The sequence below is a fragment of the Haliotis cracherodii genome, unplaced genomic scaffold (genome assembly GCF_022045235.1).
Source record: "Haliotis cracherodii isolate W230 unplaced genomic scaffold, xgHalCrac1.p SCAF_4, whole genome shotgun sequence".
Lineage (NCBI taxonomy): Eukaryota > Metazoa > Mollusca > Gastropoda > Lepetellida > Haliotidae > Haliotis > Haliotis cracherodii.
The window spans coordinates 56,021,604-56,146,952 of NW_027266297.1; the positions used below are offsets into that span (position 1 = coordinate 56,021,604).

At 40.0% G+C, this 125,349-nt stretch overlaps 6 protein-coding genes and 2 pseudogenes across 6 annotated transcripts; 4 read left to right on the top strand and 4 right to left on the bottom strand.

The window, feature by feature from the left end:
• Nucleotides 1-14,890: 14,890 nt before the first annotated feature.
• On the bottom strand, nucleotides 14,891-19,341 carry LOC139479501 (fucolectin-like). The gene is made up of 4 exons (XM_071262348.1): nucleotides 19,030-19,341; nucleotides 17,713-17,794; nucleotides 15,654-15,875; nucleotides 14,891-15,141 (listed from the first exon to the last, which is right to left on the bottom strand). Exons 1-4 carry the CDS (start codon nucleotides 19,339-19,341, stop codon nucleotides 14,891-14,893), a joined length of 867 nt encoding a protein of 288 aa, XP_071118449.1.
• A 10,260-nt stretch (nucleotides 19,342-29,601) lies between these two features.
• Nucleotides 29,602-35,396, top strand: LOC139479503 (fucolectin-5-like; annotated as a pseudogene).
• Nucleotides 35,397-38,191: 2,795 nt separating this feature from the next.
• Nucleotides 38,192-55,587, top strand: LOC139479504 (pentraxin fusion protein-like). Its single transcript, XM_071262349.1, has 4 exons — nucleotides 38,192-38,485; nucleotides 38,993-39,074; nucleotides 54,920-55,150; nucleotides 55,337-55,587. Exons 1-4 carry the CDS (start codon nucleotides 38,192-38,194, stop codon nucleotides 55,585-55,587), a joined length of 858 nt encoding a protein of 285 aa, XP_071118450.1.
• LOC139480099 (myb/SANT-like DNA-binding domain-containing protein 4) lies at nucleotides 43,562-48,807 on the top strand (annotated as a pseudogene).
• LOC139478314 (putative nuclease HARBI1) lies at nucleotides 51,884-53,732 on the bottom strand. The gene is made up of 5 exons (XM_071260738.1): nucleotides 53,663-53,732; nucleotides 53,233-53,350; nucleotides 52,702-52,824; nucleotides 52,351-52,434; nucleotides 51,884-52,118 (listed from the first exon to the last, which is right to left on the bottom strand). The coding sequence occupies exons 1-5, from the start codon at nucleotides 53,730-53,732 to the stop codon at nucleotides 51,884-51,886; spliced, it is 630 nt and encodes a 209-aa protein (XP_071116839.1).
• A 4,699-nt stretch (nucleotides 55,588-60,286) lies between the features above and the next one.
• LOC139478423 (tripartite motif-containing protein 2-like) lies at nucleotides 60,287-60,946 on the top strand. The gene has a single exon (XM_071260878.1). The coding sequence runs from the start codon at nucleotides 60,287-60,289 to the stop codon at nucleotides 60,944-60,946; it is 660 nt and encodes a 219-aa protein (XP_071116979.1).
• Nucleotides 60,947-67,816: 6,870 nt separating this feature from the next.
• On the bottom strand, nucleotides 67,817-71,330 carry LOC139480378 (RING finger protein nhl-1-like). Its single transcript, XM_071263442.1, has 2 exons — nucleotides 71,165-71,330; nucleotides 67,817-69,343 (listed from the first exon to the last, which is right to left on the bottom strand). Exons 1-2 carry the CDS (start codon nucleotides 71,328-71,330, stop codon nucleotides 67,983-67,985), a joined length of 1,527 nt encoding a protein of 508 aa, XP_071119543.1. The 3' UTR covers nucleotides 67,817-67,982.
• An 8,787-nt stretch (nucleotides 71,331-80,117) lies between these two features.
• Nucleotides 80,118-82,427, bottom strand: LOC139478476 (uncharacterized). The gene has a single exon (XM_071260961.1). It carries the CDS (start codon nucleotides 82,425-82,427, stop codon nucleotides 80,118-80,120), a length of 2,310 nt encoding a protein of 769 aa, XP_071117062.1.
• Between the last annotated feature and the right edge of the window lie 42,922 nt (nucleotides 82,428-125,349).

Sequence of the window (125,349 nt, forward strand, 5' to 3'; positions counted from 1 at the left end):
CTGGATTATCTGGTTCAGATTCGATTATTTACAGACCGCCGTCATATGGCTGGAATACTGCTGAGTGCGGCGTTAAACAAGAATCCATTTTTGAATAGACCTACCCTATGCAAATGTATCAACTATATTGCCCAATACTCAAAATAAATAATTTTTTATTTCCACACCAGCGTTGTGTTAATTGTGGTTAATATAATTATGCTCCTTCAAGCCTTTCAATAACATCATAATAATGCGTTTGTGAGGCATCACAGATGGCGGGGAACTTTGAAGCTCTGCATCAATGTTTTCTTGTCCATCTTGTGGCACATTACTAGAGTAATGGAGTATTCTATAATTTCCTACAAATTCAATGAATACTACAGCATTTCTACACAGAATAGGTCATCCATCTAACGTATCTATAAAAAGTATTTCAAACAAAGTGGATATGAAGAAAACCTGAGATATCCACCAATGTGTAAAGTGGGACACGAGGGATGACTTCAACTTTCCAGTGGGCCAACTTCTTTTCCAGCAATAGTTCACAAGTTTTAAGGTACACTCGCGCATGTTCTTTTTTCCAATATTTCAAAGAGATTCATATGACTCTTGCTCAAAAGTTGCTTGAACATCTAAATAAAGCTTTGAAAACTTGTTACTGTATACGCGTGGAAGACATTCTCTAGAAGAGAAACACGTCCCGACACCTACTGGTCAAATAATCGTCATGTTCATATCACGTATCCATGCAGACTTATCAGTGTATGGCATCGTAACCAAAGGCCTGGACTTCCCGATTGTGAGTAAATTTTGTTTCAGCCCAAAAGAAGAATGATAACATATCTGTTTCGTCTTGCATTTCAAAATCAACATATTTTTGAAGGTCAAGTAGTGTCAATGAGAGAAGAAAAGAACGCATTTATTTCTGATAAAAGCGCTTCACAATGTAAATTAATGTGTCTGTCATAATTGAAAGCATGCCTATTACAGAGCATGTACTCTTTCAAAGTTTACTACGTGATGAGACTTTCACACAAAGTTGTAAAGCAGGTCGATATTCCGGGTACACAAAAGCTAATTGTCAAAGTACATGGTATGTTAATTTCGTATGAATTCTCTTATTAAGGGACATGCATGCGTTATTTGATACATTTGTGAGCCGTAATTGTTCTTCGTATTTGCATATACTTTCATCAACAAGATTTTCCATTGCAATTTTGGAGGGAAAGCACCGTACTGAGTATATGTACGAAGATAGGTACCCAGATTGTATTTATCAGGTGTTGATTTAAGTTCTCCACAGATTGTCTTTGAATTGACAGGGCTCGCAATGGACGCACAAAAAATGTTTTGTGCAAAGTTATTACAGTTCAGATTGCATAAGCGACAAGAAATAAAAGTTTGCATTCATCAATATATGCAATAATTGTCCAAAGTCCAAGATTCGCAAAAGCGGATTCTAAAGGAGATCGTTTATCAAGACCCTGTACAATGCGTGCAAAATATCATTGCGTGCCTTCCAACAGAACGGCATGTTGACCCTTGATGTCATGGAGTAATTCACATCCTTAAAGGCTGGGTTTGAGTATCATTCTCGCTTGAAATTTGGATGAAGATCATAACTAGATAATGCTCAAGACCATAGGGAGTTAATATTTTGTCTTGCTTTCTGACAGTACTTTTCAATTCTTGTTAACAAGACAGATTATACGTTAAAGGTATCCCACCATATTCCGTAGAATCAGTTGTAGTAATGTGTGTATTACCAGGTTTACAGTGACAGATATACCCCTTGCGGTTTACTTTGGTGAACACAATTATTGCACTTTTTGATACAATATATGTTCGAGGCATACGTATGTACAATATCAAGGGATGTTTGTAAGCCTCTCGGTGATGCGCTAACAAGTGTAGTATCGTCGGCAAGCAAGACGGTAGGAATATCCATAACATGTGCACGAAAGCCACATTGTGCTTTTCTAAGGGCTGTAATGAGATCATTTATGAAGACAAGTAAAAAAAGAGAGCAGAGATTACTCTGTTTTGGGAAACACCTTGTTAAACGATATAACTGTCTGACTGTTCACCCTGGTAGGAAATATAAGCATAACTATTTGTATAACAAAGATGTAGTAATTTCCATGTATTACCTCTAGTGCCCAGTTTATGTAGTTTGTGAAATAATCCATCGTGCCATATCCTATCGGATGCTTTTTCATAATCTAAGGACCCGTGAAGATTCCGGTCATGATCAGCAACCCATGCTTGTCGTAAAAGGTGACTATGCTTGTCGTGAAAGGCGACTAACGGGATCGGGTGGTCAGGCTCGCTGATTTGGTTAATGCATGTCATCGAACCCAATTGCGTGGATCGATGCTCATGATATTAATCACTGGATTGTCTGGTCCAGACTCGATTATTTACAGACTGCTGTCATATAGCTGGAATATTGCTGGGTGCGGCGTTAAACGAACAAACCAACCATCCAATCATAATCTAAGAAAGGTGCATAGGCTGCAGAGTCCCTTTGTATATAATACTGAATGCCTTCGATCAGCGAGTGTGTTTATGCTTTACGTCACATCGGCAATATTTCAGCCATATCGCGACGAGCCTCAGTAAATACCGACATAATAGCTCCGTGTTCTTTTCTAAAACCAAACTGTAACATATCAGGGAAGTCTGAGTTGAACCTATATAATGAGCTTTCAGAGAAAAGATGGCAGGGTATCACCTCTATAATTTCGAGGATCAGTTTTTTCAGTCTTCCCCTTATATATTGGTATGACCATGCCGAGCCTAAATCATAAGATACATATTGTAGTTTCATCATATGATTAAAAACTATATATAAGGAATAAATAAAATGTTCTCCTGCATACATAATATGTTCATTTGTAATCTTATCCGGACATGGAGATAGATCCTGCTGAGGGATTTGACGGCCTCTCTTATGTTCTGACATGTAAATTCTCAATCATCAAAATCATCTGAACAATAAACTTGAAATACTCTTGCGGGACGTCATTCAATAAAACAAGGGTAATATAACATTAAAAAGTATTTAAGTGGCATCAATAGTTACAGAATGTAACATTCTTATCAAGAGAAACTGAAGTGAAATAAAATTTAAAATGAGAAGGGAAAACGCTTGTCCTACGACAACAGTCGTCTCTGCTGGTTCCAAGAACGTACACGATGACATAATTGTCCAGCAGGTCCACCTGCCACCATTTAGAGAAATCATCGTAGTCAACATGAAAACAGGATCTCGAACACCATGTTGCTGTAACACCCCCGTCCAACACTAGGCTGGTACTCGAAAACAGAACTTGAAGTTGTTGACTTTACTCTCAGGAGAAGGCCTCGTAAGAGTGTCACTGGTGCCTTATCCATTTGATTTTCCGCAATAAAATATGTTTAAATCAGTGACTTACTCTTGGTAATATTAGGCAGAAACTCCTCTGTTGTAAGAAAACAAACTTCAGTTATAGACAATGTAATACTTAGGCACTAATATACACGGGCGAGCAAAAGAAAGTATCCACTTGATAATACCTCCTTCACTCTGCTCATTACTCTTGTGCTGTGAAGGTGCAACCCCCGTGTTCGCATAGGCATCATCTGGACGTCATCCGTTGTGACCTACTCATTGATATGATGCATATAATGTCGCCTTTGTTACACGTATCAACGACATCAGCATCGACAAAATATAACAATTTCTTGTTTGTTTCATTTTTAGCGACCATCAAACATAATAATATCAAACGTAATATATATATATATATATATATATATATATATATATATATATATATATATATATATATATATATATATGCAGTTTACAAACTCACTGTATTGTCGTTGTATTTGTCGTTTTCAAAAACTGTAAGATTCTAATCTGAGATAGCACCTTTCTTAGACGGTTGTCACTAATCCTGGATGGGATTAATGCATTTCGGCCGTTAGGATAATATATTATCAGGTAGAGGTTGTAGATTATATCCTTTTGAAATATCTATATTGGCCTTGCCACTGATCAGTGCAGAAATTGTCTGATTACATACGTTTTACATTTATCAATATGACCCTTTCAACTTCCGCGTTCCTTTGACTTTACACGCTGTGACTAAATGTAGCTTTCAAAGTATGTCTGATCGCTCATCTCTTTACTCTATCTTTGTTTAGTTGTAACAGTGAGATGTCGGATGGCTGGGATGTGTCATGTATTTCGGCTTTTAGGATCACATCATAAGAGGTCTTTAAGATTATGTTCTCTTTCATGTAATGTCGCTATTTTCGCTCTTCCTTATGTCTGTCACTTCTAAATGCAATTCAAAGAGACTTACTATTGTGTACATCTGGAAACCCTTATTTTAAGAATTGTTTTTGCTACATTTCTGTATCGATTCGACATTTAATAACACGAAACGAAAACGAAACGAAACAAAAGGACTATCAATGCAAATCCTATTCCGTAGAACATCCCACAATTTGTAAAGACAAGATAAACACGCGACTGTCACATGAATGCTTTCATGCTCGTGTTCCCCCATTAACAAACCTTTCTTTGAAGTTAGTTGGCTGTAACCAAGTGCAACTAAGAAGACACAAGATGAAGTCATACTCTGAACTCAATGAGGTGCAGGTCTCCGGCTTGTTAAGCCTTGTGTTGAAACGTGATAACCGATTAGTCGAGGCGAGATCGACTTATCAGAGTAAATTTGTGGTGGAAGTACATGTTTAAGTTGAAAAAATTATTTCGAGACAACCGTGACTTTTACACATCCGATTCGACATAACAGAGGTTAAATAATAATGAATAAAGAAGGAACACGCAAGGGCCAAGTTGTTACTACGAGACAACTAAAGTTCGAAACAACAATGTTTGACTGTGTATATTTCTTGGTTTCAAGAAACGTAATGTGACACAATTTTATGTATGTTCCAGGAAGATACGTATGGTGCTGCACAACCTGACATGAACAAAGAAAGTGACATGATATGTATTATGGACTGGTGGGTCCATTTCCATCATTCATTTCGTCTAATGTTTCTAAATAAACGTATTGTTGTTTTAAATACATGTTTGTTGAAGTGGCCAATGCTCTGCTTCATAACTTGATTTGTATGATTCTTTACTGCTCTTACCCTGCTGAAAACTAGAAGAGAAGCGTTAAAGTATGAAATGGTTTGATTTTAACTTAAATATAATTTAAACAAACATAACCACAAATGTTTTAGATAAATCAATAAATCGTGGCATTATGGCTTCGCCAGCATGTTTTCAGTGTCTGCGGTTTTCACACCTCATTATTGATCCTTTTGTTATAGGTGTTATGATTCTGACGATCTGTTTCTGTATAATTACCCAAAGAAGTTAAACTGTATTCACATCAATAGGCAGGACTCGATTTTAAGATCCAGAACTATCATGGTTCTGAGTTTGTCAAGTAGCCCACGCATGTGCACTTCGTGTGTATGTCTGCATGTTGCTATGTCAATAGCTTTTCCTGCAATATCACTCCATGTAGATATTATGAAAAACGTTTTCAGATCAATTGTGTCCTAACCTGGGTACTAAATTCCTCAATACTGACCGAATTTCTTCCAATGAATTGGCCACTATTTATGCACATTATGTTAGTGACAATTCATAGAAATGTGTTTGACTTCACACCTAGAAAGCAAAATGAGATACGACGACGCCGACAAACTGCAAAGTCAGCATGGATTATATTGACCACTTGGCTAAGTGTCTCTGGGTGACACAGAAAGGAACACACAACACGATGCTTGTCAAATCTCTATCTCTATCGCCATTCACACTTGAGTGCCCAACATGGTGTCATTAATCTGAAGGTTTCTGATATAATCCTGATATCAATATTATCCGGTGGGTATGAGTGACCTAGTGTTGTAAGTTTAAGGATTTAGATTCTCTGTGACGTCCCTTATAAGTGGCACGATCCACCAGCCAGGTGAAAATCGGAGATTCGCCTCAATTATGATCCTTGTGCATATTAATGTATCATAACTGTATAACTTCTCGTCACGATATGGCTGAAATATTGCCCATGTGACGTTAAATAATAACTCTTTCACTCACTCACTCAGGGTAATTGATTTCATCAAAATGGAACAACCTGATTTTAATACGATTCTGCTCATTGTATATCGTGAAGATATTGTGACATAGATAGCCTTATAGTTTGATGTAACTATTGTTTGTAAATGTTGCCTTGAACACAGTTAATCTGGCATTCAAAACAAACAACTTTAAAAGCCGTAACGTCTTACCTATATATCACAGACAAGTATATATATTCAAACGATTTTATCTGGCTCGTATTATGTTCCATATATAGGTAGTTCACATATCAAATGGGAAATGTAATACCTGAAACTGAACTGTGGAAACGATATCCTTTAAGAGGTCAGGCAACTTTGCGAATGACAGTTGTTATCAATAATTCATAAATATAGACCAATATTCCACTACTCAGTCACACCAAACAATTTTCTGAAACGTGTTGGAACAATGTTACAATCAATATGAAGGAGTTGAACAGTCACGATCTCCTACACGATCCTTTAGACATTGATTGTCATTAAAATGTATGCATACACCCAAAGAGACAGTTCGTTCACAAAACTGCAGTGAATTGTATGAAGTTTCCAGCCGTTGATTAAAGATCAATTTGCTGTAATTAAAAGTATGAAGGTCTAGTTGCCGAATGAATTCATCGCAAACTTAAGGACTGACAGTCGATACAATGCGTGGTTTGTTTCACACCAGCAGTATCGTATATAAAGCTCCTTAGTAATATTAATTGCACTTAAACAACTCGCTACTGTTGGAGAGGATTTGGATGTTGTCCCTGTTGATATTGTGATGAGGACAGTTACTGATATGGTCTGTTGTCATAACTTACTAATGTTATCCCACTCAAGTAGGAAATTGTTGTTACTGTTATATATATATTCTGTACCTCATTCAGTCTTGCTTGACAACGGTATAAGGATCTATAATCCTTTACAGTATTAAAGAAGTTGTTATCCATAAATTCTGTCAACTTCTAAGTGATGCATATCAAACAATTCAACTTTCCCCTTGGAACAATATTCCAGCAGATCCAGCCTGTCCACTTTGAGGTACACTCGAGCCTGCTCTTTTTTTTCCAAGGTTTAAGATGAGTCATGCGAGTCGCCTTTCTCAAAGTTTCTTCTTCATTGTTAATCAAGAGTAACTTATATCTCACAGAACAAAGTTAAGAAGTCGTTTTGCTGAAACATCTATAATAATTTAAGAATATCCTGAACAATAAACAATTTGTACAGACTCCAGTTAATTTAGCAGGGAGGAAAGGATGTTTTCGGTCGTTGCAACCATATATTATCAGGTTGGATCATATTCCTTTTAACATGTCTATTCCTGCCTTGTTACTTGTCAGTATAGACATATTGTAGTTTTCCACTCATCAATACCTTTTGCCGTGTTTTATTTGGTCTTTTGATCGTGAGTAACATTCCAAGAATGCAAACAATAAGTGTAGATGCAAGATTTCCTAATGTTTCAAAGTATGAACTGTAAGAAATGAAATGACATGGAATTAAGTTAAAATTATTTCAAGTGATATTAATTTATTATCCATGGAGGTCCAATTATTATTAATTTAGAGGCTTAAATGTTAAAACGCTGCTTCAAGCCCTCTTCTTTTGGCACAATTGTTTCCAGACAATTGCATATCTTTTCTGACGCTGGTACTACTGGGTACGGATGTTCAGCTACCCTTAGACTTTGTGATGACAAAGGTAGCATACACACTGCTCTGTTACTATGCAAGGCCAGGCTAGCCCCTTTTAAAACTATGACCACCCCAAGACTTGAACTGACAGCAGATTCAGCTTCAGTTAAACTTAGTCAGTTTTTGTTGCATGAGTTGGACATCAGCACCGACTCCACAACCATTCTCCACTATATCAACAATCAGCGGAACCGAGTTCCAGTTTTTGTAACAAACCGCGTGAAGATGATCAGAGATTACAGTGAGCCTCAGCAATGGAAGTACATTGATTGAAAAAGTAACCCAGCAGATATTGCTTCTAGAGGCTTAAGTTTTAAGCAATTTCACAAGTCAACACTCGGAACTCCTGATGATGAATGGCCAGTCTCTGATTGTCGTGAATATGCTGGAATGGTAAAGTCAGAACAAGCTGTCCTCGCTGATATCGAGACTGTAGATACTTTGATCAGTCATTCTTCCTCATGGTATCGTCTAAAAAGAGCTGTTGCAATTTACTACAGATTCTGTGCTTATCTTCAGGTCAAGAAATCGCAGTCCTCCAGCTCTCTGAAGAAGCAATCCACTGCAATGAATGAACCCCTCACAGTCCAAGAGCTTCAATCAGCTGAATTTTTTTTTCTTAGATTTGTCCAATTGAACACTTTCAAGTCTGAAATAGTGTTTCTTGAGAGCACAGCAAAGGAAAGAGGCCGGTCACATGTCAAATTACCAAAGACTAGTTCCTTTCAAAAGCTAAGTCCTTTCGTCAACGATGGTTTACTGCAAGTTGGTGGCCGTTTAAGCAGAGCAAATGTGCCTGATCTTGTCAAACATTCAATTATCTTGCCCCATAAAAGTCATGCAGCTACCTTGATCATTCAACAGATCCACATGTTGTGAGAGAAGGGCGTAAGTATGTCAAACATTAGTGTGCACTTTTTAGATGCCTTGTCAGTAGAGCCGATCATATCGAAACCGCAAATTATTTGAACACAGATTCCTTCATTAATGCTCTTCGAAGCTTCGTCGCTCGTCGAGGTCCAGTTCAAGAAATCCACTGTGACAACGGAACAAGCTTCAAAAGCGGCGCCAGGGAACTTCGTCAAGCAATAGATGATTTGGATCAGTCAAAGCTACATTCTCATCTGCTTCAGCAAGACATCAGATGGAACTTCAATCCACCCTCGGCAAGTCATATGAGTGGAGTGTGGGAGAGGCTGATCAGATTCACTGTCCTGAATCCTCTTCTTCATGAGTTTAGTCAGCAACTGGATGATGAAATGTACAGAACTTTCCTATGCGAGGTAGAAACAGTTTTGATTTCAAGAACTCTTACTCAAGTTTCTAGTGATTCTGACGATCTTGATCTTCACTCACGTCAAATCACCTACTCACGATGAAATCAAAAGTTTGTATTTCCCTACCTGGCGAATTTCAGCTCAATGATGTTTATGAGCGTCAACGCTGGAGACGCATTCAACATATTCGAAATTTAGTCACGTTGGAAAAGAGAGTGTCGTGTAACGCTACGACAACGTCAATAATGGAACACTTCAAACCGCAATTTCCAATTGAACGATATCGAGCTCATAAAAGATGATACACTTCCCCGAAGCACTTGGGCTATGGGTCGTGTGACCGGAACGGAGACTGATGAAAGTTGATATGTCAGAAGTGTCATATTGAAAACAAAAGACTCTGAACTGCGAACACCAATTCACAAACTCTATTTACTCATTCCCTCAAACAATTGATTAAAATGAGTGTTTGATGTCTTGTTAATAACATTGTCATCTTGCATTTTGGAGGTCTTGTTTTTTTGTTGATAAACACACCGTGAATATGTTTAAGAGGCCGAGTGTGTTGATGCAAGATTTCCTAATGTTTCAAAGTATGAACAGTTAGAAATGAAATGACATGAAATCAAGTTAAAATTATTAGGTGGTTCATTGGTTAAGACACTCTGTTATTAATGTAATGTTCTAAAGTTAAATTTCCACGTAACATTTATCAGTTCTAAGATACGTGTATACAATGTTCACATGTTCTCAGTATCTCAGTAACTTTCCACTACCAATTGACCTCAACCTTCATGCCTAATATTAAAGGTCGTAGGTCACGTCACGACATCTTCAAAGCCCATGCATTTCGAAGCACATGCTCGTCAGTGTGTATTGGACCTACATGCTGCTAGATTCACAACTTACTGCCTGCTATATTTGAACTATGTAAAGACACATGTGACTACCTTTCCCTTTCATTGTTAGGATCTATGTTTATTTATTATTAAACCTTGAAATTGTATATATGCCAAGATATGACATTTGTGCAAAATTGTTCAGATATTTCACACAACTGTTATATTAAATTTGCAAAGGTGTGGCTGTTATTTTTGCATATTTTAATGTAGTCAATGTATTTATTGCTTCATTTGGATGTAATTTTGAATGTGCTAAATACATGGAAAATTGGTAAACATGTTTTTGGATTTTACAGGAAGCTGTTGTTTATTGTAGTTTTCTGAAACCTCATCAACTTGTCGACGTTTCAACTCGTTACCAACTCGTCACCAATTAGTCCTGAAGCGTCACGCAATAAACCCTTTTGATGGGGGTATTAGTTTTGTGTTCATGCATCCACAATAAGATACTAATCTGATGGTTTTGATGTGTGCCACCAGCACTGGATATGATGAATGTGTTTTGACCGTCAGGATAAAATTTCCGGAAGCCAGATATGTCATGTCTTCGTACATGTACATGAATGTTATATTCAGCAACTTATGTTTTATATTGATTTCGGAATTATAATTTGAATTGTGCCCACTCCGTTGAATATCGTTTTATAAAGAGAATAACCAGTCTCGAAAAGGTGCAATGTGGCCGTTAAGGCAAAATATAGGTGAAAATTATTTGGATGGATCACTGAAAATCAGTGAAGAGAACATGTGTTCGAGTAAAGGATACTAGGAAATATCACAAACATGTCTCAATGACTCATTATCAAAGCGTGATACCACCAGGTGTCCACGAAAAGGTGAGAGTATTTTTCCCCACATAGGAGACCCGTCGCACACACATGCAAAGGCACGGGAATATATTGTACGAGTCAAAATAGCAAAGCACCCATGGAATCCACTAAAAGACTTTTGTATTCTAACAGTTGCTGGTTGTCCACAACCCTATGATCGTACCTTCGCATCCCGAATTCACACGGATTATAATTTAGTTTGCCACCCGGAAGATTTCACCAAAGTGACACGTCAATGTAAACCTGAAATACTGTTCCAAATATAACAATAAATGGTCTTTAAACAACTCATTCACTCATAAAGATATGTGTGTAAGGGTTCTCTGTCAAACTTGTGATTACATCACTGGCTTATCATCCCGATAACCAAAATCTGAATCCCAATCGACTTCTGTTTTAAGGGGTAAATAAACACATATGCTCACTATTATTCATGTTTGACGTTTGGTCTGAATATAATTATTAATGTATTATGTCACTAGAATGTCGACAGTCTTTTCAGAAATATTCCCTTGGGAAATGTTTGTGTGCATAGTGTTTGGAAGGTGTTGCACTTGCATTCAATATACTGTTTCAGTAATTGTGAATATGTGTATTGCGAAAACCTGTTAATCTGGACGGAACCCTTCATTGTTATTCCATCGAGATAAACAACCTGCCGTATTACGTAGCTTTCTAGTGGCATAGAAAGAATGCCTAGTTGCGTAAGGCACCACCGTAATTGGCTGTACAGAATTGTGCCCGTTAAACGTTCCAGGAATCCATGTGGTGGGTTCGAATCCCGGTTCGCCCTGATTGTATTTCTTGGTATTTCAGCAACATGTCTGCGATCATGGTTATTCAAAACGTGGTAAACGCCCACGCCCTGCATCACCCGCTTCCTTCCCACATAATGCTGACACACTGTGAAAGAGCTGGAATATTTTCAAAGCGGCGTTAGACAGAAAACCATCGGTCACCAAATGGGGAATGTTTTAATCTGGCCAGGAAATAAAAAGCAATCGATTTTATCACTTTTTTAATTAAGCTATCTTTTTTGTAAATAGGGTTATGAAATACTTTCCCATTGTTAATAAACAAAAATGCTTGAAAGTGTCTTCAGCAATACATTGTAACTCCCATTATGGTATAGATTATACATGTATGATCGGTTTGAACATTACGTCTTGACATCATAAACTACAAACATAACTTAGTCCATGTTCAATTCAATTCGGTTTATTTCGTACGTGTTGGCCATTGGTCTGACAATACTGTACTACGAAGTGCCATCGCTTGATAGAAATAGATAGCTAGACCTTTAATTAATTAACAATCAGTTGTGGACATGATATTAAATTTTTGTTTGGTCGTTTATTCACAATATGTCTTTGGTTAGTGATCCACCTGTATCTCATTATAACCGGGGCAGACTAACAGAAACTGATTCTCGTTCTCCACATACCCAGCATTACAAACACAACATAATCTTCTGTTACGTGGGATATTAGGGTATCTTCAACATCCAGTTTCAACACATAGCTGCTGCGTAAAATACATCTAAACCGAGCAAGCGCCACTCTAAATCGTTGGGCGATCACACAGCTAAGATAAAACTTTGGACAAAACGATAGCTTGAATAGATAATAAGAGAAAGATTCACTACCCTTTTCCAGAAGGCTATGCCAATCCTGTTCATAAATAAATTTCAGACGCAACATAAATTCTGACAAAAGCGGTTGAGGATGACATAAACACTGGTATCTCCGCAAGATAACCTGTAAAGGTTTACATGTTGAGACCCATTTGGTTCATGTTGAAATTATCTATATATTACATATGCAAAAGTGGACATCAAACATATTCCTTTTTGTAATCTCCCTAACCCTCAATGAATTCTTACATACTAATGCTGTCAGTAACCGTTACCATCTTATGTTCAGTGTGACAATTTGTTGGAAACATTGATTGAGATAAGTATGGAATACACATGTAATGCCAAAGTAATGTCAGAGTTGCTTAAATAGGAAGGATACAAAATTAGCAAGATTGTGTATGCATGTTGATAATGGGGGAATTCCCACAATAAGTCAACACATAACGAACGTAGAGATACATAGCGTAAGGAAAGCACACATTCTTATAGTGCACTCAGTACCATTGACAAACTTGTCTGTAAAAATGAAACAGTTTTTTCTGTATTCAGCGAAATTAATTGCACCAACAATAATCACTAAAAGTTACACAGAATATTGATAATACAGAAGGCAATGATACAATATGCACTGGTTTAAAAGATAATCATGTTCAAATTTTCCCTTATATGTATTATGTCCTGTTATCTTATTTGCCGAAAGAAGACAAAAATTAACAATTCATACAGAACATACTTGTAGAATCTCATACCGAACGGTATGACTTTCATACGTATCCGACCGCACTTTGAGAATACATTAATGTTGACCCTTTGTTCTACTATGATAATAGGGAAACAAGGTGTATAAGACATATCAAAGTGTTAATGGTGCCACTAGTATACATTCTTAAGCGACTGATGAGATCTCGATGCACGTGCATGACTGTATGTTGTTGGAAAACAGGTAGCTACACTGAACGGATATAGAAGTTCATAAACAATGTCGATGAACCATGAAACCACTACATGCGTACACTCATGGAATAAACGCCCAAAATCACAGATACACAACAACATTACAATGTGTAAGACATTTGTAAAACCATGGTGATGATCTACTGAACTTTTACATAAATATCTACAATAAAAGCGACATGCTCTCATCTACATTAAGGAGAGTTGGGAGAGCCTATTGGTTAAAGCGTTTGCACGTCACGCCGAAGACCCGGGTTCGATTCCCCACATAGGTACAATGTGTGAAGCCCATTTCTTGTGTCCCCCGCCGTGATATTGCTGGAATAGAAGCCGCTGCGTAAAAGCATACACCACTTTCGAATTGTTTTATGCAGTAAAGACACTCAGAGTAAACAAAGTGGCTTCCCAAAATATCTTCATCCACTTCGTCATCATATTATTTACTGTACGACTTATTGAATGGTCCTCAACCGTCACACCACAATGGAGTATTCTGTAATTGAAAACAAATTCAATATGTCAACACTTTAGATAGGGCGTCACTCTAACATACGTTACAGTATGTTAAACACTGCGGATATGAAGAAAACATGAAACATCCACGCATGTGGTAAAGTATGACAAGAAGTATAACTTGAACTTTCCGGGGAACAACACTTTCTACCCAGATTTTAAAACAGTATCGACTCGGGTTCAAACATTGTTGGCTCAAGGTAACAACATTGATAGGCATAAAGATTGTCTGGTAAACATGTTGTGGACGTTTACAAATGAGACGCATCAGTGACCAAAACGATGTAATCACCTATTTTGATTGGAACCTCATGTGCCTGTGCTCTTTTCATTATATTGACATGCCTTTGCATGTGTTTGTGACTGATGCCACCGGTGGAGCCCGATACGCTCATTTTCTTTCGCAAACACCTGGTATCAATAGCCATGTATAAACACACGTTCATGATATAATCCCTCAATGGAGATTTGTTAAGATTATGGAAATGGTTTTGTCGCTTTTTAATTACGTTTTCTCGTGCACACATGGCCTACATCATTGATAATATCTGTTTATAAAATATATAGATACTAATACAGAACATGATCATCCGATCCAGTTAAGTCGCCTTGTATGGCAGAAATGGGATTTTACCTCTCCTGGGTTCAAACATGGGTAAGAGATCAATGATGTTCACCATTAATTTCAGTTTTTTCTCCTTCAATATCAGCAATCCTTTAATTGTCGTCAATTAACATCCAAAGGATGGGAGCTATCAAATCATCTATTACTGATACTTTCCACTGTTAAACAAAACTCGCTATTTTGCAATCTAAATATCGAATATCTGCTTTTGAAACTTTGAATCATTATATGGGCTCATAAGAGTACAGAATCGATGTCATGGTAAGAATATTTGGAAGTATAACAACAGGCAGAGAACATGTCCCTGCTACCTGCAGGTCAAATATCGTCGTGTTCATATCATGTGTCCATGCAGATTTACCAGGGTATCACCTTGTAGCCAAACACCTGGACCTCACAAAATTGCAAAACATCCTGTCTGTCTTTGGTTTTCTTTCCACTTAGTCTCAGGTAGCGTCCAGTCACGCGTGAAGTACACTGTATGACAACATTTTTGCCAGGCACTGTGACGGCTCCATTGTACATGTAACACAGTTGTGGAATGGCACTGAGATAGTGAAGTGGGTCGTCGTGGTACAAGTCCAGAGAAAAGTCATGAAGGCGTTCAGCTGAAGCCATAATGGTGTTAAATTGTCCTTTTTCAGTTTGACTGGACCAATTTTTTTCTGAATTTCTAGGATGGTGCTATTGAATTTTTTTATATAAAACACCAAAATGATGTCACATGTGTAATGGTAGCTCAACCAAATAGTTTTCTAAACATAAAGTTCCAAACATTTGTGTCAGAGGTGCTATCTGAAGACCTGTCAAAATATACAATGTGTCCTCATGTTCTGTTCGTTTATAGTTTATACTTCATTATCATTAATAGTAAATATAATTAATGGCAGTAAATAACAATAAATATTAAATCGTTATAGATATATTACGTAGAATGATCAGACAAACGTTTGGAACAAAGTCATGACGTCATTTTGGTGAAACACCTTGTTGAAGTTATTTAAATTTAAGTTGCATTCATAGTTACAGAATGTTACTTTCTTTAATTTTGTCCATCATATGAAACTTAAATGAAAATAGAAAATTTGTGTAAAATGAGAAGGCAAAACACTTGTCTTACGACAACAGTCTTGTCTACTAGTGACACGGACTTCCACAACGATGTAGGTGTCAAGCAGGTCCACCTGCCACCAAGGTGAAAAATCACCGTAGGCAACATGAAAACAGGACCCAGAAGACCATTTTGCTTGAACATCGCCGTCCACTGCAACACTAGGCTGGGGGGTATATCGAGAACTTGAACTTGCTGACTTACTCTTGGCAATATTAGGCAGAAATTGCTCTGCAGTAAGAAACAAACTTAAGTTATAGACAATGTAATGTTCAGGCACTAATAAAAACAGCCGGAAAAAAGAAAATATACGCTTGAAAATGCCTTCTTTACTCTGCTCATTACTACATTTTGGACGTCATGCGCACGTTACCTGTTGTGAGCTTCATTGACATGATACGATATGTACGACATACATATCAATTACATCACCATCTGATAACCATTTCTTGTTTCTCTCAATTTTAACCATCATAAACCATGGGGGTATTCTTTTTCCCGGCAGTTTATTTTGACGTAATGTATTAAATGTTTGGTAGTTTACAAGTTCCCTGTATTTGTATTTGTCGTTCTTTTCATTAACTGTTAGATTCGTATCTGAGATATCACCTGTTTTAGGTGTTTGGCACCAGCACTGGATAGGATTAATGCTTGTCGGTCGTCAGGATAATATATTATCGGGTAGAGGTTGTAAAGAATATTCCTTTTGACGTCCTATTTGGCCTTGACGCTTATCAGTGTAGAAACCGTCCGAGTATGTACATTTTCCATTTAGCCCTTTCGACTACTGCGTTCCCTTGACTTTCACACCCTACTACTAAATGTACCTTTCAAGGTATGCCTCATTACTCTATCTTAGTTGTGACAGTGAGATATCGGCTGGCATGGATGAGTCGTGTATTTCGGCTTTTAGGATTATATCAAATGGGGTAAGTCTTACAGTTATGTGAAACACATTCAACCTCATAATACTTAGTATGTGATCCTAAATGCAGAAAAAAACAATAATAGTCCTAATCAGACGCCGTCTTACTGTTTTCTTCAAAACAAGTTACTCTTATCTAAGGAACTGAACAAATGTTACTGGGGAACTTGGCGTCAATGGATCACTCGAATATATCGCCTTACAATACGTTTGACACAGCTTTTAACATGCTACAACCATGTTACAACTAAACAAGGATCGGTTACTTTTACTTATATATACAAACATATCTTGTTGCTCATTATTCATTTTTGTCTTAATTTTCCTTCCTGTAAAGGTTCAAGAGCGAATAAACTACCGATATGTTTGTGTAAACATCCTCACATTTAACACGTTACTACTGTTAAGTATATCTAGAAATCGTTATGTTGTGAATTGTTTTGCTTAATATATATTTCTTGCTTTCACGACACGTGGAATTAACATTTTAATATATGCTCCAGGATGATATGTGTGGTTCTCCACAACATAAAAAACACAAATAAAGCTTCTTGAAATGTATTATGGACTGGTGGGCATATTTTCATTCATTCCATATATCTAATTTTTGTAAAAAAACGTATTGTTGTTTTAAATGCATGGTTTTTTTTAATAGTGATCAATGCTCTGCGTCATCACTTTATTGTTATGATTCATTACTGCTTTTACACTGCTGAAAAGTAGTTAAGCGTTAAAAGTATCCAACATGTGACGTTAACCTAAACTTAAAAAACAACGAAGCACACCATTGTTTTGAGAAAAGATGTATCCTGGCTTTGCAAGCATGTCTTCGGTGTCAGCAACTTATGAGTAATCCTTTGTCGTTGGAGTTATAACGTTCTGACGACCTGTTTCTGCATAAATACCCAAAGAAGTTAAACTGTATTCATATCAAAGGGTAGGGCTCCGACATAGAAATAACCAAAACAAACTATAATTGTTTTCAAAAGAAGATAAGGTTGGTTTTAAGTTTACAAGTAAACCAAGTATGTGTACTTCTTGTCTGTGCCTGCATGTTGCCAATAACATAATATTTTGTATTGCAACTATATTTTTACTGTGGGTTCGTAGGCATGAAGCCCGTCGTTAATATATCGTACATACCACAGAGTACGATGCCATTTCTCTTGGTATTGCATCTTTGAGTGTATCCACATCTGGTGTCATGGCATGGACCAAGTACTGTCTGTAACATTAAACAAAATCTACAAGAGGAAAAGGTCACCGATATCACCGCAGTGACTAATACTTGTCATGGATAAACATATGGAATTTGTTTCCGTGTAAACTCGAAAAATATATTTGTTTTAAATGCCAAACTATCAAGGGGAACCAGTTCACTAGACGTACATATTAGACAAGTTTAGTGAAGAAATGTTATGTTTTTCAAGATCTGCTCCACCGGATACGAGTCCTGCCCCAATTTTCAACCCCAAGTAATTACCATGGAAACTAGAAAAAAAATTGATCAAAAGACACAATTTGTCCATTAGGCCTATGTATGTGTCACGTTTGGTGAAGAAATATAGAACGGTTTTTAAGATCGGCTCCGGAAACGAGCACTAACCCCATTTTCGGTCTCCATGTCAAAGTTATTGCCATGTAAACTCGGAAAATTAATTTTTGAAAGATCCCAAATTACCAAAATGCACCAGTTCACTACTAGACCTATCAATGTGACAATTCTTATTGTACAGTTTTCAGGATTTGCTCCAGAAACGAGCACCACCACCATTTCCAGACAAAGTTGTTGCCTGAAAAAACGGTACATACTTATTTCAAACGACCAAACGACACCAGTTCAACTCTAGACTCATCTCTATACCAAGTTTGGTGAAAACATGTTGTACGTTTTCTAAGATCTACTCCGGAAACGACATCGTGCACGGATTGACAAAAGCACGGACGGACGGACGGTGTCCATTTTAATACCCCCCAAAACGCGTGACGTGGGATAATAATGTATGAAGAATCACTTGTAAAATAAAGATATGCAACAACATACAAATCTAAGCCGTAATAACATAAATGTTTAAATTTCACACAAAATCAACATGTTCTGTTACAGGCTTTTCCAAGCATATTACTCGAACCAACGAAGCAATTATTTACGAAAAACGTTTTCAGAATAAACTTTTCCTAACCTGTGTTGTGAATTCCTTGGTACTGATCGAATTTACTGGCTTTTGAATTGGACCCGGTAGGCGTAAGCCACTATCTATGCACATTATTCAGTTACAATTCATGAATATCCGTTTGACTTATCATCCAGAGAACAACACGTGATAGCAGACAACACCGACAAACTGTCAACTCTATATTACTGCATAACATTTGCTGGATTACGGCCATTTGAGATGATGGGATATCATTATTAAAACATACTTTCATGAGGGAGAAGTATTTCCATCATAATCATACCTTATTCCAATTCAAAATTAAACTATAAATGAAATCCGGATCTCCAACTTCCAGAGAGTGGACGTTATCTAAACCATTCAGATGACACGCTCTCCGAACTACTTCAAAATTGAAGGATTTGCATATTCCATATGAAACACATTCAGCGGCACAGGAGAAAAGAGATGACTTCTCTATAATCTTAAATGTTGATCCCGCGAGGTGTTTTCCATAATGTAGATCCGGCATACATGTATGTGTTAACTGCACCATACGCGAGAGTATGTACATGATTTCCAAATGCACACCTCGCTGAAAGGATATGTACATCATGTTTCAATATCAATACGATGGCAGCAGCTGTCTAGAATAAGTCTTCATCCAACTTATTGGTCCCTCTGTCTGCCAGTCAGCATTGCAATGGAAACAAGCAAATGGATTATATTGACCAGTTTCTAAGTGTTTCTGAGTGATGCAGAAATGAATACGCAACTAGATGCTTGTCAAATATACATGTTTTTCCCATCAGTGTATTCAACACGAATTTGTTCATATTCACAGGGGGAATTCACGTCATATTCATGTCAACACCAGAGAATATCCTTCTGAATTATCCGACAAAACAAATAATAATATGTATAAAAGGCAACACAGCTGTGATTATGGGTGAGTGAGTATGGTTTTACGCCACTTTTAGCATTATTCCAGCCATATCACGGCGAGGGACACCAGAAATTGGTTTCACACATTGTACCTATGTGGGGAATGGAACCCAGGTCTTCGGCGTGACGAGCGAACGCTTTAACCACTGGGCTACCCGACCGCCCCAGTGATAAAAGTCAAAATATACATAGTTTTAAGAATCATGAAAGTCAAAATATACATAGTTTTAAGATCAAAGTGATCAATATTAATTCTAGACAGAACAGAAGAGATCTAGACTCTTGTCGAGTTGGATTTTGAGAAAGCTACACACAAAACCATCGGAACTGTGTTCCCAAACTCACATTTGAGAAGATGTTTCTTTCACTTTACCCAATATCCGTCTAACACCCACTATCAAAAGTACCTGGTGCAATGATCCTCAACCGACACTGAACTGTCGATAGTACCTGGTGCAAAGATCAACCGACACTGAACTGTCGATAGTACCTGGTGCAATGATCCTCAACCGACACTGTACTGTCGATAGTACCTGGTGCAATGATCCTCAACCGACACTGAACTGTCGATAGTACCTGGTGCAATGGTCCTCAACCGAAACTGAACTGTCGATAGTACCTGGTGCAATGATCCTCAACCGACACTGAACTGTCGATAGTACCTGGTGCAATGACCAGCATCGAGCTGTCGAATACCAAAACTCCCTCAAGTTTAGATTTTCGAAACTTCGGGCCGACATCATTTGCCCAGAATGGCAAAATGAAACGATGATAATATTTGTGTATATAGAGCCAGAGTGACACAACACTGTCTAAAAAGGGTATGGCAAGAGGGATTGCTTCAAATTTCCAGTAGTCAACTTTCCATTTATTTGGAACAATATTAATATTGCAGAAGATCCACTGTCTACATTTCACAACGTTTGCGGTAAACTCGTGCATGCTCCTTCTACCAAGATTCCAGATGTGTCATTCGAATCATTCTTGTATACGTGTTTTTTTCAGGTGAAGACTTAACTTGCCTTTGTATGTGAACTGTATGTTGATACATGGTTTCAGCACTAATTAATACTTAATCATATACACATGCTTATTTTACAGTCATTTTATTTGTCACTTTTATTTCATTGTTATCTTCTTCCTTGTTAATCAAGAGAAACTGATATGTCTTCCTCGAACAAAGCAGTGAAGTCATTTTATTGAAACACCTTTGAGAACTTATCCTTACAGAATATGCTATAAACAATTTGAACATATTCCTTTTTGACTTCATTTAATTTTACAGAGAGGAAGGGATTATTGATATTCGGCCATTAGAATCATATGTTATCAGGTAGGTGCTAAAGATTATATTCTTTTTGACTTTTTAGCATCATGTAGTTTTTCATCAATACAACCCTTTTGACTGCCTTTTTTCGTGTATATGATGTATGTGTTCAGATCGTAAGCATTAAGTTTCCTAAAGTCAGATATGTCATACCTTGTACGTGTGACTGTTTAAATTCAGTCACTTATGTTTGTATTTTGATGGTCGATATGCAATTTGAAATGCACTTACACCGCTTAAGGTAGTCTTCTAAAAATGACAATGACCCTTTTTTGTGAACACCTGGTGTCATTAATATAACTTTAACTGCTATCTCGCGTTTTTACGTTCAATGAAATTTGTTCTCTGGCGTAGACGTTATATATTTATATGGAAGATGATGTCCATAAATAGAACATTTGTAACAAAGAGACGTATTTCATATCTGGGCCACGTGTCGTATTTATATGATGTATATGTTATTTATATGATACATGTATTACTTAAATTGAAGATGTTATATTTGTACAAAACATACTTTAATCATATGAAAATGTCTTATTTAACACGTTACATGTACTATATATTTGTAATACGGAGGGTTACGCGTGTCCTGCCATACCAGTAGCCACTTGTTCACTCATGTCCATAACGTTCCAGGAAATAATAGATGACAGTCCATCCTAACTCGGTCACATGTATTTAAGTAAACCCAACAGTATTACGCATATTAAAAGGTACGGCTGATGCCGGTGTGATAAAGAATAATTATTGCACATAAATGATTAATATATCCATATTGTAGATCAGTTCCACCAGAAAAAGTTTCCACTACGGTTAAAGAATTCTACTTGATCATGAAGTGCTGGCAAGCGTAACAAAAGACAAGTAGTAGAATCCATTTATCGCCACATTAACCACCTCTGAACCTATTATTGCTATCACAATGGATCCTGTCCACAATGAACTGAAATGAACATTACTTGCAGCGGTTAATGACACTGGTGGTACGATTACATTTTCATTCTGTGCCAATTTTCACTTGTCAGAAGGATACACAAAGTACGTGATCTAGACTACCACTTGTCGGACTTTCATTATGTGGAAGCCTCGGTGGCTGAGCGGTTTAGATCGCTGACTTTGAGTGCTGGCGAATAGATGCCTCACTCTGGCAGTGTGGGTTCGAATCCCGGACGGGACTCCACCAAAACTGTACGAGAATCTGTACTTTACTAAGAAAGCGTTATCCCAAATATAACATTAGTTATTTTTTCATTTCTTGACACGAATTGCTAACACCATTCTGTGTTCATGACTTTTGATGCCCCATTCTTAAAGACACCATTTTTATTGCCTGGCCATTCAGAACTTATTCTGTTTTTTGTTTGTTTTTGTTGCTGTAATTTTACAACCCCACGTGATACTCCCACAGGAACTGCCTCACCCCCTGAAATCACTTATGCCATTAAGGGAGATAAGCCAGGCTAAAATTTTATTGAGGTCGGATTTTTCCACATAAATATTGCAAAACCATTTCGATAATCATGACATATATATGAAACGTCAACACCAGAGAAAAGCCGGTCTCGATTATACAAATGAATGAAACCAGGATCTGAATCCCAATCGACGATGTTCGTGTGTATAAAGTGGTAAATAAATACATATGCTTACTATTATTCATGTTTAGTTTCTGAACAGCATTGAAAACGCACCAGCAATAAATCTTGAAATATTACAAAAACAACTTTAGCAATGGACGATTTTAATTGGAACAGACATTGACGGATTATTAAGAAAGACGACAAAGGAAACAGGAATACCACACAGTAATTACATTTACGTCATCAGTGTAAGGAAGACACATAGGGTTAAAATGAAAAGTCAATATCTGGTATGTCCGCCATTGGCAGCAACACAGGCCATGCAACGTCTTCTCATTGATCGAATAAGTCTGCGAATAGTGTTCTGGGGCATTCCACTCTTGACGTAGTGTATCTGCAAGTTCTCTCAGGTTCTGATCTTGCGGACGACGTGAGAGGCGTTGGCCCAGGTAATCCCATAGATGTTAAGTTGGCGATAGATCGGGTGACAGGACTGGCCATGGAAGCAGAGGCACATTCTTGTTCGCTAGGTCCTGTGTTGAAACACGTGCTGTGTGTGCTCTTGCATAATCTTTCTGGAAGGTGTGCATATCCTGGTGCTGATGAAAGAATGGGATGACGTGATTTGCCAATATGTTATTCCTGTAGTAAAGGGCATTAACTCTTCCACGACAAACATGGAGCTCTGTTCGATGGTTATGACTGATGCCGCCCCACACCATTACACTCCCTCCCCCCAATTGATCTGTCTGTACAATGCAGTCATTGTGGTAACGTTCTCCACGTCGACGCCCCACTCGTAGTCGACCGTCAGCATTCCGTAAATGAAAACGGGACTCATCAGAGAACAGCACACCATGCCACTGCCGCAATCTCCAATGATGATGCCTTTTGGCCCAACGCAGACGTTCATTGCGATGTCGATCGTGTGAGTATGGGTCCAACATATGGACGTCGAGCACGTAGCCCTGCAGAGCGGAGACGTCGACGTACGGTGTCACCGCTGATCTAACCCCGTCGGCCGTGTACGGTTGCTGCAGCTCGGTAGCACGAAGTGAACGATCACGAAGATGCCGAAGAACAACATGGCGATCCTGACGTGGTGTAGTTACAAGACGTTGACCCGGACGTGGTCGATCTCTGGTGGTTCTTGTCTGCTGGTATCTGCAGAGTAGACTGATGACTGTTGAATGATAGCATTGAAACCGTTGTGCAACGACTCTACTTGACGTAGCAACTTGAAGCACGCCCAAGGCACGTTCACGTTCCTCTGCTGTTAATCTTGGCATTTCTTGTGTCAGTACCCTTTACGTCTGCAGCAACAAGTGATGTGGCTTATAAAAGTCTGTCTTTTACAGCCCTTTACTGCATGCTTCCCGTGAAACAAAACACGTTTTCCATGATGTGCACGTAATTTGTTGCATTTTGGCGATGTCGCTCACAAAAAAATTAGGAATTTGTTTTGACGAGATGTTCTTCTTCATTCTTCGTCCAGAACGTCGAATATTACTCATTCACTTATATATTTTCATATGACTTAAACCCAGATAATAATACATCCATTTTCATGGTGGTGCGTTTTCAATGCTGTTCAGTATAGTATGTCACAAAATGTCGACAATCTTTACAGAAATAAACCGTTGGTATATGTTTTACTACTATTGGTTGGAAGGTGCTTCACTTCCTTTTAATAGATTTGTGTAATTGTGAAGAAGTGTATTGTGAAACCTCGTAGAAAGAACTTTTCTTTGTGAGAAACAAATAGACAAGGAGATTGCAAAGTACTAGTAGCATATATTAAAGGCATCCAAGGGTGGGCCAGAATCTCTGTTTGTGCTGACAGTGTTCCTTGCTTTATCATGTTGGTGCTCGTGGTTATTCAGAACGTGGTAAACGCCCACGCCCTGCACCACCGCTTCCTTCCCACATAATGCTGACAAACTGTGGTAGAGCTGAAATATTTTCACAATGGCGTTAAAACGAAAACACTCGCTCGCCCACAAGCAAAGCAGCGATTTGATCACTTTTTTTTATTAATGTAGTAATGTTTGTAAGCAGGGTTGTGAATGCAAAAAATGATTCCCCTCTGTAGATAAACAAAACTGCAGGAAAGTGGCTTCAGCGATAAATTGTAAGTCCTAGACATTTTATTCCAGACTATATATTATATATGCCAGTATAATAGGCATTGAAGATATGTATTATGCTAAAGAAAGGCTTGAATAATACAATTTGTAATGTTGATATATGATATTTATGATATTATTATATGATATAAATACACCACTGGATTATTAATCTCTCCGTATCCAAGATAGTTGTAAGTATACATTTCGTAACGCTTGGAGTGGTATATTTGTAACTGGACTATAAAATCAAGATAATTACGTGCAATGTTTCTAAACGAGATTGCCATTACTTGAATGTTTAATCGCTTTTTGTGACTTAATGGATTCTGTGTTTAGGTATGTTTCAACAATTCATGAAGTGTATCATTTGTTACCGACAATGATATTCTCTGCTTATGTCGTGTATGTCGTTATGTTGTTTAAAATTGTTGTTGGGAGGCTGACAATTTTAGATATACTTTCTTTTCAACTATTCATACGATTGGAATAATTTTTTATTACGTTTGAATGGATAAATCGGAACATCGATGGCTTAAATATTAGTGATAATTCCATATATATACGGTAGCAGTGAACATGTTGACGTCAGTTTATCAATAATTTGTGATATATTTGGAAATAGCTTAAAGTGACGCAGATGTGATCATTTAGGCAAACCCTATCACACTCATTTACACCGGTAATTCGAAGCAACATATAGCTTTGCACATCTACATCTCTGTCCTTAAAACGATATCCTTCACAAGTTACAGGTCAATATATGAAACATCTCATCGTAAGTTACAGGTCAATATATGAAACATCTCATCGTAAAAACACATTTCCAGAACTATTGCTTTTTGAGTACAATTAAACTATAAGTACTTGAACTCATTTGCAGTCATTGTAGTTTGTAAAGAGTCAGCCAACAGAAAAATAACAACATACTTGGTCGTCTAACTCAGTAGCTAGAGTGTGATCGACACGATGGCGTGGATCGATGCTCGCAATGCATATACAGTCGAACCTCACTGTGTTGAACTCGTGGGGACCTCAAAACATCCGAGGAGTTTTATGCTTAATTTGGATACTTGGGACTCCCACATGAGCTCGACTAGAATATGATCTGCTGATCAATCCCAGATTCGTCCTATTGATTAATCTTTGTCAGCAAAATAATTGTGCTCATAGTTAATGTTTTCACTTTGGTACTTTCTCCTTCATGTAGCCGACACATCGTGACATTATATATTATCAATCATTGATGCAATGTCATTGTAAGGCGCTGTTGAACCAAAGACCACATCTCCATACTGAACATTCTATGAACACACTAAGAGCTGCAATAAGTAGCTTTGGACGGAAAAGCAACAGAGAAGATTCCATAGCTCATGGAATATAAATGCACAAAGGATGTTGTCAGCAACTGTCTGTCAAGAAAATAAAATCGATTCAAAATTAATGTCAAAATGACTTAACTAATTTTCGTTTTGTGTTATAAATTATAAATCTGCTGTTCATGCATGTATGCAGTAACTGTGACAGAAACGTATTTTCAGTAATGAACAATTAACTACAGTTTTATTAAAAATAATACCATAACATATGCAGTATACTCCCGGTGACTCGTAGTCAATTTAAAACCTTTATATTCCTTTAAAACTTACCTCTTGGCCGTGGAATTGGGGAAATGTTTACTTCCAACTGGGTTCCTATCGCATGGTCTGCACGTGTGTGCATTTTAGTTTCAAGTTCCGGTCAGAGCGTCTGATAGGAGCGTTCTGATTGGGTGAGGGGCGGATTGTTGACCAATCGCGTCTAGGATGGGTGCGGGAAGAGGTCAAGGTCGGTTGACGCGGTAAATAAAAGTGGGCTTGACACCTGGGGTAGACTGTCTTGCGTTATCGGTTGATCGATACAGGTGAGGTGACCGCACCACACTTAACTCCGTGACGGAGTTAGTTCCCAGTAGATCTGTGTGGGATCTATGTCCAAATCTTCTTTAATAAAATATGAGAGGAATTTGGTTGAGTTAAGACTCTTTGGGAAACCGGTAAGATAGTGGGCTGGGCGGGTGACATTTTACGGAAGTGCAATGCATAACAGGGATGCAGGATTATCTTAAGGGTGATTTAGGGCAAACTGGCTAGGTACAAAAGAATTCAAAACTGCATGTTGGGTAATGTTAGGATTTTGAGGTTAGGGGATAGGTTTATAATTTGAGTTTCCTTGATTTATTGAATAAACTATATATTTTGTTACTCTGACTTTGTTTATTTATTTTTCTAATCACTCCTCTACACCCCAAAAGAACTGGGAAATAGGTCGGCTGTAGGTTAACAATGACGAACATAACGCAAAGCATGAGACATTGTTTATGACAGCCGTTCCTGTTACAAGAAACAAGAAACATGGTATGATTTATGATGGTAACTTGCGTCTTCATTCATGCTACCCGTCAGGCATGACATGTTGGCCTTTTTTGCGAACACCTGGAGTCACGGCTGATTTTAAGTCATCCATTCATATAACTTTCTTCGCTATTTTGCCTCTTACACACCAAATGGAATCTATTTCGGTGGACACTAGTAATCGAGGTTATTTTCTGGCTCTGATGTTTTATATTAAGTATTGAGGATACAAACTGTTTATTTGGCAACCCATGGGAAACTCATCCAGGAAATAACTGGAACATATATGATTGACTGCAACATGTGCTACAACTTGTGTTGTGGTTGATCACACACGGATTTAACTATATTCACACTGCCCAGTTTGTCACAGGCAATGAGTAATCAAACCGGTCTTTCAAAGTGATTGGTAATAACGAAATGAAGTATTTCGATTGATATGAGTTTTAAGGCTGTGTCAATCTTTCCTGAAGAATTTCTCATAAAGCATAGGATTCGGTTGCACAAGTATTGATACATGTAATACGTCTAGGAGCAAACTATTTCTTTAAAATATTTCATCAATTAATCAACACATTACGGGTTTTCATTTTCTTTTACCACTCAGGACAAATTCCTCGCAGTCATCTTGCTTGTTATGCATGTAGCGTTAGATTTTCATTGATAGTGTTGTATTAATAATGTAAATATCTGATAAATGCAGACCACAGCAGTATACCACCCATTCTGTACTATAACACAAATCTGACATATATATAATGATGTTAGATACATTTGTTACTTGTAAGCCACTGCCGACACGTTGTACACGGGTTGATGTCAACAAAGAACTTGCGTGAACTGGGCAAATTGTTTCGCTGTGATAAGTCAGAAAAATAGACATAATTTGTGGTACGTGCAGTGACCAAGTACTAGCAGAAAAAGTGTTTCACAAGAACCACCCATAAGGATATTAGTACAACACTAGGGTTCGAATTGGCTTTCAACAACCCATGCTTGTCGTAATTTCCATGTATTACCTCTAGTGCCCAGTTTATGTAGTTTGTGAAATAATCCATCGTGCCATATCCTATCGGATGCTTTTTCATAATCTAAGGACCCGTGAAGATTCCGGTCATGATCAGCAACCCATGCTTGTCGTAAAAGGCGACTATGCTTGTCGTAAAAGGCGACTAACGGGATCGGGTGGTCAGGCTGGCTGATTTGGTTGATGCATATCATCGTATCCCAATTGCGTCGATCGATGTTCATTATGTCAATCACTGGATTGTCTAGCCCAGACTAACTTATTTACAGACCATCGTCATCTACCTGGAATATCGATGAGAGTGACGTTAAGCAACAAACAAACCAAACTAGACCTATATGCCACCGTAATTAGTTGGACAGCAGAGTCTACATGTGGCAGTGAGAGCATTGAAGACGATACCCGTACAAAAGGGTGACCGACTGGCTTGCCTTCGTCAGATACATTTTGACTCGTTTAGCAAAAATATATTTGACACGGACATATATAACAGTCTTGACACTTGCCTTACTGAGTTGAACTCTTTGGATATGCTTGATAGCCACGTGTGATGTCAGAATAAGTAAGTGTGCGTATTGATTCCTTCATGTCTGTGCACAATGAGTATGACAATCGATTTTTGTTCCTCGAAAAGACAAATGAATCACAAGTTTTGAACTATGCATTTTCCTTCTAAATGCTCAGTTTGTTTGCTTCTTCAAAGTCAAACATTGCAAAAGTTTGAATGCGACTGAATGTCTCACATGCACTGGGGGAACTGTGATGGTATGTGCAAGGATCAACCTTAATTTGGATATTCGAACAAGTGTTAGTTCTTTGGACAATGGCCTTTAACACTAAGCGCTAAACGAGTTTGTGAACAATTCAATCCTTCATTACCTGTGCTAGGTAAACCACTTTATAACTCAAGAGGTCACATGCGTGCATTTTCAGGCTTTTGTTTGGTTCGATTTTCTTCTCAATTAAAATTATCTACACGTAAACAGAGAAAATGTGTGCTTCTTTAAAATACTCTTTACAACAATAAATAAAAACGGGTAATAAAATACCCATAGCTTACGGTATAAAAGGAGACATTTATTAAAATACAATGTGGGGAGGAGGAGATGGGTAGTCTTGTAGCTAAAATTCCACTCGTCACGCTGAAGCAGTCGCTCACTTTATTGATGTCAAAGTCCAAAATACCTGTAAGCGTTTAAAGGATGGTATTTACGTCACGATGAGTGATGTTAAAACAAACATCCTGAATAATTCACTCACGTTAAATGTTCGCCGCTTGGAAGGTTTCATAAACGGGACGGTTCCATTGGTCGAATTAGTAATTGATGTGCCTGGTGAAAGTGACTAGACGTGAACAAGAAGAGATTCATCTTGTCCCTTTTATTTACATGGTTCTGTCCAACACGTACACTCCTGGACAATTCATGGTAACTGTTGATGTTGGAAACATGATGTCCACAACGTTTAGTTGCTCAATGCAACTTGAAGTGATTCGTATTTGTTGTCTGATACTTACAAACGTGATTCAGTTAACAAATGCATGTATGCCGTATGTACAAGCCGGAGAGCGCCTAATGGGATCAACCTTTAAGATTTCAGAGACGTCATCTTTGTTCAACTGTGCTGCTGAATGCGTTTCATACAGGTGCTGCAAATCCTTCAATTTCGATTTAGGACGAAGAACATGTCACCTAAATGGTTTTGATGACCTCCAGTATCCGTAAGGGTTAAAAAAACCCCAGAATTCATTTATAGTTCGATCGTCAATTGGAACCAGGTAATGACATTTGGCTCGTTATTTGAGTGAAAGCAAAAATTACCAGACACTGTGACTTACACATGCATGTTTTAATGTAATAATTTTACAGTTTGACTTGATATTCCTGAGTATCATTATTCAATGTTACAGACGAAACTTGGTCCATGTCAAGGTGAGGTGAGGTGGAATTGGGTTTAACGTCGCGTCCAAGATTATTGCACTTATATAGCAACGTGCATGCACGTGTATGTGTGTGTGTGGCTGCTTGTACTAGTCCGGACTGATGCCGATTTATAGTGCTAGCTCACTGAGATACCATGCCGCAGTTTAACACGAATACCCCACTCAGACACAGTATACTGACTCCGAGCCGACCAGTCCTTGTTTTAGCCCCTTAATGCCGAGCGCCAGACAGGGTAACAACAAGTACAATCTTTTAACGTCTTTTTGTATGACGCGGCCTGGGATCGAACCCTGGACCTTCCGCTCTCCGGGCGGACGCTCTACCACAAGACCACGGAGGCGGTCTCCATGTCAAGACAACCCATGTGGATACATACAGAGATGCAACGCAAAGAGCAATGGTGATATAAGTTGTGGTATGTCTGCATTTCCATTTCAATGTGTGTTTCAGATTTCACACTAATCTAACTTAAGGCTTTTAGTTGCAATGTTAAATAATGGGTAACACACTAACGTGCACGAACAATGATGTAATCACTAAAGTTGTCTTCAATTTTACAGAAAATACTTTACAGGAAATACTTGTACACTGAGAAATAGACAATCGACATGGCCAATTTCTAGTTTACTGAGGGGCAAATAAAATGAAAATAATGATTGCGTTTCTTTGCGAATATCAATTGTCCTAGATACGTTTAGTCACTTTTCGAGAGAGAAAAAATCACATTATTCGTAAAAAAGTATTTAAATGTCGAAGTGAAAGTGCTGAAATAACACGCTCTTTAATCGGCTTCCGAAACATATGGGGGCGTGGCCAAATTTGACTGTTACGTTTGCCGCGTTTATCTCGTGATTCTTAGCCGTTATGCATGTACTATTTCTGCTATTTCTGTCAATCCTACAAACATAACAACATTGTATACATTGTTGAATGTGTGAAACGACCTTTGATCTTGACATTGTGAATACGTAATAATAACGATTAAGTATAGGTAATTAACATGTTTAGGTAATAAACAACCAGCTGCCCTCATTCCTATTCCACACAGGGATTAATCCCCTGAGTAAACACTGAAGGCATTTTCAGTGTTATTAATAAGTAAAATGGTAATATAACTTGTGATCACGGTAATCAAATGGATGAGAAGGCAGAAAAATCGACGTAATGTATTTGAAGAAAATGCGAGTTGGGTCGTTGAAATTGCGCAACGCGTCAAATACCGGGCACCCGTTTTAACCCCAGTAAGGGGAATTCCCTCAGTGGCGGACTGTTTCGTATTCGGAATGATTTCGCCTGTAGCTTTTGATCCTGTGTTATTTCCGTTTTTTTCAAATTTAATTTTGGTCAATCATTTGTGATTAATGATGCCCTAAAATATTAAAACATGTTGACTTTACTTGCCCTATAAGCTTATGAAGATGAAAAACCAATTGTTAATACTTCTAATTATTTACTCTTGAGGACATTATGGTGAAAATTGTATAATGTCACACAACACAGCATGTGTACATACATAGTGTTTGTTTGTGAATGTAAGCACACAGTTACATACTATGTCCCCACAGGGATTCCAGCTCTGAACAGGTCGCAACTAACCTTGCTTATACAACGGGGAGACCACATTGATCGGCTGGCCAGACTTGGTCATATAGTACACCGACAACACAGCAAGTCGCGTTGCAAATAATATCAATCACTGGCACACGAACACATATTTTTTTCTACATTCCACGAAAAACCGACGATTTTTGGACGCATATTGACCATCGGATTTCCGTCCAAATAACGTCGTTATTTGACTTGGAATTTACTGTAATCAAGCTCCTCCCTTTTCAAGATTGACATTATCAATCGAGCAACAGCGTCTATCGGTATTTCTATTTCTCAGATTGCATTGGTCTTCTCTCGCATGTGAGGTTCGACCAGAGACCATAAACTAGATATATTTCATGGTCTCTTATTTGACGCGGTGCGCGTAGTGCTAACTTCAATCGTTCTACGTATGCGGAGTGTATAATGCCTGGTCCAAATTTTCGTTTCTGTGCATGCACGAATTCGCGGATTGTTTACTGGATTTAGTATCGTCACTATACACCAGCGGACAGGGTTAATGTAGGCTTGCTTGTTCTACTTGATCTGTCTGCAGCATTTGATATCATTGACCACATCAAACAGTTGGATTGTTTACACCATCAGATAAGACTTGAAGGAAATGCTCTCAAATGGTTTACACCATACTTAGATGGACGGTTTCAGTCACTGGTCAATGAGGCAGCATCAGATAGTTTTGTTCTCTCTTGTGGTGTTCCCCAAGGGTCAGTTCTGGGTCCTATTCTTTTCAAACTGCACACTAAAAGTTTGGGTCAGAAGATTGCACCAGAGCCATCAAGTCGTGGATGATTGAAAACAAACTAAAATGAAACGACAACAGGACATAGGCTTTATTGATTGGTAAAGCTCGAGAAAACTACATACTAGTTGGTGAATCCAACATCGCTCTCTCAATATCAGTGTAAAAATCTTGGCGTACATATGGACAGTGGACTAACTATGGAACAACATGTATGCCATATCTCAAAGTCCTGCCTCTTTCATCTCCGCAACATTGGAAGCGTTCGGCATCTACTCACAAAAGACGCCGCACTTTGGCTAGATCTTTAGTCATATCACGGCTTGACTATTGCATCAGTCTCACAAATGCATCACAAATTCAACAGCACGTATCGTCACGAAGACATCAAAATTGACTCTAGTAACACCTGCTCTGATGTCGCTGCATTGTTACCACTCAAAGCCAGAACTGAATTCAAAATTCCTACAAATGCCACTTGGGAACAGCCCCATTATATCCTGCCGAACTACTGCCGAAATACAGGCCTTAAAGATCTATCCGTTCTAAGAATAACCATCTGTTTCAAGTCCCGGAACCCGTCTCAAAACCTTTGGTCAGAGATCTTTCCAGTTTTGCGCTTCCTCGCTATGGAACAGACTACCATCTGATCTTAAGCTGTCGACATAAGACTCATCTGAAAACACACCTTTTCAGACAACACTATCAACTCTACTCCCCTTTCATTAGCATTAATTGCTAAAACTATGTCGCGCCATGATCATGAACATTAACTTGGTGAATGGAATCTGGCTCAGTATAAATTGACATTATTATTTACTCGTTTATTATTTAATAGTGATTCAAAAACACATGCTCATTATCTAGTTGAAATCGCACAATCGATTGAATGTGGAAAGAGTTTTCGCGCTTATATTTATAGCACTTATTTGATCTAAAACGTTACAACTGCAGTAAGCTGTAAAGCGCATTTCTCATTAACTAACACAATGATGACGGTGGGAATTTTAGTCAAAATAATTAGGAAAGTACAAGACTCAGAAACGGCCTTTGTATAGAGAATGAATTATAACTTTAGCAGCCATGCAATCAAAAAATACGCAATCAACTAACATCAAGCTGAAAACTGAATTATTTGCCTGCTTGCACAACTTATCTTTGAAGAAGGAAACATGTTTATAAATATATTTAGGTTCTTCCCTCCTTCAATTGTAATGTTACCTGAGCACATGGATTCAGGATTCGAGTATTATGGCAGTAAAAATCGACATCAACGAACAGAAGATAACAACTTGGTCAATGGAAATTTGAAATTTGGGAGAAAACATCACTAGACATGATGAGTTACCATTTAAATTGTATTTCCGGTTCTCCCAGGCATTGTTTTATATGCAGAGATTAAGATTAATGGGTGTATGGTCTCGTAAACTGAGCAGGAAATATCAGATGTGCACGCAAGTAAGGATCGTTTCATGGCGTCAATAGCGGAAATCTGATCGTGGTTGCTGTTTATATAATTAACGGTGAGTTGATGCGGTCTGCGATTTGAATAAATCAATCAAACATAAGTCCAGATATACAATGAATACTTGTTATAAGCAGACATATGATGTACCGTAATAACAGGATTAACTTGCGAGCGGATTTGTTGACCCGGTATTTCCGGTGTTACTGCTCACGGTAATGTCTTAGCGTTTGGGACAATACATCAAATAGATAAAAGCGATAAAACCCATTCAATATTCATAAAAAATATCTGCCAAAAGCAGAGACGATTGAACGATTTTCCGCATGTATTTATGAATCACTATAAAATAGTGATGATACCAGCCTGTCACCGCCCCCTACTACCAGACTCCATTCCTCCACCGACACAGAGGCGCAAACAAATTTCGTCGTTTTTCTATCCAGTACCCATATACGGAAAGAAACGACGTTTTCGTGTATACAGTGTGGATTGTCTGTTCCAAATTCGATGATTTACAGGACTACGTGATACAGCTGAAATAAGAAGAAAGAAATATCATACTGTATGTTCAAAACACTCATTAGCTAAGCAATGAAACATACTATCAGCATTTACAATATTCGAAATATCTGACTCCTGGATATTTTAAATGCCTACCATTAAAAACATAGCACATGCTGAGGGTATTCTCTCTTACAGATGAGGAATTCCTGCCTAATCGTGCCAAGAGTAAGCCAACAAGCTCAAGTACCTTGCATGGATTATCCCATTCGCCTAGTGTTGCAGTGGACGGTAATGTAACACCATTGTGGTCATCTGGATCCTGTTTTGCTGTTGATTATGGTGATTTCTCACCTTGGTAGAAGGTGGACCTGTCGGACACCTACATCGTTGTGGAAGTTCGTGTCACTAGCAGACAAGACTGCTGTCGTAAGAAAACCATTGACTCATTTACACAAACCGTTGCCAAATGCATTTTGCGCTCAAACGTCGGGTAATTTTGATGAAGATTACCTTTTTTCATTTTTCTGTTCTCAAATCATAATAAAAATAACGAGGGGAACAGCTACAATGTCGGGCTACATGTCGGGCTACAATGATTCTTCCTTACTGCATTATAACTGGTAAAATTAATTTTTAATTACCTGGCTCAGTCCTTAAGCCTTGAGTGTTTAGGGTAACTATCGTTAGATCCTGATGATATTTTGAGACCTTCTGATAACTCTGTTAACAAAATTTAACACCATTATGGCTTCAGCTGAACGACTTCACGACTTTGCTCTGGACTTGTACCACGACGACCCACTTCACTATCTCAGTGCCATTCCCCAACTGTGTTACATGTACAATGGAGCCGTCACAGAGCCTGGCAAAACTGTTGTCATACAGTGTACTTCACGCGTGACTGGACGCTACCTGAGACTAAGTGGAAAGAAAACCAAAAACATGCACGATGTTTTGCAATTTTGTGAGGTCCAGGTGTTTGGTTACAAGGTGATAGCCTGGTAAGTCTGCGTGGACACATGACATGAACACGACGATATTTGACCTGCAGGAAGCAGAGACATGTTCTCTTCCTGATGTGTTTGATATTTAATTTGTATTGATACTGTAAATATCAAAATTAACTACATACAAAATAAGCCTAGGCAAGCCATAGGATACTCATGGATGTACTTCCTCGTTACATTTACATGCGTGTGGATTATACGTTCACATCACATCCACCTTTGTTAGTATACCTCTACGAAAGTGAGTTTGGTGAACGCCTCTGTGAGCATGATTTGCTAGTACCATTTGCACGGACATTTGCGTTTAAAAGGTTTTACATACAGACACATTAGGCCAATGGAATAATCTACCACAGTGGATAGTTCTTCAATATCTACTTTCAAAGCGTCGCCCCAGAGCAGTTTGTATCACCACATGTATACTATAATTGCGGTAAGAGATACCAGTATACAAACATACGACACAGCAGACTGAGACATAATTGTAGCACACTGAATTTCGACCTGTTGAGTGTTAACGTAGCTGATACTATTTCCTGTAAAATGCGGCGCCGCATTTTATGAAAATTCCTTCCATTTCTTTTTCGAATCCACTTAATATGGTGAATTTTGGAGGTCCTATGAGGACACAAAACGCCACAGTATTCTATAGGCAGTTTTATTTTGACTAGTATGACCTGTATACTTATTAAACTTTACATGTTCTAACCGTTACGTGTCTACATGCTAATAAAAACTACAAAACCCTTTCCATAATCTGACAGAAGCAGAATCCATTGTCGGATTCCGACTATGTCATTCTCAAGGCTGAGTTTAATGTTCGAGAAATGATGAACTAATCCTGCCCCACCCAAGGCACCCGTCACAAACACATGCAAAGGCAATTCAGTCGTTCTCACGGGATCCACATGTCTATAATAAGACGTTTTGAAAGCTTTTTGAGGCCTTGAATGTTGTAAACCAGATCAAACAACTTCTGAGCAAGAATTCTAAGATGCTCTTTGAAATCATGGTAAAAAGAGCATGCGTAATGCACAATTGTAAAAAGTTGTGAAATGAAGAAACCAAGGCTGGAGCTGCTGGATTATTATTCGACATTGAGGGAATGCTGACCATTAGAAAGATGATCACGTTATCCCTGTTGCCATACAGTCTGGTGGTTAGTCTTCTGTTTGACATAGAGGGAATGTTGACCATTTGAAAGATGAAAGATGTGGTTAGTCTTTGGCTCTCTGAATCTTTCTGGATACATGTAAGTCTAAATATGATACAGGTAAGGCTGTTTCACTGTTTTCACCTCTAATATTTCTGTTTGACTATTATTGAACGACATGAAATCCCCTACATACCTAAAGCTTAAGTTAAACGTCGAAAAGTTTCCTTAAACTTTTCATTTCTTTCAAACAGAATTCTTTTGACAAGTACACAAAAAGGTTAGCATGAGAGGAGTACAATTGGTGCTGAAGACGATGGCTACTTCTTGCCTTAATGCCCTTGCCCAATATTTCACATAAATATTTTTTATGCTTAGGAGGTCCAGTATTTCGCATATTGTTTTTTCAGTAAAGTTCTAATTTGCTCTCGGGGCGGCAGGGTAGCCAAGTGGTTAAAGCGTTTGCTCGTCACGCCGAAGGCCCGGGTGCGATTCCCGACATGGCTACAATGTGTGAATCCCGTTTCTGGTGTTCACCGCCGTGATACTGCTGGAATATTGCTAAAAGCGGCGTAAAACCATATTCACCCACTCCAATTTACATTTATTTTTGCCCAAATTGTCTACATATCTAGCAACGGTTTCCTTTCTCAGAAATATACTATTCCTTCGTTTCACCGAACAAAAGTCACCCTCCCACTCAATATTAAGACAAACAGTTCTTGGCTCATGTCGGAGTAGTGTCAAATATCATTGGGAACATCAGTATAAACCTAAATGGAACACGTTTTGAAAGATGAATGGCAACTGACGAACTATTTCGTTGTTCGCCTGCCACACTCCTGAATGAATATCGCCAGCGATATTTGATGTTGTCTTATCTCAATATTGAACAGTGGGTGACTTTGGGTAAGTGATAAGTATAACTAATCGTAATATTACCTCCACCTATCGACATTGGCCCAGTCGTCTAGCGCGCCGCGACTCGCTGTGCAGAATTGCGTCCATTGGTAACGCCATAAACCTATGATTGTGCTATCAAATCTCGGTTCGCCCCCATTATGTTTCTAGGCTTGTCAGCACCATACACGTGTTCATGGGTTATATAACACTATTCGGGCTTTGAACCCAACGAGTCCAGATTTCAGTTTAGAAACGTGTTTGTCATGTTCATGTCAATAATGTTGTACAGCTTCCAAAATTTTAGCTATTGAAAAGACCATTACTCCAGCAGTTCTTTAAAACGAACAAAATACCTGAGCCCCTAAAATGTGCCGAGCTTAATACAGTTAAATGACACAAGACAACATGATTCTGTTATGTGCTGTAAATGCGAAAATAAGCGACCAAACCAATTTTCTCTGACAAAACAGCATGTCCTTGGCCTTCTGCGACACATTAGAGACTACAAAAATATCAACAGAAACGTTGATAAAGACGTATACTAATCTGAACAAATGACGGTGATGAATATTGTATTAAAGGATGAATATTGTATTACTGGAGGCAGTTGAACAAGTCGATAATCCGTTTGGGCGTTTGAATTTGTCGGCTCTCTTTGTCAGACGTCTCTACAACACTCGTGCAATCAACGTGTTGATATTGAAAACATATGTCTCACGTCGTTTGGTGGCTACGTGATGTTTGATACTATTTGTTGTTTGATACTTACATGCATGTTTCTTTTAGGAAATGCATGTATGCCTGAACTACAATACGGGCAGCGTCTTGTGGGATCAACATTTAAGGTAACTGATGAATCATCTCTGTTTACCTGTGCAGCAGAGTGTGGTTCATACGGGATATGCAAATCCTTCAATTTCGAATTGAGGAGAAGAGCATGTCACCTAAATAGCTTAGATGAGCTCAGTTGTCTGGAAGGTTCAAGGAAAGAGCCGGACTTCATCTACAGTTCTATCAGCAGTTGGAACCAGGTAGGATATTAAATAATTTAAGTACAACAATTAATAGATGAAAGATGGATATGTAAGAGACCGAATATTGTTTGCCATTGAGTCCAGGCATACAATTTCTTCAACCTATTTGTTTCCAGTGTGTCTATCACACACTTATGATTGTTTTGGTGAGATCTGAGGTAAAGCTATATTTCTAGAATAAATATTGTTGTCTAGAAGCCAACCCCATATACATCTAGCGACAGAAGCAACCACGTGTGATTCTATGAAGGAATATCCAAAACATACTGTGGAGACGAGGAATAGATTTGTTTTTAACAGTATTTTTTAACAGTATTATCTTACTGGCTATGTTAACAAGAAGCAGTAAGTAACTACATCTAATGCTCAATCGGTTTATCATGACAATTGCTAAATTCAAATGAAAATATTAAAAACCAACTAAATATTCTGGTGAAAATAGAAATAACTTGACAGTAATATGATGATATACTTCTGAAACATTGTCTGTATTCAATGTCACAGACTCCACTGGGTCCATGCCGTGCTATGCCGTGTAGATACACACACAGATGCAATGGGAGAAGGAATGGCAAAGTTAATTGTGGTATGTCTGGATTTTTTTTTTATTTAAACATATTTTATTCAGATTGAAATGGATTGGGAACAAGTTATCCAACTTAGGACTCCCTCTCCATGGTATTTACAAAGCTTGTACAGTAAATCATATACAAGAAAAACAGAAAAGAAGATGAGTGTAAAGATAACAAGAAATGTACAAAAGAGAGAGACTAGTATATGTACATTAAAGTGTTACCCAAATCTCTTTGTATGACTTATAAACATTTGCACTGCTTTAAAGATGTGTTGATTTTCGATAATGGACAAACATTCATTTCCGTTTAACATCAAATTTAAATCTAATTTAGCATTTTTGTTCACGGCGTTCTGTAAAATGTCCCGAATTATTATTAACATAGTTTTTCTTTGGTGGACGTACGATGGACACTTTGATAAATAATGATATGCGTTTTCACATGGATCACTACATTGACATGTTGGATCACATTTTACCTCTATTCTGTATAAATCATAATTTAACTGGCTTTTCATGTATCTTAATCGAGTATGATAAATATTCAACTTTCTAACACCATAGGAAAAATATGGAGGTGCAATGACTTGCTCTTTTTGTATGTATGTCTTGAATTGGGATCTAGATGTACAATTTCTACCTGCTGCAGGAATAGTGTTCCATAACCTTACAGTTGATGGAATAAAAGAAAACGTTGAGTGTTTTAATCTAGTATATGGAATCTCAATATTGTCTGAATTTCTTAAATTATATGATATATTTGAACCTACAGTGGTTGGTACAATGTCTTTAAGGTTAGTTGGGGCAATATTACTTTGTATTTTGTAGAACAAACATAGCTTGCGTTTCCTTCTTCGTTCTATTAACGTTTCCCATCCTGTTTCATAATACAGATGTGTGTGCGAAGTATACTTTGGGAGCCCAGTAACTACTCTGGCAGCTTCTAGTTGGAGATTTTCTAACTGAGTTGATAATTCTATATTACACCCATCCCACACTTCACACGCATATTCGAAATGGGGTCTTTGTATATACTTTATTTAATGTATTTCTGTTCAATATGAATTTTAATTTTCTCATTGAATTTATCATTTTTGATGTTGACTTAATTATGTTATCTACGTGGCAGGACCATTTTCCGTTTGATGCAAACGTTATACCCAAATGTTTATTATTTTGAACATTCTTAACTTTACATTCATCAAAGTACAAGGTAATGAGGTCTGATTCATCTTTTAAGGAAAATATAACCGCTTCTGTTTTTGTGGGTTGTATTTAATTAACCAGCGTTTTGCCCAGTTACACAGCTTGCTCAGATTTAAATTTAGAGTTGATTCAACAAGTTGATTGTCTGGTGAAGAAAAGCCGAGTGCTGTATCGTCAGCAAAGAGTTTTGTTATGCAATCTAATTCATCAGCAATGTCGTTAACAAACACAATGAATAAAAAGGGACCTAACACCGACCCCTGTGGAACGCCAGCCTTCAAAATCCTTGGCTTGGATAGAGCCCCGCTTACAAACGCTGATTGAGTACGATTGCTTATGTAACTGGACAGCCATTCAAGTAAATTCCCTTTTATACCATACATTTCTAATTTGTACATAAGCCCTCTATGCCAGACACGATCAAATGCTTTTGACACATCGCAAAAAACCATGCAATATTTTTCTCTATTATCTAAAGATATACAAATTTGATTATACAATTCAATTAATTGATGGACAGTGGAATGGCCTTTTTGAAAGCCCGACTGGTATTTAAATAACAATTTATTGTCATGAAAGTAGTTATAAAGATGCTTAAATACAACTCTTTCAAATACTTTGCCAATACAACTAATGAGCGGTATTGGTCTGTAATTTGTCACAACTGAATGATCTCCTTTCTTATACAATGGCATGACATGCGCTCTTTTCCATTCTGTTGGATATGCTTTTAAAGCCAATGAATGATTGAATAACATACATAAAACAATATTAATGCTGTTTACTGTTTTCTATAATAGGTTGTTACTTATTCTGTCTGGACCAGATGCCTTGTTAATTTGAAGACATTTTATAACGTCAGATATTTCATTTTCTGAGACAGTTAATTTGTCAAAAATACTCTTAGTGCGTTGATTGAAATATGGTAATTCTTCCCGTTCTTCTGTTAGGGTAGATATGGATTGGAAATATTCATTTAATCTCTCTGATTTTTCTAAATCGGAAAATATAGTGGGACAGTCATCGGTATCTTGTTTCCTTAACGGGGGGATGCTCGTAGATGTTCCAGAGTTTTTGACGACATATCTTAGTAATTTCCAATATGATTGTTTATTTACTATATATAGTTCCGAAAGAAATTCATCGACGTTAGAATAGAACTTTTCTTTCGCATAACTTTTCATGTTGTTGACTTTATTGCGTTGTTTTTTGTATGCTATAATATCTGTCTCCTTATTACTCCTTTTTGATTTCTTTCGTAACCTATTACGTATCCTACACTCCTTTCTTAAATGTGAATCAAACCATGGTTTGTCATTTGGTCGAATAGTGACAATTTTAGATGGAATACATTGTGTTACAAAATCATTCAATCTTTCATACAACACTTCACACATATCATCAACATTTGTACATTCATTAAATAATACAGACCAATTGGTAGTGTTTATGAGATCATTCAAGTTAACAAAGTCACCTTTGTTATAACATAAAACCTTGCGTTTATAAGCTATCTTGGTGCATATTTGTGTGTCCATTTCCATATAAGTACCTCTGTGATCAGATATTGTACTATCGAAGTCGATCACACCACTGACCTTTACATCAACATCTTCACTAACAATGATTGGATCTAAAAGTGTGCTAGATTTAGAAGTGACTCTGGTGGACTCATCAATTACATTCCTTAAATTTTTTCTGTGTAAAATTTCGTTTATGTAATTTTTCCTGTAAGATAATAAATTTTCATTTAAATCACCGACAATCACCATTTTACTAGATATATCCAATGCACCCTCGATAGAAGTATCTAACCGACTCCAAAACTGTATAGAATTGTGTTCTGGTCTGTAAACAGCACAGAGCAATAAAGGCCCTTGAGGAAGAAATATTTTTATCCATATACTTTCATCAGTAATATTTTCTAGTTCGTGCATTCTCTTGTATGTTAAACACTTAGTGATGTATATCATAACCCCTCCCCCAAAAGCATTTCTATCTTTCCGTAATGGATTATGAAATGATTGCCACTGTAAAGTTTCATTACCTACAGATTCATCCAGATGTGTTTCAGTGAAACAAACTACATCATATTCAGACAAATATTCTGCAAGATACCTTTGCTTATTACGGACACTCCTGGTGTTTAAATGGAAGATCGACAATGAGTGGTCAAGATTAGTTACATCACCGGTCAGTCTGGAGTTGTATATGTTTATATGTATATGTCTTGAATGACGATAGGAGTAAGATGGAAAATTGGTGGAATGGAAGCTGACGTGTAACACCTCCAAGATTTGTCAAACATTCAATTACACGACGAGCCATACTGCGCATGAATATCCCAAGGGCGATTTGAGGGAGTCTGTTCCACTCCACCGCCAGCGCCCGGCCAAGTTCATATATATACTCTTCAAAAAAAGAAACTTGGCATAGATGTAAAACCACTTTTTGCCAAATATCTAAAATAATTACATTAAATGAGAACCAAATAAGTCAAACAGAATGATGATGTGTCTATAATTCGCGAAAACACATGCAAAGCACATAGACGTAGCGTTTGGGGATCAATTTTACAGCTTCATCCAAACGCAACCGCCTGTAAAAAACGTGCAGCACAGGATCCTGCATTTAGGCATACAGATCCCCCTGCTGAATGGGTATAAAAATCCACATCAACAGCTGTTCATACAGTCCTTATAACGGCAGTAGAGGCGGTTACAGAATGCAAAGACTGAATGCAGCTCAACGGAACAACGCTATTGGGAGATTACAAGCTGGAGCAACTCAGCAAGAAGTGGCCAGGCACTTTGGCGTATGCAGACAGACAATCTCCGACTGTGGACCCGATACAACACCAACAGAGTTGACGACAGACCAAGGTCAGGAAGACCAAAGGTGACAACCCAAACACAAGATCGATACATCCGGCTGCGACACTTCCGAGACCGAACTACAACAGCCACGTCTACAATCACACAGATCCCTTGGGTACGCAGAATATCAGATCACACGGTACGCAACGGATTGAGGGAGGTTTGACTTTTTGCATGAAGACCTGGGCCCCGTTCCACAAAGCGATCGTTACTACAATCAATCTTAGAGACTTAGGTCGATTATAAAATCGTCTTAGCTAAAGTTTACGCTCGTTCCACAAAGCGATCTTAGGGCGATTGTAACTTTACAAGTAGCCGATCTTAACAAAGATCGGAATCTTCAGCCATGAAGATACGAAAGTTTCCCTAAGAGTGGCCTCCCTTGTTCATGTTTAGCAGACGACACATTGTCGAAATATGGCCGAATCGCAGACCTCTGTCGGCGTCAAACGCGTTCGTCGCAGCAATTTTACCGCAAGTCAGATCGCTGTCCTTGTTGATGAGGTGGCTGTTCACCACACGACACTGAATTCTTCATTCAGCTCTACCGTCACCAATAAGCTGAAAGGCAGCATATGGGAGGACATCGCTAACAAGTAAGTGAGCTGTTGACTGTCAGAATGTTATCTGATATAAAAATAAGTCAACATACGTACCCCTTAAGTATGCCTTAGTAAAACAAACTCTATAACTAATGTAACCGCCTTTTGTAAAGTCTGTAAAAGAAAACATAAAGACCCTGCGCTTCCATAATTCCAACATCGACTATCATTTACAGGATCAATGCAAATACAGCAAGTAGCCGATCAGGAACCGAATCGGATGTTCGGAAGAAGTGGGATGACATCAAACAAAAGTCCAACAAACGTACAGGTATAAAAACTTCGGCTATCTTCTCTAGATTCTTAGTATGTTTCCCTATATTATATGATATTCAATACACTACTGTAGTAGATTAATGGTACTTATGATGTATTATGTATATCCATATCATTTGACATTCTAAAAATATATGATACTTGAGAGACGCCAAGTATGTATGAGGATGATATTTGAAAAACACCTTAAAATATTGATTAAGCTCATATGCCTCAGAAAGCTGAAACAGTACTGGAGAGTATCAGGTTCGCCATCCATAAATTACAGTGAGTGCCCATTTAGATTTGCATAATTTTCTATTTCAACAAGTATGATGGGTTCACACATTTTTTTATTTAAACAAGTGTAATGGGTTCACACATTTATTATTTCATCAAAAGTATGACGGGTTCAAACTTTAATGTGCATAATAACAAAGTGTATATTTTTAATATTGAAATAAGATGTAATGAAGCTTTTGAATGGTAGTCTTTAGACATCGGTTCGATTCCGGTCAAAAGCAAATACATCCAGAATAATTATTAACTGCATGTATTGTTATTTTGTTATGCAATGTCATATTTATGATATCATTATTATTGTTATAATTGTTGCATGTTTTCTAACAACAAAGTACCTCTGTAGAAATATAAAGATTATTTTTAGTATTTTAATTGTGATGTTATTGGGACATGTTCACTGAAATAATAGTTGATATGTTGCACTTAAAATTATATATAGAAACTACATAAATATGTAATGTAATACATTCCAGATGTATGCCATGCAGGAAGATAGGTGCATGCATGCCTAATTCAACATACTATGTATATGGATACTGTACATGTACAAATAATTGCAGGTCATGTAACCTTGACACATTTGAAAATTTGTAATGTATGTATGTATGTATGTATGTATGTATGTATGTATGTATGTATGTATGTATGTATGTATGTATGTATGTATGTATGTATGTATGTATGTATGTATTAATTAAATAAGTGGAGTAAGATTGAACACAGTTTTAATAGGCTAGCGCTTTCAACTCGTACCACGTGCGAGTCTCATCTCATCAGGCCATAACTGATCAAACATGAAATACTCACATCCCCCGCCAATATGACATGTCGGGTGTGTGCAATGCATTAGCTCCCGTGAACTATGTTCACTTGGCCTTTTTGTAAAGAAATATAGTACGTTTTTCAAGATCTGCTCCGGAAGCAAAGGACTACCTCCATTTTCAGTCTAAATCAAAGTCGTTGCCATGGAAACTCGAAAAATATATTTTTTTAAAATCCCAAACTATCAAAAGGTACCAGTTCACCACTAGACCTATCTATGTGCCAAGTATGGGGAAGAAATATGGTACGGTTTTCAAGATCTGCTCCGGAAACGAGGACTACGGCCATTTTCAGTCTAAATCAAAGTTGTTGCCACGGAAACTCGAAAAATATTTTTTTTTAAAATCCCAAACTATCAAAAGGCACCAGTTCACCAATAGACCTATCTATGTGCCGAGTATGGTGAAGAAATATGGTACGGTTTTCAAGATCTGTTCCGGAAACGAGGACTACCGCCATTTTCAGTCTAAATCAAAGTCGTTGCCATGGGAACTCGAAAAATATTTTTTTTTAAAATCCCAAACTATCAAAAGGCACCAGTTTACCACTAGATCTATCTATGTGCCAAGTATGGTGAAGAAATATGGTACGGTTTTCAAGATCTGCTTCGAAAACGAGGACTATCTCCATTTTCAGTCTAAATCAAAGTTGTTGCCACGGAAACTCGAAAAATATATTTTTTTTAAATCCCAAACTATCATAAGGTACCAGTTCACCACTAGACCTATCTATGTGCCAAGTATGGTGAAGAAATATGGTACTGTTTTCAAGATCTGCTCCGGAAACGAGGACTACGGCCATTTTCAGTCTAAATCAAAGTCGTTGCCATGGAAACTCGAAAAATGTTTTTTTTAAAAATCCCAAACTGTCAAAAGGCACCAGTTCACCACTAGACCTATCTATGTGCCAAGTATGGTGAAGAAATATGGTACTGTTTTCAAGATCTGCTCCGGAAACGAGGACTACCGCCATTTTCAGTCTAAATCAAAGTTGTTGCCATGGAAACTCGAAAAATATTTTTTTTTAAAATCCCAAACTATCAAAAGGCACCAGTTTACCACTAGATCTATCTATGTGCCAAATTTGGTGAAGAAATATGGTACGGTTTTCAAGATCTGCTCCGGAAACGAGGACTACCGCCATTTTCAGTCTAAATCAAAGTCGTTGCCATGGAAACTCGAAAAATAATTTATTTTAAAATCCCAAACTATCAAAAGGCACCAGTTTACCACTAGATCTATCTATGTGCCACGTTTGGTGAAGAAATATGGTACGGTTTTCAAGATCTGCTCCGGAAACGAAATGTGACGGAGCCGGACGGACGGACGGCCCCCATTTCTATATCCCCCTTCCACTTCGTGGCGGGGGATAATAACGGACATGAAGTAGTAATATATAGTTACGTGACGTCATATATATATATATACACCTGGAACTTAATTAAGCGCCACCGAACTAAATATGACACAGAATTATGAATACCGAAAATATGCAAACAACGATTATTTATTAGACAATATGGCCCTTTCCCCACACCATCACACTGACAATGCCACGATCAACGCGATTGCTGTTGCATGCACTGCACGTGAAGCACAATACCCTTGAATTTTCTGAAATCAAGTATGGGTTTTTACCTTTGCACACCTTGAAAGGTACACATTTCTTGACAAAGACTGTCTGATCGTTGTAAAACACCACCATTCCACGTCGGAGACTGTCAGAAGCATTAAGATGGCAGGTTATTGGAATGAAAAATGCAGGATTGTCTTTAAGGGAAATTGGACGGCAACTTGGACGTCACCATTCCGTAATTGCAAGATTAGTGCAAAAATACCGTGCCAGAAATGAAGTTAAGGATAGACCACGGCTAGGTCAGCCGCGAAAGACATCCAGGCGGGAAGATGCAGCGTTATTACGGCTTGTTAGGCGACGTCCGTTTGACAACGCTACAGTTTTAAGATCACAGTGGCTAGGTGGCCGAGCAATTTCAACCAGAACCGTCCGAAATCGTTTGAAGGCAGCGGGGTATAGAGCTAGAAGACCAATCAAACGTCCACTGTTAACACAGGAACACAGACGAGCTCGTTTGGCGTGGTCAACTCAGCGTCATAACTGGAACATTCGATCATGGAGGAGTGTTCATTTTTCTGATGAAAGCCGGTTCCTTTTGCACATGGTGGACGGGCGTACACGTGTCTGGAGGCAGCCGAATACAGCCATGGCCGAACGCAACATCCTTGAAACCATTCCTTTTGATGGTGGGTCCGTAATAGTGTGGGGTTGTGTATCTTACTCATGTAAACTGGACTTGATCAGTGTACATGGCACTCTTAACGGACTTCGATATCAGCATGACATCTTGGAGACGGCAGTTATTCCCCATTTTGATAACCATCCATTGGACACAAGACCGATATTCATGGATGACAACGCCCGACCTCACAGATCACGTGCTGTCCGCGAATGTTTACGTCAGAATGCGATTGAGACATTTCCTTGGCCAGCACGAAGTCCTGATCTCAATCCCATAGAGCATCTTTGGGACATTTTAGGCCGTCAGGCTCGAGAAAGAGACCCACCTGTCCAAAATTTACGTGAACTCGATGCTGCTTTGCATGAGGAGTGGGCTAGAATACCTCAACGTCAAGTTCAACGTTTGATTCAGGGAATGAGGAAGCGTTTGGCTGACGTCACTCTTGCACAAGGAGGATACACCAAATATTGACATAAACTGTGTTTTTGGCTTCTTTAGACATTGTTCCAGGATTGCACTGAAAATCTGTTCTATATATATTAGTAATATACTAAATACTACTACTTATTCAACAGATGACAAACGAGAAAGAAGGCCCGAGAAAATAGAAAAGTGGCATGTAAGACTGGAGGAGGTCCATGTCCTGCTTCCCTGTCGGAGGTGGAAAAAAGGCACGTATTAAATACTTACAATGAAAAAAAACATTATAATGCTGAAAGCTACGAGTATGTTGTGCTTATATCCTCTTAAACATAAGAATTATATGTTCATGTACTTAATTTCTACAAGAGTATGCATTTTGCTTTTAATATTTCATTTAAATGTTTTATTTTTAACAACAAAGAACACAATCTTTTTATTTTAAATTGTCTAATGATACAAGGGCGGTCACCATGTCAGTCGAACCAATATTGGCAGATGAGCCTGTCCTTGTAAGCCTTCCAAGGGAGGAAGCAATCACTAAAAAACAGTGCATGCAGGTGAATATTGTGGTGAAAAATGAATATAAGAGTATTATCCTAAGATCATTAAGTACAGTCAGTAATACACATAAAAAAGTATATTATTCTGCATAAACAGACAAATAGTGCATGTACTTTAAGAGCATCTGAAGAAGTATTTCCAAATCATTCCTTTCAATGTCGTTATCAGCTTTCTCCTAATTCCAGGCAAGAAATGTGTGAAGCGACCCACACAAAATGCGGACCAAGTCCTTACAATTGTTGATCTGGAGACCAACAAGTTATCGGCAATAAGGGAGCTTGTTTCAATCCAGCGGCACAAGTGTGCGAGAGAGGCTACAGATTGAAAAACGTAGATTAGCTCTGGAGGAGAGAAGTTTTGGAAGTTTATCTTTTGATTTTTTTCCTGACACTACTCAATCCCCCTCTAATTGTGTTTCAGCAACTATCAAACTTAATTGAAAACTTTCTTTTTTCCACATCTTAAATGTGTGTCTAAAAATGTTCAGATGCTTTTTTGTTTCGATGAAACTAACAAAATATGGAATATTACTTAAACTATAAGTTTTGATATCATTCACATTATCCCAAGGGAGATAATCTGAAAAACAAAAGGTATGGCAGTGCAGCATGCAGTTTTGATATTTGGTCCATTTTAACTAGTATTTAGCAGATGTGTAAGTCTGATGTTGTTTAAATGAAAATAATCTATACCATTGTTTGTGGCAACAGTTCACGATGTTTAAATATAATTAGAAAGTAATATGCCACCAGACAATGATGTCATGAAACCAACAATTCGCCTAATAAAATGTTAGCTGAAATAGTGTGTGGCGGGAGAGGGGAGACGACATGATATGATAACAATGTAGTATTTGGAAGGTAGGTACTTACTTTTCTGATAACATACACTTGCATTTTACTTGTACTACTTTCGTTCAAACGAACAACAACTTGACCTGTCTCATGTCATGGAAACAAATTGAATATTGTCATGTTTGTTTTGATTTATTATGATGTCAATGGCTCACATACATAGATGTCATATCAGTTTTATAATAAGAGTGTTAGACATTACTTTTAGACAATAATGCATGGACAGTATCCAAATACTAAAATAAAACATCTGTTTAATTATGAAAGAAAATTATAATTGCACAAGTACACACAGTTTGAAATTCAAATATTTTTATCAGTTGTATTAAATCATTTACATCCAGAATATACACTTGTTCCTGTCATTATTGTTATGTTCTTAGAATTATGAATCAGAGACAGTTGATAAGTGTGAGAAATAATGAGCAATCAGCTGAGCCCTGGCCTGATTAGTCCAACAGGTTCAGAGGGTCACCGGTATCAAGTTAGGGGAATAATTGTCATAGCGATTTTTGGCAAGGCATGGGCCCCTAGAGTTGGAAAATGTGTGACAGCATTGCAGCGGTGGCAGCTTTGTGGGAGTTATCGCCTTTTTTCAAAATGGCCGCCAAAGTACGAGTTACCACATATAAGTGGCCATATCTAAGCTCATAGAGCAGGTAGGACGGTCATTCTGGTGTCTATGACAAGGTTTGAGGGGTCAAAGATTGCATTTCTGTATTTACCTAAAACATCGCAGCCTTGCTTTATATTGAAATCGAAGATTGCTGTCAAAATGTCTCCTGGCCAGCATATAAAACGCCTTATTAAAGCTCCTAGAGCAGTGAAACAAGTGTTTTTGGTGTTCATGATCAGGGTTGAGATGTCAAAGATAATTTTGCTTGTCTTAACCTAAAATGAGAAATCCTTCCTTTAAATGTGAATCCAAGATGGATATCCAAAACATTTAAACTCTTGTTATATGCACATAGTTCACGACGAATCTGAACTACCGGGCAAAAGAAAGTTTTTACTTTAGAAATTGTTGTATAAAAAACAAAAAAAGCTGGTACAGGTTTGAACCCCCGCAGAAAACATTCGCCCAAAGGCAACATGACCACAACCACAACGCAGATTTTTGAACACAGTTTTCCAAATCATGCATTGTTGAAAACGTGCAAAACGTGATTTTGAGACATTGGTCCACATGCATGTTCATGATTGTGGCATAAGAACCGACGTTGGACAGAGCAGGCATTCAGTAAGATAAAAAAAACAAAAAAAACCCAAAAAGAATATGCCCAGACTTACACAAGCACAACGAGACAGAGCGATTGGTATGGCCAATATGGGGGCTACTCAACGTCAGAGAGCCAGAACCTTCAACTGCTCCCAGACCACCATCAGCAAGTTGATAAACCGCTACCAACAGACAAGACGGACTCAAGACCGGCCAAGATCGGGAAGACCGAGAGTGACAACTCCGGCCGAAGACCGCTACATCCGACAGATTCACCTCCGAAACAGATGTGTGACGGCGATGTCAACGGCGGCAACAGCACAAGGGCATGCCATGAGCAGACGATCAGTCCTTCGACGACTTCGTACGGCTGGTATACGAGCCTACCGACCCTTATGTGGAATGGCCTTGACCCGTCTACACCGTCAACGCAGACTGCAATGGGCACGAACTGTACGTCGGTGGCAGCGACGTGACCGGGCGAGAGTGCTCTTTATAGATGAAAGTCGATTCTGTCTGTTCAGGAACGATGGCAGAGTTCAAGTTTTTCGACGAAGGGGAGAGCGACTGGCGCCAAACTGCATTAGAGAAGTTCACCCGTTTGGAGGTGGGTGCGTCACGGTATGGGGTGGCATTTGTGGCCAGATTACAACACGGCTGGTTATCATCCGAGGAAACCTGAATGCTCAGCGATACAGGGATGAAGTGTTGGGACCTGTTGTGGTGCCCTTTTTTTCAACATCAGCCAAGAAGATCAATTTTGCAACAAGACAACGCAAGGCCTCACACTGCACGAATTGTTCAAGACTACCTGAACAATGTCAACGTCAACATATTGCCCTGGCCACCTTGTTCTCCAGATATGAACCCCATTGAACATCTCTGGGATCATCTTGATCGTCACCTGAGATAACATGTACCGCCTCATGCGAACTGACAGGAACTTAAACAGACTCTATTCGAACTTATAGAACAGGATTCCTGTTGACATTATCCGCCGACTGACGACGTCAATGAGGAGGCGTGTGTTGGCGTGCATGGATGCCCAGGGTGGTCACACTCGCTATTGATGACGTGTTACCTGACTACCTGAGTCATTAATGGACTCTTCATGCACTTTTTCAATGAACTGATTTGTGTAATTTTAAATGTGGACCCCTTGACTTTTTCTTTGTGTATTGCGGATTTTCATATAAAAACATGCTCCGATGGTTTTGGTAAAGGCAGAAATGAAATCTTTGACCCCTCAAACCTAGCCATAGACACCAGAATGACCGTGCTACCTGCTCAATGAGCTTAGATATGGCCACTTATATGTAACTCGTATTTTGGAGGCCATTTTGAAAAAAAGGTGATAACACCCACAAAGCTGCCACCGCTACAATGCTATCACACATTTTCCAACTCTAGGGGTCCATACCTTGCTAAAAATCGGTATGAGCATTATTCCCCTAACTTGATACCGGTGGCCAAAGATTTGGACCGAGGCTGATGGCCTAGGTGTCCATCTTGAACATTACCCTGGTAGATGACATGGGCTTCCTGGTCTTCTTCCAGCATTTGTGGTAATGGCACTTTCTCATCCATACAGAAATTATGCAACTTAAATGCAGCCATGATCACTTGACAGTTCTTGCTGGTTGAAAATGGGAGGCACCTAGTAGATTTGTGAAGACACCTGTTATACATGAAAGAGACATTTTTAACAAAGTTGAAGAAAGGCATGTGGACATTTAGTTGTGTTTTGATGAACTGAGCAGAAATTTATACTGAAAACACTACATATGAATCTTCAACTTCATCATCAATAAATTTTAAAATATTGAAACATTTAAATAGCCCAAAGTATACATGAATTTATTCGAATTCACAACTGCTTATTAAATTCAATTTGTGAATATTTTTGCAACCTGAACCTAGACTTTAGAACTCCAAATGCTCTCTCAATGGTGTTTCTTGTTCGGCAGTGTGAAGACTTGTAACGTTCTTCGTGTCTTGTTTTTGGGTCAAGTACAGGTGTTGGAGCCATGGTCTGCATCCATAACTGTAACATTATCCAAACATATTACCCACATTGTGGATAAGGCGACCTAGGCCAAAACTACTTTTCACAATCACTGCTTCAATCATCTGAAGATATTGTGATGTATGTTAAAGATTTTTTTAAGTTCAGTCAAACTCATTTGAATAGCCCATTTATAAAAAAATTAATAAAAAATCCAATTGTAAAATATACCAAAAATATTATTGCAAATATTTACCCAGAGTCTCCAAGAAGAAATCCATCAGGGCAATTCCTATTAAACTGTTCTCCAATTGAGCTGTTGGTTAGAATTGATGCATCATGGGCTGAGCCTTGCCATTTTGTAACAACATTAGTAAATCTGAAAATAGTAAGAACAAAAAACCAAGATGACAAGTTTTCAACAAACAGACATTATGAAGGGTTTATACTATGGACAAGAAGTTACTTCCTTTATATATTAATGTGATGTGTAACATTGCCACACTGATTTGAATCATATGACTTGTGGTTATTATAAATAACTGTTTTACACAACAAAGTATGACTTTAACATGTGTGATATCCTTAAGTAACCCAAAACGTACCCCACTAAAAAACTGCTTATTGCCTATTGGCTTATAGATATCATGGGCGTTTCTACTGAGAGGTACAATGGTCGTATCTAATGTAAACAGGAAGACTTGGTCGCCACATTTTTCTTTATTTTGATACATTTGCGTGTTCTTTTTATTCACTGACATGGGGGAGGGGGCACTGTATAAATTACCTCAAGTTTGCATCGCAAATGGCTTGCACATTAATGGCATGGAAGCCCTTTCGGCACACGTATGCTGCTTCCTCATCGGCAGGGGGCCTCCCGATTGGCACAAGTGACCCGTCTATGGCTCCGATGACACGGGGGAACCCGGCAAGTCGTTAAAAATCGTGCTTCACATTATGTAAATTGTCAAGATCAAAACGGATATTATTGATAGAGTTGCAAATGGCGTCTACAGTCGGGTGAAACACCCGGGACACACTTGACTTCACAGTCCCGTGAAGGTCGCCCAACTCAACGAAAAAAACACCCTTGCTTAAATATCTCAAAGTCAGGAGTAACTTCGTTTCTGGGGAGAGGGAATGCGAACGCTGGATTGCTGGTGTAATGGACGGAGAGACTACTTCGAGCAGTATCAAGAGGGCGTGGCGTGGCATACGATATCGCGCATGGGTCGTCGGTGTGAAGCGGTGATTGATGCACGTGGTGGGCACAACCGATACTGACATTTTAACTGTATCGTGTACGAGTGTCTGTCTAGGTGACACGATTAATGTTTTGAACATTGTGTACATTGATCTTCAAACAGTGTTACAATTATGGTTTCTGTGTCCTATTTAGAAACAATCGCATTATATTACATTTTGGAAGTCAGTGTGAAGTTTCTTTTTTTGAAGAATATATATATATATATATATATATATATATATATATATATATATATATATATATATATATATGAAACAAAACAAATATAACATATTCAAATGAAGTTCATAAAAAAATGTTGTATTTTCAAATTTTACAAAAAATATTTACAAATACTGATCAGAAACGAGAAAATACTCGTGCCATGCTCGTTAACAGCTCTGATTCATCACATCAAAGTGCTAACCATCTGATAATCATCAAAGTGCATCACTTTTGGCTTCACACACACACACACACACACGCGCGCGCGCGCGCGCACGAAAATTAGACTGGCATGCCGTGATATAACTCAAATACTGTTCAAAGCGACGTAACATTGAACACATTTACTCTCATTCTTTATGTCTACGAGAAACTGCAAAAGGTTTTGAAAAATTTCACAGGGAAGTCAGTATTATGCAAATACAATATACATTAGAACATTTGTATTATTGCCAATTCAAAGCCGTAATTATAACAAGAAAGACTTAGGAATTGGGTGCAATACTGCTCTGAGCTTGGAACATCTGTTGTATCACGACATGATAGCTTAATGTGGGAAGTGTCAAAGTGAAGAATATCGAATTCATTGACCAACCAACTACCAATTGCCCCCAATGACTTATCCACACACGCACACGTGCTGACTTTATATGCTTGTTGTTTAATGTCACACACAGCAAGGTTCCAGTGATAAGTATATGACGGCGACCAGTAAATAATCCAGTCTGGCCAGACAATACGTGTTTGGGATACGATTCAACCACGTCAGCAAGCCCGACCACACTATCCCGTTAAACAACAAACAAGGGTGGCTGAAGACCTATTCACGGGACGACTTTGTATGCATTCGTATCAACCACACGCGTAGCGGAATGTACACATGTACGGCATATACGAACTATGGGACTCAAGACATCATAAATTCTCTCCAACTAAGTCATATAACCAGCACATCTTCAACCTGTTAGTTGCCTTTAATCTGAAATTATATATTTTCTCACAGCGGAGGAAGGTTTGCATAATATTGCCAAGAACAAGCCTACAAATGCAAGTTCTCTATTCGACAAAAAGCACCAGCCTAGTGTTGCAGTGGACGGTGACTTAAGAGCAAGGTGGTCTTTTGGCTCCTGTTTTCATGTAAAGATCGGTGATTTATCACCATGGTGGCAGGTGGACCTGCGTGACACCTACATCGTTGTGGAAGTCCGTGTCACCAGTAGACAAGACTGTTGTAGTAAGACAAACGTTTGTTGGATCTTTCAACATTATATTTGCTGATATTTCAAACATAAAAACAAACGTCAAGCACATTGTTTTTAATACAGTATTCGCCTCTATATTATTAACAATGAGTCGCAAAGGAATCTTTAAATTTGTTAATAACTTATGTTGTACACGTTACGTAACACTGATGTTTCAGCTAAACGCCTGCACGACTTTTCTCTGGACATGTACCAAGCCGACCCAATGGTTAACCATTATCTCAGTTCACAACTGTGTTACATGTACAGCGGAGCCGTCACAGAACCTGGCAAAACTGTTGCCATACAGTGCACCTCACCCGTGACTGGACGCTACCTGAGAGTTAGTGGAAAGAAAACAAAAAATAGAAACGACTTGCTGCAGTTTTGTGAAGTTGAGGTCTTTGGCTTCAAGCTGATACATTGGTAAGATTGCATAGCTAGGTGATATGCCATTCTTTTATCAACAACTAGCAGGACCTGTTTTTTAGGCCAGATATTATACTTTAAGATGATATTTTAGTCGTACCACCAGTAGCACCGTGGCTACTCTGAATTACAATTGATTAGTTTAACGCAGGATCACACAAGAAAGAATATGTTTGACATGACTTCACTCCAAGGACAGTTTCTGTTGCTGATACTACCATATTCCATTGTCTGGTTATCGAATGACCTCATCCACTGCGCTGCTGGTGATAGGCACCTGTTAGGGGAGCCAATTATATCTCGAAAATAGAAATGGTATAGTCAACATTGTCTAAAGCTTTATTTGAGTGGGTAATTAATTTCCGGGGAATGAATTACCATTGTCTTTCTCAAATTTTTAAGCATTAATGTACAACGTTTTAGTGTCTAAACAGCAATAGAACTGTGTATGTAAGACGTACGGTTACGTGTATATTTCACATGAATGTGTGTTCAACACTTTCTTTACATACACTGTGTTTACACTACTTTCGTGTACATTGAAGTGATGGTTTACAAGGTGTTCCTTTAGAGAGGTATTTACTCACGTGACTTGTTTTGATTTACAGAATATTCCATTGTCCAACGACAGCTGAGGGCTCTTACCGTCAGTGATTAGTCGCGGGATGGAGAAGATTTTTTGTTTGTTTACATGTTCTTTAAAGCAGCACTCGGGTATATTCCATCTATTTGGAATACAACCGCCTCTAAATAATTCAGTCTGGAACAGTCAAACTAGTTGTATTATTAGCAACATCACCGACCTGACCACCTATGAAATAAGTCGCCTTATTTACCGTCATCATACGAGAAGGAGAAGATGTCTGGGTGACGATTATGTGTTTATGAACTGTGTCAGTTGGGACACTACGACAGCTGTAGTGAACTGTAGTGTTGTGTAATGTGTTTAGTCGGGCTTTGTGCATTCAGACTGTTTTGTTGTATCTGCTCTTTATATAAATATAACTTGTTGTTACCCTGTCTGGCGCTCGGCATTAAGGGGCTAAAACATGGACTGGTCAGCTCGGAATCTGAGTGGGATATTCATGTTAAACTGCGGCATGGTATCTCAGTGAGCTAGCACTATAAATCGGCATCAGTCCGGACTTGTACAAGCAGCCACACACACACACGTACATGCATGTCGCTATGTAAGTGCAATAATCTTGGACGCGATGTTAAACCCCATTTCACCTCACCTTATATAAACATAGGTGCAATTTAACGGAGGCCTTTACAGTATATAAGAAGTTCTTATCCATAAATTCTGTCTACTTTGTCATCCGTCAACTTCTAAGTAAGGCCTATCAAACAATTATGAGTGTGTATGTTTTACGACCCATGTAGCAATATTCCAGTAATACCCCACCAGAAACGGGTTTCACACATTGTACCTAGGAGGAGAATTGAAACCGGGTCTTCATCGTGATGCGCGACCGCTTTAACCACTACCCCACCGTCCCAGCAAAATGTAATTTTCTTTATCGACCAACTTTATTTTGATTGGTTTTTATCCAAACCTGAAATATATCTATGTATCATTCTATTTCTATCATTGTTACGTTGTCAAAAGGACTCATGTGTGAAATGAAACTGCGTAAACCAAGACCAAATTCAATAAACATTATTGAACCATATCGTGTTAAAGAGTTGTTATTGTTTTTGTTAGAACTTTTAACTGTTCACATGGACGTACAGTTTATACATGCATATATAATTAGACGAATATCTAGATTTTTAAAAATCACTCTTTAAGGCGTATTATCCTCGACTCTTTTCAAGCGAACATTGAGCTCTGGATTGTAGGACATTGAGCACTGAAACATGGGAATAAAATTGGTTATTGAACCTAACCCTCGACAATGGTTCCTCAAGAAGGATTGTCAATGGGAAATGTTCACTAAATGTCAGTGAACAGTGCTATTGTGCTCTAGCAAACATTGTCCTTGACAATGATATCTAGTGTTCATTGCCCCCCATGACATTGAAAACTACGTCACACGCCCTGTCACATGCATAGCACACCATTGGTAACTCGTTGCAAACGGGTGCCATAAAGGTTGCACACATACATGGGCCATGTGCTCTCAACGCCAGTAGGGCGGTGGGTTACTCGAATGGTCACGCCAAAGCCCCGGGTTTGATTCGGAAGCGTATATACCAGAAACGAAAAAAACATCGATGCCAGACAGATATCATAAATATATATACAACAGGCATCAGAAGTGTCTGTACCAGACGAGTCAGGGATATCAATGCCACAGGAGTCTCAAGTGTCAAAACCGCAGATATTTGCTCAGTCCAACAAAGCTAACAAAGGTGTCGGCCACTGGGACGAATTATGAACTGTAAGAACTATAGGAGATCACTCTATTTTATGAGCTGCCATTGGTGTACCAGAACACTTGACATATTATGAGTGTTTTAATTAGGTGCCACAAAAATCATCAGAACTACAACTACAATATATACTGCCTCACAAAAACAGAAAATTACAGTTAATCAGAGAATTTCAGTTAAAGTACTAAGTCTGTTACAATACATTGCACGATCTGAAAGAAAGGGCTCGTTAAATCGACGGCGTAAAAAAGTCGTAAACACGAGTGTTGACCATGAGTGTACCAACAGTGCAAACACAGAAAATTATGAGATCAGGTATTTTACATCAGGTAAGTTTTACCTGTATCATTCAGGCTAACTTGGGCAGTCCAGAATGAACAGTCACAATTGCACGTACCAGGACTGCATTCGCTCGTCCTTGCTGAAACTCAATCGGACTCTACACAACCAACAAGTGTCGACGTGGCGCACTGGCACTTTTTGGATAAAGCTCTAAAGGTAAGGTTAGCTCCTACAGCTATAAAGGCATGTCTAAATAATAACGGAGCAGCATCGTTCATCACGAACATATCTTTGCTTCCATGGGTGTAATGGTAATGGTATCGTAGAAAGAAAGCCTTCGTCGTAACCATCGTGGCGTCATAACTGTCTATATATATATATATATATATACATACAGAGAGAGAGAGAGAGAGAGAGAGAGAGAGAGAGAGAGAGAGAGAGAGAGAGAGACAGACTGTCTGGCGACACCGTGGGGAACGTTTTTCGGATGCTTGTGTTGTGTTGTGTTGAGAGAGACTCGTGGGGTGGTCCGAGCATCATGGTGTGGGGTGGAATTGGTCTTACACAGAGGGTCGGACTTGTGGTCTTCCAGTACATCGGTCCAGGGAAAGGTAATGGTGTCACAGCAGCTCGGTACATTGATCAAGTCTTGAGACGACACGCCATACCTCATTTGGCACTTCGCCGCAACCACAAGTTTCAACATGATGAATAGGCCCGTGCCCACACTGCGAGAGCAACAAGAGACTTCCTCCAGCAGAATGGCATCAGAACAATGCAGTGGCCTGCTCTCAGAGAGAGAATAGACACAAAACATCTGCATTCTCTTTTGATTAAAACTATTTTTCTCCCAGTTTCAATAGGTATATTAAGTTTTAAAATTAAGTTAGACTCGCCAAACAGTTTTCTTCAGTTCGTTTAATTAAAACACATATTCTCTTGTTTGAACGCTCAATTATTTTTCAGGAATGTAGAGTTGTTTGTCAACTATACATTATCTTGAACCACCATTTATATTAATTTCCACTTGGAATTGACGGAACTATATTTTGCATTTATTGACAAGATTATTTTCCGAAAACATGGGGTTCGAACCCGGATGGTTTGATCTGAGAACGTGTAATTGTAATTTGTACATTCAGTTAATAGATATTGTTTTAGTTCTTTTCAACATGATCACACCTGTCACAAATCACCATATGAAAATTACAATTGGAACATTCATTGTACATGTCTTTCCCAACAAATCCGACAGATAAGTTAATCCAGATTGTATTGAAAAGGAAGCATGTATTTAATAATCGCAAAAAGCTAGAACAGATACTCCCGGAGTAAACTGGATATATGCCTTAACAATTGGAACAACATCTAGGGTTGCCCTAACCTGATAACAAAAAAATTGTGATGAAAACAACAATATACCCGTGTGACGTATTATATTTCCAAGTGACAGGGTGTGGATTGTACAATTCACAGCTTTCATGCGCAAAAAAGTAATCGGTAACAGGTGGCGGTTGATCAAGTTAACACAACTTTATAAACTGATACTGAAAAACGATATTCATGAGTGAAAGAGATAGTCACGAGCCTATGTTAGCGGGTAATAATCCTCAATTTACACCTCTTTTTCTGTCCAGCCCTGGCAACATGACATCCACTGCAACATCGTTACTGAAGCATAAAAACCCGGGAAGGAGGCCTGACCCGCACAAAAATACAAAAGGAAGGGTTTCCTTTGCTGAAAATGTTGCAAACTTCATCGTTACATTGAAAAGGCGAAGGAGCAGTGTGAAGGATTCGTTCGATGGTGACAACAAGCAGCCACAAAAAAAATTCAATTTCAAAAAGTCAATTTGTTTAATAAGTTTGGTGCAACTCGTGAACCAAACCTTGTTGATGCCAAATACGTCTCGTATGTTTACGACGGAGCCATATTAATCACCGATTTCTTAGATGGAAGGGTAGTTCAATATGAACGAAGTGGCTTACCAAAGAGAACATTTTTGACAAGCGAGTATTCCGAGCCTCGTGGAGCAGTAATGACGCCAGAAGGTAACGTGGCCGTAACGCAGCGACGTCAACGTTGCGTGACGGTGTGGACGACAGATGGTCACTGCTTAGGAGAATTTGGGCAAGATCTACTGCAATGTCCAACTGGATTAGGAGTGGATAGATCAGGCAGACTTTACGTCAGTGATGAGGAGGAGAATGACGTATACGTGTTTCACCAAACAGGGAGGATTTCACACAGATTTTCGGATACCATGAAAACGACACTGTGTCAACCTCGATATGTGTGGTGCTCTCGCTCAGACCGTGTGTTAGTATCTGATTCTGGGAACCATTGTGTGAAGGTTTTCAACACTCATGGAAAGCTTCTTTTCCATTTTGGATCTTATGGAAATAAAGATGGCCAGTTCAAATTCCCATACGGAGTGTGTGCAGACCAAGATGATAACATCATAGTTGCCGATCACTATAATGACCGGGTGGTTTTGTTTTCTCCTTGCGGTGAATTCCTACAGAATCTTGTCACCTCAGCCAAAGGCCTGAATAGGCCATGTGGTGTTGCAGTAAGATCATCACACACCAGGAAACTCCACATCACACACGGGGACCTCATGTCGTTGGAAGTGGTTGTATTCAATATGGTCCCATTAGAGTATCACATCCAAGTAGATATGGAACAAAATGTTTGAAATGGAATTGTTCCGAGCGAAGAATGAAACTATATGTACGTTGTAGTTATCTAGACTTACCCGCTAGACTGTTAGACTTGCATGGGCGGTACTGAATATATGTCTTTCAGGGTCTGTTTGACAAACTAAAGTACTGTCGTAAATGCTAGAAAACTGCTTTTTGACTGTTAAAAAAGAATATAATTTTTCACAGACTGTTGTTATTGAAATATGGAGTAACTACCGATCGACCTTCATGTGGTTTGAAGTATTTCAGTCACAAGGAGTCCTATCGACAAGTTTACAGGAGACAAATTCGAACGAAAACAGGAAGTTTACTTTTATTTTAAGTCCAATGGTGGCAGTCTAAAACGGACTATATAACTATGCGCACGTGACTCCGTTATAATGATAATAATTTAGTCTTAATAAAACATCTAATCCACATACAAAAATCATTTTGAGAAAATTTTAGATGTGCATCTTCTAAAATGACAAAATGATGCTGCGTGTGTTTTGTTAACATTGCTCCCATGATACATGTTACATTACACTTGCATAGCCATAACCATGGTACACGATATGGAGTCTGTGCTGGGAAATGTATACAAGTTTTTTACACTTTAGAGAGATAGAGGGAAACCATTTAGATAGTGTGAATTACCGAACTGCCCAAGCTATTGTATTTTCAATTCATACCGTCAAGTCTACAGAATGATAAATAAAACAAACCAGGTATAGGAGTCGTCTCAAAAAAAAAAAACACCTAACAATTAATGTTAACTGCACTAACTATTTTTCTCCAAGAGATTGGATTTCGATACACTGCGCGTGGCGATGACCGAGCACTTTTCAGGGGAAAATATTCCATCCTGTCTGTGAGGTCACATTATCTCCGAACCATTCATAACTATCACAGTAAAGGCGTCTAGATAATTTACCTTGGTGAATCATTCCACTGACTACATGTGCCTGTCGGCAGATGGACAAAAAGCACTCATAGACCATCAGCTAAAGGTAATCGTGTCATTCTTTTGCACGCTGCAACGCCTAATATGAGGCTTACTGATGGATGTGTGCTAGTTTTCGAGGCGAAAAAGAAAACTGGCGATTTGCATTAGGAAATTGTAGGAGGTGATGTGTTCATAGACTGGTTGGAACTTCAGCTATTGCCCATTTTAAACAATGTCAATGTCATTGTCATGGATTACGCCCGTCATTCACTTGCACATCATACTGCAGCCCTTCCATCCGCATTTCTACCAACTCACTCACAAAAACAAAACGGAGGGCACGGGTGGCCCAGTCGTCTATGGCGCCGCGATTCGCGTCCTTTGGGCACGCCAGAAACCTATGATTGTGGATTCGAATCCCGATTAGGCCGCGTATGTTTCTAGCTTTGTCAGCACCCTACCCATGCTCGTGGGTTTCACCGAAGTGGTAAACGTCTGAGACCTGCATCACTTCGGGCTTTCCTCCCACATTAAGCTGACACGCCGCGATATAAGTGTAATAATGTTTAAAGCGGCGTTACTCACTCACTTAAAAGTGACTGAAACGGACGTATAGTATTCATATATTCCAATTGCTTTCTTTAGAAAAATAACTCCAAGTTGTTTCCAAGGGCTTCTTCATTTATATAGTCACTATGCTCGCATTCCAGGCGTTAACGATTACATACTAGTATTCTACTAATTTAATTCACGTCTGGAACTGTGAGAAATCATTTATGTAAACAGCATCCCTTGCCAACACGAAAAACGTTCAATAAGTTTTCCAACTTCAATATAAGACCAAGTCGCAGAATATCTTTTGCACTTTTATATTTCAATATAATCTTCATTCTCCTCAATACACTTGTTCCATTTGTTCTTCTTTTAATACCACTTCTATAGAAATCCGCAGATTGGCCCTCTAACCACGCCTCTGTGGCAGCCTTTTTTGTCCTCGTCATCCTTGAAGCGTCTTCCACGTAGGGCAGATTTCATTTTCCGGAACAGGGAATAGTCACTGGGAGCTAAGTCTGGGCTGTACAGTTAAATGCCCCACCCTACAGCTCAGCTCCCTGTGACTATTTCTTGTTCCGGCAAATGTAATCCGCGCGAGACTCCTCAGGATGCACTCTGTATACCATGACGGCGGATTTTTAGAAAAGCTTCGTGATGGTCAATAGATATAAGGAATACATGACTGCCGATTGTATTATAAAATGTGATAGTTACTGATGAAACCAGTTACAATCTAAATGTCTTCCAATGTTGGCCGAGATATATTTTGTGATCGAAACGAGCTGAGTGTTCTTAATATCTGATGGTACAAATACGAAGAGTATATGCATTAAATGTACGCTATATGCTGAATATACGCGATATCTGTACATTGACTATATGGTAATAAATGAACGCTGAATTTATGCAACAAATGTATGTGAACAATTGTACGCTGAGTATATGCAACAAATGTATGCTGAGTATAAATACAAATGACTGAGTATATGAAGAAATGTACGCTGAGTATATGAAGAAATGTACGCAGAGAATATGAACAAACATACACTGAGTATATGAACAAATGCACACTGAGCATGTGAACAAATGAATGCTGAGTATATGAACAAATGTACTCTGAGTATATAAACAAACATACGCTGAGTATATTAAGAAACATACACTGAGTATATGAACACATGCGCGCTGGGTATATATACAAATGACTGCGTATATGAAAAAATGTACGTCTTTATGAAGAAACATACGATGAGCATTTGAACAAATGTTCGCTGTGCATGTGAACAAATGTACGCTGAATATATGAAGAAAGTTACAGTGAGTATATGAACAAACATAAACTGAGCATAAGAACAAATGTACGCAGAGTATGTGAAGAAATGTACGCTGAGCATATGAACAAATGTACGCAGAGTATATGAACAAATGTACGCTATGTATATGAACAAATGTACGCAGAGTATATGAACAAATGTACACTGAGTATATGAACAAATATACGCAGAGTATATGAAGAAAGATATGCAGAGTATATGTAGAAAGGTACGCTGTGTATATGAACACATGTACGCAGAGTATATGATAATATGTACGCAGAGTATATGAACAAATGTATGCAGAGAATATGAAGAAAGGGACTCTGAGTATATGCAACACACTGTGTAAATGAGCAAATGTGTACAGAGCATATGAACAAATATACGCAGAGTATCTGAACACATGTACGTTTAGTATATGCAACAAATAACCGAGTATTTAAACAAATATACACTTTGTCTACAAACAAGTGTACGCTGAGTATAAGCAACAAATATATAGCAAGTGATGTAGTATTGACATTTGGGGTAATTGTAAATTAATTCTGGCATGCAAAGTATGTAATTATGCCTGTAATAGTGGTTAGATGTCACGATGTACTTGGCCTTTCCAGAGACAATTGTCATCACTTAATAAGAACAAAGACAAGCGCATGTTTAACGCACAATTAACGACATTATTATGGGTACGATACATTCAGAACTGTTCATGTATGTGCGGCGGTAAAGGTGTTATACAGGCTCAAATAGTTCCACAGGGAAACATATGTTATTGAACATTACTGACAAGATGTAAACAGTGGGATATTAGAATAGCAGAATGATACCAAATTAACCCTGTCAGTGCGCACAGACACATACAATACGGGTATGAGCTTCCTCTGTAAATATTTTAATTTATTGCACCTTACTCCACCTTCTCGCTGTGCTGAGTTGCGTCCCTTGGACTATCTGAATCATTTGATTGTTGGTTTGAATCCTATATTCTATGGTGCCAGAAAGGGGACATTACTGATTGAAATCGCGATATTGCGATAACACGATACGAGAACGCGATAACCAGTTTGGCAACAGTGGGAGTCTTTTTCCAGACTTGAAGGAAATAGCCGAATGTGAGATTGGGGGATAACACGAGATGAGAAAGCGATAACACGAGTCGAGAAAGAGACAGTACGAGATGAGAAAGCGATAGTACGAGACGAGAAAGCGATAGTACGAGACGAGAAAGCGATTGCACAAGACGAGAAAGCGATTGTACCAGAAGAGAAAGCGACATGCCACGATATAGCTACTGTATAATGCCGCGTTGAATCACTTTCTCTGGCTGAGTGACGACTTTCCGCCCTTGAAGTCAGTGAGGATTTTGTAGTACGGCTACTACGGCGATGCAAAACAAGTTACCAAATGTAATACATATAAAACAGGATTACATGTTTATGATCAAATTAAACGAAAAATGTACTACAATAAAGTTAAATTCGGGGAGTACTACAGTAAATGGACAATGTACAAAGGTTTATTTGATGGAAACAAATCCTGTCTTTTGTAATTCTGTTTGTTTTAAAGAAATTTTATGACTGTATCTATTTACCCATCTATTTACGTTACTCTGTACAACCTGTATTCTGGAAATAAAGAATTTAAATAATGAATAAATTAATATTTCGGCGACTTGAAAAAAACACAAACGCTTCGAATAAATATTCACAATTCTGAATCACAGAGGAGGGTCAGACTTCAGAAAATGATCAACTTTTCAATTAAAGATGAGAAGCCTGCCATTAATTCATTAAACCTGAAGGCAATACAATAAGAATTGTGAATTCGATTATGGGTGTTTAAACGTAAACAAATCATAAACTTTCGATTCCTAACAAGGGTAGATTGTGTGAAGCCAATTTCTGGTGTCCCCCGCCGTGCTTTTGCTGGAATAAATGCCGAAAGCGTACAACCATGCTCACTTACTCCTCCCAAAAGCCCGAGATGAACTAGACAGTACCTGTATCTTATTTTAGTGGCACCGTGATGTTCCAGGAACACATTTACTGGATGTTCTCTTAAGCGGCTGTTTGTATTTGTATTTGTTTGTTGGTATGATGTTTAAAGCCGCACGAGCAATGGCCCAGCTACATGACGGCGATATGACTTCCATCTTTTAAGGTATTTTGATATGACGCGGCCGTCTATCAAAACCCCATCTTCTGCTCTCCGGGCGGACGCTCTAACACTAGACCACGGAGGCGGTCGCCCTGGATGCGACACAGAGGTTACCTTGCCTCATCATTTCACATTCGATCGTCACGCCGAAGACCCGGGTTCGATTCCCCGACATGGGTATAATGTGTGAAGCCCAGTTCTGGTGTCCCCCGCCGTGATATTGCTGGAATATTGCTAAAAGCGGCGTAAAACCATACTCACTCACTCACTCATCATTTCACATTTGCTTTACTCATCCCAGCTCTCTCCTAGATGTGGGGCTGTCTCCGGGGGGTGGAATGTTGGTGGTTTCATCCCCTGGCTGCGTCATACAAATAGACGTTGAAAGATGATACTTGTTGTTACCTTGCCTTGTGTTAAAACAAGGTCGGCTCAAAGTGTACTGTGTCTGAGGGGAATAACCTCGCACACGACGTTAAACCCCATTTCACTTCACCTCTGCATACTGGCTAAACATCAGTACCGATGTTTTCAGCATTTAATTGCAACAACTATTTAATGGATAGAGGAATAGGTCGCCAGTACCAAATGCGAGTGTAGAAGCCGACCAAGCAGTATTAGCTTAGTGGATAAAGCATTGGTTCGACATGAAGGCCTGGGTTCGATTTCCGACGTGGGTCCAACGTGAGAAACCAATTTATGATGCCCCCTGGTGTGATATTGGTTACACATTGCTAAAAGCGGCGTAAATCCATACCTACTCACTCACTCATGCAACCACTCACTCACACAATCACTCACGTCAACCTGTCACCTTCTTTGTCTCGTGTCTGTGTAGGCTGAAGTGATCTACATGTCTCAGATCTAATAAACAACGAGCATGCCGCAGTTTGCAACCTAACACTGTGCTCCCATCGAGACGCATCACCGTGAAAAGATAGGTCACGCGGTAGACTGCCATTAAAGTAACAGTGAGTTTTGAACAATGTTTTAGGTACATTAGGACTGAGAGAGTGAGTTGGGTTTATCGCCGCTTTGAACAGTATTCCAGTTATAATGGAATCATGTGATGTGGGAGGAAAGCCCGAAGTGATGCAGGTTTTAGACGTTTCACACTTTGTTGAAATCCACCAGCACGGGTATGGTGAAAGTATACACCCATGGTTGATGTTGGCTAAAACCGAAACAAATATGTTTTTTTTATGGTAGTGTAAATCATACGGGTATCAAAGTTGTGTTTTGGAATTCGTAGTGTTTCGGCGAATTTCAGCCGAGAGACGGGTTGACAACGTTGGTCAGATCCAATTTCAAGTGAGTACTTTCTCGTAGTTTACTTTAATGTTAAAGTACACTCATGTCCTTCTCGTCGTCATACTGGTGGAATATAATTCGGTACTGATTTCGCAACACAGGAACGTGTTCAATGCATCTTGTGGGACGATACATATCACTATAATGAATGTATGACGATACGTGTACGTAGTGCTAGTATTTACTTGTCGATGAGATATGCATGTCGGTACGGATATAATACGGTACGACATTTATCACGGTACACTCGTCTCCAGGGACCGTACTATGATGATACGATTTCTATGTCTCCAAAGCGCAAAATAATCAATTCAGCCATCAATTCCTTTCACAATAACACAGTGTAATAATGTTTATTAATATGTTGTCCTTTATTCAATACTTCTTTACATAATACTTTAACTTGTAAAGGAGCGGTGGGGTAGTTGTTATTGCCTTGGCTCGCCACGATGAACTCCCGGGTTCGATTATCAATATCGTTTCATTGTGTGAAGCCCAATTGTGGTGTAGCCCCGCCGTGATATGGCTTAAATATTGCTGAACACGGCATAAAACTCTACTCACTCAATAAAGTTGTATAACGTTTTGTGCGTCGTAGTCGTTGTGCTTTTATCTCTCCATAAATACAGAAAATGGTCCTATGTGGATATTTTGAGCTCAGCCAGCCCTCTCTCCCCCATTCTCTCGCCAACCTCACTAAACTGGTATAACGTTTTGTGCTTCACAGTCGTTGCGCTTGTGTCTCTCTACAGAATCTGATCCTGACTACACAAAATGTTTGACGTTTATGCTGAGCTCGGAGTCCATAGATATCAGCTTAAATACGATCACTTCCGAAGCTCGAAGCTCGCCATGTGTAATATACAACTTCCGGTTATGCGCACATCTGACGGAAACGCCACATGGACTTCTCAGCCCAGCTGTAGGTGTGACAAGATCCTGCATGTACTGTCCCGTTGCAGAAAACATGACTACTCTGTCGTTGTGGTGGTCGGCGACGATGATGTTGTCGTGTTGGTCAACACACACGCCGTACGGAAACCTAAACTGGCCGTTCGCTTTCCCATAGGATCCAAACTTGAACATGAAGTTGCCATTACGAGCAAACACTTTGACACAGTGATTGCCCGAGTCGGCTACGACGATACGACCAGAATGAGAGCAACAAACATATCGAGGCTGTTTGAAGGCAGGTTCGTGAAAATCTGACAGTTTGAATAAGACGGTCCCCGTCTGATCGAATACAAATACATCGCTCAGCTGTTCATCTGCTACAAATACCCTCCCTGTTTTATCAACCGCCAGACCAGCAGGGCACCGCAGCAAACCGCTGCCGAAGACTTCCATCGAGGTGCCGTCATTTGTCCACAACGCTACACAGTGCTGACGTCGCAACGTCACTGCCACGTGTCCGTCGGGTGTCATCGTCGCACCCCAAGGCTCTGAGCTCTCTTTGGTCATGAAAGTGCGCTTTGCTTTACCACTTCTTTCATAAAGAACGACTTTGCTGTCTAGGAGATCAGTCACTAATACTGCTCCTTTGTAAACGTGGGCGACTGATTTGGCGTCCTTGATCCCAGGGGCTGTATTCCGCTTTGCTCCGAATTTATTAAACAATACTGCGCGGAACTTCTCGGGAAAATGACTCTCCGATTCCGAGTCCGAGTCTGAATCATCATCCGATTGAAAATTCTCGGTTGAAATGCGTCTCTCATTCATCAACTGTTTCTCTAAGCTGTCTGTGGGCAACCTGTTTTTGGTCGATGCCCTTCTCTCCGTCGACAAGCTTCCCATTGTCCTTGACCGTCTCTCTGTCGAAAGGCTCCCCTCCTTCAGTGATCTTCTTTCCGTCGACAACCGCCCCTCCCTTGACGGCTGGGTTTCCGTCGACATCTTGTCGTCAGCAGAAGAAAGGGGCGTGTCGGGTTCATTGAACACAATGTCATTTGAGAAGGAAACTCTCTTTGGGTGAGGTTTGGGACTGTTTTCTCTGGAGGAGTAGTTGGATGACGTCACTGAGGACAAAGAATTTAGGGATGAGAGCGACGTCATCTCAATATTGCACGTTAGCGGAATATGAAATATTCCATTCTTTGATGTATCATCGTCCACTGTTGATAATGAATCTGCAAAACAATAACACAAGGTCAGGCTGATGCATTTGTCTACTGAAAGGCGAAGATGGGTGTATCCTAGTGCTTAAAGCGTTGGCTCGTGACGCTTAAGACCTGTGATCGAATCCCTAAATGGGTACAGAGGATCACCTGCTGTGATTTAGGGGGAATATTGCCCCCAAAAAGTGCGAACGCTACAGCAATGAATAATTCTAGAAGCCTGGCAGTATGTGTGTATGTATATGTGTGTGTCGACATGGTTCTAATGCCGACGTTATACAATAAGAGACCCCCCAAGGGACACAGAGGGAACGCTGCTAAATGATATTACATTTGATATTCCAGGGAGTGTGAATATATTTTGATCTCTCTTTCATGACAAACAACTTAGTTCCCAAAATCAAGGACAATTATATTTTTTTAAGAAAACATTTTTATCAGGACATCCATCATGTACATTTGAATTTCTTTTCTAAAAAAAACGTTTTTCCAGTCTTTTTTTCTGCAACACAGGACAGAACATGAAGTGATTGGTCCTTGAACGCGGCGGAAAACAATATTCACTCATTGCGTGTAGGTTCATGTATTGCTATCCTCTGTTGTGTAATATCATGTAATACTGTGTTTCCTTAGACTGGTCGTTCCGGTTTTACAGGATTAATTATTTCAGGTCACTGCAGGAATCCCTTTCAACAACACAAATCGTCATGACGAAGTTGGATATTTGTTACAATGAGTGAAAAACCCTCAAGCATTAACTTACACAATACAATGACTCGCTCGGTATAAGTAGCCCACTGACGTGCACACCAAATAGTTAAATAACACCCTCAAGCATCATCTCCTTCGGTAGGCGGGGGTTGAGGGTGGGGTCGGTTGGGGTGGTGACAGACAGGGTGGGATGTGTTTGGGGACATAAACATCATGGTTCCAACCTAAACCCGCGGCATTCAACAAGAGCATCCCCATTGCTGTTGGATACGTGCATTACTAAGTTAAACGTTTAAACGTTCAGAAGCTCAAAAGTGAATTCGTATAATGTCGGAACGTGTCCGCTTTAATTTTTGTGTGCAGAGTTACGCAAATATGTTTTACATTTCCGTTTTACATACGTTTTTTGATATTACAGTTCAAATTTCTTAGCCCATAGTCATGATACATATTCTATCAAGTAGTCCTTTAGTCTTCAATTTATAATAATGAGATATGGAAACAATTATGAGGCGATGAATATTCATTATAGTGTTTGTAGATTACACATTGTTGTGCCTTATACGTGAAATTTATAGTGTTTCACATATTGATGTCCACATCTTCATCCTGTGTGGTCAATACTCGAATATTTAGTCAAGCGTGAATTAGCGTGACTATAATGTACCTCACATTTTGATAAACGCAATTTATCCCCCCCCCCCCCCAAAAAAAAAAGTGAAGAAACTATTTTTATGCACAAAAGATTATCAACAATTCTTTGCTTAAAGGGACTACAGATTGAGATGATAAACCTATGCTGATATCACATTTGATAATCTAATATGTAACTTCTTTGATAGGCATTTAGAAGTTGGAGTACTAAGTAAGGATAAGAATTTATGGATGAACAACTTCTTTATTACAATTAAGAGCGACGTTTCGGTGTTGGTTCTAACACCGTTATCAAGCAAGTGCTTGCTTTATAACGGTGTTAGAACCTACACCGAAACGTCGCTCTTAATTGTAATAAAGAAGTTGTTCATCCATTAATTCTTATCCTTATCTAATATGTACAAGACACCAAACATTCTACCAACAGAATCGTTCTCCCATAATACACAAAATAAAAATAAACAATACCTTTAGATGAACCTCCACTTTCCTCTAGATGGGATAATCGACGTTGTTTGGTAGAGACAGCTCTCCGAAGAAACTCCATGTTGCCAGTTGATGGAAGCTCGTCACTAATGTCTACGTGGTTGTGATAGCAGTTAGACACCTCAATCAACGAAAGTTGATATGGCATCTGGCGTTATGGAGATGTTTCAGCTGCACCCTGTATCATCAGGTTCCGCGGCCTACTTTTACCTTCAGTACCCAGTCAAATAGAAGGGTACGGGTGAGTGCACTGAAGGTCACAGCGATAAGCGCGGGGATTGGCGTGCGGCGAGAAGCACAGCTTTGGATCATGTGACAATCATGGTGTTGTCTCCATCGTGAAGAGGAACAATGCTGAACATGACTTGAGTTAGCGTCCGCCTCAGAGGCTTATCAGGACACGGGTGGCTAGTCGTGTACGTCGTTTGTGCGGAGTTGCGTCCCTTTTTTCGCCAGGATCTGTAGGTTATTGATCCTTGGTTGTCAGAACCGGAGCTCGTTGGTTAACGTTTAAGATCGGCATCATATTGGGCTTAAGTTCCTCGCCACCATGCATGACTGAAAGAAAAGCAAAAACCAGCTTATCACTCACGCATTCTCCGCGTAAAAGTATAAGTACTGTATGTACAAGTATCACGTGTTCCAGAGATTGCAAATAGGTCTGAAGACGTTAAGATGTTAATGCACAGCACATGATCACCTGACTGGCTATCTTTTGACAAGAGTGTGAGTGAGTGAGTGAGTTGTACCCATGTCGGAAATCGAACCCGGGTTTTCGGCGTGACGAGCGAACGCTTTAACCACTAGGCTACCCGACCGCCCCTATTCGACAAGAGCCTAACTGATTTTTGCTGTGGATTGTAATGTGAAAATGAAGGTCTTTTTCCGTTTCATTTTTTTCCCACCAAGGTGTGTACTTTTCCTTGAAAAACAAACACATACATTTTCATTAAAATAATTCATTATGTCACTCGAAAAAGGAAACATATTTAACCAAGCATGTCACTAGAATTATAGATTTCAATGACAAAATAGACCGACGGAAAAATGCCTAGTAATGTCTACCGTATTATTCAAGTATTAGCGTCAACATCCGAGGAAGTTCTGATCAAATGGACAGAGCCTCGAGTCCTATTTTGAAAGGCACTTACAATGCGTAGCTAGAGTGCATGGCTGCATTACCATGTTGCCGTGTTTCGAGAGTGGGCTGTTCGTGAAAACCATCTGATCTGGTCCTGCTGCAACGTGTATTATGAGTAAATACATTCCGCGTTGGTGATGATGAGTTTCAACTGCAATTCAGACGATTCAAGGGGTGGTCGGGTAGCCTAGTGGTTAAAGCGTTCGCTCGTCACGCCGAAGACACGGGTTCCATTCCCGACATGGATACTATGTGTGAAGCCCATTTCTGGTGTCCCCCGTCGTGATATTACTGGAATATTGTTAAAAGCGGTGTAAAACCTTACTCACTCACTCAGACATCGTCACATGTTTAAAATAATGAAACTATTAACTGCTATTATTAGACGTCACAGTTGTACATGTTTTAGCGTGAGAAATATCTTGGTCTCAACATTGTTATTTGTAAGGGTTTTTTACTTACATGATTATTTCATTGCCTTTGACAAGCAGTCTTATTGTAACTGTAACACAACACACACGCCGAGATATCGTTTTCCTGCCAGTGTACATTAAAACCTAATGGTTCTTTTGAATGAACACTATTGTGTAGCTTTCTGGGATAGTCTTCTTTGTCATAAACAAGTTACCCTTGCAGATTTTCTTTTTTGTTGTTTAAGGCCGCATATTCCAGATATATGACGGCAGTCTGTAAACAATCTGGTCAGCTCCCGTTCCACAAGGCGATCTTAGCGCTACGATTATCGTAGGCCTATGTTAAAATATGGGAATTCCGCTCACGTCAGCGCTAAGCGTTTGTGGAACGGGGCCCCGAAACAGACAATCAAGTTACTGACATCATGAGCATCGATCTACGCAATTGGGATACGATGACATGCATTAACAAAGTCAGCGAGTCTGACGACCCGATCCCGTTAGTCGCCTCTTACGGCAAGCACAGTCGCTTCTTGTATGTGGCAAGTGTGGGTTGCTGGAGACCTATTCTCTACCCGGATGAACACCTCTCTCTGTAAGTCATACGCATGTCTACATTAGCATCCAAAGACCCTTTTTCCACAAAGCGATCTTAGCGCTACGATTAAAGTATTGGAGTTATTGTCTTCACTCACCCGGTTACTCACATTCAATCACACATCAGTACTGCCGCCCTTCCATCCGCAAAACAAAACACAAAACAAACACACACAAATAAACACACATGCACAAACCACACACACTGACGCACACACACGCGGACACGCATACACACACACATACACACAAGAACACACAAATAAATACACATGCACAAACACACACAAACACACACACACTTCCCTTCATTCCACCAAACCACTCACTCACTAACTCACTGGGAGACCCTTAGTTGTCTTGACTCTCATGGGATGGACAAGCATTTAGTTGTTGGTGATCGGTTTAAGGGATTCGGACCAGGAGCATTATGTACCACAATCCTGAATACAGTCATTATAGTTTTCATCGATCATTATATGTTGACAGATATCATATGTCCGATAAGCTCTGTTTCAGTTATCTCCTGAAATGACCACATCAATTGCAGATGCTGATGGAAAATTACTTGGCTTTTGACCTCGGGTAATCCGATTGGTTCCAGTCGGATGACCACTTGACCCCTGGTATCGGTCTTTTGTTGAAGGTCTCACGGTTAGCCAGAGGCTGGTTTTCAGGCACTTTAGAAGTAGCTGTTTCAAACCTACCCCCCGATAACATTCAGTATGCACTGTTATTACAGATTCGGTTGACCAGTAACGCATATCTAAAGTAGTTATAACATATTCAGTTGACCATTAACTGTTGCACATATCCTCAGACAGTATATCATACACATAGTTATAACATATTCAGTTGACCAGTAACATCTATCCTCATATACCATACACATAGTTATAACATATTCAGTCATCCAGTAACATCTATCCTCATATACCATACACATAGTTATAACATATTCAGTCGTCCAGTAACATCTATACACATAGTTATAACATATTCAGTCGTCCAGTAACATCTATCCTTATATACAATACACATTGTTATAACATATTCAGTTGACCAGTAACATCTATCCTCAGGCAGAATACCATATACATAGTTATAACATATTCAGTTGACCAGTAACTGTTACACATATCCTCAGACAGTTGACACTACACGTAGTTATTACATATTAAGTAGACCAGTAACACTTATCCTCACATTATAGCCAATATACATAGTTATTACATTTACAGTTGATGATCCTTCTGTTAGTTCTTCAGTCAGCGTGTGAAGACATACATGTTTGTGACTCAGCCAGAGCAACCATCATTTCCAGTTAACGATATTTTAGTGTAAAACCTGTCCATCAACCTTTCCCAGAATGTCTGGGGATAGATTCCGGCCCCAATTTGACTCTAACGTGTCGAGGTGTTTTGTCCTGGCCCGCACTGAAGCAGAGGCAATAAAAAATGGGAAGCCTCTATAGGCAAATGATGAAATATGTCACTTGACTCTAAGCAGCAGTATGGTGAGATGGCAATGTGAATGTCAAACCCGCCAGCTCCCTGGGTAGCTGAGCATGCAACGAAAGGACATTTCTCCGTTGACCGGGTGATGACGCCATGGCCATGCTCAGAGTGGAGTGTAGCTCTTTATAAGCGGTCCATGATGTTATAATAAATGCCATACACTTTACGTTGAATGAAAATGGGAAATGGGACTCACATCATGATCAGATCAGAAGTGACCACGTGAAATCAGCCATTGACACACGTGTTCAACGTAAAACAATACGGTCGAAGTAAATGTGACGATGTGTTGAAATATATGTGTCAACTGAGCATTGAGTAGTCACCGCTACCAGGTACGTATATTTGTTGACGACACAGGAATTTAATGATGGTTTCATTCGGTTTGCAATAATTTTGCTTATTTGCTTGGTGTTTACTTGGTGTTCAGTAATATTGGTGTGAGGTTTCAAATTACAACTAAGAGGTATCAAATCACTGATAACCAACCTAAAATTTAGACCATTCTGTCATGATCACATGACAAAAGTACGCTTTGTGATGTGTCTTTAGTTGATGACAATAATTGGTTGTTATTTAAGAAATTATCAATAAAAGCATGTAAACAAATCAGCCATTGTATATATGTCAAATACTTACTTTCGTCAAAGAAAAAAACCAGATACTTGTGAAAATTAATCGAGTGTGAGTATGGTTTTACGCCGCTTTTAGCAATATTCCAGCAATATCACGGCGGGGGACACCAGAAATGGGCTTCACACATTGTACCCATATCGGAAATCGAACCCGGGGCTTCGGCGTGGAAAAATAATCGACACCCCTCAAGACAATGAAGCGATCACAGACGGACTGCTTCTACATTCAGTACCGCTGTCCCAAGTACGGTACCAAATGCTGATTCATGGCAAACTGAGAGGCCATATGCCAACATTTCAACATATTTACAATGTAAGCGTGTTTCTTCTAACTAACAATGCATGATGTATGTACAATGCAATAGTTTGTAATAATGTAACAATTGAGGTTGACATGAGTATGCAAAACAAATTGATATTTGGATAACATGTAAGCGTCTTTGGAATATATTTGTTTCTTAATTGAAGATAGAGTTATAAAATTATATTCATTTTCTGCAACATTAAGGCAACACATTGGACAGGCGTTGTTAGACTTTCGAATATGCCTTTATACATATTTAAATCATTATAACCTGCACTGAACTGAGCTAACGAGACTCGGATATTTTCTTTTGAAACAAATACCAAAAATTCTTCGAGTATTAATTGCTGCTTAAATGACAGTCCATAGCGTTCTGACGCCTCGATTATTCCGGAATTTACGCCATTGAAACAAACGCAAATACAGTAGAAAATGTATGCTATGGTCGGATTTACGTTAGTGTCCCGATATGAACTAACTTTGGGCATTTATTTCATATGAAGCTATACCTTTGAAACATATGAACATCGTGTATTGTCTTATGCACAAGCACCATTTTCATAAATGCTATGACCGGATTTGCAGACATTTCCAAGCATGAATTCAATAGTTGATACCGCAGTAAATACTTGATAATAGAGTATTTCCTATGCATTTCTTTTGATTGTAATAGGTGCTGGAATGTCCTTCCTCAGTTTACTCGGTTTGAAATATGGACATTTCCTTAGGTGGGGAAACATTTTTTTTAATTTTCAAATATTTTCATGCCTTAGAAAGTTATGTATCATTCCGGATATCAATAAGGGTATAGTATTTAAATAGTATTTATATGCTCATGTTACCGATACCAAACCAGGATAATCATATGTTTCCAACATTTGAAATATTGGGTTTACGTTACGTTAGTTTCACATATCGTGTATCCTGATACATTTGCCATCACGGCTCATATGACCTCATTAACCTTATATCGCTGAGGGTCTGACGAAACACTACACTATCACGCATCGGGTCATCAGTTTAATCACTTCATCGGGTTCTTCGGGATATTTAGAAGTGAGTTGGAGTCACATGTTATTATTCACATTGAATAGTTACACTTTGTTGGGGTATTCAATGCCTATTATTACTCTCGTCAAGTCTGTTGGATTTTTGAAAACCATTGAGTTGACCTTTTTGAAAAGTATTGTACTGTTATATTGTTTTAGGTTTCAATTTCTAATTGTCATCTGTTCGTGTGTTGCACAACTTCATTACATTGATACAAGTTACAATTAGCCAGATGTTGCACATGTGTGCATTATTCATCCGGTAGACTTTTTGTGTATGCTAGTTTGCTTGAAGACCGAATTAACCATATATTATTGCAACATAGCATAGAACGTCGCCAGCTGTGATGGCGGAAATGCATACCCATGCAAGTCAGTCTATATCTTTGTTTACTGGATAAACACTTTGACCAATGTTCAGTGACCCAACTGATTACGATAATGCAGATGCATTATTGTATAGGGTGCCTCTTCTTGGTGCATAACGAGTGATACAATGCTTCTTAAGAGGATGTGATAAGATGCAGATGAAAATTATTCTTTATTGTTAAATTTGTCCGTTACATACCCAAACCAATACCTCATTTTCTAAGCATGGTTGAATTTGTTACATGTTTGCACTGTGAACATATGAACTTATAAGAGAACTGATGGAAAAGGTGTCAGCATCTATGATAATAAATTTATATAAACCTAAAATATTTCAGATGGTGGAAATCATTTTGTTTAAGCACCGGTAATATAAGCATGTGGAAACTATTCGGAGTCTGGGGGTCACGGGTGGCCCAGTCGTCTAAGGCGCCGCGATTTGCTGTGCAGAGTTGCGTCCCTTGGGCACGCCAGAAACCTGTGATTGCGGGGTTCGAATCCAAGTTCGCCCCGATTATGTTTCTAGGTTTGTCAGCACGATACCCGTGCTCGAGGGTTTCACCGAAGTGGTAAACGTCTGAGACCTGCATCACTTAGGGCTTTCCTCCCACATTAAGCTGACACGCCGCGATATAACTGGAATACTGTTAAAAGCAGCGTTAAACCCAACTCACTCACTCACTTACTATTCGGATACGACACGATGCATAACCCACTGAGGCATTTGTACATTTGAAAGTTTACATAAATAACAAATGTTTCCCTGATCAAGGAAATGATCTTTTTTCAAACCCTTGTAAATATTCAAAACAGTCAGACAGTTTAGACAGTTCAATACAAATATAAGCCACAAAGCCCATTGTTCATTCAATCTATATCATGAGCATGTGTTTATGATTGACTCTCAAATAGTGATGATAACAGGTGTTCGCGACAAGGTGAGCGTATCCTGGCCCACCTGTGGTACCTGTCAAAAACACAAGTCAAAATAGAGAAATGCATCAGGCTTCATATTTGTCACTGATGCGTCAGATTTTGAAATGTCCTCCACATAAAATATTTTGAAAGCCCCACAAAAGCGTTGAATGGTATAACTATAATCAAACAAGAATCGTAATAAATATAATATATGAGGTATGTTGTTGTAAAACTGATACTATCCGTGTTCGTATAATAAATGGGACGTTGGGGTAGCCTAGAGGTTAAGCGTTCAAACGTCACACCGAAGATCAGGGTTCGATTCCCCACATGGGTACATTGTATGAAGTCCATTTCTGGTGTGCCCCGCCGTGATATTACTGGAACATTGCTAAAAGTGGCGTTAAACCATACTCACTCACTCACTCGTATAATAAATGAATGTGTTGGGCATTATTTGGTCATGTTAATTTGCCAAGAAATGATAGTGAATCATGAAAGACATTCAAATTGAGTATTCCTATTGAATTTGATACAGGTATGTCAACAGTGACACTTTACACTCAGTTCTCCACAGGAATACACAACGATTTTGAAATTGTAGACGTACTGTTACCCCGTTACTTAGGGGATAACAAGACGTATTCTTATCCTTAAATTAGAAGGGAGAATTGATCAGTGATCAGTCAAAGAGATGTTCCAGTATTTATTGTGAGGTACAATGTGTTATACATAATATATTAATAAAACGATAATCTTAAATACACTTTTCATTTTGATTGCGCAATCAGCGTTTCACATGGTAGAGTTTGTATACGTCATAACAATTATAATATTTCATTCTTTAAACACAACATTGGATAATAATCGTTCAGGAACCATTCATACTTAAATCATATCTCACTTATACCTCAAAGGTTGTCATATAAATCCTATATAAATGATGTCTGCCGTTGAAGATTATATGTGTATTGGTTCTCTATCACCATATAAGTAATCACACATGAGTGCAATGAATACACAACTATTCATGACAATAGATCTAATTCATTTTCATATTCAATAATGCGATATTATGCACGACAATATTCATACAGAGATTATTTAGAAATACACAAAATACATAATATTTGCCACTTTCTATTCATCATAAATAATACATTTCTATCATCATATTATTTGACATAAATAATAGAGTTTGAGCTTACCTTAAATTAGAAGGGAGAATTCCGTGAGTCAGTGATCAGTCAAAGAGATGTTCCAGTATTTATTGTGAGGTTCGACGTGTTGATATAAAATCACGGACCTCTTTTTATAGTCTAAAAAATACTGGAAACACCACTGATCAACGGAATTCTCTTGATTGGCCAAAACATACAATGTGTCCTTTAATTACAATTTTGGTTGGTTGAAAGATTAGGTAGATTAGGTAATTTACTCATAGGATTTGGATAGGACAGGCCGAAATGAGTTCTTGTAAAGGATGTGTCACGTGACCGTGACACGATGGTAATTGCGGTAACTACGTCAGATAAAGTAAACTTTGTTTTTACAGCTGCTGTCTGGATGTGTCTAATGAGTTTTTAGAGGAGGTGTCACGTGACCGTGACAATGTGGTAACTGCGTTAATTACATAGTCTGAATGTCTATACAATGGTCATTAAGGTAATTTACAGGTTGGATTTTAAGTAGACACTGGCGATAGCAAATTTTTGATTATGGTTAATTAGGTTGTACCAATACAACGTCCAAAATGTTGTTACATTTTAATTTGTTGAGGGTAGCTATATATTCTGCCTCCGCAGTATGCAGTAGTATAACACTTAAAACAACACAATCCAGAAATGATTATCTCAGGAGTAAAATAACTGACAATGTATTTTCATTTACATAATAACTCTAATCCAATATCAAGGAGTTTATGGGTTTTCACATATGATCACATAACTAACAGTTCAAGCAAACTGTAACCAAACTGTTCGTTAAGTCAGTTCAAGCAAACTGTTCAATACTAACGCTAAGTTCAGATTTATGGGAAATCAGTTTGAAAACTATCACTTCGGATGCACGATATTCCCCATGGGTGATGTACAACGTCCGGTTATGCGCACACCGAACTGACACTCCTTGGGGTCTTATCATACCAGGTCGGTGAGAGATCAATGTTTGCATGAAATGTCCCTCGGATGAGAACATGACTATGCGGTCATTGTAGTGGTCAGCGACAATGATGTGCTCCTCATGGTCAACGCAAACGCCGTATGGGAACTTCAGCTTTCCTACACCGGATCCATACGAACCTAGCTGGAAGAGGAACTCGCCATCCATATCAAATACCTTCACACTGTGGTTTCCCGAATCAGACACGATTATGCGACCGGAGGCAGACACACAGACATATCTGGGCTGCTTGAAGGTCGTCTGTTTGAGATCGCTTAATTTGAAAAGGTATCGTCCTGAATTATCGTACAGGAAAACATCGTGGGCACGTTCGTCGGTAACTATAATCCGCCTTTGTTTGTCCACAGCAATCCCAGCGGGGCATTTCAGTTCGGAGTGACCAAACATCTTCGTGGAAGAAGCGTCTTTAGGCCATAATGCAAAACAGCCGTCACGTCGTAACGTCACAAGGACGTGTCCATCTGGCGTCATCACCGCTGCCCACGGCTCGGAGTGTTCCTTACCCATGAACGTCTGGCGTACACGGCCACTGCGGTCATACAACACGACCTTGCTGTCAAGCATGTCTGTCACCAGAACTGACTCACTGTACACGTGGATGACGGACGTTGCACTCTTAAGCCCTGGGATTCCCCTTTGCTTTCCGCCAAATGTGTTGAACAAAATAGCTCGGAATTTTCCATTGAACTCTTCTCCGTGATTGACATTGCCTTGGACTAAAGGTAGAGGCCGATCGTAACCCTGTTTGGAAAAGCTCACATCAGAATCTTTGTGGCTCTTTTGCTTCGGAACATCCACGTTACAGACGTCGACTTTGTCATCATCCTGTCCATGTTCCACGTGCTTTTCGGGCAATTTTATTATTTTTAAACTCGACTTCTTTTTATCTGATTTGCTGTCACCTGATGGTTCCATCAGGTTGTATCGTATTTTGACGTCATCAAATAGAGCCGTCATCTGCTTCTCAAGGTCATCCTCATTGTACGCCGGCTTCTCAACTTTCTCTTCAACTTTCACCACAGGCTTCTTCCGTTTGAAACGTTTTTTAACACCTTGATTTTTTGGCTTTGCGTGTGTCTCAAGTTCCATGTTACTGTTGTACACAGAAATCTTTCCTTTGTGGCGACTTTTAGACTTATCACTAGCAAATGAGGACTTCTTCTGTTTGTAAAACGTTTTGACACTAGAAAGAAGAGACGTAGCAGTATCTGACTTCTGCTTGTCTACGTCCTTCACACTAGGACTGGGTGACTCTTGGTGCTTCTCACTGCCTTCTGCAAACTTTTTCATCTTCTCACATTCTTCATATTCATGTGCCTCCTGGCTTTCTTCAGTTGAGCTAATTTGTTCATCGTCGGTCTCGACGCTGTTTGGTGCTGACGTGTCCACCTCTCCTTCTTCATCATCACTGGTGGAGTCTTCCTTCTCAAGATTGTTTTCCTGTTGGTCACTATCATCACCTGGGTCTTCCGATTCAGTTAGTGATATGTCGATGAGAGTTCCTTCAAGCGGTTCTTGGTTAATATCGGCTGTATTTTCCAAATGTTGGTCTTGTTCCTTGTCATCATTGTCACTGTCCATGTAGTTCTCTTCAGTGGACGATGTGTTGAAGAAAGATCCTTCAAACTCGACAGGTTCTTCGTCACCATCGGTTTCATTTTCCATATCTTCTTTGTCGTGGTGAAAAAATGCCCTCAACAAGCCATGTTCTTTATCGCAGTGGAACAATGACTTGTCCTTGTCATGCTGTTGTTCACACTCGCGCAATGGAAGCCTTTCAAAAGCATAACTCTTTCGGCGCCCTTTGTCATGATGAAACAATGACTTCAGCCTACTATGATATTTGTCATGGTGGTCCAATGACACTGGATTGAAATCGTCGGAATATTGGCCGCAGACGGAAAGATGAGTCGCTTCAAGACTTTTCCGACGCGATTTGTCACCATGAAACAACGACCCCAAGGTGTCACTATTTTTGTCAGGATGAAAAAACGACCTCAGCTTCCCATGGCGCTTCTCACAGAGAACCGATGATTCTGATTCTGAGTCGTAGTGATCTTTGCGACAATCACAGAGAGGAACCTTTTCAAGACTGTCATTTGCATGATTCAAAAAGTTCATCCTTCGAGGAAGGTGTGGGTGACTTGGAAAATAAATGTAGAGTGATAATAAGTGTGACTGTTTTTGCAAATGAACCAGGTCACACATATCCCTGTGCAGAGTTATATCTGCATGTTTGTGTTTCTTGGTGTGCCAGCCTCGATGGCATTGACATAGTTTCTGCGTGTTGACTTCACGTGATAAACCCCACAGGTAGCAGTAGTGAATGTCACCGGTACATATCATAACGGAACATTTGTTGGTTGGTGAGGTTATGTCCATCACATGATCACTCACCAAGAAATGTAAGACGCTGAAATTCATAATATTTGACCAAACATCAATTACTGTATAATTATATATATATATACACACACACAATTAACAAAACAACATATAATCGAAACAGAAGGCCTAGGGTATATATATATCAATACCATATATATATATGTATCAATACCCTAGGCCTTCTGTTTCGATTACATGTTGTTTTGTTAAGTGTATGTCTAAATCACGTTGACCTGTAAATAATCGCTTCGAGTCGGGGTACTTAGGTTGTACAAACCGCCAGCCTAGTCGAATTTATTCAACTTAACATTAAAAGTGTGTGTGTGTGTGTGTGTGTGTGTGTGTGTGTGTGTGTGTGTGTGTGTGTGTGTGTGTGTATGTGTGTGTGTGTGTGTGTGAATACTCCACTCAGACACAGTATACCGACTCCGAGCGGACCAGTCCTTGTTTTTTGCCTCAATGCCGAGCGTCAGGCAGGGTAAGAACAAGTACCATCTTTTAAGGTATTTTTATATGGGGCGGCAGGCTATCAACCCCCCGATCTTCTGCTCTCCGGGCAGACAATCTACCACTAGACCACGGAGGCGGTCCTTAAACCATAAGAAAAGGCAGTACAGTTATTATTGCTCCGAAGAAAGGACTCAATTTAAAAAACAAGCAAAAACAATAATCTTAAATAATCATGACATTAATCTTAGTAATCCAACAAAAAAAGTAGACTGCAGCAAGTCTATACGTACAAACAAGCACATCTCAAACACGATCTCAGCTCATGAATAAGATAAATCTGAAATGTCAAGGTAAGATGTATTAAACGCACGCCTCATGAATACAATATCAAAAATCAACTCAACGATATCCGGAAAAAAATGTGAAAAACGAATGGAGCTGATAAGAAAAATGTATGCTTCGAAACCATCAGTGATTCACGGTGTCCTTGTTTCAACAAAAAAAGTAATAGATGTCACTGCCACCTTTAGTGTAAGCATAGATAAGCACGTGGAGAGGGAAGATCATAAGTGAATATTAAGATTGTATGTTTGGAAATAGGCTACATAACCCTATGATGCAGTTACTAAAACTCTCATTTGCTGAAGAAGGATTATTTTGAAATTCGCAAGGTGACATTATCCAAGTTCATGAACTAGAATTATAATCCAATTGAATAAACCTAGTTTGGACAACCCCGAAAACTCCTAACAAAGGACGATACAAGAATTTATTAATAAGTAAATGGTATAGCACTCAGCATAGGATGTTCAAGGATGATACGTACATATGTATGTTTTATTCGTTGCCTTAGCTACTTCAGATAATATTAACCACATGTTAACGAATATCAATTTAATAAACGGCAATTTAGTGAGTGAGTTAATATTTAACGTCACATCGGCATCACTGCAACGTAATCTGGCAATATATTATATAGTCTTCATCCCAACGTAATGCAAAGCTATTGTGGTTGAAAGTATGGAAGATGTAATACAAGTTTCGGTAGCATACTATCGAATTATTTTCTTGCTACCGCTACACAGGTTATAACGATTGGCTTTTGTGACATTTCTTTAACGAAATTATACAGAAATTATGGCCACCATGGCGCTTTACAATTTCCAAGTTTGATATTCTACATCATATACTAGGTTAAATGGCAGGCATTAACATTGTGTAACCCCGCTACTTCGTAAGCCACCTTGAAAGCCCTGGAAGCTCTTGGAAGCTCTCCTAGCCCTGTGTGTGTGTGTGTGTGTGTGTGTGTGTGTGTGTGTGTGTGTGTGTGTGAGTACAGTGCCCATCAAATGAAACTTGACGAAACGTTTCTTTCTTTCTTTTTGTTTGTTTGTTTGTTTGTTTTTGTTAAGCGCCGCACTCCGCATATTCCAGCTATATGTCGTCTGTCTATTAATAAATCGGGTCTCGACCAGACAATCCAGTGATTGACATCATGAGCATCCATAGACGAAATTGGGATACAATGACCCGCATCAACCAAGTCAGCGAGCCTGACCACCCGATATCATTAGTCGCCTCTTACTACAAGCATGGGTTGTTGGAGACCTATTCTCTACCCGTATATTCACGTATATTCAACGGGTAGAAGGGTAATTTAACCCCATCTAATGAAACACAATCCCCGTAACAAAATATCGGTAACAAGGCATAAGTAAGTATAAGCTTTGCGAAACTACACTTGCGTCGTTTTATGCAATAGACACACAATGGACGCACGAGCCTCCGCCCTGAACACAAGCCTCCACTTGCGTATTGTGTTCCACAGAACACTGACTTTGCATGGTGACGTGTGAGGAGGGGTGTGTGTGTGTGTGTGAGGAGGGGTGTGTGTGTGTGTGTGTGTGGGGGGGGGGGGGGCTGGCCGTGGGGGGGGGGGGGGGTTGTGGTGTGATGTGGCGATTTGGGGGGGGGGGGGGGGGGTTGCGGGGCATAAGCACTTTGTGGGGCATAGACACACAATGGACGCACGAGCCTCCGCCCTGAACACAAGCCTCCACTTGCGTATTGTGTTCCACAGAACACTGACTTTGCATGGTGACGTGTGAGGAGGGGTGTGTGTGTGTGTGTGAGGAGGGGTGTGTGTGTGTGTGGGGGGGGGGGGGGGGGGGGGGGGGCTGGCCGTGGGGGGGGGGGGGGGGGGGGGGTTGTGGTGTGATGTGGCGATTTGGGGGGGGGGGGGGGGGGTTGCGGGGCATAAGCACTATGCGGGGCATAGACACACAATGGACGCACGAGCCTCCGCCCTGAACACAAGCCTCCACTTGCGTATTGTGTTCCACAGAACACTGACTTTGCATGGTGACGTGTGAGGAGGGGTGTGTGTGTGTGTGTGAGGAGGGGTGTGTGTGTGTGTGTGTGTGTGGGGGGGGGGGGGCTGGCCGTGGGGGGGGGGGGGGGGGGGGGTGTGGTGTGATGTGGCGATTTGGGGGGGGGGGGGGGGGGTTGCGGGGCATAAGCACTTTGTACGGAGCATTCAATGTTCAGGATACCTTTGCGAGGTAATTGTACCAAGCATTGGGGGAAAAAAAATCATGCCTGTGACATAACATCGCATCAACGAATCATATGACTGTTCTATATACTAGTATCATACTGAAAGCTGTTTCTGTCTTTAGAATAAATTTTAATTTACTGGGTCTGGTCTTGTTTGTTTTATCTATCATTAGTGTTTTCCGAATGCATTATCACCACTGAAGTTAGTTACAACTGTTTTAAAATAATGTTTTCAAATTAGCGTACTTTACACAAGACAGTTGAATATATTAAAAACACATCCTACTCCACCTAATTCTATCTGGATTCATCTTCTGAATAGTTCATTACGAGTGAGTATGGTTTTACGCCGCTTTTAGTAATATTCCAGCAATATCACGGCAGGGGACACCTGAAATGAGCTTCACACATTGTACCCATGTCGGGAATCGAACCCAGGTCTTCGGCGTGACGAGCGAACGCTTTAACCACTAGGCTACCCGACCGCCCCCGTTACGATATAGATATGCTTAATAAATACAGATGGTGAACACGTCCGTACATAAGTATCTGTGTCACAATGGCAACCATCTTTAAGGAGGCAGGATAATGTATATATAATTGACACATTATGATGATGTGATAGTCATTTATATCATAATTAAGCGTCAATTATATATACATTGTTGATAAATACAGGATTAGCTCAAATCAGATGCGTTACCCAAATGTGATATATTCTCCAGCAAGATAACACATAAAACTCACAATGGTTCTAATATGCAGTATAAACTAAAACGTTAGTGCTTACAGTATATATAAATGTGATTAAAACGTATGTTAATAGTTAGATATTTTACAGTAAATGTGTTTTTTGTCAATACGAAACTTTAAATAACAAGAGTAATAATGTAAACCTATAAACGCATCTCATCACCAGAATGGAGAAACAGTTCGGGTTGGAAAAGGTCATGATGTCTCGTTCCAAGTATTTATGGGGGTCGGACTTAAATGAAGATTACAGTGTCGTACCCCAGTAGTGGTCATGCAATCAACCTCTGGTTTGCCGATTATTTAAAGGATGCAGTGATGTGACTGGACTACTGTTGGTCATGGCGTAAAACAACATTCACTCATTCAGTTAAGTCACCTAGGTTTCCGCAATTCATGTGAAAAACATTCTCTCTCAAACTCCCTTTTCCCCCATTCTTGTTCTTTCTCAAACTCCCTTTACTCCCTTTATTGTTTTTTTTCTCAAACTCCCTTTCTTGTTCTCTCTTAAACTCCCTTTTCTCCCCCATCTTGTTCTGTCTCAAACTCCCTTTTCTCCCTTTCTTGTTCTTTCTCAAACACCCTTTCTTGTTCTGTCTCAAACTCCCTTTTCTCCCTTTCTTGTTCTTTCTCAAACTCCCTTTCTTGTTCTCTCTTAAACTCCCTTTTCTCCCTTTCTTGTTCTCTCTCAAACTCCCTTTCTTGTTCTTTCTCAAACTCCCTTTCTTGTCCTCTCTCAAACTCCCTTTTCTCCCTTACTAGTTCTTTCTCAAAATCCCTTTCTTGTTCTCTCTTAAGCTCCATTTTCACTTCCGGCTTAGCTGCCACATTAAGCTGAAACGCCGTGATATAGCTGGAATACTGTTCAAAGCGGCGTTAAACCCAACTCACTCACTCACTCACTCAGTATATTCACCACTCATCTGTAAAAAACAACAACGAGTGGCTGGATCAGTCGTCCGCCCCAGGTCACACTTGACTGACCACACGACCGTTGGCTGACCTCGGGAATGTGATATGCTATCCATGGCCTAACAGGGTGCAGTCAAAGGATGTCCGTGGCAAAGTTTCAAGCATCAGTCACAGAGATAGTTATCACTACTATTGTCAATACCAGGACGAACGCCTCATCGCATCTACATACTAGTAGAAAGAAACTAGAATTGAAAATAAACTGCCGGGAAAAGAAAGTATACACCCATCTTTCACAATGGCTCAACATTAAACAAACAAGAAATGGTTATTCGATGGTGATGTTTCTGATACGGGTACCATAATAGTGTTTTGGACCTTAATTTTGCAATGTTTCGGCGACCGGTTTCAGCCTTGTAACGTTTTGGTAACGTTTGTAATATTTTAGCCGAATCCAATCATATGCTTTCTTTTGTCCTGCAGTTTAGTAAAAAAACATCAATAATTGTTAAAAATATTATTGTAATTTTGTCCTTTAATGAAACTTCTGAATTCGACTATGGGTGTTTAAACGTAAACTAATTCATGTTTAGTTTACGTTTAAACACCCACAGTCGAATTCACAATTAATAAAAAATTGAGCTGTTAGATAAAGAATAAAAACTCACTTAAATGGCGTACGTGTGAAAGACCGGTAAGAGGGGTCATCTCAAAACTGTTTCGTCATTTGAATGTTGGCCTCACTGCTGATTTATCATAAATGTATCAATCATCTTAACACAGGGACAAAGTCATACACTGCTTAGAGTGTCAGTGATGTTGTTAATTCGGGCTATTTTAGAGGAACGCGGATTAACGGGGTTTTATTGTTTACAATAATAGTAGATCATAACCCAACTTTAGAGAGTCCCATGTTCAATACGTTAAGGCGTGTTTGTTGTAGCGGGGTATTAAATGGTTTATTCATTGTAGATACCAAATATGCATATAAACCAAACGCGATTAGGAATTTCTTCTGCACAGAGGGATTTTATGTGCACTTCCGTTTTCCAAATCTTTCGAGTATCTATTGCAATGTATTTGAAACATGTATTTAGACTCAGGTGAATACATTATACTATGTTCAAGATCACGCTGATTTAAAACCGAACTGTACTATGGGCCATATGGCCTTGTATACTGAATAAACTGTCTGTCTGTCTGTCTGTAATAAACGGCACTATATGTCGCGTGTTGACTCAAACTAAATGAATACTTATCTTAAATAATTGAATAATTATGACACTTATCATAATATTCCTACAAATAAGATGAGTTGCGGGAAAGTAGAACTCGTGACATTAGTCTGGATTAGTACAAGCAACGACACACACACACGTGCATGCACGTCACTTGGACGTCATTAAACCCCATTTCACCTCACCTATCATTAGAAGTGCATACAAACCATCAAGTGTCGTCTCTGGACTTCAGTTTGTACATAAGGATTTTATGTACACTTCCAATTAGCCAATACCGGGTTTTGTTATCATTAAACGATTTGTGATGAGGTGAATAGGGGCTTAACGTCGCATCCAAAATTATTGCACTTATTTAGCGATGTGCATGCACGTATCTGTGTGTGTCGCTGCTTGTACTAGTCCAGACTAATGCCGGTTATATAGTGCTTCGCTACTGAGATACAATGCCACAGTTTAATTTGAATACCCCACTTACAGACACAGACAGACTCCGAGCCAACCAGTCCTTGTTTTAGCCCCTTAACCCTCTTGGTGCCACGGGACCATATATGGTCCCTCACATTTCACACCCGCAAACAGTGTCAAGGAACCATATATGGTCCCGAGAAAATGCCCTTTTTAAACCGTGAATTTAAATATCAAACACTGAGTGCACAAAGTCAAAATTATAACCACCATCACCGCAATCATCTTAGCTTTAACATCGTGCAACTCATACTTCATACAATGCTACGGATTGCGAAATATGGAGAGATTAGTAAAGTGGCTACCGCGCTTCTCGGCCTTTCTCTGCCATGTTTGAACACCAAGCGAATGACGTTGAATTTTGATCATGCACCCATGTCACATACACGTGAATATTTTCAGACAAAATGTTCATAAGAAATAATATGACCCGAGTGGTCAGAAAGACATGTTTCTCACAACTGTATACTTATTCGCGTAAATAGATTTCTATTTACTCCTGTACGAATAAGTTTGTTTACACGTTTTGTATATTTTTATCGACTATCGGTAATGGCGGAATGGTCGGTACACATGAGAAAACGACAGTGTATATTTCCATTACATTTATGACGTTCATTGAATGAAATTATAACCATCATCACCCTAACCATTTCAACGTTAATATCGTGTAACCCATATTTTATGCAGTGCTACGGATTGCGAAATATTGCGAGATTAGTAAAGTGGTTACCGCGCAACTCGATCTTTTTCTGCCATGTTGAATTTTTTTATTATGCACCCATGTCACATACACGTAACTATTATTATATCAGACAGCCAATTTGAAAAAGAAATCTGATCGGACTGGTCAGAAAGATTTACTTGTCCCCACTGTACAGTTATTGGCGTGTGTGTCATGACTGTGTGTCATGGCGAATTAGCACGGCGCTAGAGACGAAACGACAGTGCAGATTGTCGTTTTGTCTATGATGCTGATTTACAGAAAATATTCATATCAAAGATATTGAAAGATAGCTGTAATCGTTAATATTAAGGTGGTATAGTGTATATTTATGGGCAGAATGTCCATGATCAAAACCTAAACATTGAATGGCCAAGCCCGGTGTGATCGACAGGGCGGCTCGTTCGCATCATATCTGTGCCGCGATTTCTTGTCTACCGGTTGTCCTACATGTTCGCCCGTTCAGACAAATAACTGCTACTTTTTTTCAAATGAAATGACTAAGAGTCATGTGTGATTGCTCAAACTACCTGACCGTGTGATTGACTTGCCCTAACTGTTTAACTTTTTGTCGCAAATGGAGATTTCAAAAGTGTGGCCACATCTAAAGTGAGTCGACGCCAAATTTGAAACAAATTGTGTCAAGGTCGGTTCCAAATGTGGTTGCTCGGCCCCCGTTTCTGTCGATGGTTGGTTGGTTAGTTGGTTGTTTAACATCGCACTCAGCAATATTCCAGGCTGTAAATAATCGAGTCTCGACCAGACAATCCAGTGATTAATATCATGAGCATCGATCCACATAATTGGGATCGATGACATGCATTAACCAAGTCAGTGAGCCGACCACCCGATCCCGTTTGTTGCCTCTTACAAGCATATACGCCTCTTACGGCAAGCATGGGTTGCTGAAGACCTATTGCAGCCCCGATCTTCACGGGCCTCGCATATAGATGACATAAGGGGGCGAGGATGTAACTGAGTGGCTAAGGCGTTGGCTCATCGCGCCTAAGGCCCAGGTTCCATTCCAGGTATAAACGCTTATCTTAAAGTCCATTCCTGCAAGGTGTCCTTCACCGTCATATGGGTTCCATGCGATTTTCGATTTCAAACATTTAAAGGGCGACTATCCCCGGGCAGATTGGCTGCTTTGGTAAGTTTGGTTCAGGTCGTTCAAACACAACTCTCTTTGTCTGTTGACTCCAATTTCATGATTTATATCAATCTAAGAGTTCACGAGTACTCTGATTGACCCAGGTGTCCATTGGGCATTATTTACAACGTGTAGACCTGAACTGAAACTGGCGCCAGACACAGAAGCGCAGTACGTCGCCCTTTAAGTCTTAGTTTTCTAAGAAACTTACGTTTCAATTTTTTTTATCACCATTTTTTTCGTGATCATGTGTGCCTAAACTGCTATATTTACTTTCCAACCAGCTACCCATAAACGAAAGGGAATATCTGTAGATATATCTGAAGAATCGATGATAGGAGAAACATCGGCAGACGGCGAAGGGAGATAACTCTCGATCTTTCAGCTATACATGTACCCACCAGTAAATGAAAAAGTGATCGTAAAATACCAAGCGTTACTACACCGGCTTCCAAGCTATATAACAGCTATCCATGGGTATGGAGTTCGGACTTTCCATGGGAGATTCCTCTAGTAAATTGGGCTAGAAGACAGAAACACAACGGTTCAGGGCAAATGGCCCCTTAATATCTTAACATGATCATAAATATTCTCGCTATAACAACTTCAAATTATATTAACACCAGACTCGCGCGCGTCACCTGCCTTTCCTGCTGTGTTGCTGTCACCCAGTCGTTGTTAGATCCAATGAAGGAAAACAGACTCATGTGTATACCATTAATCCATTTTTATTTAGATATATTTAAGAAATGGAATATTATGTGTCCAAAAAAGTATTTAAAGCAGGGCCAAAAGTGAGCACAAAAACGGTTCTCCTATATCAGAGAACGGAATCAACTTAGAAATGTCAGTCAAAGGGTGAGCCAAAACAAATGAAAAGAAGATCGAAAGAGTGTGTCCAAACATAAACCCAAAGGGTGTAGCCAAAACAGTCCAAAAGGGAGAAATGCTTTATTAAAGGGGCACCAAACCACGCCCTCTCACACAAACACACATGCAAAACACATCCTCTTATGCATATACTCAAAACACACGCCAGAGACATCCTATCGCACATGAACTCTTAAAATCAAACACACATGCAAAACACATGCTGTCACACATACACACTTACACACAATACTAGATGCAAACACTCCAACTCCCATATACACACATGATTACACTCACCCAAACACACATGTGAAACGGACACTCATACATACACATTTAAACCCAACCACACATTCAAAACACACACTCACACACATCACAAACTTGCACTTTCTGTCACACATGCAAAAACACATCCTCTCACACATACACTCTCTATCACACATGCAAAAAACCATCCTAACACACATACACCTACACTATCTGTCACACATGCAAAAAAACATCCTCTCACATTTGCACATTTACACTCGTACTCACACACACACACACACACACACACACACACACACACACACACACACACACACACACACACACACACACACACACACACACACACACACACACTGGATGAGAAATCTACGAGAAGATTCTCCTCCAGAAGGCAGCCACTCTCCTCAGCGCCTTCTTCAGAGGATGAACCTCTCTGTCCTCCACGAAGCTGTCGTCATCCTCGTCCTCGTAGACCCAGTAGTCACTGTCGTCATCACTAGGGGCAGGATAATGGTCGACGTAGGTGATGGTGACTGCGGCGGGGAGCGTCTCACCGTGGTCAGGGCGGGCCCAGAAGGGGGTGAAAACACTCAGAGGGTTGGGAGAGGGGGTTGGGGACGCAGCCTGGGGATGCTACATCAGTGAGTGGGGAGGGAGGGAGAAAGGAGGGTCAGTGGGCGAGGTATATAGGCGGTTTTCAAATAACAATGTGGAAAAGAAAGTCAGTGTGACACACAGGTTACACATGCAATAAGGCGCTACAACAACAAGACAGAAATTCTGATCGACTGTTTGAATCATGCAATTAGTGGGGTGGGGTGGGGGGTGGGGTGGGGGGTGGGGGGACCATGCAGTTATTTTTCAGGACACAATAACACACAGAGAAAATGGGCAATGTCAATAGTGTGCGTGGGGGACATCGACAAAAGCACTTAAGTGATCTATTCGGCTGCCAAATCCGAAACAGATGTAGATAAACTACATACACAGTCGGATTCCTCATCCAGCGACGGCCATAAACTCGCAGCAGGAGTGACATGATACCGGATCATGTCTTCCCGTGCTGAAAAGAAAAATAAACAAATTTCATAATACATTAAAATACATGTTCAATGAATATATCGAAATAAGGAGTTCGAGTTAACGAGGTTACACTGTACAACTTTGATAAAAGACATCGCCCAACCTCTAGTCAACAAATATAGATCTACATATTTTGCAACACATCTCTATAAAAACTTGTACACCTCTTATTTACTCTTCAGAACCTGAATGGATTGACGGACGGACGGATGGACGGACAGACACACAGGTGGATTAGGAGTAGAGAGTACTATCGACACTATGAGCATTTCATCATTGTGTTCATGCGTTTTAGTCATGTCATTTCAAGCCCGTTCGTTTGAATCAGTAGTTTACGTTTAAATAGATATCAAAGTTATACAATGTCACACAATTGATCTATAATGTTTGAACAACATCTTCCGTTATATTTATATCCGGACCGCTCTCATTTCAGAGCAGACAAGAGATTTAGAAGACACCCATTTCTGAATCAAAACAATTGCAAATGGCGGCCAGTGTCATCACCATCGGTACTGCTGTCAAACTACGGCCAATTTCAGTACTTATCTACGTTCTAAACACTTTAAAATACAATAATTGCATTCTTAAATACCTTGAATATGCAGCCTTGTAAACATCTTGTCAGTAGAAGATCTTGAAACGATGCTGTAGTCAACGAAATGCAGAGCGATATGGAGCAAGAGCGATAGTGAATCTGTTCAAAACAGAGGGGACGTTGGCGGTAACCACGTTACGGAGACGAAGTCAGAACGAGGCGTCATTGTCCATTTCCGGCAAAGCTGAATCTGTACGGCTGCATGTCGTGGGGGCCAAAGACTTAAAAAGGGGAAGCAGATAAAGTTGTGGTGGCCGTTGCCTCGGTTACCGTCGTTGCTAAAAAGAAGGGCAGGTTCAGTTTGTTTTGTCCCTGAGCATTCTCTGGATTAATTATGAAAATGTTTGCTGGTAAAGACCGTTCGTCTTACTGAGGACTGTTTGCTGGTGTGTGTAAGGCACGATGTGTGTTGTTGGCGGGTTGTCCGCACTTAATTGCCGCGGAACGACAGGCTGCGCAAGTCGCCTTGGAAATCCCAAGCTAGCATCGCCACTGATACACTCAAAGAAATAGTCTGACATGGGTGGTCTCCCTTTGTTCATTGGTAGAAATAAAGCCCATTCCCCTCACATACACGGAAGATAAAAGCCGTCTTGGCTGCTTGTTCAATCAGTGTGTTTGTTTGTTTGATTATTGTTTACATGATGTGAGTAAGAAATTAACGCCGGCCTCACAGCATAACCTAAGCTATATATCAGAACAGAACAAAATTTTATTCTAAAAAATCACACAGTGACACATGCAGAGAACATACATCATTGCATCATACACACACATATAATATGTACAAGACAGCAAGCATATACATCCCAGCTCCTCCACGTGTCAAGGCGACCGTGAAGATTCGGGAAGAATAGGTATTCAGCATCCCATGCTTGCCGTAAAAGGCGACTATGCTTGTCGTAAGAGCTAGTCGACTAATGGGATCGGGTGGTCAGGCTCGCTGATTTGATTGATGCATGTCATCGTATCCCAATTGCGTAGATCGATGCTCCATGATGCCAATCACTGGATTGTCTGGTTCAGACTCGATTGTTTACAGACCGCTGTCATAAAGCTGGAATATTGCTGAGTGCGGCGTTAAACAACAAACAAACAAACAATGTGTATCTTGTCAGTGTGGGTGGAGAAATGAACACTTAGATGAATGTACCTGTGCATCGGTATGAAGGTAGCCGTTCATGTTGCAGTAATGATTATTTATTAGTATCGTACTTTGCATAGATGTTGTTGTTTGTTGTTTGTTGTTCAACACCGCACTCAGCAGCATTCGCCTCTTACGACAAGCATATTCGCCTCTTACGGCAAGCATGGGTTGCTGAAGACCTATTGCAGCCCCGATCTTCACGGGCCTCGCATATAGATGACATAAGGGGGCGAGGATGTAACTGAGTGGCTAAGGCGTTGGCTCATCGCGCCTAAGGCCCAGGTTCCATTCCAGGTATAAACGCTTATCTTAAAGTCCATTCCTGCAAGGTGTCCTTCACCGTCATATGGGTTCCATGCGATTTTCGATTTCAAACATTTAAAGGGCGACTATCCCCGGGCAGATTGGCTGCTTTGGTAAGTTTGGTTCAGGTCGTTCAAACACAACTCTCTTTGTCTGTTGACTCCAATTTCATGATTTATATCAATCTAAGAGTTCACGAGTACTCTGATTGACCCAGGTGTCCATTGGGCATTATTTACAACGTGTAGACCTGAACTGAAACTGGCGCCAGACACAGAAGCGCAGTACGTCGCCCTTTAAGTCTTAGTTTTCTAAGAAACTTACGTTTCAATTTTTTTTATCACCATTTTTTTCGTGATCATGTGTGCCTAAACTGCTATATTTACTTTCCAACCAGCTACCCATAAACAAAAGGGAATATCTGTAGATATATCTGAAGAATCGATGATAGGAGAAACATCGGCAGACGGCGAAAAGGAGATAACTCTCGATCTTTCAGCTATACATGTACCCACCAGTAAATGAAAAAGTGATCGTAAAATACCAAGCGTTACTACACCGGCTTCCAAGCTATATAACAGCTATCCATGGGTATGGAGTTCGGACTTTCCATGGGAGATTCCTCTAGTAAATTGGGCTAGAAGACAGAAACACAACGGTTCAGGGCAAATGGCCCCTTAATATCTTAACATGATCATAAATATTCTCGCTATAACAACTTCAAATTATATTAACACCAGACTCGCGCGCGTCACCTGCCTTTCCTGCTGTGTTGCTGTCACCCAGTCGTTGTTAGATCCAAGGAAGGAAAACAGACTCATGTGTATACCATTAATCCATTTTTATTTAGATATATTTAAGAAATGGAATATTATGTGTCCAAAAAAGTATTTAAAGCAGGGCCAAAAGTGAGCACAAAAACGGTTCTCCTATATCAGAGAACGGAATCAACTTAGAAATGTCAGTCAAAGGGTGAGCCAAAACAAATGAAAAGAAGATCGAAAGAGTGTGTCCAAACATAAACCCAAAGGGTGTAGCCAAAACAGTCCAAAAGGGAGAAATGCTTTATTAAAGGGGCACCAAACCACGCCCTCTCACACAAACACACATGCAAAACACATCCTCTTATGCATATACTCAAAACACACGCCAGAGACATCCTATCGCACATGAACTCTTAAACTCAAACACACATGCAAAACACATGCTGTCACACATACACACTTACACACAATACTAGATGCAAACACTCCAACTCCCATATACACACATGATTACACTCACCCAAACACACATGTGAAACGAACACTCATATATACACACTGAAACCCAATCACACATTCAAAACATACTCACACACATCACAAACTTGCCCTTTCTGTCACACATGCAAAAAGACATCCTCTCACACATACACTCTCTATCACACATGCAAAAAACCATCCTAACACACATACACCTACACTATCTGTCACACATGCAAAAAAACATCCTCTCACATTTGCACATTTACACTCGTACTCACACACACACACACACACACACACACACACACACACACACACACACACACACACACACACACACACACACACACACACACACACACTGGATGAGAAATCTACGAGAAGATTCTCCTCCAGAAGGCAGCCACTCTCCTCAGCGCCTTCTTCAGAGGATGAACCTCTCTGTCCTCCACGAAGCTGTCGTCATCCTCGTCCTCGTAGACCCAGTAGTCACTGTCGTCATCACTAGGGGCAGGATAATGGTCGACGTAGGTGATGGTGACTGGGGCGGGGAGCGTCTCACCGTGGTCAGGGCGGGCCCAGAAGGGGGTGAAAACACTCAGAGGGTTGGGAGAGGGGGTTGGGGACGCAGCCTGGGGATGCTACATCAGTGAGTGGGGAGGGAGGGAGAAAGGAGGGTCAGTGGGCGAGGTATATAGGCGGTTTTCAAATAACAATGTGGAAAAGAAAGTCAGTGTGACACACAGGTTACACATGCAATAAGGCGCTACAACAAGACAGAAATTCTGATCGACTGTTTGAATCATGCAATTAGAGGAGGGGGATCATGCAGTTATTTTTCAGGACACAATAACACACAGAGAAAATGGGCAATGTCAATAGTGTGCGTGGGGGACATCGACAAAAGCACTTAAGTGATCTATTCGGCTGCCAAATCCGAAACAGCTAATGTAGATAAACTACATACACAGTCGGATTCCTCATCCAGCGACGGCCATAAACTCGCAGCAGGAGTGACATGATACCGGATCATGTCTTCCCGTGCTGAAAAGAAAAATAAACAAATTTCATGATACATTAAAATACATGTTCAATAAAGATATCGAGTTAAGGAGTTCGAGTTAACGAGGTTACACTGTACAACTTTGATAAAAGACATCGCCCAGCCTCTAGTCAACAAATATAGATCTAGATATTTTGCAACACATCTCTATAAAAACTTGTACAGCTCTTATTTACTCTTCAGAACCTCAATGGATTGACGGACGGACGGACGGATGGACGGACAGACACACAGGTGGATTAGGAGTAGAGAGTACTATCGACACTATGAGCATTTCATCATTGTGTTCATGCGTTTTAGTCATGTCATTTCAAGCCCGTTCGTTTGAATCAGTAGTTTACGTTTAAATAGATATCAAAGTTATACAATGTCACACAATTGATCTATAATGTTTGAACAACATCTTCCGTTATATTTATATCCGGACCGCTCTCATTTCAGAGCAGACAAGAGATTTAGAAGACACCCATTTCTGAATCAAAACAATTGCAAATGGCGGCCAGTGTCATCACCATCGGTACTGCTGTCAAACTACGGCCAATTTCAGTACTTATCTACGTTCTAAACACTTTAAAATACAATAATTGCATTCTTAAATACCTTGAATATGCAGCCTTGTAAACATCTTGTCAGTAGAAGATCTTGAAACGATGCTGTAGTCAACGAAATGCAGAGCGATATGGAGCAAGAGCGATAGTGAATCTGTTCAAAACAGAGGGGACGTTGGCCACGACAACGGTAACCACGTTACGGAGACGAAGTCAGAACGAGGCGTCATTGTCCATTTCCGGCAAAGCTGAATCTGTACGGCTGCATGTCGTGGGGGCCAAAGACTTAAAAAGGGGAAGCAGATAAAGTTGTGGTGGCCGTTGCCGTGGTTACCGTCGTTGCTAAAAAGAAGGGCAGCTTCAGTTTGTTTTGTCCCTGAGCATTCTCTGGATTAATTATGAAAATGTTTGCTGGTAAAGACCGTTCGTCTTACTGAGGACTGTTTGCTGGTGTGTGTAAGGCACGATGTGTGTTGTTGGCGGGTCGTCCGCACTTTATTGCCGCGGAACGACAGGCTGCGCAAGTCGCCTTGGAAATCCCAAGCTAGCATCGCCACTGATACACTCAAAAAAATAGTCTGACATGGGTGGTCTCCCTTTGTTCATTGGTAGAAATGAAGCCCATTCCCCTCACATACACGGAAGATAAAAGCCGTCTTGGCTGCTTGTTCAATCAGTGTGTTTGTTTGTTTATTGTTTACATGATGTGAGTAAGAAATTAACGCCGGCCTCACAGCTTAACCTAAGCTATATATCAGAACAGAACAAAATTTTATTCTAAAAAATCACACAGTGACACATGCAGAGAACATACATCATTGCATCATACACACACATATAATATGTACAAGACAGCAAGCTTATACATCCCAGCTCCTCCACGTGTCAAGGCGACCGTGAAGATTCGGGTTAGAATAGGTATTCAGCATCCCATGCTTGCCGTAAAAGGCGACTATGCTTGTCGTAAGAGCTAGTCGACTAATGGGATCGGGTGGTCAGGCTCGCTGATTTGATTGATGCATGTCATCGTATCCCAATTGCGTAGATCGATGCTCCATGATGCCAATCACTGGATTGTCTGGTTCAGACTCGATTGTTTACAGACCGCTGTCATAAAGCTGGAATATTGCTGAGTGCGGCGTTAAACAACAAACAAACAAACAGTGTGTATCTTGTCAGTGTGGGTGGAGAAATGAACACTTAGATGAATGTACCTGTGCATCGGTATGAAGGTAGCCGTTCATGTTGCAGTAATGATTATTTATTAGTATCGTACTTTGCATAGATGTTGTTGTTTGTTGTTCAACACCGCACTCAGCAGCATTCGCCTCTTACGACAAGCATATTCGCCTCTTACGGCAAGCATGGGTTGCTGAAGACCTATTGCAGCCCCGATCTTCACGGGTCTCGCATATAGATGACATAAGGGGGCGAGGATGTAACTGAGTGGCTAAGGCGTTGGCTCATCGCGCCTAAGGCCCAGGTTCCATTCCAGGTATAAACGCTTATCTTAAAGTCCATTCCTGCAAGGTGTCCTTCACCGTCATATGGGTTCCATGCGATTTTCGAGTTCAAACATTTAAAGGGCGACTATCCCCGGGCAGATTGGCTGCTTTGGTAAGTTTGGTTCAGGTCGTTCAAACACAACTCTCTTTGTCTGTTGACTCCAATTTCATGATTTATATCAATCTAAGAGTTCACGAGTACTCTGATTGACCCAGGTGTCCATTGGGCATTATTTACAACGTGTAGACCTGAACTGAAACTGGCGCCAGACACAGAAGCGCAGTACGTCGCCCTTTAAGTCTTAGTTTTCTAAGAAACTTACGTTTCAATTTTTTTTATCACCATTTTTTTCGTGATCATGTGTGCCTAAACTGCTATATTTACTTTCCAACCAGCTACCCATAAACGAAAGGGAATATCTGTAGATATATCTGGAGAATCGATGATAAGAGAAACATCGGCAGACGGCGAAGGGAGATAACTCTCGATCTTTCAGCTATACATGTACCCACCAGTAAGTGAAAAAGTGATCGTAAAATACCAAGCGTTACTACACCGGCTTCCAAGCTATATAACAGCTATCCATGGGTATGGAGTTCGGACTTTCCATGGGAGATTCCTCTAGTAAATTGGGCTAGAAGACAGAAACACAACGGTTCAGGGCAAATGGCCCCTTAATATCTTAACTTGATCATAAATATTCTCGCTATAACAACTTCAAATTATATTAACACCTGACTCGCGTCACCTGCCTTTACTGCTGTGTTGCTGTCACCCAGTCGTTGTTAGATCCAAGGAAGGAAAACAGACTCATGTGTATACCATTAATCCATTTTTATTTAGATATATTTAAGAAATGGAATATTATGTGTCCAAAAAAGTATTTAAAGCAGGGCCAAAAGTGAGCACAAAACGGTTCTCCTATATCAGAGAACGGAATCAACTTAGAAATGTCAGTCAAAGGGTGAGCCAAAACAAATGAAAAGAAGATCGAAAGAGTGTGTCCAAACATAAACCCAAAGGGTGTAGCCAAAACAGTCCAAAAGGGAGAAATGCTTTATTAAAGGGGCACCAAACCACGCCCTCTCACACAAACACACATGCAAAACACATGCCGTCACACATACACACTTACATACAATACTAGATGCAAACACTCCAACTACCATATTCACACATGATTACACTCACCCAAACACACATGTGAAACGAACACTCATGCATACACACTTAAACACAACCACACATTCAAAACACACACTCACACACATCACAAACTTGCACTTTCTGTCACACATGCAAAAACACATCCTCTCACACATACACCCTCTATCACACATGCAAAAACACATCCTCTCACACATACACTCTCTATCGCACATGCAAAAAAAACCATCCTAACACACCTACACCTACACTATCTGTCACACATGCAAAAAACATCCTCTCACATTTGCACATTTAAACTCGTACTCACACACACACACACACACACACACACACACACACACACACACACACACACACACACACACACACACACACACACACACACACACTGGATGAGAAATCTACGAGAAGATTCTCCTCCAGAAGGCAGCCACTCTCCTCAGCGCCTTCTTCAGAGGATGAACCTCTCTGTCCTCCACGAAGCTGTCGTCATCCTCGTCCTCGTAGACCCAGTAGTCACTGTCGTCATCACTAGGGGCAGGATAATGGTCGACGTAGGTGATGGTGACTGGGGCGGGGAGCGTCTCACCGTGGTCAGGGCGGGCCCAGAAGGGGGTGAAAACACTCAGAGGGTTGGGAGAGGGGGTCGGGGACGCAGCCTGGGGATGCTACATCAGTGAGTGGGGAGGGAGGGAGAAAGGAGGGTCAGTGGGCGAGGTATATAGGCGGTTTTCAAATAACAATGTGGAAAAGAAAGTCAGTGTGACACACAGGTTACACATGCAATAAGGCGCTACAACGAGACAGAAATTCTGATCGACTGTTTGAATCATGCAATTAGAGGAGGGGGATCATGCAGTTATTTTTCAGGACACAATAACACACAGAGAAAATGGGCAATGTCAATAGTGTGCGTGGGGGACATCGACAAAAGCACTTAAGTGATCTATTCGGCTGCCAAATCCGAAACAGCTAATGTAGATAAACTACATACACAGTCGGATTCCTCATCCAGCGACGGCCATAAACTCGCAGCAGGAGTGACATGATACCGGATCATGTCTTCCCGTGCTGAAAAGAAAAATAAACAAATTTCATGATACATTAAAATACATGTTCAATAAAGATATCGAGTTAAGGAGTTCGAGTTAACGAGGTTACACTGTACAACTTTGATAAAAGACATCGCCCAACCTCTAGTCAACAAATATAGATCTAGATATTTTGCAACACATCTCTATAAAAACTTGTACAGCTCTTATTTACTCTTCAGAACCTCAATGGATTGACGGACGGACGGACGGATGGACGGACAGACACACAGGTGGATTAGGAGTAGAGAGTACTATCGACACTATGAGCATTTCATCATTGTGTTCATGCGTTTTAGTCATGTCATTTCAAGCCCGTTCGTTTGAATCAGTAGTTTACGTTTAAATAGATATCAAAGTTATACAATGTCACACAATTGATCTATAATGTTTGAACAACATCTTCCGTTATATTTATATCCGGACCGCTCTCATTTCAGAGCAGACAAGAGATTTAGAAGACACCCATTTCTGAATCAAAACAATTGCAAATGGCGGCCAGTGTCATCACCATCGGTACTGCTGTCAAACTACGGCCAATTTCAGTACTTATCTACGTTCTAAACACTTTAAAATACAATAATTGCATTCTTAAATACCTTGAATATGCAGCCTTGTAAACATCTTGTCAGTAGAAGATCTTGAAACGATGCTGTAGTCAACGAAATGCAGAGCGATATGGAGCAAGAGCGATAGTGAATCTGTTCAAAACAGAGGGGACGTTGGCCACGACAACGGTAACCACGTTACGGAGACGAAGTCAGAACGAGGCGTCATTGTCCATTTCCGGCAAAGCTGAATCTGTACGGCTGCATGTCGTGGGGGCCAAAGACTTAAAAAGGGGAAGCAGATAAAGTTGTGGTGGCCGTTGCCGTGGTTACCGTCGTTGCTAAAAAGAAGGGCAGCTTCAGTTTGTTTTGTCCCTGAGCATTCTCTGGATTAATTATGAAAATGTTTGCTGGTAAAGACCGTTCGTCTTACTGAGGACTGTTTGCTGGTGTGTGTAAGGCACGATGTGTGTTGTTGGCGGGTCGTCCGCACTTTATTGCCGCGGAACGACAGGCTGCGCAAGTCGCCTTGGAAATCCCAAGCTAGCATCGCCACTGATACACTCAAAAAAATAGTCTGACATGGGTGGTCTCCCTTTGTTCATTGGTAGAAATGAAGCCCATTCCCCTCACATACACGGAAGATAAAAGCCGTCTTGGCTGCTTGTTCAATCAGTGTGTTTGTTTGTTTATTGTTTACATGATGTGAGTAAGAAATTAACGCCGGCCTCACAGCTTAACCTAAGCTATATATCAGAACAGAACAAAATTTTATTCTAAAAAATCACACAGTGACACATGCAGAGAACATACATCATTGCATCATACACACACATATAATATGTACAAGACAGCAAGCTTATACATCCCAGCTCCTCCACGTGTCAAGGCGACCGTGAAGATTCGGGTTAGAATAGGTATTCAGCATCCCATGCTTGCCGTAAAAGGCGACTATGCTTGTCGTAAGAGCTAGTCGACTAATGGGATCGGGTGGTCAGGCTCGCTGATTTGATTGATGCATGTCATCGTATCCCAATTGCGTAGATCGATGCTCCATGATGCCAATCACTGGATTGTCTGGTTCAGACTCGATTGTTTACAGACCGCTGTCATAAAGCTGGAATATTGCTGAGTGCGGCGTTAAACAACAAACAAACAAACAGTGTGTATCTTGTCAGTGTGGGTGGAGAAATGAACACTTAGATGAATGTACCTGTGCATCGGTATGAAGGTAGCCGTTCATGTTGCAGTAATGATTATTTATTAGTATCGTACTTTGCATAGATGTTGTTGTTTGTTGTTCAACACCGCACTCAGCAGCATTCGCCTCTTACGACAAGCATATTCGCCTCTTACGGCAAGCATGGGTTGCTGAAGACCTATTGCAGCCCCGATCTTCACGGGTCTCGCATATAGATGACATAAGGGGGCGAGGATGTAACTGAGTGGCTAAGGCGTTGGCTCATCGCGCCTAAGGCCCAGGTTCCATTCCAGGTATAAACGCTTATCTTAAAGTCCATTCCTGCAAGGTGTCCTTCACCGTCATATGGGTTCCATGCGATTTTCGAGTTCAAACATTTAAAGGGCGACTATCCCCGGGCAGATTGGCTGCTTTGGTAAGTTTGGTTCAGGTCGTTCAAACACAACTCTCTTTGTCTGTTGACTCCAATTTCATGATTTATATCAATCTAAGAGTTCACGAGTACTCTGATTGACCCAGGTGTCCATTGGGCATTATTTACAACGTGTAGACCTGAACTGAAACTGGCGCCAGACACAGAAGCGCAGTACGTCGCCCTTTAAGTCTTAGTTTTCTAAGAAACTTACGTTTCAATTTTTTTTATCACCATTTTTTTCGTGATCATGTGTGCCTAAACTGCTATATTTACTTTCCAACCAGCTACCCATAAACGAAAGGGAATATCTGTAGATATATCTGGAGAATCGATGATAAGAGAAACATCGGCAGACGGCGAAGGGAGATAACTCTCGATCTTTCAGCTATACATGTACCCACCAGTAAGTGAAAAAGTGATCGTAAAATACCAAGCGTTACTACACCGGCTTCCAAGCTATATAACAGCTATCCATGGGTATGGAGTTCGGACTTTCCATGGGAGATTCCTCTAGTAAATTGGGCTAGAAGACAGAAACACAACGGTTCAGGGCAAATGGCCCCTTAATATCTTAACTTGATCATAAATATTCTCGCTATAACAACTTCAAATTATATTAACACCTGACTCGCGTCACCTGCCTTTACTGCTGTGTTGCTGTCACCCAGTCGTTGTTAGATCCAAGGAAGGAAAACAGACTCATGTGTATACCATTAATCCATTTTTATTTAGATATATTTAAGAAATGGAATATTATGTGTCCAAAAAAGTATTTAAAGCAGGGCCAAAAGTGAGCACAAAACGGTTCTCCTATATCAGAGAACGGAATCAACTTAGAAATGTCAGTCAAAGGGTGAGCCAAAACAAATGAAAAGAAGATCGAAAGAGTGTGTCCAAACATAAACCCAAAGGGTGTAGCCAAAACAGTCCAAAAGGGAGAAATGCTTTATTAAAGGGGCACCAAACCACGCCCTCTCACACAAACACACATGCAAAACACATGCCGTCACACATACACACTTACATACAATACTAGATGCAAACACTCCAACTACCATATTCACACATGATTACACTCACCCAAACACACATGTGAAACGAACACTCATGCATACACACTTAAACACAACCACACATTCAAAACACACACTCACACACATCACAAACTTGCACTTTCTGTCACACATGCAAAAACACATCCTCTCACACATACACCCTCTATCACACATGCAAAAACACATCCTCTCACACATACACTCTCTATCGCACATGCAAAAAAAACCATCCTAACACACCTACACCTACACTATCTGTCACACATGCAAAAAACATCCTCTCACATTTGCACATTTAAACTCGTACTCACAAACACACACACACACACACACACACACACACACACACACACACACACACACACACACACACACACACACACACACACACACACACACATACACACACTGGATGAGAAATCTACGAGAAGATTCTCCTCCAGAAGGCAGCCACTCTCCTCAGCGCCTTCTTCAGAGGATGAACCTCTCTGTCCTCCACGAAGCTGTCGTCATCCTCGTCCTCGTAGACCCAGTAGTCACTGTCGTCATCACTAGGGGCAGGATAATGGTCGACGTAGGTGATGGTGACTGGGGCGGGGAGCGTCTCACCGTGGTCAGGGCGGGCCCAGAAGGGGGTGAAAACACTCAGAGGGTTGGGAGAGGGGGTCGGGGACGCAGCCTGGGGATGCTACATCAGTGAGTGGGGAGGGAGGGAGAAAGGAGGGTCAGTGGGCGAGGTATATAGGCGGTTTTCAAATAACAATGTGGAAAAGAAACACAGGTTACACATGCAATAAGGCGCTACAACAAGACAGAAATTCTGATCGACTGTTTGAATCATGCAATTAGAGGAGGGGGATCATGCAGTTATTTTTCAGGACACAACAACACACAGAGAAAATGGGCAATGTCAATAGTGTGCGTGGGGGACATCGACAAAAGCACTTAAGTGATCTATTCGGCTGCCAAATCCGAAACAGATGTGGATAAACTACATACACAGTCGGATTCCTCATCCAGCGACGGCCATAAACTCGCAGCAGGAGTGACATGATACCGGATCATGTCTTCCCGTGCTGAAAAGAAAAATAAACAAATTTCATAATACATTAAAATACATGTTCAATAAATATATCGAGTTAAGGAGTTCGAGTTAACGAGGTTACACTGTACAACTTTGATAAAAGACATCGCCCAACCTCTAGTCAACAAATATAGATCTAGATATTTTGTAACACATCTCTATAAAAACTTGTACTCCTCTTATTTACTCTTCAGAACCTGAATGGATTGACGGACGGACGGACAGACACACGGGTGGATTGGGAGTAGAGAGTACTATCGACACTATGAGCATTTCATCATTGTGTTCATGCGTTTTAGTCATGTCATTTCAAGCCCGTTCGTTTGAATCAGTAGTTTACGTTTAAATAGATATCAAAGTTATACAATGTCACACATTTGATCTATAATGTTTGAACAACATCTTCCGTTATATTTATATCCGGACCGCTCTCATTTCAGAGCAGATAAGAGATTTAGAAGACACCCATTTCTGAATCAAAACAATTGCAAATGGCGGCCAGTGTCATCACCATCGGTACTGCTGTCAAACTACGGCCAATTTCAGTACTTATCTACGTTCTAAACACTTTAAAATACAATAATTGCATTCTTAAATACCTTGAATATGCAGCCTTGTAAACATCTTGTCAGTAGAAGATCTTGAAACGATGCTGTAGTCAACGAAATGCAGAGCGATATGGAGCAAGAGCGATAGTGAATCTGTTCAAAACAGAGGGGACGTTGGCCACGACAACGGTAACCACGTTACGGAGACGAAGTCAGAACGAGGCGTCATCGTCCATTTCCGGCAAAGCTGAATCTATACGGCTGCATGTCGTGGGGGCCAAAGACTACAAAAGGGGAAGCAGATAAAGTTGTGGTGGCCGTTGCCGTGGTTACCGTCGTTGCTAAAAAGAAGGGCAGCTTCAGTTTGTTTTGTCCCTGAGCATTCTCTGGATTAATTATGAAAGCGTTTGCTGGTAAAGACCGTTCGTCTTACTGAGGACTGTTTGCTGGTGTGTGTAAGGCACGATGTGTGTTGTTGGCGGGTCGTCCGCACTTTATTGCCGCGGAACGACAGGCTGCGCAAGTCGCCTTGGAAATCCCAAGCTAGCATCGCCACTGATACACTCAAAAAAATAGTCTGACATGGGTGGTCTCCCTTTGTTCATTGGTAGAAATGAAGCCCATTCCCCTCACATACACGGAAGATAAAAGCCGTCTTGGCTGCTTGTTCAATCAGTGTGTTTGTTTGTTTATTGTTTACATGATGTGAGTAAGAAATTAACGCCGGCCTCACAGCATAACCTAAGCTATATATCAGAACAGAACAAAATTTTATTCTAAAAAATCACACAGTGACACATGCAGAGAACATACATCATTGCATCATACACACACATATATAATATATACAAGACAGCAGGCATATACATCCCAGCTCCTCCACGTGTCAAGGCGACCGTGAAGATTCGGGTTAGAATAGGTATTCAGCATCCCATGCTTGCCGTAAAAGGCGACTATGCTTGTCGTAAGAGCTAGTCGACTAATGGGATCGGGTGGTCAGGCTCGCTGATTTGATTGATGCATGTCATCGTATCCCAATTGCGTAGATCGATGCTCCATGATGCCAATCACTGGATTGTCTGGTTCAGACTCGATTGTTTACAGACCGCTGTCATAAAGCTGGAATATTGCTGAGTGCGGCGTTAAACAACAAACAAACAAACAATGTGTATCTTGTCAGTGTGGGTGGAGAAATGAACACTTAGATGAATGTACCTGTGCATCGGTATGAAGGTAGCCGTTCATGTTGCAGTAATGATTATTTATTAGTATCGTACTTTGCATAGATGTTGTTGTTTGTTGTTTGTTGTTCAACACCGCACTCAGCAGCATTCGCCTCTTACGACAAGCATATTCGCCTCTTACGGCAAGCATGGGTTGCTGAAGACCTATTGCAGCCCCGATCTTCACGGGTCTCGCATATAGATGACATAAGGGGGCGAGGATGTAACTGAGTGGCTAAGGCGTTGGCTCATCGCGCCTAAGGCCCAGGTTCCATTCCAGGTATAAACGCTTATCTTAAAGTCCATTCCTGCAAGGTGTCCTTCACCCTCATATGGGTTCCATGCGATTTTCGAGTTCAAACATTTAAAGGGCGACTATCCCCGGGCAGATTGGCTGCTTTGGTAAGTTTAGTTGAGGTCGTTCAAACACAACTCTCTTTGTCTGTTGACTCCAATTTCATGATTTATATCAATCTAAGAGTTCAAGAGTACTCTGATTGACCCAGGTGTCTATTAGGCATTATTTACAAAGTGTAGACCTGAACTGAAACTGGCGCCAGACACAGAAGCGCAGTACGTCGCCCTTTAAGTCTTAGTTTTCTAAGAAACTTACGTTTCAATTTTTTTATCACCATTTTTTTCGTGATCATGTGTGCCTAAACTGCTATGTTTACTTTCCAACCAGCTACCCATAAACGAAAGGGAATATCTGTAGATATATCTGAAGAATCGATGATAGGAGAAACATCGGCAGACGGCGAAGGGAGATAACTCTCGATCTTTCAGCTATACATGTACCCACCAGTAAATGAAAAAGTGATCGTAAAATACCAAGCGTTACTACACCGGCTTCCAAGCTATATAACAGCTATCCATGGGTATGCAGTTCAGACTTTCCATGGGAGATTCCTCTAGTAAATTGGGCTAGAAGACAGAAACACAACGGTTCAGGGCAAATGGCCCCTTAATATCTTAACTTGATCATAAATATTCTCGCTATAACAACTTCAAATTATATTAACATCAGACTCGCGCGCGTCACCTGCCTTTACTGCTGTGTTGCTGTCACCCAGTCGTTGTTAGATCCAAGGAAGGAAAACAGACTCATGTGTATAGCATTTAATCCATTTTTATTTAGATATATTTAAGAAATGGAATATTATGTGTCCAAAAAAGTATTTAAAGCAGGGCCAAAAGTGAGCACAAAACGGTTCTCCTATATCAGAGAACGGAATCAACTTAGAATTGTCAGTCGAAGGGTGAGCCAAAACAAATGAAAAGAAGATCGAAAGAGTGTGTCCAAACATAAACCCAAAGGGTGTAGCCAAAACAGTCCAAAAGGGAGAAATGCTTTATTAAAGGGGCACCAAACCACGCCCTCTCACACAAACACACATGCAAAACACATCCTCTTATGCATATACTCAAAACACACGCCAGAGACATCCTATCGCACATGAACTCTTAAAATCAAACACACATGCAAAACACATGCCGTCACACATACACACTTACACACAATACTATATGCAAACACTCCAACTCCCATATACACACATGATTACACTCACCCAAACACACATGTGAAACGAACACTCATACATACACACTTAAACCCAACCACACATTCTAAACACACACTCACACACATCACAAACTTGCACTTTCTGTAACACATGCAAAAACACATCCTCTCACACATACACCCTCTATCACACATGCAAAAACACATCCTCTCACACATACACTCTCTATCACACATGCAAAAAACCATCCTAACACACATACACCTACACTATCTGTCACAGATGCAAAAAAACATCCTAACACACATTTGCACATTTAAACTCGTACTCTCTCACACACACACACACACACACACACACACACACACACACACACACACACACACACACACACTGGATGAGAAATCTACGAGAAGATTCTCCTCCAGAAGGCAGCCACTCTCCTCAGCGCCTTCTTCAGAGGATGAACCTCTCTGTCCTCCACGAAGCTGTCGTCATCCTCGTCCTCGTAGACCCAGTAGTCACTGTCGTCATCACTAGGGGCAGGATAATGGTCGACGTAGGTGATGGTGACTGGGGCGGGGAGCGTCTCACCGTGGTCAGGGCGGGCCCAGAAGGGGGTGAAAACACTCAGAGGGTTGGGAGAGGGGGTCGGGGACGCAGCCTGGGGATGCTACATCAGTGAGTGGGGAGGGAGGGAGAAAGGAGGGTCAGTGGGCGAGGTATATAGGCGGTTTTCAAATAACAATGTGGAAAAGAAAGTCAGTGTGACACACAGGTTACACATGCAATAAGGCGCTACAACAAGACAGAAATTCTGATCGACTGTTTGAATCATGCAATTAGAGGAGGGGGATCATGCAGTTATTTTTCAGGACACAATAACACACAGAGAAAATGGGCAATGTCAATAGTGTGCGTGGGGGACATCGACAAAAGCACTTAAGTGATCTATTCGGCTGCCAAATCCGAAACAGCTAATGTAGATAAACTACATACACAGTCGGATTCCTCATCCAGCGACGGCCATAAACTCGCAGCAGGAGTGACATGATACCGGATCATGTCTTCCCGTGCTGAAAAGAAAAATAAACAAATTTCATAATACCTTAAAATACATGTTCAATAAATATATCGAGTTAAGGAGTTCGAGTTAACGAGGTTACACTGTACAACTTTGATAAAAGACATCGCCCAGCCTCTAGTCAACAAATATAGATCTAGATATTTTGCAACACATCTCTATAAAAACTTGTACTCCTCTTATTTACTCTTCAGAACCTGAATGGATTGACGGACGGACGGACAGACAGACAGGTGGATTAGGAGTAGAGAGTACTATCGACACTATGAGCATTTCATCATTGTGTTCATGCGTTTTAGTCATGTCATTTCAAGCCCGTTCGTTTGAATCAGTAGTTTACGTTTAAATAGATATCAAAGTTATACAATGTCACACAATTGATCTATAATGTTTGAACAACATCTTCCGTTATATTTATATCCGGACCGCTCTCATTTCAGAGCAGACAAGAGATTTAGAAGACACCCATTTCTGAATCAAAACAATTGCAAATGGCGGCCAGTGTCATCACCATCGGTACTGCTGTCAAACTACGGCCAATTTCAGTACTTATCTACGTTCTAAACACTTTAAAATACAATAATTGCATTCTTAAATACCTTGAATATGCAGCCTTGTAAACATCTTGTCAGTAGAAGATCTTGAAACGATGCTGTAGTCAACGAAATGCAGAGCGATATGGAGCAAGAGCGATAGTGAATCTGTTCAAAACAGAGGGGACGTTGGCCACGACAACGGTAACCACGTTACGGAGACGAAGTCAGAACGAGGCGTCATCGTCCATTTCCGGCAAAGCTGAATCTGTACGGCTGCATGTCGTGGGGGCCAAAGACTTAAAAAGGGGAAGCAGATAAAGTTGTGGTGGCCGTTGCCGTGGTTACCGTCGTTGCTAAAAAGAAGGGTAGGTTCAGTTTGTTTTGTCCCTGAGCATTCTCTGGATTAATTATGAAAGTGTTTGCTGGTAAAGACCGTTCGTCTTACTGAGGACTGTTTGCTGGTGTGTGTAAGGCACGATGTGTGTTGTTGGCGGGTCGTCCGCACTTTATTGCCGCGGAACAACAGGCTGCGCAAGTCGCCTTGGAAATCCCAAGCTAGCATCGCCACTGATACACTCAAAAAAATAGTCTGACATGGGTGGTCTCCCTTTGTTCATTGGTAGAAATGAAGCCCATTCCCCTCACATACACGGAAGATAAAAGCCGTCTTGGCTGCTTGTTCAATCAGTGTGTTTGTTTGTTTATTGTTTACATGATGTGAGTAAGAAATTAACGCCGGCCTCACAGCATAACCTAAGCTATATATCAGAACAGAACAAAATTTTATTCTAAAAAATCACACAGTGACACATGCAGAGAACATACATCATTGCATCATACACACACATATAATATGTACAAGACAGCAAGCTTATACATCCCAGCTCCTCCACGTGTCAAGGCGACCGTGAAGATTCGGGTTAGAATAGGTATTCAGCATCCCATGCTTGCCGTAAAAGGCGACTATGCTTGTCGTAAGAGCTAGTCGACTAATGGGATCGGGTGGTCAGGCTCGCTGATTTGATTGATGCATGTCATCGTATCCCAATTGCGTAGATCGATGCTCCATGATGCCAATCACTGGATTGTCTGGTTCAGACTCGATTGTTTACAGACCGCTGTCATAAAGCTGGAATATTGCTGAGTGCGGCGTTAAACAACAAACAAACAAACAGTGTGTATCTTGTCAGTGTGGGTGGAGAAATGAACACTTAGATGAATGTACCTGTGCATCGGTATGAAGGTAGCCGTTCATGTTGCAGTAATGATTATTTATTAGTATCGTACTTTGCATAGATGTTGTTGTTTGTTGTTCAACACCGCACTCAGCAGCATTCGCCTCTTACGACAAGCATATTCGCCTCTTACGGCAAGCATGGGTTGCTGAAGACCTATTGCAGCCCCGATCTTCACGGGCCTCGCATATAGATGACATAAGGGGGCGAGGATGTAACTGAGTGGCTAAGGCGTTGGCTCATCGCACCTAAGGCCCAGGTTCCATTCCAGGTATAAACGCTTATCTTAAAGTCCATTCCTGCAAGGTGTCCTTCACCCTCATATGGGTTCCATGCGATTTTCGAGTTCAAACATTTAAAGGGCGACTATCCCCGGGCAGATTGGCTGCTTTGGTAAGTTTAGTTGAGGTCGTTCAAACACAACTCTCTTTGTCTGTTGACTCCAATTTCATGATTTATATCAATCTAAGAGTTCAAGAGTACTCTGATTGACCCAGGTGTCTATTAGGCATTATTTACAACGTGTAGACCTGGACTGAAACTGGCGCCAGACACAGAAGCGCAGTACGTCGCCCATTAAGTCTTAGTTTTCTAAGAAACTTACGTTTCAATTTTTTTATCACCATTTTTTTCGTGATCATGTGTGCCTAAACTGCTATGTTTACTTTCCAACCAGCTACCCATAAACGAAAGGGAATATCTGTAGATATATCTGAAGAATCGATGATAGGAGAAACATCGGCAGACGGCGAAGGGAGATAACTCTCGATCTTTCAGCTATACATGTACCCACCAGTAAGTGAAAAAGTGATCGTAAAATACCAAGCGTTACTACACCGGCTTCCAAGCTATATAACAGCTATCCATGGGTATGCAGTTCAGACTTTCCATGGGAGATTCCTCTAGTAAATTGGGCTAGAAGACAGAAACACAACGGTTCAGGGCAAATGGCCCCTTAATATCTTAACTTGATCATAAATATTCTCGCTATAACAACTTCAAATTATATTAACATCAGACTCGCGCGCGTCACCTGCCTTTACTGCTGTGTTGCTGTCACCCAGTCGTTGTTAGATCCAAGGAAGGAAAACAGACTCATGTGTATAGCATTTAATCCATTTTTATTTAGATATATTTAAGAAATGGAATATTATGTGTCCAAAAAAGTATTTAAAGCAGGGCCAAAAGTGAGCACAAAAACGGTTCTCCTATATCAGAGAAAGGAATCAACTTAGAAATGTCAGTCAAAGGGTGAGCCAAAACAAATGAAAAGAAGATCGAAAGAGTGTGTCCAAACATAAACCCAAAGGGTGTAGCCAAAACAGTCCAAAAGGGAGAAATGCTTTATTAAAGGGGCACCAAACCACGCCCTCTCACACAAACACACATGCAAAACACATGCCGTCACACATACACACTTACACACAATACTATATGCAAACACTCCAACTCCCATATACACACATGATTACACTCACCCAAACACACATGTGAAACGAACACTCATACATACACACTTAAACCCAACCACACATTCAAAACACACACTCACACACATCACAAACTTGCACTTTCTGTCACACATGCAAAAACACATCCTCTCACACATACACCCTCTATCACACATGCAAAAACACATCCTCTCACACATACACTCTCTATCACACATGCAAAAAACCATCCTAACACACATACACCTACATTATCTGTCACACATGCAAAAAAACATCCTAACACACATTTGCACATTTAAACTCGTACTCACACACACACACACACACACACACACACACACACACACACTGGATGAGAAATCTACGAGAAGATTCTCCTCCAGAAGGCAGCCACTCTCCTCAGCGCCTTCTTCAGAGGATGAACCTCTCTGTCCTCCACGAAGCTGTCGTCATCCTCGTCCTCGTAGACCCAGTAGTCACTGTCGTCATCACTAGGGGCAGGATAATGGTCGACGTAGGTGATGGTGACTGGGGCGGGGAGCGTCTCACCGTGGTCAGGGCGGGCCCAGAAGGGGGTGAAAACACTCAGAGGGTTGGGAGAGGGGGTCGGGGACGCAGCCTGGGGATGCTACATCAGTGAGTGGGGAGGGAGGGAGAAAGGAGGGTCAGTGGGCGAGGTATATAGGCGGTTTTCAAATAACAATGTGGAAAAGAAAGTCAGTGTGACACACAGGTTACACATGCAATAAGGCGCTACAACAAGACAGAAATTCTGATCGACTGTTTAAATCATGCAATTAGAGGAGGGGGATCATGCAGTTATTTTTCAGGACACAATAACACACAGAGAAAATGGGCAATGTCAATAGTGTGCGTGGGGGACATCGACAAAAGCACTTAAGTGATCTATTCGGCTGCCAAATCCGAAACAGCTAATGTAGATAAACTACATACACAGTCGGATTCCTCATCCAGCGACGGCCATAAACTCGCAGCAGGAGTGACATGATACCGGATCATGTCTTCCCGTGCTGAAAAGAAAAATAAACAAATTTCATAATACCTTAAAATACATGTTCAATAAATATATCGAGTTAAGGAGTTCGAGTTAACGAGGTTACACTGTACAACTTTGATAAAAGACATCGCCCAGCCTCTAGTCAACAAATATAGATCTAGATATTTTGCAACACATCTCTATAAAAACTTGTACTCCTCTTATTTACTCTTCAGAACCTGAATGGATTGACGGACGGACGGACAGACAGACAGGTGGATTAGGAGTAGAGAGTACTATCGACACTATGAGCATTTCATCATTGTGTTCATGCGTTTTAGTCATGTCATTTCAAGCCCGTTCGTTTGAATCAGTAGTTTACGTTTAAATAGATATCAAAGTTATACAATGTCACACATTTGATCTATAATGTTTGAACAACATCTTCCGTTATATTTATATCCGGACCGCTCTCATTTCAGAGCAGACAAGAGATTTAGAAGACACCCATTTCTGAATCAAAACAATTGCAAATGGCGGCCAGTGTCATCACCATCGGTACTGCTGTCAAACTACGGCCAATTTCAGTACTTATCTACGTTCTAAACACTTTAAAATACAATAATTGCATTCTTAAATACCTTGAATATGCAGCCTTGTAAACATCTTGTCAGTAGAAGATCTTGAAACGATGCTGTAGTCAACGAAATGCAGAGCGATATGGAGCAAGAGCGATAGTGAATCTGTTCAAAACAGAGGGGACGTTGGCCACGACAACGGTAACCACGTTACGGAGACGAAGTCAGAACGAGGCGTCATTGTCCATTTCCGGCAAAGCTGAATCTGTACGGCTGCATGTCGTGGGGGCCAAAGACTTAAAAAGGGGAAGCAGATAAAGTTGTGGTGGCCGTTGCCGTGGTTGCCGTCGTTGCTAAGAAGAAGGGCAGGTTCAGTTTGTTTTGTGCCTGGATTAATTATGAAAATGTTTGCTGGTAAAGACCGTTCGTCTTACTGGGGACTGTTTGCTGGTGTGTGTAAGACACGATGTGTGTTGTTGGCGGGTCGTCCGCACTTTATTGCCGCGGAACGACAGGCTGCGCAAGTCGCCTTGGAAATCCCAAGCTAGCATCGCCACTGATACACTCAAAGTAATAGTCTGACATGAGTGGTCTCCCTTTGTTCATTGGTAGAAATGAAGCCCATTCCCCTCACATACACGGAAGATAAAAGCCGTCTTGGCTGCTTGTTCAGTCAGTGTGTTTGTTTGTTTATTGTTTACATGATGTGTGTAAGAAATTAACGCCGGCCTCACAGCATAACCTAAGCTATATATCAGAATAGAACAAAATTTTATTCTAAAAAATCACACAGTGACACATGCAGAGAACATACATCATTGCATCATACACATACATATAATATGTACAAGACAGCAAGCATATACATCCCAGCTCCTCCACGTGTCAAGGCGACCGTGAAGATTCGGGTTAGAATAGGTATTCAGCATCCCATGCTTGCCGTAAAAGGCGACTATGCTTGTCGTAAGAGCTAGTCGACTAATGGGATCGGGTGGTCAAGCTCGCTGATTTGATTGATGCATGTCATCGTATCCCAATTGCGTAGATCGATGCTCCATGATGCCAATCACTTGATTGTCTGGTTCAGACTCGATTGTTTACAGACCGCTGTCATAAAGCTGGAATATTGCTGAGTGCGGCGTTAAACAACAAACAAACAAACAAACAAGTGTGGGTGGAGAAATGAACACTTGGGTGAACTTGCATCGGTATGAATGTTAAGGTGGCCGTTGATGTTGCAGTCATGATGATTTATTTAAATATCGTATTTCACATAGATGTTGTTGTTTGTTGTTCAACACCGCACTTTCGCGGTGTTTTGTTCACAAGGAACCAAACTATTTCAACACAAATATCGATATTGAAACTGTATACGTTTATCATCAAATGTAATGAAATACCAAAAACATAACACCATTCCTTTTGACGCCATCCATGGCTAGTTTTATGTCTTTGATAACTTCGGAGAAAGACGGCACTGCTATTTTGATTAATATATATCTCCCCTAATTTTCGTTCATTGTATGGAAAATCTAGATTTGTAAAAGGGAATTTGACGTTTTTTTGACACAGCATAAAATGACTGCTTTCACAAAGTAAATAATGTCTTGAATATGTTAACAATTTGATAGTTTATCGTGTATCTTAATTGGACAAGACACGCACCTGTTTGGCATCAATTTACGTAATGAATTTTTAACTACCTAAAATAATATTTCAAAACAACCAAAATTATATTCTCAGAATTACACAATAAAAGATGCGAAGAAAGCTCTATTAAATTGTTATAGAATTATCAGGATAATCGTTTAACGTTGAACCAACGGGGTACCTGGCACGGGTTTTGTTTTTATAATTTTTACAATTTGCTGGAGAAATAATGAAAACAGTTTAATATCCTGTGGTCACAAAATTGAAAAAAGAATGAACCCATTGATCATATAATGCAAAACGAGAGGAATCATTTGTAAATTGTTTGTGACTATCGCGCATCTGGCGAATCGTTATAGATATCACTGTTCTGTGTATCAAACGACATAAAAAACAATTGGTAAAGACTGTTCGTCTTAACTGAGGACTGTTTGCTGGTGTGTAAGGCGCGATGTTTGTTTAAGGTTGGCGGGTCGTCCGCACTTTATTGCTGCGGAACGCCAGGCTGCGCAAGTCGCCTTGGAAATCCCAAGCTAGCATCGCCACTGATACACTCAAAGTAATAGTCTGACATGAGTGGTCTCCCTTTGTTCATTGGTAGAAATGAAGCCCATTCCCCTCACATACACGGAAGATAAAAGCCGTCTTGGCTGCTTGTTCAATCAGTGTGTTTGTTTGTTTGTTTATTGTTTACATGATGTGAGTAAGAAATTAACGCCGGCCCCACAGCATAACCCAAGCTATATATCAGAACAGAACAAAATTTTATTCTAAAAAATCACAGTGACACATGCAGAGAACATACATCATTGCATCATATGTACAAGACAGCAAGCATATACATCCCAGCTCCTCCACGTGTCAAGGCGACCGTGAAGATTCGGGTTAGAATAGGTATTCAGCATCCCATGCTTGCCGTAAAAGGCGACTATGCTTGTCGTAAGAGCTAGTCGACTAATGGGATCGGGTGGTCAGGCTCGCTGATTTGATTGATGCATATGTCATCGTATCCCAATTGCGTAGATCGATGCTCCATGATGCTATTCACTTGATTGTCTGGTTCAGACTCGATTGTTTACAGACCGCAGTCATAAAGCTGGAATATTGCTGAGTGCGGCGTTAAACAACAAACAAACAAACAAGTGTGGGTGGAGAAATGAACACTTGGATGAACTTGCATCGGTATAAATGTTAAGGTGGCCGTTTATGTTGCAGTCATGATGATTTATTTAAATATCGTATTTCACATAGATGTTGTTGTTTGTTGTTCAATACTGCACTTTCGGGGTGTTTTGTTCACAAGGAACCAAACTATTTCAACACAAATATCGATATTGAAACTGTATACGTTTATCATCAAATGTAATGAAATACCAAAAACATAACACCATTCCTTTTGACGCCATCCATAGCTAGTTTTATGTTTTTTGATTAATATATATCTCCCCTAATTTTCGTTCATGGTATGGAAAATCTAAATGTGTAAAAGGGAATTTGACGATTTTTCGACACAGCATAAAATGACTGCTTTCTCCAAGTAAATAATGTCTTGAATATGTTAACAATTTGATAGTTTATCGTGTATCTTAATTGGACAAGACACGCACCTGTTTGGCATCAATTTACGTAATGAATGTTTAAATACCCTAAATAATATTTCAAAACAACCAAAATTATATTCAATATTGAACATATATTTGTTCATTATTATCTTATTATTTCTCTTCATCTCGTCTCAGAATTACACAATAAAAGATGCGAAGAAAGCTCTATTAAATTGTTATAGAATTATCAGGATAATCGTTTAACATTGAACCAACGGGGTACCTGGCACGGGTTTTGTTTTTATAATTTTTACAATTGCTGGAGAAATAATGAAAACAGTTTAATATCCTGTGGTCACAAAATTGAAAAAAGAATGAACCAATTGATTATGTAATGCAAAACGAGAGGAATCATTTGTAAATTGTTTGTGACTATCGCGCATCTGGCGAATCGTTATAGATATCACTGTTCTGTGTATCAAACGACAAAACAATTCCAAGACCAAGAAAATTCTTTCGGAAATGTGTGCATATATTTTAACAAAAAATATCATCCATTTTGTTAAAGTAATATTCAGTTTTAGTTATAAGATAAAATGAAACGGCTATTCGTGAACTTATAATATTGCCTATTACAAATCCCATGAAATACGTTGCAGTTCCATTTACACTTCATGTTGTAACACCTGTCCAAAGGAAAGAAATATTGTATTAGATACTATAAACCTACCAATTCTTATGTAAATAATGTTCAAACAAACAGGAAATGATCAAAGGTTCGTTGTGGCTTATATTTACGTTTTGAACATTGACACATATCCAAAGTGAAATTAATTGTGCAAAAAAATGTATAAAATATATGCAAAATCTACTTCATAACTGAAACTGTAAACAGCATATATACAATGATACTGTGCACTCTCATTCAAGGACCTTCACCTCAAAGAAATTACCAAATATGTACAACAATGTTGACGTCTGACATGTCGACAGGTGACCGACTTTTACAAAATGGCGTTTTCACTGTCAACAGTATGCGGGATTTTACGAAGGGACTTTCGTTGATTCAGGGATCGTATATGCATAAATGCGACATGTAAGAAATTAGAAACATTCTGACAATCTATGTACTGTTACTTGTTGTTATAACTGTCATTGAAACCAATGGAAATAGTCAGAGATTCCGATAGCCTAAATACTGTTGTCGTGATTTTACGTCAGTCATGGCGTCACACAGGACAGTAACTTTGACAATTTCTGTTGAAAATATCAAATCATTGCAATGTATCTATTTTAAATTCCCTAATCCTTCCTACGATTCTCTTCCCATGCATATTCTGAAAACGTTGAGCCAATATCTTGAACGAATTGACGAATGGATAGCTCAAAATAGGAGAAAATGCTACACTGTGTAAAATCTTAATTTTGCTTTGTTTACATTTCAAACAAGTGCAGTTTTTCGAGCACAGCGTTCGTTTTCACACCTAACTTATTTTGCTTGATTTCATCTAGCCACTTTGTATTGGTGACAAAGATCATTGTTTATGTATCGTAGCTAAGTCTAAGTTTGAAATATACGTGATGTTACAGGCGTCTCATAACCGGTCTACCTGAAACGTGATTTTGTAAACACTATCCAATATGGCGGAAAGTTCACTTCGGCGTTCGTGGTTATCAGCGACGTTTTGATCATTGGTGATTTGATAAAAGACAGATACCCTTGATCACTATATGCTATTTTTGAAATTCATTTCTCCAAGTATTTCAATTTTGATTTCAAAACATGCTGTAAATAACGTCATGAGTGGTGTTTTAGTAATGCGTAAAAAATGGCGACATTTACGATGTACCAAATTTCAGGGGTCATTTTGAGTACTTTTGCTTGGCTCAAAATGCCAGTGGATGATATCACAGAACAGTGAATTTCCCACCTTATTCAAAACTGTGAAGTGGATTTGTGTGGGTGGTGTATTTTGAATTATATTCGACTTCAAAGTGAGGGTTGTAGAGGAGGGACATATATGTCCCTGTGGCATCCAGGGGGTATGCCGAGCGCCAGACAGGGTAACAACAAGTACCACCTTTTGGTATGACGCGGACGCGGACGGGGATCAAACCCCGGGCCTTCCCGGCCCTCTCCGGGCTGACGCTTTACCAGTAGACCACGGAGGCGGTCCTTATGCGACAAGAAAAGGCAGTATAGTTCTTGTTGCTCAAATTAAAAAAACAATTATCTGAATTAATCATGACACTAATGATAATATTCCAACAAATAGCTTTACTAGACAAGTAGACAACGTACTTTCCGATCAGTCTTAATTATAAGTTAGGTTATCCACTAACTAGGCTACTATAAAGGCTAATTCCATCTATATTTGTTTCTAATCATATCGTTCTGCACGATAAAAGAAAACATTACGCCAAGACAGAGCCGCCCTGACGACGGCCTCTTGCAAATATCAAAGATCAACTAACCTCATCCATTGACACGAAATATTGATTACATTCAACTGACAAATACCACAATGATTTTCAAACAGATTTATAAAAAATTAAAGAAGATGTTTTTTCTATCAGCTGATAGATCTGTTTTGTCCATTGGACGCAATAAATTCTGTTTGATGTTGCCTTTTTTCTTTCGTAATCTTTTAAAATGTCAAAAGGAACATTAAGTATATTTGTACATTACTCAAGTTATAATTTTTTTTTTCACAAATTGATATTTTTGATAATTGTTTTAGATCACAATATATGTTTGGGGAGTAAATGTGGCGAATCTACAACATCAACAGTGTTTCTGTTGTTTTGTTTGTTTGCATTGTTTGTTGTGCAGGCTATATACCAATAACCGAGGCGCTTTCTGACAATCCAGTGATTGACAGCATGAACATCGATCCACGCAATTGGGATACGGTGACATGCAATCACTGATCACTGATTCACTGATTCTGACCATCCAATCCATTAAGTCGCCTCTCACTACAAGACTAGGTCTGTATTCTTACCAGGAATCCCCATGGGTACATAAATAGCGGCCTATTTCAGTGCACCAGGTCTTTACACGGAAAATACATTTAGACTGAACGCGGAACCGATACCACCCATCATGTGCATGGAGGAAGGCGGAACTGAATTGTTGTACGTGAATTAATATTTTAATATTTTCTCAGGCATCAGTGCGTCGCTTTAAAACCTGAGCCTTTGTATGTCTGTAAACAAAATGTGATTCATTTCCCGCATAGATTTTTCTGTGGTTCTGTCAGTCGTCACTTTCCTGTTGCATTTATGTCCGTGAAGCATTTATATATTTCTATGCCACCAAACTTTTTTTTATAATTATCTACATTCACAATAAATCTTTACATACATTCCTACACTGTTGCAAGAAAGGTAATCCGCAATTGTAAAGGGTAGGGGATGGGGTGTAGGTGATGGGGTTTGTTCAAGATGTTTGTATTTGAATAAAGATAAGAATTATAATAATAATAAACAATGATGTTGGAGAAACTTTTCATTCTATAACCTTTCATTTCAAGACTTATGAGTACAGAAATATGACACATTTAGTGAATAAAGCTGCTTTAGAGGAAATCTAGATGATATTTTACCAACAGTGTTTGTACTGACTTGGTTTACAGAAATCAGCTTGTGTCCAACAATTTGCTCATTTTTTGGGGGAAAATGTTCTGGCCTTCTTTCGATGTGAGTGAGTGAGTGAGTGAGTGAGTGAGTGAGATCTTAGAGGTTTGCCCTGAAGTACTTGAAATGTGCTTGAAAACCAAGTAACATAGTCTGGGCGAATCGGGGATTCGTAACCACATGATCATAGGTTTCTGGTACGTCTAAGGGACGCAACTCTGGACAGAGAATCGCGGCGCCCAGGTTAGGTTACCCATGGCCCCTTGTCTACGGTCGGTTGGGAATCCCCTCATGAAGAAGAGTGCTATTGTATTGTGAGCCAATACTCGTAATCGTGGGTTCGACCAACATGGTATATATCCCGTCCTAGACTATCCTGGTCATGTGCCACTTTAGCATACCAACCCACATACCACTCACTCACTACTTCACTCACTCAAAGCCCCCACCACCAATACTCACACCCACCCACCCAACCGCTTACCCACCCACTCTCCTACCCGCTCGCTCGCTCACTCACTCACACACACACACACACACACACACACACACACATACCCACCCGCTCGTTCACTCACTCACTCACACTCAACCACCCACCTACCCGCCAGCTCACTCACAAAGTCACTCAAACTCACCCACCCACCCTCCTCCCCGCTCGCTCACTCACTCACTCACTCACTCACACACACATATACCCACCCACCCGCTCGTTCACTCACTCACTCACACTCAACCACCCACTTGCCCGCTAGCTCACTCACTAAGTCACTCACACTCACCAACCCACCCGCTCGCACGGCTCATCTAATCACACTAACCTACGTACCCGCCCGTTCGCTCACTCATTCACTCACATTCCCTCAACCACCCACCCACTCACTCACTCACCCACCCTCTCACTCACTCACTCACTCACTCACTCACTCACTCACCCGCCCGCCCGCCCGCTCACTCACTGATCACGCTAACCCATCCACCCGGCCGCTCGCTCACTCACTTACACTCACTCTCCCGCTCACTCACTCACACTCACCCAACTACTCACCCGTCCGCTCACTCACTGATCACACTAACCCACCCACTGGTTGTTACAGAAATGTCGATGTGGTTGTTATAGATATGTCGATGTGGTTGTTGTCGATGAGGTTGTTATAGATATGTCGATGTGGTTGTTACGGATATGTCGATGTTGTTGTTATAGATATGTCGATGCGGTTATGGATATGTCGAGGTGGTTGTTCTAGATATGTCGATGTGGTTGTTATAGATATGTTGATGTGGTTGTTATAGATATGTCGATGTGGTTGTGTATATGAAAATTTTCTTGGTGTAGCTATGTCACTGTGATTGGTGCGAATATGTCGATGTGGTTGTAATGGATATGTCGACGTGCTTGTTATGGAAATGTCGATGTGGTTGTAATGGATATGTCGACGTGCTTCTTGTGGAAATGTCGATGTGGTTGTAATGGATATGTCGACGTGCTTGTTGTGGATATGTCGAGGTGGTTGTCATTGACATGTCAAAGTGCTTGTTGTGGGTATGAACATATACGTGGTAAAGATATGTCATTGTAATTGGTACGAATATGTCAATGTGGCTGTTATGGATATGTCTATGTGGTTGTTATAGATAAGTCAATGTGATTGTTATGGATATGTCGACGTGCTTGTTGTGGATATGTCGATGTGGTTGTTATAGATATGTCAATGTGCTTGTTGTGGGTATGACATATACGTGGTATAGATATGTCACTGTAATTGGTACGAATATGTCAATGTGGTTGTTATGGATATGTCGATGTGGCACAAACACGCACGCAAACAAACTCTCTCTCTGTCTCTCTCTCTCTCTCAACGTCGCTATATAAGTGCAATAATCTTGGACGCGACGTTAAACAGCATTTCACCTCACCTCACCTCTCTCTCTCTCTCTCTCTCTCTCTCTCTCTCTCTCTCTTTTACACACACACCGTGTCGGAAACCCGTGTAATTAACTGCGCATAGTGGACAGAAATAGTCAGGACGTTATTAACTGTTATGACCCCGTGGGGTCGGCGTGAAAACTACTACCAATTATAAAACTCACATGGCAATAACATTTTCCTGTAGTAACAGAAATAAGTATGCTCATGTAAATGTGATCTCCCCCAACGCCCGACCCCTACATCTGCTGCTAATCTAATCTTGGTGTCGTCAGTTAGGTCAGGTCGATAATAAGGTTTTCGCCACATGGTGATATTTTCATCCATGTTGAACGTGTGTTTTATTGACATTTACCTACCTATAAACATAAGGACACGCAGGACTAATATATACTTTTATTTATACGATGATTATATACTAGTATTTATTCGATGAGTGCATTCATTCGATCATCAGGTTATTTCACGTGGAACGATCGGATGTTTGATAGGGTGACTACCGTAGATACTACTCAAAAGAAGTTAAAGAACACCCTATTTTATTTTATATGACAAAAGTCATTACATAAACTACATAGTCATATAAAGTATGTGTGGCAGTCTTGCCCTGAACGAGCACACTATATAACATCGAGTTATTACGCGATAAAAGGAGAATTATTCAACTCACTGTAGTTATGCATACACCCCCTTGAATCTATTTTGGTGACAGCCTCGAGCATATTCAACCAGGCACAAGGCCATTTACCGAAGCTGGAAGGCAACTTAAATGTTTGTACTGAATTCAGGAATTTAGAAAATATGTAGTTGTAGTAGTTGTAGTAGTCGTAGCAGCAGCAGTGGTAGTGGTGGAAGTAGTAGTAGTGGTGGTAGTGGTAGTAGTAGTAGTAGTAGTAGCAGTAGTAGTATTAGTAGTAGTTGTGGAAGTTGTAGTAGCAGTAGTTGTGGTGGTAGTAGTTGTAGCAGTTGTGGTAGTGGTGGTAGTAGTAGTAGTGGTGATGGTGTTAGTAGTAGGAGTGGTGGTGTCGGTAGTAGTAGTAGTAGTAGTAGTGGTGATGGTGGTAGTGGTGGTGGTGGTGGTGGTAGTAGTAGTAGTAGTTGTGGTGGTGGTTAATGTTGAAGTGGTAGCAGCAGCAGCAGCAGTAGTAGTGAGTGAGTGAGGTTTTACGCCGCTTTTAGCAATATTCCAGCAATATCACGGCGGGGGACACCAGAAATGGGCTTCACACATTGTACCCATGTCGGGAATCGAACTCGG

What these genes read in the sequence shown, in the direction of transcription:
- LOC139479501 (XM_071262348.1), bottom strand. Translation starts at nt 19,341, where the DNA reads ATGATGTACATATCCTTTCAGCGAGGTGTGCATTTGGAAATCATGTAC. An exon ending in TAATTTTGAATTGGAATAAG is followed by an intron (nt 17,795 to 19,029) that starts GTATGATTATGA and finishes TTAATGTTACAG; the next exon opens with ACAGTACTTGGTCCATGCCA. An exon ending in TAGTAGACAAGACTGTTGTC is followed by an intron (nt 15,142 to 15,653) that starts GTAAGACAAGTG and finishes TTATGGCTTCAG; the next exon opens with CTGAACGCCTTCATGACTTT.
- LOC139479504 (XM_071262349.1), top strand. Translation starts at nt 38,192, where the DNA reads ATGTTTGATACTATTTGTTGTTTGATACTTACATGCATGTTTCTTTTA. An exon ending in CTATCAGCAGTTGGAACCAG is followed by an intron (nt 38,486 to 38,992) that starts GTAGGATATTAA and finishes TCAATGTCACAG; the next exon opens with ACTCCACTGGGTCCATGCCG. An exon ending in GAATGGCAAAGTTAATTGTG is followed by an intron (nt 39,075 to 54,919) that starts GTATGTCTGGAT and finishes ATTTTCTCACAG; the next exon opens with CGGAGGAAGGTTTGCATAAT.
- LOC139478314 (XM_071260738.1), bottom strand. Translation starts at nt 53,732, where the DNA reads ATGTCAGTATCGGTTGTGCCCACCACGTGCATCAATCACCGCTTCACA. An exon ending in GACGACCCATGCGCGATATC is followed by an intron (nt 53,351 to 53,662) that starts GTATGCCACGCC and finishes GTGTCATCGGAG; the next exon opens with CCATAGACGGGTCACTTGTG. An exon ending in TTTCTTCTTGGAGACTCTGG is followed by an intron (nt 52,435 to 52,701) that starts GTAAATATTTGC and finishes CCCAAAAACAAG; the next exon opens with ACACGAAGAACGTTACAAGT.
- LOC139478423 (XM_071260878.1), top strand. Translation starts at nt 60,287, where the DNA reads ATGACGCCAGAAGGTAACGTGGCCGTAACGCAGCGACGTCAACGTTGC.
- LOC139480378 (XM_071263442.1), bottom strand. Translation starts at nt 71,330, where the DNA reads ATGCCATATCAACTTTCGTTGATTGAGGTGTCTAACTGCTATCACAAC. An exon ending in AAGTGGAGGTTCATCTAAAG is followed by an intron (nt 69,344 to 71,164) that starts GTATTGTTTATT and finishes ATTGTTTTGCAG; the next exon opens with ATTCATTATCAACAGTGGAC.
- LOC139478476 (XM_071260961.1), bottom strand. Translation starts at nt 82,427, where the DNA reads ATGAACTTTTTGAATCATGCAAATGACAGTCTTGAAAAGGTTCCTCTC.